This window comes from Gossypium hirsutum, chromosome A01 (genome assembly GCF_007990345.1).
Source record: "Gossypium hirsutum isolate 1008001.06 chromosome A01, Gossypium_hirsutum_v2.1, whole genome shotgun sequence".
NCBI classification, from domain to species: Eukaryota; Viridiplantae; Streptophyta; class Magnoliopsida; order Malvales; family Malvaceae; genus Gossypium; species Gossypium hirsutum.
In genome coordinates, this window is record NC_053424.1 from 115591185 (window position 1) to 115735363 (window position 144179).

The 144179-nt window shown below is 30.6% G+C and overlaps 12 protein-coding genes and 2 long non-coding RNA genes across 15 annotated transcripts; 5 read left to right on the plus strand and 9 right to left on the minus strand.

The window, feature by feature from the left end:
• Positions 1 to 2460: 2460 nt before the first annotated feature.
• On the plus strand, positions 2461 to 3319 carry LOC107925583 (dof zinc finger protein DOF3.5). The gene has a single exon (XM_016856297.2). It carries the CDS (start codon positions 2461 to 2463, stop codon positions 3196 to 3198), a length of 738 nt encoding a protein of 245 aa, XP_016711786.2. The 3' UTR covers positions 3199 to 3319.
• LOC107925519 (E3 ubiquitin-protein ligase PUB23) lies at positions 3280 to 4828 on the minus strand. The gene has a single exon (XM_016856242.2). The coding sequence runs from the start codon at positions 4582 to 4584 to the stop codon at positions 3376 to 3378; it is 1209 nt and encodes a 402-aa protein (XP_016711731.1). The 5' UTR covers positions 4585 to 4828; the 3' UTR covers positions 3280 to 3375.
• A 4868-nt stretch (positions 4829 to 9696) lies between these two features.
• Positions 9697 to 12977, minus strand: LOC107925644 (BEL1-like homeodomain protein 1). Its single transcript, XM_016856355.2, has 5 exons — positions 12575 to 12977; positions 12371 to 12491; positions 11471 to 12255; positions 10940 to 11316; positions 9697 to 10860 (listed from the first exon to the last, which is right to left on the minus strand). The coding sequence occupies exons 3-5, from the start codon at positions 12203 to 12205 to the stop codon at positions 10068 to 10070; spliced, it is 1905 nt and encodes a 634-aa protein (XP_016711844.2). The 5' UTR covers positions 12206 to 12255; positions 12371 to 12491; positions 12575 to 12977; the 3' UTR covers positions 9697 to 10067.
• A 5908-nt stretch (positions 12978 to 18885) lies between these two features.
• LOC107925584 (uncharacterized) lies at positions 18886 to 20708 on the minus strand. The gene is made up of 3 exons (XM_016856298.2): positions 20697 to 20708; positions 20476 to 20596; positions 18886 to 19315 (listed from the first exon to the last, which is right to left on the minus strand). The coding sequence occupies exons 1-3, from the start codon at positions 20706 to 20708 to the stop codon at positions 18954 to 18956; spliced, it is 495 nt and encodes a 164-aa protein (XP_016711787.1). The 3' UTR covers positions 18886 to 18953.
• Positions 20709 to 34830: 14122 nt separating this feature from the next.
• On the minus strand, positions 34831 to 41865 carry LOC107925636 (digalactosyldiacylglycerol synthase 1, chloroplastic). Its single transcript, XM_016856341.2, has 7 exons — positions 41060 to 41865; positions 39013 to 39045; positions 37828 to 37915; positions 36650 to 37134; positions 36295 to 36561; positions 35763 to 36112; positions 34831 to 35651 (listed from the first exon to the last, which is right to left on the minus strand). The coding sequence occupies exons 1-7, from the start codon at positions 41684 to 41686 to the stop codon at positions 35126 to 35128; spliced, it is 2376 nt and encodes a 791-aa protein (XP_016711830.1). The 5' UTR covers positions 41687 to 41865; the 3' UTR covers positions 34831 to 35125.
• A 535-nt stretch (positions 41866 to 42400) lies between these two features.
• LOC107925637 (ribosome biogenesis protein NSA2 homolog) lies at positions 42401 to 45132 on the minus strand. Its single transcript, XM_016856342.2, has 9 exons — positions 45005 to 45132; positions 44780 to 44899; positions 44611 to 44678; positions 43798 to 43906; positions 43650 to 43718; positions 43462 to 43519; positions 43113 to 43348; positions 42971 to 43022; positions 42401 to 42889 (listed from the first exon to the last, which is right to left on the minus strand). Exons 1-9 carry the CDS (start codon positions 45005 to 45007, stop codon positions 42822 to 42824), a joined length of 783 nt encoding a protein of 260 aa, XP_016711831.1. The 5' UTR covers positions 45008 to 45132; the 3' UTR covers positions 42401 to 42821.
• A 13508-nt stretch (positions 45133 to 58640) lies between these two features.
• On the plus strand, positions 58641 to 62435 carry LOC107925647 (receptor protein kinase TMK1). 2 transcript variants are annotated; one of them, XM_016856358.2, is made up of 3 exons: positions 58641 to 58964; positions 59112 to 61561; positions 61794 to 62435. In XM_016856358.2, the coding sequence occupies exons 2-3, from the start codon at positions 59209 to 59211 to the stop codon at positions 62300 to 62302; spliced, it is 2862 nt and encodes a 953-aa protein (XP_016711847.2). In that variant the 5' UTR covers positions 58641 to 58964; positions 59112 to 59208; the 3' UTR covers positions 62303 to 62435. The 2 variants fall into 2 exon arrangements, with proteins under 2 accessions (XP_016711847.2, XP_040970542.1); XM_041114608.1 differs by having other exon boundaries at positions 58844 to 59017.
• A 13558-nt stretch (positions 62436 to 75993) lies between these two features.
• Positions 75994 to 76888, minus strand: LOC121229716 (uncharacterized). The gene is made up of 2 exons (XR_005927636.1): positions 76730 to 76888; positions 75994 to 76427 (listed from the first exon to the last, which is right to left on the minus strand). It is a non-coding gene; the product is annotated as an uncharacterized lncRNA (long non-coding RNA).
• Positions 76889 to 81358: 4470 nt separating this feature from the next.
• On the minus strand, positions 81359 to 83491 carry LOC121229718 (uncharacterized). The gene is made up of 2 exons (XR_005927638.1): positions 83415 to 83491; positions 81359 to 82942 (listed from the first exon to the last, which is right to left on the minus strand). It is a non-coding gene; the product is annotated as an uncharacterized lncRNA (long non-coding RNA).
• A 3511-nt stretch (positions 83492 to 87002) lies between these two features.
• On the minus strand, positions 87003 to 90886 carry LOC107925683 (mediator of RNA polymerase II transcription subunit 27). Its single transcript, XM_016856398.2, has 7 exons — positions 90405 to 90886; positions 90141 to 90306; positions 88878 to 89340; positions 87768 to 87827; positions 87617 to 87685; positions 87484 to 87527; positions 87003 to 87381 (listed from the first exon to the last, which is right to left on the minus strand). The coding sequence occupies exons 1-7, from the start codon at positions 90718 to 90720 to the stop codon at positions 87198 to 87200; spliced, it is 1302 nt and encodes a 433-aa protein (XP_016711887.2). The 5' UTR covers positions 90721 to 90886; the 3' UTR covers positions 87003 to 87197.
• A 1166-nt stretch (positions 90887 to 92052) lies between these two features.
• LOC107925514 (nudix hydrolase 27, chloroplastic) lies at positions 92053 to 95105 on the minus strand. Its single transcript, XM_016856237.2, has 6 exons — positions 94705 to 95105; positions 94562 to 94612; positions 93818 to 93910; positions 93612 to 93706; positions 93110 to 93224; positions 92053 to 92998 (listed from the first exon to the last, which is right to left on the minus strand). Exons 1-6 carry the CDS (start codon positions 94915 to 94917, stop codon positions 92768 to 92770), a joined length of 798 nt encoding a protein of 265 aa, XP_016711726.2. The 5' UTR covers positions 94918 to 95105; the 3' UTR covers positions 92053 to 92767.
• Positions 95106 to 104551: 9446 nt separating this feature from the next.
• LOC107925561 (uncharacterized) lies at positions 104552 to 106266 on the plus strand. Its single transcript, XM_016856279.2, has 4 exons — positions 104552 to 104926; positions 105021 to 105161; positions 105323 to 105530; positions 105906 to 106266. Exons 1-4 carry the CDS (start codon positions 104567 to 104569, stop codon positions 106028 to 106030), a joined length of 834 nt encoding a protein of 277 aa, XP_016711768.1. The 5' UTR covers positions 104552 to 104566; the 3' UTR covers positions 106031 to 106266.
• A 7433-nt stretch (positions 106267 to 113699) lies between these two features.
• Positions 113700 to 116688, plus strand: LOC121229721 (uncharacterized). The gene is made up of 2 exons (XM_041114630.1): positions 113700 to 116195; positions 116402 to 116688. The coding sequence occupies exon 1, from the start codon at positions 114980 to 114982 to the stop codon at positions 115886 to 115888; it is 909 nt and encodes a 302-aa protein (XP_040970564.1). The 5' UTR covers positions 113700 to 114979; the 3' UTR covers positions 115889 to 116195; positions 116402 to 116688.
• Positions 116689 to 134361: 17673 nt separating this feature from the next.
• On the plus strand, positions 134362 to 135377 carry LOC107925673 (NDR1/HIN1-like protein 1). The gene has a single exon (XM_016856385.2). The coding sequence runs from the start codon at positions 134540 to 134542 to the stop codon at positions 135167 to 135169; it is 630 nt and encodes a 209-aa protein (XP_016711874.1). The 5' UTR covers positions 134362 to 134539; the 3' UTR covers positions 135170 to 135377.
• Positions 135378 to 144179: the final 8802 nt, after the last annotated feature.

Sequence of the window (144179 nt, forward strand, 5' to 3'; positions counted from 1 at the left end):
ACTGTCGAATACTAGAGGTCCTGACAGGTTTCTTCTAGCCATAAACTAAAGGAACTTGCCAAAAGAAAATAAAATAAAAGTTAGTAAATTAAAAATAAAACAAAAAATAAAATAAAAATGGCTAAAGTAATAAAAATCTAGTGTTCCTAATATTTTAGTCCCCGGCAACGGCGCCAAAAATTGATGATCGTTTTATGATTCACTAAACTAGACTATGATCACGATAAAGGCAAACGCACCTATCGAATGGTAGTATAGTTACGATGAGTCTAGAATATCGTATCCACGAGGACTAAAAGTATTAGTAATAACTATCTTTCTATTATTTAGCCTATAATTAAAGGGATTTGTTTTAATCTAAAATTAACTAAATTAATTAACTAATGAACGTGACAGAGAGTGAAGGAAATAATCGAATAAACCAATGATAAAGACAATACCCAAGGAAGAATCCACCTAGAACAATTCCAGTGAGGAGAAGAGAAAAGAGGGAAAAAAAACTATGAACAAAGTGGGAAAGAAGAATGTTAGACGACAGCAACAAAGGAGAGTAATTAGACAGCAACAAAGGAGAGTAATTAGACTCAATAAAATAAAATAAAATAAATGATAATTAACCCTAGGTTAATAAGAGGAGCGACACAAAGCTTAAATGAGAAAAAAAAATTGGGAGTGAAAGGAATTAAACTCGAGCCTCTAAGTCAATTAGATTGCCTTCTTATTTACCACTAAGCCAATTACTTAATGTTGTTTAAATTTTACAAACTTTTAACTAAAAGTCACAGTATGACAACTCTTGGTCTATAAATTCAATTTCTTCTAATCATATCTTTAGGATGTTACAATAATCATATAATAGCAAGCTTAAAAAGGAAAAGAATTCATACAAAATAACCTGACAATTAAAAAAATCCAAAGTTATTGAGGACTTCAATGTCACCTTTATGATAGCAAGCAAAATTGACTTCAAACTTTTTCTACACACTTATCTCTTCACCACACCAAAACCCTTTTAACTTGATATGCATTTGATAGAAGTTTGAACAATTCATCAATGATTGTGAATCGCATTAATTCTAAATTCTTATTATGATCGATTTGTATCTCATTTTTACCACTAAGGAAATCTTCTGCATTACTATCATGAAAACAATGAACACAATATCTTGATCATAAAGTTCATTTGTGTTTGAATCAAAGCTTGCATCAGAGCATGCATTATTTCTTTTCTCTTGGTTTATTATAATTATTATAATTGGAGAATCTAAACAAATTATTTGAACTTTTCCTGACATCAATGTTTTGATTTTGGTTGTAATTTCCTGTTTCTTCAATCTAGGAATGAGCTTTTTCTCCATTAACTCTATGGAAATTTCGACTTTCATTCGGATTTTCCATTTGTTGAGCAATAATTTTTCTTCTAAGCTCTTCAATCTTGATAGCTTTGGAGGGGAAAACTAAATTGATATAAAATAAGGGAAAGTTTGAATTCTGCAAAATTGAGGCTGTTCATATATAAAAATCAACGATTACCTTTTGGGAACTTTTTTTTTCTTCATTTTTTTACGCAACTTTCAAAGTTAATGATGTATTTTGTTAGTGGAACTTAATTAATTATGAACAGCTACAATAATTGCATTTTGTGAGAGAAATTAGGAAAGATAATATGTAATTGTACACATTGTGTACACTTTCTTGCATGATTTTCTAGACGGTTAACAATGCACTAAATTAACAGATGTCTCGTATTTTAATGATGTGATTAGAGATTCAATTTCGCTTATTAAATTAAACATATTTATAATTAATTATTTAATTTAACTGCGACGGAAAATTAATTATTATCATTGATAGTGGATATTGTGATTAGGAAAAAAAGAAAATAATATGTATGTATAAATATAAAGCCACATGATCCAAGAAGCGCATGATCCCAGAAATCCTCTCTCAAAGTTAACCAATCTACCGATTAAAGAGACATTCCTTCTTTAAGAAACACACCAGCCATGTGCATCTGTTTTTCTTTTAGCCCTTCTCACCAGGGCAGGTTTTAACTGAAATGGTGGACATTAAACTCTTTGGGTTTGGAATGAATAAATGGGTTCTTTGTTTTTTTATATATTAATTTTCATATCTAGGTTGTCGGCTCCTGAACGAAAACCAGATTGTGCCTCTCGAGGCATTTGCTTCCTAAACCTCCTTCATTGCACCGACACAATGGATTAGCCTATGAGACTAATTCCACACCAGCCGTCGCCCTTAACGGCACCCCAACCCCTCCCCCTCCCAATCTCATGCACCTTTCCAAGGCCCCATAAACCATACATGTGCCCTTATAACTCTATTGACATTCTTTGGTTTTCTTCACTTGAAAGTTGAAAGTTGAAAGTTGAAACCCTTCTCTCTCTTCTGCAAATTAGTTTTCTTTGATGAAAGCTAATGCAGTCAAGGTAACCGGTTATGGAGAGAGGATGGAAGCCTAGAATGGAGATATCACCAAATTGTCCAAGATGTGGTTCTTCCAATACCAAATTCTGTTATTACAACAATTATAGCTTAACACAACCGAGGTACTTCTGTAAAGGTTGTAGAAGATATTGGACTAAAGGAGGGTCACTTCGGAACGTGCCAGTCGGTGGTGGTTGCCGGAAAAACAGAAGAGGTAAGTCCTTAAGGTTACCAACCGATGGTGCCCAAACAAAGAGTTCGTCATGTGATTCATTTAGGCATTCTTATGCCTCTACTGAATCTAATAGCTCCTCATCCATGTCTGATGGCTCTCATATTGATCTTGCACTTGTTTATGCAAACTTCTTGAGTAATCAACAACCGGAAAACAAGTCCGGTTTCGAGGTCCCAGAGTTGCGAACAGAGTTCGATCCTTCTCTAGAGTTATCGAGAATATTGAACACAAACATGGCATCAAGTATTCAGCTGCCAGAAGAAAATGGTCTCGATTTGTCCACGGAAAACCATTTGAGCAACAATGGACAAATATACTGCTCTGGTGGTAACTATGGGTTGCCGCCATTGCCAGGTGATGATTTACCATGGCCGAATTCTCAATCCACCATGAGTCCATCCTTGCAAGCAACACAAGAACCAGTCCTTGAACCCGAAACTCATGATCCCAATCAACTGTTTGGTAATTGGAATCCATTTGATTTGTATAGTGATGATACTTTCTCCAGGACTTGATCATGGAAAATTTAATGCATGTGCACTAGCCTCAGCTATATATCACTGTTTCTTTCTTATATTTATGTATAGAATCAAAAATATTCGTGATGAAATAATATCATATATTTTATGTTGCTTTTCGTATCTGATTTATCAATGAACAATTATGTACAAAAATACAATTGGTGATTGAAATCAAGCTGGATAAGAAGAGAGCAAATAGGTAGGTAAGCAAGGGGAATTCTTCCATACTCTAGCATGCAATTTCAGCACCTCTCTTGCCTTCTCTTTTGTTTTATATCCACAATCCATTTGAAGTACCAAGCATAGTTTAGTCACAACATCTAATTGCAGCATCTCTTGTAGCACATTAATGGTAGCACAGAACTTTGAAATTGATAGCAAAATCCTCACTGCCCTTTCACTTGCAACCTGAGAGATCCTAAGTATCTTCTTTGAAACAATTGCAAGCCCTGCTCCATGGCTTATCAGTTCCAATCGGCCTTCGGCACATCCGCATACTGCGTCCAACACTGTTAGTATCATCTCACAAGCCCTTTTCTCTGATGAATCAAGAAGCATGTTGATCAAGACCGGTACCACGCCTGCTGCAGCTGCTTTAATCTTGTTTCTTCCCAATGGACAGGTATAGACCAACAATTTTAGAGCAGCTTTCGTGGCCCGCTGAGAAATTTGATCACACAAAACTTTGACTAATTCAACGAATAATTCAGGTCTCAAATTGATGAGTTGCATTGGACCAGCCATCTCCACCATTGATTTCAACAACAATACTGCATAAACGCGTGATTCATAGCTTCCACCTTGCATTACTCTCGTTAATGACACTACGAAATCACCATTTTTGGCCATAAGCTTCTTCAGAGCAGCTTCCGAGAGTTGGAGACTGTAAAGAATACTTAAAGCCTCATCAATTGTTGATTCTTCAGCTACTGTAGAATCATTATTACTCACAATTGAAACCAAGAACTCAACTGCACCTGAAGATTCCATACATCTTTTGTTTGTAACATTCTGAGAAGCAATCGATTGAAGCCTCCTGAGACACTTGATTTGTTGCTGTGGTGACTTAGCATCATCGAGAAGCTTGATAATCTGAGCTTTGCTAATAGGTGGTTTTGGCGTTGGGATTCTTTCGATTCCATGAGAAGCATTTAACAAGCACCAAGATTGAATCAATCTTCTAAGGGTATGATTCGGGGTAAGTTCACAATCAACAATAACTTGCTTTGTAACAGGGCATGTAGTGTTCTTCCCTGAAAACAACCACTTTTCGATGCTTTCCCTGTCGTACGTAATCCCTGTTGAAACCGTAACAGGATCCTTCATAAACTCGAGAGAAATGGGGCAGATGAAAAATGGAGGAACATCGATTTCATCCATACCAAAAATGAAACCAAGATTTCAAGAACAACCCGGACAAGAAAAAGCTTAGATTTGTACAAAGAAAAGAATTTGAGAATTGGATTCAAAGTAATTGAAGTGAAGCTGATGAAGATTTAATCGTGAATTGGTTTGAACTTGGAAGAAAAATTGGGGGATGAGTTTATATACGCGAGACATTCAAAACCAGAGAGAAAAGTCCAAAGTCAAAACACGGAAAGGGGTTGGCTTTCCAAGAGGCTCAAGTATGACAACTATAAGTCTAGAACTACTATTAGTAGACCAACTACTTGCCTGGTCTTACTCAATGCTTGAGATTTTTATAGGTTTTATTTGCAAATTTCTCCCTAAATTATACCTTCATACATTTTTTTGGGTAAACTATTAAAATAGTCACTTTTATTTATCTCAAATTATATTTTAGTCACTTATGTTGACATATTGTAACATTTTAGACATTGAGCCGTTAATTGTTGTTAACAGTGTAACGGTAAGCTAACGTGACACGTTGAATCATCATTTCAAACAAAAAATTTAGGTTAAATTATACAATTGGTCCTCATATTTTTTTTGTTTTGAGCAATTTAATTTTTTCTTTTATGTTCTTTTAACTTTCTTTTTTTTTTCTTTATTTTCAATTCTCTTCTGCTTTTCTCTTTGTTTGATTGATCATCCTAATTTAAATTGTTTAAAAAAATTAAAGTATAGGGACTAGTTTTAACAAATGGAAAACATAGAAAAAATTAGTTAAAAGAAATGGAAAAGGGAGGAAAAAAGAAGGAGAAGGAGAAAAACTAAGTTAACTGCAATAAACACTCAATGACTAGAATATTGCAATACGATAATAAAAGTGACTAAAACATAACATTTCAAACATAGGTGACTAAAATGTAATCTGAGACAAACAAAAGTAACTATTTAATAGTTTACCTTTTTTTATATTTAAAGTTTACCTTTATTTTATATTTGGATTTTATCCCTTTTATTTTTATTTCATGAAATTTAATTTATTTATTTTTCAATTTTTTAGGTTAAATAATTATGAACCCTACTAATTTTTTTTTTGTTAAATTTAGATCTATTACAACTGCAATTTATTTGTTACTTGGCTACCAAGTAGGGGTAAGTATTCGATCGAATCAAGTCAAATTGAGTCAAAAAATTTCAAGTCAAGTCGAGTCAAGTTAATGAATCATATTATTTATACTCAATGTTGTGTTTACATGGACCAGTTATTTAACTAGTAGACGAAGTATAACATTATTTAACTACGTGAACAATATAATGATTTTACATTTTAACTTAATGGGTAAACATTTATCAAAACAACATAGTTTTACTTTTTAACTTAATGATTTTAACTTTTAACTTTGGAAAAGGTAAACATTTATCAAAACGACGTAATTTTGTCTTTTCTTATTCGGATTTTTTGTTAACTTGAATTGTGTAATTCATATTTGAGTTAAACCAAAAAACTTAATTTTTTATTCGAATTGATCCGAATAATTTGATTAACTCAAACTATTTAATTCAAAATTAATTTTTTTATCAAGTTTTTAGAATCGAAAAGGATTTTGCTCACCCCTACTACCAAGTCAGTATTTCTTTCGTTTCAAAATGTTACAACAATAAATTTAACTGACATTAACAGTTAAACCTTCAATTTTAATAACTACATATGTTATATATAAACTTAATAAATTTAACCAATCAAATATAAATTTATTTTGATTTTCGTTTAAATCAATCATATATAATTGTAAGGTGTAATTTTTAAAAATCGTAATTATAATATGTGAATCTTCAATTTTAATGTTTTTAATTTTGTTTGATATTTAATTATTGTGTTTTATCTTAATTTAACTTTATATTATAATTCTTTCAACTTGTATGTATATTTATATTATTGTTTATAATGTTTAAAAGAAATTGGAATCAACTAAAGACTTTCTAGGGTTAAACGCACCTTCTCCTTCGACTCAATTTCCTTGCTGTAACACTTGGTTATCCACCTCTTTTGACCCACGCCATTTTGTTTAAGTAGACTTTTCTTTTTTAATGTTGGATTGTTATTTATTTATTTATTTTGGGAACGTGATTGATTATCTAGTCTTCCTCAAATTATTATAATGGAAATTGGAAGGTCAGTATCTCCAATATATACACACATATATATATATATTAGTTTTAAAATCACGTGTTAACCAACTAAATTTAAGGTTATTACTGTTAGGTAAAAAGAATTAAGAGTTACAAATAAATAAACTTGAGTTCAATAATTAATTACATTTTATACTGATGAAAATAGTTTATCCAGCAGTGATTAGTGTATAATAAGATTACCAATTTATTTGTCAATTTTATAGAATAATTTAATAATAATAGAACATAGAGAAAAATAAAAAGAACTTTTGTTTGTCAATTTTGATATGTCTTTATATGTCATGTAAATGAAATTTCATTCTTATTTATAAAAATTTATATGTATTTTTCTAAAAACATAATTATCCGAACATTTTTTTAGATAAATACATCTATTAAATAAACATAATTATTAATAATTAAGTCACATAATTTATTACCATGAAAAGTGGTAATCCCAATGAATCATGCAAACCAAGCATTATTGCAGATTTATAGATCAAGATTTTCTAGCCTGAGGGTGTTGAAGGATACAATTCTCTTGCTGCCATGGACTATAAATTTGACAAACTACCACTAAATTCTCTAACTTTTTAACAAGAATTTGAATTGAATGTTAGCTTAGAGAGAGAGATGAAGGGGTGAGACAAGAGGAGATTTTCTTGCATCTGGCATGTCTGCCTCTGTTGAGCTCTCTGTGCGGGGGGATATTTTTCGCATCGTACCAACCCCATATTCAACTTCATCACAGTGTTCATCAAATTTCCTCCCCATGTTGAAACAAAATAACAACTTGATTCCTTAAAACCTTGAATTTATCCTCTGGAGTAATGCTTGATTTCAACTACTAAGCCCACTCCCCTGTAAAATCTGATATTTCAGGGGAAACCAAAAAAAAAAATTTGCCAGCATCTTTCCAAAATTCATATCTTTTTAGTGAGATTGTTATGAAGGATGACAAACAAATGTCGTATATTCAAAACCCAAAAATAAAAATTTACTCTTATTTTAATAAAACAAATAGTTGCTAATACAGTTCGAACTTAACCTATGTATAAGGTATTGTCCAAAGAAGAATTTTATTATACTAAGGGTGGGTTTGGATGGACAGTTTAACTGTAGTTAATGTAAAAATAGTAATGGCAACAACCTATTTTGCTCTTTGTTTGATTTGATTGTTTGTAAATCAAAAAATGTTATATCCATAGCTAAAGCGATTTAGCCTTTTCATTAGAGCCTTGATTGGAAATGGGGTGAGACATTTTTCCACTCCATTAGAGTTTTTTTATTACTTTTTAGATCAAATTATTTTCTCTATCCGTTTTGATAGTTTATAAAAATTATTTTTTCCCGAAATTTGTGATTTTTCTTTAAAATTGAAAAAAAATATTTTCATTATAAATATAATATGTCTTATCATTACAACAACATTATTGATAATCTTGTTTAAATTTTAAAAAAGAGGTGAAATTTATGTACCAAACAAAAAAAAAGTAAAATAAATTAACAACCCCTAAATAATTTTGTCATTTAATCGGAGTTGATATTTCCAAAATAATGTTAAGATAATACAAGTATATGGGATATAATTTTGTCATTCAACATATATTTTTTTCACTTTACGGGTACATAATATAATCACAAACTCAATTATAAAATAGAATTGAATCAATACAAATTATAAACAGTTTAAGAATCAAAATAATTTAAACTAAAATTAGCCTACTAAATTAAATCTAAACATAACAACAACACATGATGAAATTTGAACTTAGAAATTTAAGGGCACAAAATCTTGCCAATAATATTAAGACTTCATTGGTAGCAAATACTTTTTTTTTATCTTAAGCTACTTGAATTTAAATAAAAATATCCGCCAACTAAAAATATCAGTTAAAAGTATAACATGAATATTCTCAAATTTTTAAATATATATATATATATATTGGAGGTGATTAAAGTATCGTAATCAATGTTTTAAAAGAAAATCTCAACAACATAACATTTACCTATTTTTTAATGATAGTAAGAATTTCATCATCCTTATAGTATTGAAATCGATTTAATTAAATCCTAATAAAAAGAGTTGTTTTTTTGAAAATTTTAAAATGGAAATTTAAAAAATTGAAAAGTGTATTTATCCTATATCTTTACAAAATATGCCATACACTAAATTTAGAGTAGATTTTTTAAAATTTTACTCATAAAATAGTATTTATAGCTACCTTTTTCATTAAGCATAACCCTTTTAAGTCCTTCCACAACTTTGATGTTGATGGACTATAGCTGCAGTTTTGTCTTTATTCAGACATAATCTTTTAGGTTTTCGTGAGCAGTAACAAATTAAATTATGTTTTGTAAACTTATGCATTATTTATTTATTTGAAATCTTGACGTTAAACACTTCTTATGATTCAAAATAGTTTCAATGTTCGAAGCATTTAATTAATAGTAGAAATAGTAAATCTTGTTAAATTTCTAACTTTTACACTATGGATATATTTTTATTTTGGTGATTAAATTATTTAAAAGTTTTAATTTAAGTTACTTAGCTTTTAAAATCGATATTATATCACTTTTTCTTCTCATACTGCCTACACCAATCAAAATCTCTCTTTTCATATTTCTCTTTTATAGTTCAGTTTTTTTAATGAAGCAACTTTGGATATCCCGAATCTACGAACAAAAATTCAAAAAACTTTTTTTATTTGGTCTTGGATACTGATTGTCAAATTGACTTGAATTTGAGGTATGTTTTTCTGTTCATCGATAGATAGTAATCCACCATACCGATCGCTGAATCGTTACTTAGAGTTCACTGGCAGAATTTTAAAAAAAAATAATAGCCAATGATTTAAATAAAAAAATTTAAATAGTTCAATGACTAAATTATAATTTTTTTAGTTAAATAAACAAAAAAAACTTAAACCGAATAATAATATAGTTGAAATAAACAAAGCAAGGAAGCAGTAATAAAATGGTGACACCATCTTATTTATGTTCTTATCAACTGATTAAACATCAGAAAAAAGAACTAAATTTATAAATTTGCTAAAGAAATACTAATAAATTCATACCCCAAATGGACTAGAATTTGATTATACCAAGTATACCCCAAGTAACTAATTTGATGATATCAATCCATCTATCCCAATCCCCCATTACAAAATTAATATACAATCCTCAAATATATGCTGAGAATCCTAAACTGTCTAAAGGACTCAAATTGTACTTGGCAAAAAGTATAAAAACCTATACTAGGCTGAAATTCGTTTTCTTCTTTTATCTTTACACTACCATTCATTTTCCTGGAAAATGTGAAGCAGCCCCTGTAAGTTTAGTCAGGCAACAAAGTCGGGTAACAATTGTGCTGCAAACCTTTTCCTGTTCTGAATGTTGATGTTGTCATATGCAGCTGAAGAGTGTGGTGTGGAAGGGTTTATAGACCCAAACTCATTGGGTTCACCAATGTCGACCCTTCTCCCCATTTGCATGGCTTGGTTAGGGAGAAAAGTTTGATGAGGGGTGCCTGATAAAGACAGGTTTTCACAATGGGGAAGTCCCAAAGTGAGTGAAACACCATTGCCTGAAAACCTTGGAGTGAACTGTTCTGTATCAAACCTTGTTATTTCTCCAATGGGGTATTGTCCAAAACCACCCATGAAATCATTATTAGTTGTTCCTCCCATGAATGTGTACCCATCTTTGTCAAACTTCATTGTAACTTCATTATTGGTTCTCGGTTTCTTTGGACTTCCTTGTGTGATCCCTTCCAATTCAGATGATCCAATGAAGGAAAATCCTGACTGGTTACCGATAAGGGGAGACGCTGAACCCATTGAAACCGACATTGAGGAACAACCATTCTGATTTGGGATATTATTGTCCTGTTTGTTTTCTGTACTAGTTTTGTCTGGTGCAGTGGATTTGGATGTTGAATCTTCATTGTTATGGCTTTTACTTGTTTTCTCCTCTGAACCATTCTGTTCTTGTTCCTTGATTTCTTCCAAATACATCTCTTCCACCATTGGTTTCCAAAGCCGAACTCGAGCATTTATGAACCAATTAGACACCTGACTCCTAGTAAGCCCTGTTTGTTTAGCAAGCATGACCTTGTCTGAATCTTTAGGGTACCTGAAATACAGATAAACAAATCAGATACTGTAATAAAGTATTGGAATTTTGTTACAAGGTCCAATTTTAGAGTACTTACGGATGAAGAAAGTGTTCAAAGAGCCAAGCACGAAGAACTGAGACTGATCTTTCAGGTAATCCTCTTTGGGGTCTCCAAGCATTGTGTTGGATCATTCCTAACTGCTGAAGTGCTCGCTGTTGTCGAAGATGATGATCCACCAACTTAAGCCTTGACCCTTCTATTTTGCTACCTCCTAGACAATCTTCATCACCCAAGCTCTTGTTGGCTGCCCGGATTTGACCTGTTATTGCATCTTTCAAACATCGAAACTGCTTTGAGATGGTTTTTAAGGCAAGAGATGTGTATGTTTTAGCAGAGCCGATTCCAGCTGCTTGTTCAAATGATGATATCACTATCTGCATCTGGTGATGGTATTGCCTGTACCTTTGATCCACCTGGAAAAACCAAAAATCATGAACTAACAAAGAACATTGAATGATCCACCGTACATATTTAGAACAATATTTTCCTTGAAGAAGAACACAACTTTCCCGTATATAATATGCTTTTATATATGGTAAATAATAAATATCCATATAATGTTCATACCTCATCAAGCATGCTAATTAGCTTTGCCTTCTTCATCTGAATTTCCTGTCTCTCCGCCGTAGTCAGTTCGGGTCCTTGCTTCCCATCTGCATCTCCGGCTGCCGCCGCGGATTCTCCGACAACCTTACTGCTATTGCTATTGTCTCCTCCTCCTCTACCCTTTTTAGCCAATTCGTTCTTGGTAATCCCGGTATTGTTAACATTAACAACCTCATCGAGAAGCTCTTGAGCAGCCTTCAAGAATTTAGAGCTCAACAGCATACTTTGTACACCCGAAACTCCATTAGTCACACCTGAACCCGACGAACCCGACCCACCGGAAACCCTCATATCCTCACCTGAAACCGCTTGTGCATGTGATCCGTAACCATGATGATGTTGTTGTTGTTGGGAAGAAAGGCTCAAAGAGAGTCCTTGCTGAGCGCGTGGAGTTTCACGCGCTGCTCCGGAAGGGTCAATAGGGTTGTACAAGTTGTAATGGACGCGTTGAACGAGGCCATGCAAGGGGGAGATTTCGTGGGAAGGAGGGTCTTGGTTGGCGGTGGAAGTAGCCGTAAGTGGGACACCGACAAATTGTTGAGTTTGGGGAGGTGGTGGAGCGTGAAAAACGAGGTTGTTTGGCTGCGGCGGCGGAGTGGTGTCGGAGTACTGAACATAAGCAGGGTTCATGAGTACGAGGGTTTGAAGACCATCAGGTGCTTGGATTTCAGGGTTCCCATGAAAGTACGTCGCCATCGGATGCTGTTTCTGTTGTGTTTGCTGTTATTTTCTGTGCTTTCACTTCACTGAAAAAAAAAAGCAAAAAAAAAGACTGAAAGTATTAAATAATACTGTCAATCAAAAACAAAACATACGGAAAAACCAAAACTGAGAAGAAACTTGATTTAAAACTTTAAAAACCTTATTCTTCACAATCAATCATCAAACTTTGAATCAACCCATTTAAGAACTTGCTTGTCTGATAAATTATAGCTGCAACGGGAACTAATTAAATGATGATATTGGGATGATCAAGTGGATCCTGTACAAATCAAACAAGTTCAATCAAACACAAAGTAACTTTGAAAAAACAAGACATGTTTATTTGTTACTGATATTCAGTACCTGGTTTGATGTTAATACGAGTGTGCACGTGCTTTATGATCATCTTCATCACTGCGAATCAACTAAAGGGAAAGTAAAGGTGATATAATTATAGTTAAAATACCATAATTGATGAGAAAGAGATTCTGAATATGGTCTATCTATGGAATTTATGGGTTTTTCTTTTAATGAATTCCCAGCTTCACAATATAAAAAGAGAGAGACTCAAAATCTCTGCAACTTCTCCACAGAAAATGGCAAAAGGAAAGAAAGAGAGAAAAGTTGAGATTAAAAAAGGCTGAGAAAAAAGATACCCATCTTTATTCACTTCATTATCCACAGATTTAAGGCAATTTTTCTTCAATCTTTAATTCCCATTTATTTTATTTTTCTTTTTAAAATTTAAGTGAAAAAATATATATATTTCTCTTTCAAAGAAACTAGGAAGACATATTTATAGGAGTGGTAGTCTATATGACATTCATTTACAAAAATTTATATATTTAAAAAAATTTACAAAATGGTTTCCTTTTATCTTTCAGTAGAAAATGAAAAATGACAGACAAATGATTTCTGATATATATATAATAATGAAAATTTTTAAAATATATATATAAATAAATAAATAATGAAATATTTCTGTGTCAGAAGATCACAAAACAACTGTTAAACGAGGAAATGTCTCCTTCCACGCCAAAGCCTAATTAAGAAAAATTAAATTATTATTATAATAATTTAAGAAAACAATGAATAATTCTTATGATGATGAACATGGAGGGTTGGAGGGTCCTACTCCTCAGTTCAACGTTAAATATCTCTTTGTCTTTATCGTTTTTATTACTTTTTTTTTGATGATTTTAAATGTTTTTTTTTCCTTTTTTTTATGTGGTTGGATGCCAAAGTTTGAAGATAAAGCAATTAAATTTCTAAGGATCACAGAACCAACCACCAAAACACACATACTTTAATGCTTCAAAAAGAATATTAAATACAAAATGAAATAAATACTGCTACTATTATGATTTTTACAAATATATAGAAATGTAAAGAAAACCCATTGTTTTCTCTTGCCTGAGAAATATTATAAAACTTGAAACCTACCAAAAAGTGAATAGTTTGATCTTTGAAACAAAACAAAAGCTGGTGGGGTCTTTCAATCAAATGCATGAATGTGTGAATTTGAATATAAAGGTTCCAACTGTGTATGCCCTACTTTTTATTTTATTTTATTTTATTTTTTCTTATAATTTGAAATAAGAAAAAGAAAATTAAATCTGAATTTGGACCTACTTGAAACCAAATCCATTTAACAAGATAATAATAGTCAATATTTTACATAAAAGGGAAAACCCTAAAAAGACAATGGAACTATGGAAGTGTCCAGTAGCAATAGATTTAGTAAAAGTATAAGAGAAGTTGTTGACCTTAAAGAGAGGGTTATATGGGAATAAAAGAATGAAATCAGAGAGGGGGACTGATCAGCTATTTTAAATAATTAACTCTCTCTCTGAACAACAAAATCTACCTATTTATTTATTTATTTGATGAGGCCGCCATAAATAATTTCAACAATACTTTACTATCAACATCAGTAACAATTATAGTAGTAGCAGTATAAAAGTGATGAGCAGTGACAGCCTTTCCAGGTTATGATGTTAATAGGACTATAGTTTATCCTACTACATTCACACTTTATATATTTTCTATTTTCTATAAATATAATGCTCCATTGAATTATACGAATATCAACTTTAAAAAGCATTCAAATCTCCATGAAATTTTCATAAAAAATCTCAGATTCAAAAAATAATCGCACGGGTAATGTCTACAATCAATTAAAAATGTTTAAATTATGACAATTTATAACATAGACAAGACTACATATAACATATTTCATGACGATAACTGACACGTGATCAATTCACACAATCATATAAAACATCATATAAATTACCACATGACACTACAAGACAATAAGTGACTCACTATATAAACCTAAATGCACAAGAGAGTAAGTATCCTTCTCTTCCATCACCTCCCTCCCGTTGATACATTCTATCAACATAAATAAAAGGACAACTTTAGTCTTTATTAGTTACTTATTATTTTATTTTATTTTTTTATCTTCAATCTTTATATTCAATGGTTTTCAACATAAATATTTTAATTATTATTAAATTTAATTATAAGTTGCAATATATTCTAATATAATTATATGTTAAATATATTGTATTTTCAATTAATATATATGATTTTTTTTTAAAAGTTGGAAGCACAATCATATTATAATTATAAACAATACCTCCGAATAACTATAACCGAAATTAATCATTATAAAGCACAGATAAACTAATAACTAGAATAAGAACTAAGAGCTCACATGTAGTTTATACGGAACAAGATTTAAACTTGAAATTTTAAAGTTCTTAAGACTTTATATTTGTCATTAAATTAAGGCCCAATTGACTATCAATTTACTTTTTTAAACCCATAATTTGATTACAATTTAAAATTTTTATTGTGTAAAATTACTTGAAACTCTTTATAAGATTTGAGTCATTGTTATTAGCGTGTCAACAAGAGACCTTAATCATTATTTTTTTATGCTCTCGATAATACTTTAAATTATAAAGTGGGTATTGAACTTTTTTATATAAAAAATTTAAAAATAATTGTTGAATTTTATACTATATCATATTTGTAGTTGATGAAGGATTGTCCAAGGAAGCAAACTTTAGAGTTTAAATTAGTGACGTAGAGTAGAGACCATTAACTTGGAGTTTTTCATTTCAGTACAGCTACTGAAAGGATCCCTAACCCTTTCCATAAAAAGTAAGCTCAAAAACTCACCTGGAACACTACCCCCTCTTCTTCAATCATTGATTCTCGAACTCTACACCTCTACCCCCTTTTCTTTAATGGTGAAGCGAATCATTTGAAGCTATTCATATAATACCATTAACATCCATAATTTGATGGTGCTTCAGCCTTCACGTAGTAAATATTTAAGCATGTTTTGTTCATCGTAGAGATCACTATCGTACTGATATGTTCCCTTCATGGAATCCATGGAATTGCAAACACACATGAGATGAAAGTGCCAATACATATCACATCAAACATTTTTAAAATAATAATAAACTATTCCTTTTTTAATTGAATATTCTATCTTCTTCTTCTTCGTACTTCTTTTTCTTACCCCCCTGGTTGTATATATTTTATTATTTTCTTTTTCTTTTTCTCAGCAATGATGATTATGATGATGAGAGACTATTGTCTCTATAAGATCTTTTCTTAAAAATAATCCATGCTGTGATCTGTTGCTGCCTGTCACTTCTCATCCAAATTTCCAATTTCTTTTGGGAAAGAAAAACATCGAAAAAGCTAGAAGGTTTCATGATTAAAAAAATTTATTTATGTTGCAAAAAATAAAAGAGGAAAATGAAGTAGGCCTAGAGAAATTTTCAAGAAAAAAAAATTAATTTCATCCAACATTTTTAAATTAGGATTCTTATTTTAAATTAGTCTCAAAATTTAAAACACTTCAATTATATTTTAAAATTTACAATATTATATGTTCAGGTTCTTTTATTATTAAAATATTTAATTCAATCGATAAATAACAGCTTAATTTTTATATAGTTAAATTTAAAATAAAAATTTTAAATTTCGATTATATAAAAATTAAATTAAACTTATTAATAAATTATTATTTTAATGTCCATTTAATACTAAATGATAAATAAATAAATAATTCAAACAAAAATTTAAACTCCTTTTTTCTTTAATTCCAAATTCATCCTTTGTATATGTTATACATACATTATTAAAAATATATGTTCCAATGTGGAAATTTTAGGGTTAAATTAGGAAAATAGGAGGCAAGCCAACTTTTCAATCTTGAGGATGGAGGTCGGTCAACTGCCTCTTAGCCGGACCCCGAAAAAGACAAGCCTAGTCCTATATTTAAAAAAATTATAATTCAATATTATGTTGGAGAAAATACAAGATAGAATTTTAAAAATGATATTATCTAGGAAAATAATTACGAATTTTAAATAAAAATAACAAATAAAAAATGTTTAGATTATTTCAAAACATTTTTTATATACATATAAAAAGTTAAATGGACTTGAATTATTTGATAATTAACCATATGTATATATATTGTTTAAAAAAATTCATGCAAAATAGGAAATAATTTTAGGTCTTGTTGATAATTCATTGAAAATATTAAATTAATTGAAAATTAATATTTTTAATGATCTAATTTTTTTTAAGTGTGCTCATAATAAAAAAAATAAATGATAAAATTTTTCAATAATAAAATGTGGAAAATAATAAGTAAATAAGAGACTATTATCATTTAATGTTGAATTTATTTATTTAATGCTGAATTTTTTTCAACTCTTATTATTTTATTTTATTTCTTTTAATATTATCCTTTAAATAATTTACCTTTAAAATTTTAAAATGCACATTAATCAAGCTGTCTAACTATATTTCATACTTAATTTTAAGAAAATACCAAATAAATTTTATAACTTGATTCAATACTTTTCAGTTGGAGGAGTTCATAGTGCGACAAGTGGCACGTCAACATTTTATAACATTGAAATAAAAATTAAGACTCACTTGAAATTACAATAAATAATTTTTTTCTCTATTTTTTAAATTAATTTAATTTTGAAATCAATTCTATGTAATTTTGAAATCTATTCTATTAGATATATTTTTTATCTTTTACATTATTATAAATAGATGTCTCATTTTTTTATAACTAATTTTTTTAGTTGGTAGGTTTTTTATTAGCTTTTTAGTTATATATATTTTTAATTTTTAATTTTTAATAATATCATTTAGAAAATTTTAGAAAATTTTAAAAATAATTTAATTGCCTCGGGTAAAAAACCTAGTATAGATATTATATAATAGAGAAAAAAAAGAAATGAGTATTAATTTAGATATTAAATATCTAAATATTAATATTCTAAGTTAATTAATTTAAATATTATTAAATATTTTTAAGGTTGTGCGTGTTGAAGCGCATTCAATCTCCTATTTAAAGGTTGAGAGAGATTATGGATAATTGTAAGTTTTTTATAAGAAAAAAAAAGGTAGAGTATAGAATTAGTCACCCAACCACTAGCGTATTTTTGTTTTAGTTATCCAATTATGAAAATTTTTAATTTAGTTACTAATGTTTTAGATCATTTTTATTTTGGCCACTCATATTTTATATCTTTATTATTTTGTAACTTTTTTAACTGGTATAATAACATATTTAATCCTCAATACTTACACATTCTATCAGTTTATACCTCAAAAACATATAATTATAGTTATATTTAAGCGATATAGTTAAATATAAACACATATAACATTATTTATATTAAATAATTATATTATTATTAATATAAAAAATATCCCTCTCCCTCTACTCCTATAATTTATTAAATAGGCTTATCGATGAGAAAAAAAGGAACCAAAAAACAAAAAAAAAAAAGAATGAATTTGTATTTGTATTTGTTAGTTTTTTTTACCATCGATGTCGAGCAACTGTTGGCGTCTTTGCTTTAAACGTTCTCTTAGATTATTCACTGTCTCCGTCCCCGTCGTTTGCTTCTCTTTCAACTCTGCAACAGACTATTTTTTTGGTCATTTAAAAACTTTTTAACTCAAAAAGAATATCAAAAGACAAGCCTTTTTCTATCTCTCTGCTCTCATGGATTCATAATTGAAAAAGAAGAAAAACCCAGAATTAAAGAATGAAAAAGGGAAAAAAAAACCCAAAATTAAAGGAAAGGTTTTTTTAAAATAAAAAATTATAAGAGGGACGGTGGTGAGAAGGAGAGGGACGACTGGAAGAGGGGAGGGGAAGAATTTTTTTTATTTAATATAAATAATATTATGTGTTTATTTTTAATTATATTTATAATGTGTTTGAGGATCAAATTGATAGAATGTATAAGTATTGATGACTAAATATGTTATTATATCGGTTAGAAAAAAATCATATCATCACTTTGGTTAATAGAATAATCAAAATAAAAACGATCTAAAACATTAATGACTAAATTGAAAATTTTTATAATTAGACGATCAAAATAAAAATATACTAATAATTAGGTGACTAATTCTAGAATTTACCATAAAAATTACTTTTTAAAAATATTTAAAATCACAGCATATATTTTCATCCCTAGATAGAGAGGTTAGAGGTGTGCATTCGGTTAACCGACCGGTTAACCGACCCGAATTAGTAATAACTGAATTAACCGACCTTCAAAATTTTTTAACCGTTAACCGAACCGAATTTTTTTAAAAAAAATTTAACCGAACCGAATTTTTTTCGGTTAAACCGGTCGGTTAACCGAATTAACCGAAAATCATATAATTTTTATTTTTGGTTAAAAATTAACCGATTTAACCGACTTAACCGATTTAACTGATTTAACCGACTTAACCAATTTAACCGATTTAACCGACTTAACCGACTTAACCGATTTAGTTCAACTGAAATATCAGAATCGATGTATATTGTATGACCAGATAACACTGAGTCCATACTTCTATTGAGGACTCTTCCAGAATACCATACATTTGGCTTTCCTATCATGTCTAGTTTCTTTGCTTCATGAAAATCGGCAACAAGACATGAGTTTTCGGAAGCAGTAGACCCAGCAAGCCGATTCAACTCATCTACACATGCGGCATTGTCTTCTGCACCCTTCACAGTGTAGAGTGATTCACTTAACCTTACTGCATGAATGGAGAAAACAAAAATTATAAACTAACAGAAATCAAATTACCCCACAAAAATTATAAACTAACATTTCTGCTTCCATTAACAAGGCAAGCAACAACAGTTAACATAAGGTATCCTAATCTTAACAAGTAGTAGAATAACTGAGTTCGAATTTTCGTATTAAACAAGCATTGCAGCAAATCCTTCATATTGCAACAAAACATAACACAACAGGGAAGTATGAAATGAGAGGCATATCCTAATCTTACCATTCCTCTTGACACTATCCAAAAACCATCCAAGTTTAACAAGGAATAGACCATTTCTCGATCCATGTTTTACAGCGTGAACAACGTTTTGTTTAATTTAATTTGGGTTGTTGACAAAAGTCCAAGTATAATGAATACTGAATAGTGGTGGTCAATTTAAAATTTATTTCTCAAATATTGCTTCATTCCCAAATTTAATATCTTAAACAACAAAATCTCATCAATCTTAATGAAAAATTTCATTTATACTTGCACTGGATCCAATGTATTTTGATAAAGCTAATTATGCTTTTACTATTTATATCATCTCTACTTTTAATTTTGTTAAATCAATTTATGTAATATTTTTAAAATATCACTTAGAATCTATGTCTAAAGTAAAGCAAATAAAAAAATATCAGCAAATTCCAGCAAAGGTCATATTAGATTACCATCATTAAATTAAAATAATAGAGAAACTAAATAAAAACGAGGTCATAATTAAATCTTTGATAAATTAGCAAATTCCAGCAAAGGATCTCAGTCACCCACGCAATAAAGGATGAAGAAGAAAAGCACTGGAGACTTTAAATAGATTAATTTAATCTGTAAAAAAATCTTGCAGTGATTTGAAACTTAGAAAGAAAAAGAAAAACTAAAGAAGAAAGAACTGAAGAAGAACTGAAGAAAAATGTAGAAAACTTAAAAAGAAACGAAGGAAACGTGTGCATGTTCGACTGAGATTTTATTCATTTTTAACAAAAAGAGACTTTTTGTAGCAACTTCAAAGTGGAATCACTGGACGTCCATTACGGCATGTTACCAGTGAAGAAATTGGAAAAAAAACAAAACCCTAAAATTAAAAATATATCTGCCATTGAAGAAATTGGAAAAAAAAAACAAAGGGAAATTAGAAGAAAGCAAACCTAGCCTCTGGGTTTTGGTGTGCTGGAAGAGAAACGGACAGCAAAAATGGTGAATTTTCCCGATTTGACTGAAAATCTGAGATTGAGACTGAGAAATGAGAAATGGCCGACTGAGAAATGACTGAAAATAGTGTTACAAGTACCCTACCTGCAAAATGTTTGGTTATTGGGCTTGGAGCCTGGAGGAGAAAAAATAAATTGGGTTGGCCGGCTGGGTTTACTTTAAGGCCCATTATCCTGCAAAATTCGGTTAACCCGAAAAAATTCGGTTAACCGACCGGTTTCGAACCGATTTAACCATTAACCGAAAATTTAAAAAATTCTTAACCGACCCCCGACCGAAAAAATTCGGTTAACCGACCGATTAACCGAATTCGGTCGGTTAACCGAATTTTTTCGATTTTACCCGAATTTTGCATACCCCTAGTTTGAGGACATTGATGGACCCATTTTTGAAATAACTTACAAAAATAAGGCAGCTTTTAAAGTGATGAGCCCCACCATTCCCATATTATTCTTTGCTTTGCTTTAATTCCCGTCTCAAGACGCAACTATTATTGGGTATTTTCTCTATAGACTAAATAAATACGAAAATCATTAAATTTAAATCTCACTCACGAGTGTTGCGTAAATATCGTAATAATGACGTAGTTTTATATCACTATATAGTAATGTATGTTTTACCCATATATATCATGCGTGATAAAGTAAGATATACAAGCTATTTCAGGTAATATTCTTAAGCCCAACCCTTCATATTGTTTTTTTTATTATTTTTGTGGTTGCAATTATGTGAGCCTCAAGTTGTTTTTGGATTAATTTAGTGTTAATTGTAGTGTTGTAATTATTATAAACAAAATTTATCTATAAATGGTTGGAAGAAATGAAAGTGAATATCTTCTCTAAATATTTGGATTAAATTTGAATTTTGAAATTGTTATTGTTGTGAGAGCTTTACTTTTGGGTGGCATTAGAGGGGGTTTTACTTATCTTCTATAAGCAATATTAATCGATGGCATACGATATGTACACTTTAACAGACTATTGAATTCTTCATAGCTCATATCAGTGGCTAGTAGATGCTCAACTAATATATGTAGTCAAGTGAACTGCACTTTATCGGCCTTGTTATTATCATTGTCAATTAGATAATGGCTTATTAACTACATCATTTTCGACTCAAGATTAAATTTAGTCACATTGGTTAAAGCAACTCCTCTAATCAGAAAGCTCGTGATTAGGGCTAATCTTTCAACATGATTGTCGCTTCAACATTGGGGAGGTGGAAGGTAAGAATCTCTACTCCACCTTTCCACTAAGGTTGTAAGCAACAACGACCGCATTGGAAATGGGGTACTTTAGCAACCTTCAAAAACCTATCTACAACTAGACGATCTTTGAGTTGATCATGTTTTTCATCTAACATTAGATAAATTTATTCTATTGAATTCGAAGATTTCATTACTCAATCTAGTAAGTACATAAAAATAAAAATAATCCAATATTTTAAAGTCAATATAATAAAATATTCAAAACTAAATTTGAATATTAAAAAGAAATAAATAAGTGCTTGCTTAATTAATAAGTTAATAAAAATTTACCATACCAGTAAATATTAGGAAAATATGATTAGAGGCAAGTATTTGGTCGAATTAAGTGAAAATATTTTGAGTTAATTAAGTTGACAAGTTTTATTTTATCATTCTAACTCAATTTGAAAAAATTTAAAAATCGATTCGGGTGAAATGAAATTCGAATCAAGTTGAATTGAATAAATTTATTCGAGTTAAATTTAAACCAGACCTATTAAAATCTTGTTGAGAATATATATTTGAAAACTCTTTTAAAATAAAATAAGAGAAAAAAAAACAAGATAATTACTATGATAAACTGGATTTAATAATTACTTGTCTAAGGCAAACTACATATTAACCTAACTAAAATTTCATGGAATTTAATTACAATCATGGGATAGGTCAAAACCATCTTCCTTTCCTTTTGTTTTTTCTTCTACATTTGATGCATGTATAATGACAATGAAGACTTCTCTTCATTTATCTATATTTTTTCTTTTTTTTTATCTATTTATTTATTAATTCAAATTAATATTTAATCTTGAAATTTTGTTCCAATGGATGAGATTAAACAAATAAAATAGATAATTTTTTCTAATTAAAATTTCAAAATGACCTTTGGTGTAAAAATATCAAAAATGCTCTTTAAAATATCTTTCATCATGTTTTAACCATGCGGGTTATTTGATCATTTCAATCCTTCCACCATTTAACTTTTTGACACTTGGCATACTTATCCATGATATAATTGCATATGACTTAATGGTAAAATTTTTTATAAGTCCCTTTTTCTTCTTTTCTATTTCAATTTAGCCCATATACTGATTTTTCAATTCTAAATATTAATATATTTCCAATGCTACTTTCATGTAAAATGACTAATTATTCTTCCACCTTTTCCTTTTATAATTAAATTACACTTTGATCCTCAAACTTTTACTAAAATATAATTTAGTTTATACTAAAATTTACTATTTGTTTTTTCTTTCTTGGTATCAAATTTGACTCTACTAACGTTATTCGATTAATAACTCTTACTCTCTCCAAAAATTTACTATTGATATTCCAAAAAGAACTCTGTAATGACAACAAAATTCTTGAAATGTTACGGCTTGCTTATAAGACAATCATATCTCACCATCCTTTTAAGATTTCAATAGTTTCTCATGCCCCAAATATTGGTGCTAGATTTCTAGATCATCATTTTTTACTTTGTGACACTTCACTATATCGACCATCTTGTAGCAATTGTTGAAAGTTCTACCCCTTCGTGACTAGTTGAAAGTTATAGCAACTTTACCATAAAAGAATCTATGATGAAATATACTTAATTTCCATATTCAACGGATTCACAATGACTAATTAATTTAATTCCATTTTTAAACTTCAATTATTTAATTAATTAAATAATAATTTGAAAACCTTAAATTAATTCTCAAGTCAATTTTAAACTCAATGAGAAAACACATTCAATTGTGAATGTAACCCATTCTTTGACTTCATCATTTCAATTCATTTCTTTTCATTTGGTTTTACATGCAATTCATTTTTGGTTTCAACGAGCTAGTGAAAGGATCGATTGAACATATATAATTAGGACTCAAATGATTTATAATTAAGTTTTAGCGTTTTGCCTATTAATTATAAACTCATTTAGTCACGAAGTCATTCCACTATAGTATTGTGGCTGAGCTTTCTCTAATTACATACCATAACGAAAGCTACTTAATTAGTACTTGCCCAATGACCTTGTCATAAGTGTATTACCCTCATAAGGTATTCTTAATCTCTTTGGGATAAATTCGTTCTCCCTATATGATCTTATTTTTATCTCATGGTAACCATTACATTTTCTTTCATGAAAAGTCAATTACTATCAAATAGTAACCAAGTCATTTATCACAAAAAAAAAACGACCCGAGGTCATGTTTACTTTTCATCTATTATGTAATGTTGATGAAAGGATATCATTTACCCATTAGTTGGACTATGAATTCTACTATTGTGAATGATGCTACATACTGCAGAGGTCATATACCCAAGCCACTAGCTTTCGGTTCCTTATCTATTTGAACTCATACTTTTACTTACATCAAAGTATACGAGCCATGCATACATAGCCCATCATCCATTCAAGATTAAGGTATGTCACATTATGAACGTCACAAGTGAATAAATCTATGAATGAATATAGGATCTATTCTACTTGGGTCTTTTCTAATGTACTATCAATCTAGTTAATCACATCTATGTCTCTATCTTCTTGGAGTCATCCGCTCCGATGCTCAAGACAAATCATCTCCCCAGTTGGACTTGATAGATGACATATTAGTCTTTCAATTAGTTTGCTCATTTCCAATTAGATGAAGCACATGTTTAGGTACGTCTACTAATATAAGTTGTCTTTCTGTATTACGACCCGGCCACATAATACCGCTTAGTATTAGTTAAACATTAGATAACCAGTGAGCCAATATTTGCTTCCATTTTGCTTTGAATGAAAAAAAAATCAAGGATAATATACCAAGGGTATTGATGTAATTCATGAATATTTTTTATTAAACCCATTTATTCGAAAAATACAAATGTACATAGACAAAAATAATACACTTAAGGTACTAGATCCAACAAGGATCTCATCAAGTTTTTCACTCGTTAAGCCCAACATCTTAACCTGCTCCTTGTTGCATTCAATAATGTTTCAATAGTTTTCAATTTGGATTCTGGTTTACCAATAAAAACATCATTTTCTTTAATTATTAGTACAAACTTTAGATTTTCTTTGCAAGATCTTGAATTTGTATTCTTAAGGATTCATTCATATTGCACATTATATTTCATTTCTCTAAAATTAATATGTTTCTTGAAACTTCTCATAAGATGCATGTAACAACCCGGTTTTCAACAGTACCAAAAACGGTAGTTTCGGAACTCCATTTTTGATAATCGAGTTAGTAAATGTTATTTATTAAGATCTACGAGGTCATTACAATATTATATTGAATTCTAGTCTAATAATTTTGGTTATTTGGAAAGTTAGTCAAGGTATAAGTGGTTGGCCTAAAGTTAGTGATTTTAGAAATTGAGGTATCGGGATCTTGCTTTCGAAAATCGAGCCCGTATATATTTTTATTAAATATTTATAGAGTTTTTATATAGGTGGATTGAATTTAGGATAGGTAATTTTGCCGAATTAGTGACTAATTAAGGTATAATGACTAAATCATAAAAATCGTAATAGTTAATCGCTATAGCTTTTTAATTGTTAAAAGGCTTAAATAGAATTGTTCAGGGGCTTAAATGGAAATTTTCTTAAAAGAATAGCATGGACGGTTGTGGATGTCCTTTATAATAATATTAAAAGAATTTGTTTTAATTAAATTAAGGTTATATGATAAATAATGTAATCAACATAAATAATAAAACAACAGGCATCACTATAATCATCTTTTTGGCTTTCTTCACCTAAAAAAACAAGGAAGAAGAAGAAAATCGTCATTTAAGCTTCAATCTTTCGGTCATTGCATGGTGAGCATTTTCTAACCCATTATTCGTAAATTTTATGTTTTTGAGATTGTTGTAGCTCGATTTAGCTAAATCATACCTCCATTTTCAAAATTTTTAAAGTTTGTAAATATTTTCATTAATGGTTTTGTATGTTTAATGATAGGATTTGAAGCTTAGAAATGTAATAGGACTAATTTGTAAAATGAAATTTGTTAATTTTGAGTTTAGGGACTAAAAAGGAAATATTTTGAAGTTGACATGAAATTCCTATAATTATTGAAATTAGAGGGCTGTATAGAGATGATATTGAAATCAAAATGAAAAAATGAGCTTAAATATGAAAATTATGATAGTTTTAATTTTAGGGACTAAATTGAATAAAATAAAAATTTTTTAGGAAATTGTATTAAAATAAATTAAGTTGTTATATGTATATACTAAGATGTTATAAGGTTGTTGGAATTGATCAATTGTAATGAATTATTATAGATATGGGATTAAATCAATCGAAAGTTAATCGAGAAATAAGAGAAATTACATATTAATCCTTGACATTTTATAGTTGTCGTTTTCCAGGTAAGTTCATATGGGACTTACTTTATTAATTCATGATATGTTTGTATTATTTTTATTTGCTCTTTAGTTTTAAATTGTTAATTATATATATTATTTTGGACATCGAATAGACTAAATTGTAAATTATGATAAATATGAATAGATGCGGGATAGCGAATGGATGCAAAATTGTTATATGATAGGATGACATGTATATGATGATGTTACAAGGTTTAAAATGTATATGAATTGCTATCTAAACTATGAAAAGTGTGTATACACTAATAAGAATTTAAAATAGTACGAATTGTTGAGATTTGTCCCAATCAACATAATAAAGTCTTGCATACAAGGTTATAGGTTGATTCTAATGATTTCTGAGATCCAACATTTGTTTGCAGGCTCAATGATACATGTGAAACTAACTCGAATGAGTAACCTGCTGTCGTTTTAAAGGTTTAACCTGGACGGGTAACCTAACACGAATATATATTTTCAACTTTGATGAACAATTGATGTACCAAAGATACATGTGATACTGGTTTAGCTCAGACGAGCAACTTGCTGTCGTTTTAAAGGTTTAGCCCGGACTGGTAACCTAACACTACTATACGTTCAGCTCAGACTAGAAATTGATATATTAGAGATACTTGAGACACAGATTTAGCTCGGACGAGTAATCTGATATCGTTTTAAAAGGTTTAGCCTAGATAGGTAACTTGATGTATGCTATTAAATACATTCATCTCAGATAACATGAGTAACAATATAATTGTGCATGATATGATTTTAATATTTTAAAGTGGTTAAAAATTGAATTGATTATGCATATAGTATTGAAAAATTGATATTGATATTGGATTGGATTGTATTGAATTATTTAAAATGTATTGTTTGAAAAACTTGTTTTGTACAGGGTTGGAAATGTACAAATGCACTAAAGGTGCAAACAGTAGGGAAGAGTGATTATGAACTTGGTTGACATGTGTATAAAATGTAAATATGAGAATAGCATGAAAATAATTAGTATGGTGGCACATGATGGTGATTTGAATACCTTGATCTTACTATGTCAATATATTAACTTGTGGTTGTTTTGTGAACTTGTACAAGAATGCTTAAGGATGTTGAAGAAGTTTCATGTTATGCATCTTTGAAATTCTATTGGTTAAATTGTTAGGTAAATTAAGTTAAATTTCGTATGAACTTACTAAGCCTTCGATATGCTTACCGTTTTCTTCCCTTAATTGTAGATTTTTTATTGCAAAGCAAGACTATCGGATCATCTCGAAGCTCACACTATTCATCTCCTGATTTAATAGACTTTAATTTTTTAAACTCGGTTATATGTTGCATGTATTAGGGTGCGTTAAGTTGCTTGAATGGTTTGAAATAGTTCATTTAATCTTGTTTTGTTCGGTGCCAAATGTGGCATATTGGTTAGATGTTTTAAAAGGATGTTATATGTTATATTATGTTTTATCAGGGAATGAACAAGTTCTGGATAGGTTTATGTTGGTTAAAAGGTGCATCATTTCTAGGAGTTAGATTGTACCATGCATCAATTGTCATATTTTTACATTACACAAGCTGACACACTGCTGTGTGTTCACTAGAATTTGGGGAAATTTTGGACACACGTTTCCACTTTTCACACGGGCTGACCACATGCCCATGTGAGTACTGTAGATTTGGTCACTTAACTTTTCACACAGCCTCAGTCAGTTGCACGGCCCAGCCACATGACCGTGTGACTTTTGTTGAGTTTTTGCACTTTGATCCACACGGTCACAATTAGTTACACGACCTGGATGTACAGTCATGTTACTCCAATACTACACGGTTTCAGCCTATTACACAGCCTAGGCACATGGTCATGTGACTCCTATTTTGCATTATTGCCCTTATTTTTTGTAAAAGTTTCAAAATAGTCCTTAATTGATTCCGAGTTGATTTTAGATACTTTTGTAAGCTCAATTTAAACCTGATTTTGTTTGCATAACATGATTTGTGTGAATGTAAGAGAATTATTGAGTTTTTTAAATATATTCTCAATTAAAATCACATGTAACTGTTCTGTTATTTGCTGTAGCATCTCGTAACTCGACTCCAACGACGGGGATGGGTGAGGGGTTTTACAATGCATCTCTATCACTATCATTGACTTTCTGTAATCTATTTCTATGGTACAATATCGAAAGTAAAACTCTTTCACTTGGCAGTGGAAGCAACATAATTGCTTAAATGCTTTGTATCTTTAGCCTCATCACTCTAGTTGACATTGAAAGACCATTTCTTCCTTTTAAAAGTAGTGTTGTTAGCATTTTCAACAGTTTTTTTTTTTAGAATTGAAAGCAATACTCTTCTCAACTTAGGTTTTTTCTATTTTATTCTCCTCACTAATTTGGGTAGAAATATTCCTGGTTAAAACTAGTGAGGAAAAACTAATTTGGGTAGAAATATTCCTAGTTAAAACTAGTGAGGAAAATGCTTGGATCTCTAAGAGAACTTCTTGCTTTGAAAGACCTTGCTATTGAAGGCACCAAACACTCATTATAAATGGTAGAATATTGCTAGAAATGCACCAACAAGAAGGTGTCATTTTGAGTAGATTTGATGCTACCTCTTGAAAGGATGTTGTCTCTTTTTATAGGTTCCAACCAATTGATCTCACCAAGATAATATGATAAAGTTGAAAAAGATAATGCCCTTGATTAAACAATTTTCTAACTATCAAATCTTTATTCATAAATTAACACACACAAAATTCCATTAATTTAAAAATTTTAAATTACAAATAAATTACTTACAATTGTTAAACTATATTTTGTATTAATTAATAATAAATATATTTAAATTTTAAATTTTACACTCAACTCTTACAATAGTATTCACAATACTATTCGAAATGTTGCAACCCTATGCAAAACACTTCATATAACTCTAACTTTTCTTTTAAAATATAATTACTTAAAAAAAATTGTATTCACAAACTAGATGTTATGGAATCTAATCTATACTATTATTTAAGTCTTTGGTTAAGTTGGTATCACGAGTCAATTGACCAACAGCTCAGTTAGTGAAATTACAAAAATGTTCATTCGTAATTGAAATAAGTTATATGAATAGAGGGTATTTTAATTTTTTTTTAAAATCAATAAAAATTTTGCATGTAATTGGAATTAATCATGCTATTTACGTCAATAAAATATTAATTTTATCACTAAACTAAAATTTTATTTTAATATAATAATTACATTATTGTATTATGTATATTTTATTATATTTATCAATTTTATATATTTATTATTATTTAAACTCTTAACTTAGTGCTATGAATCAACCGAGTATCAACTCGAATGAAAAAAATTACAAAAATATATTTTCGTAATTAAAATAAATAATTTATTATCTATATTTTAAAGTGTAAAAAAGATTGTAGTGTTAATTGTTTTTCTTTATCGTTGATGTCTTAAATGTATAATATTGTGAGATACAAACATTGTGTAAATATAATATTAAAGGAGGGTAAAAGAGTGATTTGAAAGGGAAAGTGAGTAAGCAGGGAAAGGAAGCTATGGAAGAAGGCCACCAAAGGAAGGGGCAGATTGGTCACGTGACAGAAGAGCCGACACGTGTCAAATGGAGAAATAGAGAGTACAAACTTGACAATGAATATATATATAAATAAAGGTGGGGCTCTTTTACTAAATTAACCAAAAAATTTTTTATATTTACAAAAATGACTCAGATTAAAAAACAATAACAAAAATAACCTGAAATGAATAGTAAAATTTAGTTTTGGCCTGTCAATGGTCGGTACCAACTAATATTTTGCACTCATGATTGTCAAATGATTATGTCAGGCTTTAAAAAATTAATTTTTTTAGTTTTGGCCTCTCAATGGCCGACACAAGGGTATTTTCTTTTAAAATCGTATCATATTTGTATACAAAATACGAGTTTTTAAAAAAAAAAATTGGTGCTGGCCTGTCAATGGCTGGCACCAAGTACCAAAAAAATCAATTTTTTTTAAAAAAAATTTTACTGTCCGAAAATACGAGTTTTAAAAAAAAAATTTAGGTGCTGTCTGTCAATGGCCGGCACCAAGTACAAAAAAAATCAATTTTTTTAAAAAAATTGCTGCTGAAAATACAAGTTTTAAAAAAAAATTGAGTGTTGGCCTGTCAATAGCCGGCACCAGATACGAGTTTTTTTTTAAAAAAATTTTTTGGGTGCTGGTCTATCAATGGCCGGCACTAGATACGAGTTTTTTAAAAAAAAATTTGTTTGTGCTGGCTTGTCAATGGTCGGCACCAAGTACAAAAAAAAAGATTCAAAATTTTTTGGTGCTGGCCTATCAATGGCCAGCACTAATATGATTTTAAAAAAAAATTGATGTCCAAAAATATTAGTTTTTAAAAAAAAATTTGTACTTGGTCTGGCCAAGTACAATTTTTTTTTTTAAAACTCGTATTTTTGGACAGCAAAAATTTTTTTTAAAAAAGAATTGGTCTTTTTTTTTGTACTTGGTGCCGGCCATTGACAAGCCAGCACCAAAATTTTTTTTTAAAACTCGTATTTTGTATAACAGTATGATACGATTTTAAAAAAAATTACCCTGGTGCCGGCCATTGACAGGACAAAACTAAAAAAATTAATTTTTTAAAGCCTGACACAATCATTTGGCAATCATGGGTGTAAAATACGAGTTGATGCTGGCCATTGACAAGCCAGAACCTAATTTTACTGTTCATTTCAAGTTATTTTTGTTATTGTTTTTTAACTTGGGTCATTTTTATAAATATCAAAAATTTTTTGGTTAATTTAGTAAAATAGCCTAAAGGTGGGGCTGTTGCCGCGAGACTCGACTCTCCTCTCATTGGTTGCTTTCTTGACCTTTCTAAACATGTGGGACCCTCTATTCGTGGAATTACACGAGAGGGAGAGAGGAGGGTTTTGATTAAGTGGTGGGAGCCACATGGGAAGAAGAGGCTAAAAGGGTGAATCTTGCTTAAAGCAAAAAGGGAATTCCAAAAATATGCTAAGTTGACGCGTGTACAGTGATTTTTAGGATAAGAGAAATAGTGGGGCCCACTTCATAATGAGATTAAATTTTAACTTATTTTTTAAAAAATAAATTTTAAATTTATTAAATCGAATTATCTAAATCATTTATTTTTTTAAAATTAATTCTAGTAAGTAAATTAAATTTTCGAATTAAAGGTTAAAAGTATATATAGTTTTAACTTCAATCTTAAAACTCTTCACTTCTTTAGTCCTTAGAGATAAAGAGTTTACAATTTGGCCTGTAAAGTATTAGTTTAATGGTCAATGTTAAAGTTAATAGTTAAAAGGTCTTTTTTAGTGGCGGATCTAAAAATACAATTTAAGGGGTAGGGGTAAAGTCAAAATTTTTTTTGGAGAGGAGCTGGAATTAATTATATATTTTTATAATAGTAAAAATACAATCTCACTATTTTAATAGCATACATCTTTATAAATTTTAGAAGATTAAATCAATTCTTTTACCATTTTTGGTGGGACAAAGTATAATTTTACTATTACTAATTTAAAATTTTATAAATTATAAGCGGCCTATATGAAAAATTTTCCATTTTAAAGGGGTTGGGGCCCTTGTCAACCCCGCCCTGGCCTTTTTAATGCATTTAGGCAATTCAAGCATCCAATTGAGTGAAAAAATAGAATAAGGGTTTAATTTTTTTTTGAAAAAGTTTGAGGATTTTTTTATGCATTTTGACAGTTCAAATATCCAATTAAGTACAAAAAAAGTAGGGCCTAATTGCTTTTCTGAAAAAATTTAAGGACTTTTTATACTCTTAAACCTATTTATTTGTTGAAGCGAAAAAAAGATGAGATTAAATTCGTTTAAAATATTTGTTTAAAGTTGGGTTTAGATTTTTTTTTAATTCAATTTTTTTTTTGGTAAATAAGAGGATGTAAAGTCTCAATTGTCATGAAGTTAAGTTGTAAGTTGTGAATTGAATGATAAGAATAAGTACAATTTGTTGATGTACGAAAACAACAATATGATTCATAGGTGAAATAAGAAAGGATCCAACTTTTTGGTTTTCATAAATCATTATTTATTGAAACTGAAACTTCATCTTTAAACTATTTCAATCTCAACCCCATAAAATATTGAATATACAAATGCTTTAAATCATTGATTTGAGCTCAATTGTTGAAATTTAAGGAATTTAGTGAATGAAATTGATATAAAATTTTATGGAAACTTAACTTCAATTTATGTTTATATTTAATATTTTTTTTGTTGAAAATAATTCAATATTGATTAAATTGACATGATATATGTAAAAAATAAAATAAAAGTAACATGGAGGCCGTTGTACCAGGAATTATATTGAATTTTGCTTACTTTACTTAAAAAATAGATAAATTAATTTATGTACATTAGACCAAATAGCAAATTGGTCTTTTCTTTAAAAATTCCATTCATTTCTAGTGTTACACGTAGCATGTTACGTGTACTTCATTCTAACATATATGTGTTAGTTTTTAGTAGTAAAAATAGATAGAAATTTTAATAGAATGATTGGTTTGCTCTTTGATCTAATGTATATGGACTAATTTACCTAGTTTTTGAATAAATAGGGCAAAATACAATTCAACTCTTAATACAAATGCCACCATAATACTTTTACCGTTAAAACAACTATAAAGTAAAACCAAACTAATAAAAATTAAAATATTACACAACACTCAGGTATAGCAATTTCATATAATAAAACTGTAAGTCTAAAGGTAATAATTTCATATGAAAAAACTCGAACCTTAGTATTAAAACACCTAAGTTTTTTTTAAGCTAATTACATGAAATACAATGCTAGCATATATCAAAACCTCGACAATCTCTTTCCTAAATTTAATAAGATTAAAAAAAATACAATATTCATAATACTAGTTGGATTCAATCATCCCTAAATTAAAGCACAGAATTAATATATTATAAGTTGGCCTACATGTATGAAATTAAATGGGATAATAAGGTTGAAAAATCAGTAAAAATAATTCTAAATGTTCACAACAAATGTTTGAAAACGCCCAATGCCCTCATATGCACACTATAAAGCCACATGATTCATGCTTTTGTAACCCCTACATAAGCATATGGACCACAAAGTATGCCCTCAAATGAAAAGACTTGTGGGTATAGTTTGATTTCTTTTTCCTTTTTTTTCTGCTAAAATTGGTGTCAATTAATAAAATTCAATTTTATTATATAATATATTGTTTTTATTTTTATCTTATAAAATAACAATTACCATAACTATTTCATAAGCATCGCAAAGTCATCTTTCGAGAAAAAAAATCTTGAAATTATTAATTCAGTGTTTGATTCTAAATATTTAAAAAGAAAATATTAATTATTATTCAATTAAAGGCCCCGTGAAAGAGATGTAATATACTACGTGTTCATCAAATTCATTTTTGGAAATAAATATTGACTTTGTTTAGTATTAAAAGTTTTATTATTCATTAATGGAAACGTGGCTTCTCTACATCCAAATGACCATGGAAGAAGAAGTGGATAGTTAGGCAGACAGTGGCCCCTACACTGCATATAATAGTAAGCATCAAACACTTCAAATGAATTTATTTAAAAAACTTGGGTATACCTAACTATTCTTGTTGGATTCCAAACCATGTAATAATCCCATACGAATTTGGAAATGATAACAATAAAAAATTCAGATTATAAACAGAGTGACAAAGAATTTAATGGTGAATATTTAAACCTTTTTGTTTAGCATTGATAGTGAACTCAAACTCAAATACATGGGACATCGGATTTGTCTACACTTGCCGAGCACTAAAACTTCCAAAAATCTATCTTTCCTTTTCCAAATCAGAGAAGCCACCCTCGATTCATCATTTTAGTACATTATACAATTTATAAACATTCGAACAATGGGGTTTAGTTTATTTCAATAGCTTGTTGTCTATCATTGAACTAATGCCTGGTATGGCATACATCAACATTTTTTTTTACAAGGTATTGTACTACCTCTCTCAATAATATCATCTTCAGAGTTTAATATACAACATCCGATACACAACATCTGTATTCAACAATTTGCAAAATTGTAACGCTCATTATCTTCCTTAAAGAAAGCTGTTAGGGCTAAAATTTAAAATATACTAAATACAATCTCTTTAAAGATATGAAGTTAAATTCAAGTTTTTGGAAGTTTTCAGAAAATAGTATTGGTTGTATATAATTGAAAGGAAATGACCCAAAAACATTGAGTAGGCAATGGATAATATTACTCAATATGGTTGGGCCCAATAATCAACTTGATAACATTGAGAAATAATGAATGATAAAGAGATATGGACCCTAGCTTTTGTGCTTATTCCCAGAGTGTGTTTCCTTCTTGTTCAAATCATAAGATTCCCCCATTTCCAAATTGGCATTTTGTGGTATCCTACATGTTTTTTTCTTACCTTCCACACTACACATACGTCTATGCTATTTGTATATTAAAGGTGGCATGCCATTTCTAATTACTCAATTTTAGGTAATACCAAACAAAAACCAAATATATTTAATTATAATCTAAACTAAAACCGAACAGGATTCAATAAATATCGAACCCGGCACTATGGTTCGATCCGGTTTTCTTGGCTTTCTGCTCAAACTCTAGTTTCAAATACATAATAGGTTACAAGAAGATAAAGGAATAACTGCCACCATTTTATTACAAGCTTATGCTGACACCTAAAACATTGTTACTTACAGCAAAGGATTGTTTGGTTTTTCCTATATTAAAAATATTTTGATATCTATTTCTATACATTAATACAAAGGAGAACAGTCATAAAAACAGAACAAGACAAAACAAAACTCATAGGATACTGTCTGAATATATCTCACACCTGTCTTCTTAAGCAAAAAAGACTAACAAACATGGTCGGCAGCCTCCTACAACTATTATGCACAGGATTGTCGATACAGTTATTATATTGACTTACCAGCCATAGATGGGATTTTCCACTTGTGGTGGTAAGAGATGAAGGTCTTTACAATGTTGCTTGTCGTAATCCCGTGTACCAGGTATTGCCCCCGTGCAAAGTCTAAGCAACTCGTTTCCTGTAAGACAGTAGTGGGCGAATGCTAGACCCCCATCAACCATCTCTGAAAGGTTTGGCAATGTCGATGATTTTGCAATTATTTTCGATCCCGCTTTTGCTGGATTATGTTCGTTATTCAAAACTCTGTCAAGCTCTGAATATTCTACAAATCTTTGGGTGGCAGCCTCCCACGACAGGTTGTATATTTGCTCGGGAGTAAGGGGTTGAGGCTCATTTGCCAATGCTTCCTTTACTTTAGCAACAAAATCTTCAGATGATTTGTAAGTCAGACAGTTGGGAAAAGACCTAAAGAACTCATTTGAAGGATGGTCTGCACATACTACGAATTTCCCCATAGCAAGTGCCTCTGCAGTAGCTGTGCAAAGCACATCGCTGACACTGGGGTTGATGAAGATTTTGTACCTTCAGGCAAAGAAAAAATGTTAGGATGTTATAAATCAGAGTAACTATACTTGTAAAATGATTATTTTTGCAGAAGCTTCATCTCAGCAAATGATTGGATAGTATATATACCCATGAAGAGAATCATCCGCGTGGTCCCTTCCTTTCAGAAAATTAAGGTTCAGATTCAACCTCTTAGCTGTACTCTGAACTTCATGTGCGTCCTCACCATTTCCATACACATCCAACTTGAAACCATCAAGATCATTCTTGTGCTTTGCCAGCAAATCTATCAACTCTTTGTATCCTTTTGCCCAGACCATCTTGCCTAAGAAGTATGCTCCTTTAGAAAAGGCTTGCTGCCCAAGCTCCCTTTCTTCAGCAACTTTCTCCCCAATTTTCAAAAACTTTGGATTTACTCCATGAACATTGCAAATCACGGATTTTGGTAGATCCTGAGTTGCACCAGAAAGACGAAGAACCTGAAGGATGGAAAACAAACACTTAGTTTATGCAATATAAAGGATGACTCTTCAAGTTTACCAATAAGACTTTTAAATGACTTGTTGAATGAGCAGCAGAACAAATCTATGATACAGTTCAGAATAGAAAGAAAAATGATATTGAGAGATGCCAGGCAAGCATAAACAAAATCGACATACACCTTGTGGCAATACGCTCTGGTGACCCAATTGTTGATGTGTTTCACAAGAAAAGCTTGTAGAGCACCATTCTTCTCCCTCTTAATATATTCCAAGTAATTTGTGTGGACGATACCAACAACATGGTTGAATTTGTCGGTCCAGCGTTTACCATGATGATACCAGTTCAGATGTTCTGGTTCTTCCAAAATACAAATATCAGTATCTTTTGATGGGATAAACTGAGAAGTATCTCCAGCAGGTATTATGCTTCGTCTTTCTTTTGAAAACTAGAAAACAATTAGCAAATATTGTTATTTATTTATATATGATAAATGACTGAGAAGATGGAACATGATGTAATACATCAGACATTACCTTTCCTGGATAAAAGGAGATGTTAAAATCAGCTTTAAATCCAGTCCTTTCTTCAAGCCAGTTACGTATATAATTCTCCTGCTCCTCTGGTGAACTGAAAGTGAGATTGTTGGGATAAACAAGTTCTTGATCAGATCTGCAAAGCCACGGAACCAAGAGAGTGACTTTTTGTTTTGCCGATTTGGCCAAGTATGCTGCCCGAAAAAGTGGATTTACGGCAGTTCCTGTCATCCATGGAAGGCTGGCAGTTGTAACAATAGCAACATGTCTTTTCCCGTCTGAGACATCATGCTTTACAAAATCTGTCCAAAAGCCACCCTCATAACAATGCCCTGTACTTTGAAGAACGCTGGCTATCCTTAAATCGAGTTCATCATTTATCTTATCACTATCAACTGTAGGGGGTTCTCCTTCGGCAAGGGAGCGCAAAACAAGTTGATTCTTCCGTTTGCTACACAAGCTTTCAACTATCTTATCACATAGATCTGAGAAATCACATTTAAGAAACTTGTAAAAATCACTTGCAGTTAGATTCCTAGTCTTGTATATTAAGCAGATACATTAGATAAGCCACAAATGGCAAAATGTAGACTTACTTTCAAGGTCATTAAATACTTTTTTCCCTAACAGATGTAAAATTGCAAGCAAATGAAAACAGTTCTGACTGCATAAGTAAACGATGTCATACTAAAGAAAGTGACAAAAATCGGGAAGAATAGGAACTTTATTGATCAGTGGAAGTAGAAAGCTCTACTTGTGAGTATCTTAAGTTCTTTGAATATTTGAAAGGTGGCATTACTATAATGAAAAAGGAAATTGATTTGAAATTTCATTGTCACATAGAAGGGTGTTTAAAAGTTAAAATCAGCCTCAAGAAGACCACTACTTCCTCAACAATCAACTGCCAATGATAGGTGAACTATTAATTATTCAGCTTAACTACTCCCAGAAGAGAAATAACATAATGGGTTATTTCAAGCACTGGAGTTCATATTTGCTCCAGAACAATGGCCATTGAAAGTCACGGCCCCAATTTTATCCACAACAAATCAGCTGCATAAGTTGGTGAGGTGATAGAACATTTTACAGATTCCAATAGACAGGACATCAACTCAGATAAAAGTTAACACGGCACTACACATTTTAAAAGAGAAAATAAGAGAGCTATAGCTACTTACCCCTTCTGACGCCAAGTTGATCCAAAAAAGGCCCAGACTGCCTTACCAGATATGCTAAAAGTTCAGGTACATCTAGTGGGGGTACATCCTATACCAGACAGGAAAAACAAAGAAGCGTTAAACAATAACGCAACCATTACGTTACGAAGCATCTTAAAGTTCTACCATGTTTACATATGCCTACAATATCATTAGACCTATACAATGGGCCCATCCTCCAATAAAGATGTTTGTAATGAGATGATCAGTATGAAAGTTGCTACTGCTAGGTGCTAGAAACTACAAATAACTGGTGAATCCTGAGTTATCTCTAATTATTTCTCAAAACGCATAGCAGACTGCAGTTTCGCGCAATAATTAGCCTCTATGAAGATACAAGAAAGGCACAAAGTAAAAGGCTAGGATTTACATGTTGATAACAGTAGATCAGTCTTGTATAGCCTATCGACAGCAATGGCTTGCAACCAATGATGTATAACAATGATAAAAAATATAAATCACATGGAGAGAAGATATCAGGTTAAAAACTCCAGATAAGAAATATTTCGAGAAATTCAACTCATACGAAATGTTTATTTTTAAAAATGACTGTAAAAGTTGAGGTGAAAAGAATATCTATCTTTGTTCAAAGCAGAAGACTTGTCAATCAGCAAAATTTTCTTTTAGTTCAAAGCTTTTACATGGACTCAATATGCATGCTTTTGGTGCTTCACTTGTCAATATGCATGCTTTTCGTTCAAAGCCCATGCTCTAATTCCTTAATGTCAAGAGGCATTAAATCCCTTGTAAGGTGGTAAACCTCAATCAACCCAAATATTTCGCTATTAAAGGATGAAAAAGTAGAAAGAGTCCAAGATACTATGCACAGGATGCGATAGAAGTTTTAGTTCAGGCCACATACAATTCAAGATGTTATGACTTTACTCCAATATTGCTGTGTTAGGGAATATTAATATAAGAATAATAGATTATGCTAATCCCAACCAAATAACCACATATCCAAATATATACAGGCACGACAGTAGTTAAATAGACCCTGCTATTGTGTAGAAGCATAGTCTAGTTGCCTATCATTACAAGGGAGTATCACTCTTAGATTCTTTAATACAGAACCATTTTAGTTATAAGAAATCAAAAAATTGGAAATATGTAATAACACTAAAAGGCATAGTTTGAGAAAAGAACCTTTGACTCCTGAGGCTCCTTGATTATTGCTTTCTGCAAAATAAATAAATTAATTAATTTAAAATTGCATGCTTAAAATATTTTAGATGAGAGTAATCAAGATAACAAAATCAGACTGTACAAACAGGACCCGTACAAGCTAAAATGTACAACATCCAACTATATACCATCAATCTAAGGATCTTCAGCAACAAGTTATAACAGAATTCCTTTTATGGAATACCGTAGAGTGAGCAAACTAAAATGCTTACTCTTCAAGTTACATAACCTTTTCCATCACAGGAACTTTATGTTAGATAAAAAGGTCCTTACAGGAATGTATGTTTCTGGGTAGTGAGAAATAAACTAAGAATTAAATTTACATCTACATAATTACAGAAGATTCCGAAATCCAATTTTAAACCAACAATTTGCAAATGTGCCTATCTCTGATCTTTATCTTTCTGGTGGAAAATCTTAAGATTCCAAATCATGATTAACCATTTGTATATCATGATGATATTATGTTTTAGTTATCCTAAAATAACTGATTGGTCAAAGGGAAAGGAATAAATTACATTATAATATCTGATCTTTCCACAAACACTTCAACCTAATTTCTCTTCTCAACAGTGCTTAATCAGTCAGAGTATATGCTTCCTAATAGGGAATTTTGATATCTTATGATACATCTTAATTCAAATTATATGCTTCCTAATAGGGGATTTTGATATCTTAGATACATCTTAATTCAAAAGTAAAAGAAGGAACATGTAACTAATCGCCAAGATACTACCCACTATTAGGGGTTGATTAAAGGGCATCTGCTACAAGGAAGCAATAGAACTGAAAGAAGGAAACCAATTTTGCCAGCCTTCAGATATGAATGCATGCTTTTTGCAATGGTAATTCCTGCATCCATATCCAAATATATGAACCAATTGATTAACCAGGCAATTTTAAAGCAGTCATTGTATCATCTTCCCATTAAAGAACAAGGCGTGTCTACATATGCCACAGGATTCAGCCTTTAAAAGCCATAACTACCATGTTTATTTTAGAGGTAAATGAGTTATAGAAGGCCCTATTATCTAAATATTATCACAATTTTCATCTTATTATTTTAAATCATAAAATATACAATTCAACCTAGCCACCAACATGTTAATTTGAAGCACAACATCCTAGAAGCAAAATATGAAATTGAAACCAATAAAAATTCCCAGCCATGGCATGAGAAGCAACCAAAACCTTCATTAGTATGAGCATGACTATTACAAGCCCAATTAAATGCATTTAAAAAATAAAAATTCAAGCATCTTAAAAAACTCGAATGAACTCATGAGATTATCTAACATTTTGTTCTAATTTACAATTTCAGTATCCTAAAAATTTCAATTTTCTAACCATTAAAGAATTGTGCTGATAATGCGAAAGTGTTGTACTCTTTAGGTGTCATTGCACCAAGCGCTACTGTTGTAGAGCTACGCACCCTCAAGGTTTTGTCCCCCAGCTCTGAAGCAAGCCTGGATAGACCACTTGCACCTAAACAAGCAAACCACGGGCTGCTGGAAAGCAAGAGCAGATGGTGCCATGATCCCTAAAAAGTAAGCATATTGGGAGACTTGAACCGATTGGGAGACTAGAGGTCATGGATTCAAGTCTCCACATAAGCTCGCTTTTTAGCGACCATAGCATCGTGTGCTCTTGCTCTTCATGTCATGGTTTCACTTGTTCATACATCAACAAAACTAGGGACAACGTTGAGCGAGCATCGCTCTCCAACAGTTACCCGTCAGCCCAACAGCACCAAAGAGAACAATACCTTGTTATCAGCAAGATGCTCTAACATTAACTACACCGCGCATTCATCACTGTTTCCTTCATTCAACCAAAAAGAGAATTCTGGAACTAAAAAGCCCTGTATTAAGGAAATAAACCCAAAAAGAACTGACACACCAATCATAAACATTGAAAAGAAAAACAAGCCAAATAACTGGGAAAGAAAGGTAGCGCTAAGGGTTTAAGTCTCAGTCTAGAAAAAAGCAGGGAAAACAAAAGAACTTACCAAACTGGACTTAACTTTCTCCACAAACTCACTATTCTTAAACCCGCCAAAAATTTCCACCGACGCATTTTTCTTCTCAAACTCCCTTAACCTTGTCTTCAATGCCCGAATTGGTTCCCAATCCCCAAATTGCCCTTCCTCTGTAAACCTCGCCCTCCTATCTTTCTTAAACTTATTAAATTCAACAATTCCATACATATCCTCTTCCTCGGTCTCGTCCACCTCCGCCACAATCGCGCTCCTTATCCTTGACAAGTCTATCCCTAACTTCGCTCTCGGCCCCCATTTCTCCATCACTCTCCTGCTAATCTCCGGCGCCGAGTAAACCCTCCGGAACTCCGATATCTTAGGCTGCAACTTCTTCATGAAGTCAATTTCCGATGATTGCCGGATCGCTGGTACCGAAAAAGTTGGAGTCGCGGATTGTATTAAGTTTTCAATTTCCCTGTCAAAACTCGCTGCGAGGTTCTTGAACGTGTTGGCTCGGTCCTTCATAAGCTGCAAATCCGCGTCGGCCGAGTCACGGACCTCTCTCCAACCTTTCGAAATGAACGAGAAAGCACTGGAATTCGACGTCGTCGTCGTCGCCACCGCCGCCGCTGCCGTAGTTTGAGACCCCTTGTCCATGGCGAGCAAATTCAGCTAAGATTTTCAATATTCCGTTAACAGAGAATTTTTCTTTAACCTGAATTCTTCTCTTTTGGGGATTGACACTTTGCAGAGGCGAGAAAGGAAAGAGAACGAGAAAGGGAGAGAGAGAGAGACAATGAGGATTTAACGGCTAAGGTTTTGTGCTCAAAGAACAAGTAGTAGGAACTGACACGTGGAATTCCACATAGGAATAGTGAGATGGTTCAAGAGATTTCCCTGCTTACGTGGTGACTGTCACGTGTAAATATGAGGTGGCACGTTTTGATTCGTTTGTTAGGATCTTCTTGGAGATGGATAATTAATGGAATATGCTTAGAGGAGCCGATTCCTTGCGGGAATCTGCATTGAACCCGATTGTGATTTTGTACACGTGGTCCATTTTGGTTGGCTAAGGCCCAAGATTTCCACCTTCCTTGTCCAACTTTCCCTTTATTTTCCATGCCTTGCTGGTGTGACTTTTCCTGCTATCCTATCTAACCATGCTTCCTTGATGTAAACAACCGATTACTCAGTCAGATTAAAAATGAACTGATTTTTGAACAAGTCGTAGTTAAATCGATTAAACCAATTTATAATTTTTTTAGTATCAATAATCAATTAATAGATTAAAACCGAAGACATTATATTATAACTATAATATCAACGTTTAAAATTTTATCATTAATAAAAAAATAAATATTAAAGGCTAAATTTAACAGTTAAACAGGTGTCTATCTGAGATCAATCTGGAAAATTTTAGCGTCTCTAATTCTGTATTACATTTTTCTGAAATTTTTAGATTTTACGAAGCGGACAAATATATAGAATGCAAAGCAACTGGAAAGGGCTATCCCAAATGCCATATGGGAGATTAGTGGCCATCGGATTCCCGCTAGCAATTGTGGGCAGCTGCCAATGTGATCCCACCAAGGTTGTCAGTTTTTGACCTTCATCCACCCTTCATGCAAATCACGATCCACATGTTTCTTTACCACTTAAAACATTCCACTTTTCAAAATTACCCTTTATGACTACTCAAAATTTGAAACATGTAACATACTAAACAACATAAAATGAAATGACAATCAAGCAAAGTTAGCAGACTCAACCCAACACATGGGGTGTAAACCTCTTAGACAAGCAAAACTGCATTTATACACCCGTCGTTTTCTGGGTTATTTGTTACTTGAGCATATTTTCCTGCACGCATATCGGAACCGATTAGAATAAGCGCTAGAACAATAAAGAAAAACACGAATATTGGTCAAGGAGGATATTTACCCCAAACAACTTTCCCAGCTGGCGTGACCAAACCCAATTCACTTACATTCACCTGAATTCGACATGAAGAAAATGAGTATCAATAATGCTAGGTAAACAGATGTCATACCAAATGATTTTGAATGGGAAACAAAGAATTTACCTCGATGATTGTTCCTTTGGTCATGACACCAAGAGATGTATACATTGGACCATTGGGATTTTTCTTTACCCCAATAATGTCGAGATTGAAGGTGCACTTGAGCTCAGGATGTGTAACATCAGCTTTAGTAAATCGCAATCCTGAAGGACGGATGAAACGCTCATATTTTGGAGGCTTTCTTGTAAAACCAGGTCCTACAAATGTGCACTTTGTAACCATTCTCTTCCATTGCTTTGCTGCAAGAGAAGAAAACCATAAATAAATTGGACAACCAAACTCTGGAAATAAAGATTGTGTTTCTTTAATGGTTGACATGACAAACAGAATAAGCTAAATTGTATATACTCACTTTTTCTTTTACCAGTTCTGAGCACCTTAAACATCTCATCTTCTGCGACCGGCCTGACCTAAAGAGGTACAAAAGTTCAAAGTCAAACAAATGTAACTATGAGAACCGTTAAGACCAGAATACAAAAGAAAAATCGAGAAAGAACATATTAAGATATAACAAACAGAAAAGTTCGGAAGTCTTATTACCTTGGGAATAGGGACCTCCCATTTTCCGGCTTTCTCTTTCCTCTTTTGCTTTATGGTATTGCTAAGAACCTAGGGCAAAGCATAATGTTATATATATTGATTGACATAAATATAGGTACTAAAGAAACAACCTCATTTATAAGCATACCTTAGCACGTGTGGTATTTTCACGATCCATAAGATAGGCAGGAATAGCTCCATCTTGGACTTCGTCATCAACCTTACGCCTAGTTGATGATTCCTCATGCATAGCCAATCTGTTCTTGACATGATGAAAATATAATTCTCGGTTATTACATAACTAACAAAGAAGAGACCAGAACTGATGAAGAAATAACAGCTCTTTGAAACAAGGTCACGCTTTAAAACAAGAAATTCATGTCTCAAAGGTAGGTTTCAACTCATGTTTCAAATCCTTTGGTGTAAACAAAACAATATAAATTATAGGTGTGTTTTTCTAATTCATTTACATGTTTGAAGTAATTCTAAAAGAAATTCTCAGGGAAAATCAGAAGGCAATATCTAATACCATTCAATCTCTTCTCTAATACCACCATTCATAAATGCATTTTAACCATTCCAAAATACATGCACTGACAACCGGATATGGATTAGCTACTCACGAAAGAAATTTTCAATTTTGAGCAACATGAAAATGGAAGACAATCAAGTTAGCTTCCCAGGAATAAGTGGCATGAAAAGGACATAGATTTAACAATAGACAGTATGATCACTATGAATTAACCATCTTATTCAAATTCACTCAACTACGGCAGGTGATCGCATTCGCGATTTCATTTGAAATTAACAGAATTTATCTGTCTGCTAATAAATGTTAAAATAAACAAATAATAGTCAAGTCTTTCCAGTGCAAAATGGATCAGCAGTTCTATGAAACCCTAATTGGAGTGTAACCAATACAGATAATAATAACAACAACTATAATAATAATAAAACTTACGTTTTTTTCATGAGGGCCTTTTCAGCATAATTTTTCTTCGCAATCATCTTACCCTTAATACCCAGCGCCTATCATAACAATTCAACAAAAACAAATCAATTATCTCACAAAATTCCACCCCCCAAAAAAATGCAAAATAACCAAAAAAAATGGAAAAAAAATTTTAGACCTTTTGAGCCTTAGCTGAACGCTCGTGTACTTGACGAGCTTCCTTCTTGCGCTTCTTCTCGAAGAAGTCATGGCGGTAACCATGCCTCTTCCTGTGTAGCTCTATGTAATCACCTTGCGGCTAAACAAAAATCAAATAAGAAAAATTAGCAACAGTTGCGAAATTTAACCATTTGAAATTAGCTCTCGAAAAGGATTGAAAAGATAGAATTCGAAAGAAACCGACCATGGCGGCGACAAAGCTTTGATCTTCACTTTGGGGAAGAAGAGAGAAAAGAAAAGACAAAAACCCTAAGGTTTTATAATTTTGTGGACAAAAAGCAAATCGGGTCAATTTTACCGTTGGATGGGTATAAAAATGCGGGTCGGTATAATATTTGGGTTGGATTAGTTTTGGGCTTTAATGTAGAATCTTGGGCTCTATAGAAACAACTGTTAGGGTAATGATCTCGTTGGATAGTACTTTTTGCATACCTACAAATTTTTATATGTATTTTTTTTATAAGCACGATGGTCTTAATTTATTTTATGATTTGAGCTTAATCATATTCGGGTCGGAAATGATATTCAGATAAAACTCTTTTAATCACGATGATTTTTTTTAAGTTATATGTGCATATTTATTCATTTCCAACAACTTTTTGGTTTAGTGACAAAAACATTATGTTGTAGGTATGAGAGCTTGGATTCAATCTTGAGTAATTTCATTCTCTTCCCTCAATTATTAAAAAAATATATATCCACCGGTTCATAGTTTAACATGCAATTTATACAGATTTATAATGAATTAGTGAAGAAATCGATTAGACATGTATAAATCATTAATTATACCAGTAATGATTAAATTACTTGTGGACATGTTCAATTTGTATAATCCATGCAATTTCTTTGAGAATATACCATTAACTCTTTATTTGAGCTATAATTCAACTATCTATAAGTGAAACTGTATCGTATATAAGTCATATACCAAATGTATCAACCTTTTGCTTACTACTCCAAAATACATTGGTTATCAATACATCAAAGTATATAAGCCATATATATATATAGTCATTCACTTATTATTAAAGTAACACAATGATCGTCATAAGATAATTAATCTATAAATTGACTTAAGATTAATTTATTTTGGGTCTAGTTCTATTTAGTTTCAATCTAACCAATCAAATATGTCTTTTATCTTAAGATTCAATCCTATTATGATAGATAAGACGAGTTATCTTTTTCTTTAATTTGACTCACGAAAACATTTCTTTATCTATGTATTTTCTTTCAACATAGAACATTAGCTTATAGATAATATAGTCAATGATCTGGCTATAGTGCTTAGTGGTATGCAATGAGAAACTTTATTTGCTATTACATGCTGAAAAATGTGGAAGTCATGAAGCAAGCTTGTGTTCAAAAAGGAGCAACCCAATACCAATAAAATTCTTGACAGCAATGGGGAAGGGCTGCAGGGTTATAGTCAAAGCATTGGGTGCTGCACAATCCTACAACCCGAACTAAAGAAGGGATCATGCATATGGTAAAAACCAGTACAAAAATATGTGTACATATATATTTGTTCTTTTGATGACATTGATAATGTCCCCAGTCAATGGGTAAAAGCAAAACCTAAATTCACAGTTTTTTTTTTTTAACGAAAATTAATGACTGAGTTTAAAGTAAACTAATGATTATGCTTCACCAACAGACAAGATGATATAACAAAATCTATGTCGGTGAATCTATGAATTTTGGCTAAGAGAAGGAAATGGAACTTTCAGTCTTTCATTATAACCCAGGAAATTTCAACCATGATTTCCTTGTCCATTAACTGACCAATCACGTGCATTTCCTGCTTCATTTACTCTTCATTAATTACCACTAATTAGTAATGTTTAATAAGCTAATAATAAAGAAAATTATTGGATTTAGTGGGGTATTTTAGATTTCACAAGTGAATTAAAAGTTTGACAAATATATTATAGGGTGTAGTAAAAGAGTATAGATTGTATGAAAGTGTGATTCCACGTCATCTTTATTCTTTTTCAATTGAAAATGTTAAAAATCAGGAGAAAAAATCTAATTTGTCATCCTCCTATTAGAAAATGATAGGGATAACATATAATCACAGTTTCGTACAATTCTTTCTCATAGTAAAAAGGGTAAAAAAATTAATTACGTAAATAAATGTGACATTTTTCACACTCTCAATCCACTTAAGGAGTCTAAAAAACTCGAGTAACAGTGTATCAAATATTTATATTTATGTTACGTTAATTTCTATCGATGTTAACTCTTTTCTAAATTCTAATCATACGATATTTATATTATATTATTTTACATTGATGTTTATGTTATTTTTATGTTTTGAATATATTAATAATCAAATTTATGTAAATTTTAACATATATATATAAATGAAAATGACTCAAAAACTTCAAAAGTGTATTTTTGAAGTGGAGAAAGGGTTTGGGAGGAAACAAATATTATTGTGGTGTTTCACTTTCACTCTAACTAAAACAAAGATGGAAAGAAAACATTTTCCTGTATTTAGTCAATCTTCTAAATTCCTAAATCTTATTAGATCAAATGTCCTTATCAATTAGCTGAATGGAAATTGAACTCAGGCACTTTCAATCCACACCACCAACCATAGATTCCATGTATTTAGTTTTGGGTTATTATAAAAATTTATAATTTTAACAACAATATCAATTAGTGGTTTAGATGATAAAGCAAATAATCTTGATTGTTGTACCATGAAGACATATAATTTGCAGAGTTAATTCCACCAACCATCTTTACATTATAATTTCCTCATATCTTCTGTAATATAATTTTAAAGAAAAATTTATTATTATAAAAATTGATATTTTAAAAATATCAGTTTTGATATTTTTAAATTTTTTACAGAAAATTGTTGTTCCCTTTCTTTTCTTTTTGAATTTGCTTTATTTTTAGTTTTTTATTTTATGTTTTACGCAGCAAGTTTTTATTTTTTTAAAAAAAATTATTTTAAATTATGTCAATACATGTCATTTAATGGTTAAATTAATGTTTCAATAATAGGAGTGTCTGATTGATGTAACATTGATAGTTTAAGGATGTAATTAAAAGATTTTAAAATTTAGAGATAAATTTAAAATGACGATCATATTTTGGAGATATCTAGTGCAATTAACTATAATTCTTATAGTTATTTATGTATAAAAATCATTATTAAATAGTATGGTTAAGATGATGATATGTATCTATTTATTTATTAAATTTTTAAATATAGTTTTAATGGACACGTGTCATCATCTTAATTATATTTATAAAATTATTATTTTTCTAGTGTGGTATAATATATAAGTTAATAATGCTATATATAATGTTTTAGATATTTTTCACATAAATTTTACAATTTAATTTTTAGTTTTTTAATAAAATATAAATTTTAAAATGATTAATTATGTTAAAATTAGAAAATATCAAATTTTAGTTCAAAATATTAAAATTGTATATAAATCATTACAAGTTGATACATAAATGATATTAACAGAAATGAATCGATATGCACAGGGGCAAACCCAAAAATTCTTTTAAGGAATCAAAATAGAATTATAAATTTTTGAGAGGTTAAAATATAATTTTATCATGTATTAATTTATGATTTCATTATTTTCTGAAAGGACTTGATAGTTTTTTTTTTAGGGTTTAAAAGTGTAATTTGCCCATATGTTAATTTATAATTTAAACATTTCTTAAAGAACTCATATAGCAATTTTTCCATGTTGAGAGGGGACCAAGGCATTTGCTTTGCTTGACCCTTTAAAACTCGTCCCTCGATATGTATTTGTTAAACCTTAAATTTTCTTAAATAGGATGATAAATACATTTTAATATGCTCAAACTCACTTTTTTTACATTAATAATAATATTTATACCAACCAAATTAAAATTAAATCCACTAAATTTATTAGATTAATTATATTGAAACATCTAATAGCTTATTTTAATGAAAATTATAAGATATAGTTTGGACCCTCCCACTACAAAACAAAAAGGTTGGGACCCCATTAATCAAAAGCTGTCTTTGCACCGCCACCGAAATAAAAAGAATCATTCAGCTACCCGCATTTCTATTATACTCTCCTACATAAAAAGTATAAAAAAAAAGTTCGTAGGCTGCCAGTTAAAATAGAGTTTTTAAAGGTTTAATTTTAAAATTTTTGATACAATATTACAAATCTATATAAATATTGATAAATTGATTGAAATATTGGTAAAATTTTAGACATTTTGGTAAATTCAAAATGTTAATTATTTTGGGTAAAATGTTAAATATTTTAATAAATCCAGGTAAAAAAAAGTGGTAGTCTTAAACATTTTGATAAATTCAAAGAAATAGTGATAAATTCATATAAATTTTGGTAAAATTATTAGAAATATCGGTAAGGTCACATAAATTTTAGTAAATAGTTAGAATTTTTTGTAAATTTATAAAAGTTTTGATAATTGTTAAGATTTGTTGCAGGGTTAGAAATTTTGAAAATTCTGATAAAATCTCATAAATATTGGTAAATCTATAGGAATTTTGGTAAATCGTTAGATATATAAATAAGTTCTTAGAAATATTGGTAAATCGTTAAATATTTTAGTAAATCTTTAAAAATTTTGGTAATTATTAAAACTTGGTATGTGGTTTATAAAATTTGAAAATATTGGTAAGTTATTAAAAATTGTAGTAAAGTCCAATAAATATTGATAAAATGATAGAAATTTTGGTAATTCTTTAGAAATGTTGGTAAATTCTTAGATATTTTGATAAGTGTATTAAACTTTTGGTAATTGTTAAGATTTGGTTTAACGTTTAGAAAATTTGAAAATATTGGTAAAATCTTAAAAATTTTGGTGAAGTTTCATAAATATTTGTAAAATGATAGAAATTTTGATAACTCGTTAAATATTTTGATAAATCCTTAGAAATTTTAGTAAATCGTTAAATATATTGATAAAACATAGAAAATTTTGGTAATTGTTAAGACTTGGTATGATGTTTAGAAAATTTGAAAATATTGATAAAATCTTATAAATTTTGGTAAATCGACATTTTTGTTAAATCGTTATATAATTTATTAATTTATAGTATAGAGATTTCAAAATACATTCATTCATCTTAACAACTTCTTAGCTATTTGGATGGCATTGTGAATGTTGTATAAAGAAAATACAAGTCCTTACTCCTTTGAATTTGACTATATTTTATTGATTTTACATAAAATATATATTATATTATGCAATCCATATCTAAAAATAAAAAAACCTGAAATAAGAACTAATATGAAAAATAATAAGAGATAACATTCATAATTTGACAAAGTACTAAGATTTAATATCAATAATTAGACAGAGTTTAATGGCAAAAATGCACCATCTATATATATATATATATGTATGTGTATATATGTATATATATATATCATTAGCCCTTACATTTGTAAACAACAACTCAAATACTACTAAACCTAACATCTTTATTTTCGTTACCAACATCCAGTGGTGGATACTCCCCATTTGGTCTAAAAGGAGAAAGCTTGTTCAAAGACTGTAAGGCATTTGCCCTCAAACTTCTTTATTCGTCAATATTGTTTTTTTTTTTTTTAAAACCTAACTTATCCTCAAACTCCCTAAAATTCCTACAATAAGCGAGTGTCCATAAAAGAGGGAAGAAAGCTTGTTCAAAGACCATAAGGCATTTGCAAATTTATGCAAAGTACCAAAAACAATAACATGTCAAATAACAAGAGATGTTATGCCGTAAATTGTAATTAACACCACCTTAACTCATTGTGCAAATTTAAACTAAATCAAACGTGTTCCTCTACCCAATATTTTACTATTTTCAACCTCAATCACACAATAATTCACACAATTAACAAGTAGCAACACCAACATAATTCAAATCATAAATTTTAGACCTAAAAGTGCCAAGCATATCATAATGCAAATTGCATGTTTATATCGTCAAAATAATTAAGTGTAAAACCATCATTTAAGCTATAAAATCTACACTCTAATCATCATTTTTAAAAAAATCATTGATTTTTTACTTAGCAAGAAAAAAACCCTAATTAGTAAAACTAAATATTAATCAATTTCAAAGATCAAAACCAATGATTCTTTGACATCAAGTCGCCAACAATGCCCATTTCGTTGCGATAAAATTAATATTGCAAAAAAATATTGAGAGGAACCAAGAAGGTGTCAAACAAATGACATAAATCAGACTTCATTAATAAGACAATTTCTATATGTTAAGAAACATCCTAGCTAAAAAATGAATAAGCTTAAACTTAAAGAAGCAACTTACTTATATTCTGCACTTCTCAAATTATTTACTTAAAACGAAAATTTTTTTGTCAATTAATTTTGTACGCATCAATTCAAGATGTAAAAAAACAGAAAATATTATTCCATCAATGTTATAACTCAAAATGCATGTCCTTGTACAATTTATTGTGTTCGTTAGCATGAGAACGTGAAAGAAGCAATTCTTTATACTTAAAGGGATAATAAAAATTAGAACAGGATAAAACTAAATATTAAAAGAATACATCAAATGAACTATGAAAAAATATCAAAACACAAAGAAATATATATGTAAAAAATATTTATTTAAAAAAACCATCAAGAAATATGTGTGTAAAAATCCTAATAATTCCAATTACAAGATTAAGAGGGAATAAATGGATACATTTAATATTGTTGAAAAAAGGAGGTGGCAATGGGGCTCCACGTTGATGAACAGTGGGAAGGGAGCAAATTGGTGGCGATGATGAATGACGAGATGGGAGGTGTCAACAATAATGAATGGCGGCAATAGAGGGGAAGAAAAAAAATTTTCACGATGGGAGAGAATAGGTTAGCGATGTTGAATGGCAAGATGGGAGTGGATGGGTTAACGATGATGAACAACAGGATGGAGGGGTCAACGATGATGAATGGCGATAGGGGAAGAAAGGTTTTTTTTTTTCTCAAAACATTGCTTTTTGTTCTAATGGTAACCAGTTAACAAGAAAAGATTTTATAAAATTGTGATTCCACGTCATTTTTATCTCTTTTTAATAAGAGAATGATAAATCAGATTTTTTCTCTTGATTTTTAGCATTTTCCTATTAAGAAGGGATAAGGATGACGTGGAATCACAGTTTCATACAATAATTTCCCTTATAGAATTTTAGTTAGATTTAAAGTTTTTCGGGAGGAAAAAAACTGAAAATCAGAATGAAAATTCTAATTTGTTATTCTTTTATCAGAAAAGAATAAGGATAATGTGAAATCACAATTTCATACCATCCCTATCAAGTAATATCGATTTCCATATTTTTTTCCTTTTTTTCTTTTTATTTGATCCAATTGCTGGAATTCCTTTACACATAATCTAGCAGTTCTAATTTTTGAGAATTTTTCCAAAGCTTATATTAACTTTTCTTGTCTGAGCTCATACTAAAATTTCCCTTCGTCCACTTCGATTATATTATTTTTTTATTATTACCTTTAAAATCAAGGTAGGAAAAATATATAAAAGATGGTCAGTAATGAATATATTGGTCCCACTTTTGTCGGTATAGATTTGTAGAAGTATATGATTAATCCAATAACCTAATATCATATATTTAAACTAAAAATCATCACAGCACTATGCAGGTTAAAAAAAAAACTATTCCTTTTTTAAAGTAATTACATTTAAAAGAAAATTAAAATAAATTTAAAAGATATACAAATTATTTAAAATTAATTATATTTTTTTAATACAACAATTATTCGAAATTAGTCAATAGATTCCAACTTGGCATTCTAAAGTAGTTATATTTTAGTAGTTATATGCTAACATAAATACTAGTTTATGACACATTCATGATATAAGTAAAAAATATAATTATATAATAAATATATTTATAAAAGTTTATATAAATAACAAATGAGGCTTCAGTTGAATAATAAAGTATAAATATTTAAAAAAATTAATAATTTAATTAATTTTAAGATAAATATAATTATAAAGAAGATAAAAATAATTTGTTCTTTTCCTTAAGGATAAACTTTGTGTTAGGAAAATAATTTTCGTGACATAAGTCTTTTCCGAATATATTTGATTATTTTCATTATATAAGACTTTTATTAAAAAAATTTAATCATAGTTTTTTATTAAGTTTGGTAATTATTTGACTCAATGAAATTAAATTAATAAAAATATAATTTAAAAATCAAACTATAAAAAAATACATATATATTATTAAAGTTATATTAGTATTTTAATATTTTTATTTAAATAAATTTATTTTTCTTATTTATCCACTCTCCTATTTTTACTTCCATTTCCGCTCCTTTATATTCAGTTATTATTGTTTAAAAATAACATATAATAAATAACAAAACGTATGGTTTGAAATTAACTAATCATAATGACATGTGAAATATGTACGATATTAAAATAAAAATATATATTAAATTATGAGCAAAATGAAATTTAAACACATAAACACATTAGATAAATTAAATGCACTATAATTATTTATTATGATTATATCATCAATTGTGAGTTAGTGTCGAGTTAACTTGTGACATCAACTCAATTAACAATATTATTAATATATATAGTTGGTGGAGATAATAAATGATACATATTAAAAAATGTATAAAAAAACATTAAATAAAGTTTTGGTTGAGTGATAATTTTAAGGAATTATATGAATATTTTTCTTGATTTTTACAATAAAAATATTAAAATGCCTTCAAATAATATAACTTATTTTAATTACAAAGTGACATTTTTATAATTTTCTAACCAAGTTGGTACATTAATTTCCTAACCGAGTTGGTATATGGCTAATCCTTGATTCCAACTCAGTTAAGAGTTTTATTTTGGTTAAATGGTAAATTTAAGATTTTAATAATCTAATTAATATTGGATTCAAATCTCACAATAAATATATTTTGTTAAAATAAAAAAATTAAAATATTTTCAAAGAATATAAATTTTTTAATTATAAAAAAATTATTTTTATAATTTTTTAAATAACCCAAATAAAATTAAGTTACACCAACTCAATAAAAAATTAATAAATAAAATAAATCATTAAGATAACCTAAATGAATTGAAAGCGATAACATAACGGTAGACATGGTTGTCAGTTCCGATTAGGTCGCTACACAACTTATTATATCTTAGCCAAGTCCTCCACAGTACATTTAATTGTTGGAAATAACAATAAATTACGAAATAATTATTTTATAATCAAAATTAAATAAATTATATTTTTAGTAAATAATAATTTAAGTTCAAAAACCTGGAAAATGAAAACTGTCTTTTCAGGCGAAGTTTTCAAGATGCATGCATTAAAATAGAGTTATGATTTTCAAGTCAAAGGAGAAATTAAATAAATTATATTTTTTATATTTTTTGGTAATATATTATTTGAAAATTGAATTATCTATTTATGCTTTAAAATCCCAAATAGAATACAGACAGGAGGATTGGGAGTAGAAGTTGTCTTGTAACACATCTTATTCTTTAGAACTAAATTCAACTTAGTTCTTTTTAGACCTAACATGCATTTATTTGTAATTAATGTAAAAATAATGATAGAGTAAGATTAGATATTATAATATAAGATAAAAAGAAAGCTAAACACATCGCATTGAAGATAAATATCTATACAAATAAACCCTTAGCTAAATGTAGTATAAATAAAGTTGGGGTTTTGGGATTTGGATGGTTTACTTTGAGTTTGATTTTATAAATGCTTTATGTAGTTTTTTTTTTAAATTTATTTTGATTTAAATTTTTTTATTTAGATTTATTTTAGTTTAGATTTAGAGATATCTCAATTATGAGTGTATTGTATTTTGTAATGTTTGATTTTAATTATAATTATTTAGATGTACATTGTTTATAATTTGTAACTGTAATTTGAAATATAAAAATCTACCCTATCATATAACTACCTTACACATAGTAAAGTATTATTACTCGAGTTCAAAGGCAAATTCTTGGGGGGCCTAGTAGTGGGGATAGCAATGGAGTGTGGCAAAAGTGGATGTTACTAGATTCATTACCATTCCATAGTTAGTACACTTTATTTTACTTTTGAAAACATTTACCATTTTCATAAATGTTGGATGCATATATTCTCACCTGGCTCTGTTGCACTTCAATTTAATTTTTACTAGCTATTTCTAATATTTTCAATCTTTTCAAAGGTAAGTAATATTTAAACAAATTGATTCTTCAAAAAATTATTTAAACATAAATCATACGAGTTTTATTGTAAGTTATTACAAATTCACCCTTGTAACAGTTGGGTAAAATGTTAATTTCATATAATGGGGTAAGGTGGAGCGAATCAAGCAATTATCGTAATTGCTTCATACCCACTGTTTAAAAAGAAAATTCATACCGTCCCGTACTACATCCACTTTTTACAAAAAAAAAAATTCTCTTCAGTTTGAAATCCACCAGGTAGTTCGAATTTTGTCATATCTATCCAACACTGAAGAATTGAAATAATATAAACCTCGAAACCCCAAATTCTATTAAATACATTTGTTAAGGTCATATTTATCAAACAATAAAAAAAATATTAATTAAAACCTTAGCACCTTTGATTATCGAAATAAATTCCATTAAATACATTTGTTAATATTAGATTTTATAGTTCGTCGTTTATTTATTCTAAAAATATTCGTGGTGAAAGAATTAGTTAGGGCTATCGATAAAAAATATACTAATTACTACCAAAAACCCATTAAGAAATATAAATAATGAAATATAATACAGTGTGATGAGTATGCCATGCGACTATATGAGAATAGCATTGAAGGGACTTGTGAAAGATCAGTATTGGTCAATTATAGCACTCTCTTATTTCTTTAATCAAATCAAATCTTCCTAAAATTTTCAATTGGATCTTGTAATTTAAGTATTAATTTTTCCTTTTCCTTTTTTATTTTTTCACTGTCCAAATCCAATCTCAACCCCCAGTCTTTCTCTTTTGCCACATTGATTAACACTGTGAATCTATATTGGTATTTGATAACGCACATTTATTTCGCCGTTGAAAAGTCAACTCTTAACAGTTTTTAGTATCATAAAAATAGACATTTTTATTTACTTCAAATCACATTTTAATTTTTTATGTTTAAAATATTACATTTTAATTATTTACGTTATTATTTTGTTATAAAGTGGTTATTCTATTGTTAAACTCTGTTACCTCTATAACAGCAGTCTTACGTGGCAGTCCCAATAATTTTAAATGCCGACTTAGATGTTTAGTTACTAGGATAAAAATATGTTTTTAATTAAATAAATTTAATTTAGACTGCTACATAGAATGTTTAAGTTAGTATTTAAAATCCATTTGGACTGTAATGTAAGACCGCTGTTAGGGAGGTAACAAAGCTTAACGATAGAGTGACCACTTCGTAACAAAACAATAATGTAAGTGACTAAAATATAACATTTCAAACATAAGTGACTAAAATGTAATCTGAAACAAAAATTGACTATTTTTATAACTTACCATTGTAATTAAAATTATTTTAAAAAGTATTACTAAAAAATATTATACTTAAAAAAAGAGAGAAGGAACCCATGTGATGGCCTAATGGTCAAGGGTGTTTGTTGTTCGAGTTTTATCTTATTATTGTAATTCACAAAAAAAGAAGAGAATATATTAAAATTCGAATAGAATTCATTTTTTAAATATTATATATATGAACTAATTGTACTTTTAATATTAATTATTAAAAAAATTATAATTAAATTTGAATATAATTATTTATAATTATTATGTTTTAGTGAATTTTGATAATTATTGTATAATTAAAGTATTTGAATCACTTTCAAGCGGAGAAAGTAATTAGTCATAATAACGTTTAAAATTATTTTATCCAATTTATAAGAAAAAGAATAAAAATTATTAATAGATGGAATTTGAAATTAATATTAATCAAAATTCTGAAATATGAAATGTTGTATTTGCTTATTTCATTATGTTATATCAAATTTAAGTTACTTTTTATTTATATAAATTTTGAAATATTTATTTGTGTTATAATTAAATAATATATATTCTTTTAATAATATGGTATGATGCCTAATAACGTGGGATAAAAATGATCACATGATTCTATCAAACAAAAATATGATCACATGATTCAAAGAGTTGGACTCATATGCCATTATTGTCCATGTGTGATACTGTGATGACTTGAATTATGACTTTAAAAGAATATTTCCTTATATCTACTGCTTATATTAATTTTTTTTTAAAATCTGTTAAAGTATTTCCATTTAAAGATTATTATTATCAGCTTTAATCAAATAAATGAATTAATGTAATTTTCGAGAAATACATAAACAGGGGCAGATCTCGGCTCCTTTGATTAAAAGATAAAATTTTCTTTAGCCCGATATTGGAATTAAGTTTTTTAGCTCTTAAATAAATAGAAAATTTTTATTTTGACTCCTAATTTAAGCATTTTAATGAAAGAAATTTAACCTTGGCGCTTCTGAAATTTTTTAACTTTATCTCAGTTTCTCTTAAATAAAATTTTTCTTCGCCTCTAATCAATATCTTTTAATCTATTATTCACTTAATCATCTCACATCAGCTCTAACGAACTCACTTCAAGCTAACCTTCCTCTATAAATACCATCTTCCAGCACCAAAAGATGATGAGAGAGAGCACAAGAGAATTCAACGACTCCTGATACCATCACTCTGCCAAATTTTCCAATTCTCTAAACCCTCATTCTTAGAAACTCTCTGTACCATCTTCTGTGTGAACTACTACCGCTATCTACTCAAATGCTTTGTATAACTTAATTACTATAACAAATATAAAATGATAAATCTTAAACCTATATAAAAATTTAAACATAAAATTTTAATTTAATTTAATCATCGTATATCACAAACACAAATATTTGGTAACAAAATGGTTGAATGGCATAAGGCAACTACCACTACCGACTATGCTAATGACAAAAGTTTTTTGGTAACAAAGCTGGCAAAAGCTAATAATTTTTGTCTGGAAATGTGGAAATTAGTGAACTTAATCCTCCAATGTTTGCGTTCCAATTCCATGGCTTCTTCATTTTAATTTAAACCTCACATGATTTTAAATCCTTAACCTTCACTTCTTTTACACCTATGGTTGTTGGAAATAGACCAATTAATTGAATCGAGAATCAATTTTTATATCAATTCAAATGAAGGATAAAACCAATTTTGAATCCATTATTGAGTGAATCCTTCGGAATCAATTGAATCAGGTTAAAAATTTAATTAAATCGATTTTCTCAATTTTTATTATTTTAAACTTTTATTAATTTTTAATAATTTATTTAAAACAATATCAGCCCGGATAAACTACAAACTAAAAACTGATTATTTGACTAGTTTGACCGTCAATTTGGTTTTAAAAACCTTGACCGCAACTAAATTCAAGTTCTTTGTTCATATGTGCATTGTAATAATTTACTTTTATGTTGTAGTAGACAAATGGATAGACAACGGCCTTGGGTCTAACAAGGTAAATTTCCAATTTTAATCACTTCAAAATTTATATAATTATAAATTAATATAAATGATAAAATTATACTTTAGTCCCTAAAGTTTATTATTATTTACCTCTTAATCCTGCTCAGACATATCCTTGTAATTCTGTAGACTTACACTTAATTAGCGACACTAATAATAAAAACCGAAAACACAGTTTTGGAGGCATCTGCATTATTTTATTACCCATAAAGGAATTTGAATGGTAGCTTCTACCATAAACAAGCCAGCAGGTCACGGAAATCAAAGCAGCAGGGAAAATGGATCAGACCAGTCCACTCTACACACAAAAAAAATGACCCACCATCTTATATTTAATTAAACAAACCACAAAGAAAAATAGATTAATAATAATAATAATAAAATACTAATGACACCCTTCATGTCACACAACCTGTTCCGAAAAGTCAGTGTTACCCTTGTCTTTTTGTAGTTATTGATGAAGCAAGGCAGCTTGGAAAAGGAAATGTCTGGTCTTGTATGTCACAAATTATTAACTGGTTTTTCAGTATCTAGATGATGATATATTGTGTATATTTACAACACAATGCTATTTCAGAAATTTCACTTTCGTGTTTTAAGGTATGGTCCTTGTTTCTTTCCTTCCATTTTTAGCTCAAATGCTTCACCTTTGGGTACAATAATTTCTTTTCTTTCTTCTTTTTCTATGTTATTTTGCTTGTTTTTTAAGAACCCAGAATTTCTGGAATCTAAAGCATGTTGTTTTAGTTTGTTTGATGCAAGATTTTGAAGTGGGTATTTGAAGAAACCGCCATTGGTGTTTCAAATGAAGCTTCTTTGGTAGCGGTTAGGGTGATCTGGTCCAATGCAGCATAAAAAATCTGTCATGAGAAACAAGTTTGCTTCACTGCTTGTTTTATCTCTTGTTACAGTGGTTTTAAGCACTACTGACCCTGGGGACCTTGATGTCTTAATGCAATTCAGAGATGGACTTGAGAATCCTGAGCTCTTGAAGTGGCCTGAAAATGGAGGTGACCCTTGTGGTCCTCCGAGTTGGAACCATGTTTTCTGTGCTGAGTCCCGGGTTACTCAGATTCAAGCTCAAGGTATGGGGTTGAAGGGTACTTTGCCACAGAACTTGAACAAGCTCACCATGCTCAACAACATAGGTCTCCAAAGAAACCAATTGAGTGGAAAGTTGCCATCTTTTAGTGGCTTATCAAATTTGCAGTATGCTTATTTGGATTACAACAATTTTGATTCAATTCCAGCTGATTTCTTTGATGGTTTAGATGATTTGGAAGCGTTGGCATTGGATCACAACAATTTTAATGCCACAACTGGCTGGTCAATCCCCAAGGCTTTACAAAGTTCTGCTCAATTGACTAACTTTTCTTGTATGAGTTGTAATTTGATTGGTTCATTGCCAGATTTTCTTGGTTCCATGCCTTCTTTGACAAACTTGAAGCTTTCTGATAATAAATTATCCGGTGAAATTCCGAACACCTTCAATGGCAGTGTTCTGCAGATGCTTTGGCTGAATGGGAATCAATTTACTGGACCAATTGATGTAGTGGCAACAATGGACTCCCTCACAGTTCTATGGCTGCATGGAAACCTTTTCTCTGGACCAATCCCAGACAACATTGGTAACTTAACTCTTTTGCAAGATCTCAATCTTAATACAAATAACCTTGTTGGTTTAATTCCTAATAGTTTAGCAAACATGAAACTGGGCACCTTAGATTTAAACAATAATCAGTTTATGGGTCCAATTCCAATGTTTAAAGTTTCAAATGCGACTTTTGCTTCAAACAAGTTTTGTAAAGCCAGTCAGGGACTTCCTTGTTCCCCAGAAGTTATGGCACTTTTAAGGTTTCTTGGTGGGGTGAATTACCCTTCCAGGCTTGTTTCTTCTTGGACTGATAACGAGCCTTGCAATTGGGTGGGAATTAGATGTAATGGTGAGAAAGTTTCCATCATAAACTTGCCCCATTATAATCTTTCTGGTACTTTGAGTCCTTCAGTTGCAAACTTGGATTCCCTTTCTCAAATTAGGCTTCAATCTAATAATCTAAGTGGTCCAGTTCCGGATAACTGGACGAGCTTGAAATCTCTGGAAACTTTGGATCTCAGTGGCAATAACATATCTGGTCCATTACCAAAATTTGGTAGCACTGTGAAGCTTTTAATAGCTGATAATCCTTTATTGAATGGTGATAAGAAAGCCCCTTCCACCGGGGACAATGCGCCATCCGGGAGTTCGGGTTTTCCGACCAATAGCCGATCTACCTCTTCAAAAGGTTCAGGGTCTAGTCCCACTGATTCTTCTGTGGAATCAACCGAACCAAAAGGGTCCAAACAAAGCACATTTGTTTCAATTGTTGTTCCGGTTGCGAGTTTTGTGGTTCTTGCCTTTCTCGTTGTTCCTTTGTCTTTCTACTGTTGTAAGAAAAGACAAGACAGTAAGTTGGCTCCTTCCTTGGTGATTCACCCAAGGGATCTGTCTGATTCAGACAATGCGGTTAAGGTTGTTGTTGCGAGTAACACCAAAGGAAGCACTTCTGCACTAACAGGGAGTGGTTCTGCAAGCAGGAACAGTAGCAACACTGGGGAGTCTCATATTATTGAAGCTGGAAACTTAGTCATATCAGTTCAAGTTCTTCGAAATGTGACGAAAAATTTCGCACCTGAAAACGAGCTTGGCCGTGGTGGCTTCGGTGTAGTTTATAAAGGGGAACTAGATGACGGGACACAAATTGCAGTTAAAAGAATGGAAGCTGGTGTGATTACAAGCAAGGCTTTGGATGAATTCCAGTCTGAAATTGCAGTCCTTTCAAAGGTCCGGCACCGTCATTTGGTATCTCTTTTGGGTTATTCCATTGAAGGCAATGAGAGAATTCTTGTTTATGAGTATATGTCTCAAGGAGCTCTTAGCAAGCATCTTTTCCATTGGAAGAGCCTGAAATTGGAGCCTCTATCTTGGAAGAGACGATTAAATATTGCCCTGGATGTAGCTAGAGGAATGGAGTATCTTCACACACTGGCTCACCAAAGCTTCATACATAGAGATCTTAAATCTTCAAATATTTTACTTGGTGATGATTTCAGAGCAAAAGTTGCGGATTTCGGTTTGGTAAAACTTGCCCCTGATGGGGAGAAATCTGTTGTGACGAGGCTTGCCGGGACTTTTGGTTACTTAGCACCGGAATATGCAGGTATGCAACTCCTTTAATCTTTTCCAATCATTTGCAATGATATAGGCTAAATAGACATCATAAGTTTTTCTCAGTGAAGTAGTTAATTTGTTTAAACTTCGAACTGTTCGAACTTTTGTTTCTATACATAGCTTGAGTTCCTCCATTGGAGTCCCATAGTTGTTGTTCTTGAAAATCTTTTGGCTTTTGTCATTTTTGTTTCGTGTCTAACTTCACATGCCAATCAATTCAGTGACAGGAAAAATCACGACCAAAGCTGATGTCTTTAGTTTCGGAGTTGTGCTGATGGAACTTCTAACTGGATTGATGGCACTAGACGATGATAGACCCGAAGACACCCAGTACTTAGCTGGATGGTTCTGGCATATCAAATCAGACAAGGAGAAACTGAGGGCAGCCATTGACCCTACTCTTGACATAAAAGATGAAACTTTCGAGAGTATTTCCATCATTGCTGAACTAGCTGGACATTGCACAGCAAGGGAACCCAACCAAAGACCAGACATGGGCCACGCTGTGAATGTATTGGCTCCACTTGTTGAAAAATGGAAACCATTGGATGATGACAGTGATGAATATTGTGGCATCGATTACAGTCTTCCACTTAACCAGATGGTGAAAGGTTGGCAAGAAGCTGAAGGAAAGGAGTTTAGTTATATGGATTTAGAAGACAGCAAAGGTAGTATCCCTGCTAGGCCTACTGGTTTTGCGGATTCGTTCACTTCAGCTGATGGTCGATGAAAAAGAGGTAAATCCGTTGCATATTTCCTTTTAATATTTTTGTTCATTTGGGAGTTGTAGATAGCTGTTTGTGTTCTATCTATTTGAGAATTCAATGTTAATATATAAATTTTTCTTGTTTGTGGTTGGTTTTTATTGGTGGGTTCCCTTGTCTTTAAATTATAAGATTCATGTTTTGGTGTTTAAACTTTCAGTTTGTAACATTTTGGCCCGAGTCTACAATGGCATTAGCCATCCAAAACATTATCACCTATTGATTGTAATAATTAGATGGGCATGCAGGGGGTAATGTACTTCTGAGGTTGATTCCTTTGTGATGCTATTTGTAAGACCCAAATTTTGCCCGGGGCCAATAAAATCACAGCCCAAATATCAAAACTCAACTAAAACCCAAAATATCCCAAGCCCAAATATAACCCAAAATAAAAAATAAAAAAAATAAAAAAATGAAAAAAAAGAAAAAAACCTAACCTCTTCACCCTATGTGCCGCCCTAAGCGCCGCCCTAGTCCTCTTTTGTCTACCACTTGTAAAAAGAAAAGATTGTAAATAATAAAAAAAATGTTGTAACAAGGTTATAAAAGCCATCATAAAACCAAATGTAAAGAGGGGAGGAGGAAAAGAAAAAAAAATATTGTATTTTCACATAGAGATCAAAAATCCAAAGCAAAAAAAAAAAGGTTGATTTTAATTTCTTGTATTCCCTTTGTTCATTTTTCATTTTTGTTATTTTATTTTATTTTCTTTATTTTATATATATATACATAATTTAATTGAATTACTTATTTGAATTCCCTTGCAAACATGTTTATATTTTTCCCTTTAAATCTATTTATGTATACCATTTGTTCCCCAATTTTAAATTATACTTTGTTTATTTCAAACACTTGCCTATATTACTATTTTTTTATATACAATGTTTATATTAAGTTTTATGCTTTATGTATCTTGTTAATTGTTGGTAAGTAAATCTTGTTTCAAAATATTTTGTATAATTATTGATTTATATTATATAGTATGTCATTCGTATATTCTTTTGTATATTCTTACATGGTTGCATTTATATAATTCATTTATGTTACAACTTGCTAATATGTACATTATTCGTTTTAAAATTTTATATAGGTACACATTACTATTGCTATGCACATAATATATATATTATATATATACATTTTTTGAATCTTGTTTTTAAATTATTTTGCATAACACTAACTTTAAATTTCCTCTTATAATACTTATTTTGAAGCTCATTTATATGTTAAACTTTATATGCTTTATGTATTATTTATTTTTATTTTTTATTTATTTTACAATCTATTGTAAATTTTTTGCATGTATTATCTGTTTATGTATATATATATTTATATATAATTTACCTACTTTTAAATTGTTCATTTCAAGTTTATTTGTTTTAACATTTTTTATGACCTTTTAAAATATTTTTCTTAAAATAGATTTTTATTTAACCATTAGTTAGAAACGTTAAATAGTGTATGTGGTAAGATTATTATCATTGGGCATGTTACGATTTTCATGTTTGCACTTTTCAAAAATTTGTATAATATATTATTGATATATGTTTTTCATATTTGTTACTTTGTTTTGCATCCCCATGTATTATATTATGATTGAGATTGCCAACCTATTTGCCTGAAATTAACCTATTTGCCTGAAATTATTCATTTCATTTTCTTTGCTTCAAATGAATCGAATAAATACGTTGCAAGTTTGTTTCCATAATCACCCCCTTTTAAAAAATAAAAAATAAAAAAAAATTCAAAGCGAGGTAATATTTCGTGTTTGATAATTCGAGAAATTGTGCCCTAACGTGTTGGGTTTCGATTTTCTGTTTGACCAAATAAATATTCTCTCGAGATTTCGTCCATGTTTTTTTAAATTAAAAATAAGGCAATATTTCGAATTTAGAAAATTCAAGAAAATCGTACCCTAACTTACTAGGTTTCAATTTTTCTTGTTTAACCTAAATAACTAAATATCCTTTTAAAATTTCAAATGCATGAGTTTTGGAAATTATAAAATGATCTTGTATCGAGGATTTGAAATGTTGTGTCCTATCGTGCCGGGTTGCGCTTTTTCATTTGTTCAAAACGATCGAAGATCCCTTTGGAATTTCACTCACGTTTTCTAAAAACTCTTTAAAATGAAAGAAATGTTCGATGTTTGGCAATTCGGGGAATAGTGCCCTATTGTGTTGGGTTGCAATCTCCCGTTTGTTCAAAATAATCGAATGTCTCTTCGGAATTTCACTCGTATCTTCTAAGGTGAGGCAATGGTCAATGTTTGGAAATTCGAGGAATCATACCCTACTGTGCTGGGTATCGATTTTTCGTTGGACCAAATAGTTGGGCATCCTTTTGTTATTTTCAAATTATAAATTTTCGAACGTCGAAACAAGAAGATTTTTGGCAAAGGATTCGGGTTATTCAAATGTTATTAAAAAGAACCACATTTCAAAAACATTTTTAATTTTAGACAAAAGGACATTATTTAATCGATTTGATACCAATTTTGGGCGTAACGAGGGTGCTAATCCTTCCTCATACGTAACCGACTCCCGAGCCTATTTTCTCATATTTTCGTAGACCAAAATAATTGTTTTAGTAAATCAAAATGTTTTATTAAAACAACCCAAATTTCTAGGTGATCCGATCAGACCTAAACAAGAAAAGGTTGGTGGCGACTCCATTTTCGCTTTCCAAAAAGTCGATCAATCATTTTTACTTCGAAATATAAAAAAAATGGTTTCGACACTATTATTATCCATTATTATGAACAAGTACATAATGTGGGCATGTAGATATTTTTATCTATATGAGTCTAGTACTCAAGAAATCATCACGTCTTTTTTGAACACATCCATAACCAAATGGAACCCACAAAGAAAGACACAAAATATGAAAGCAGTAGATGAAAAGTAATTTAAGGGGAAGACACTGAGGGCTAATCCAATTGCATGTGTTGTTTGATAGATGGATATATAGAAAGGGTTGTGCTGCTTGTTATTGTCATGTTGTGAAGTTGGGGCCATTGGATTGATTATTACTAGGAAACACCAAACACCCATATCACATATGTGCCTTATCTTTTACTTCCAATCATAGACTTGCATTGCTCCCACATTTGGCTGGCTGGCCACTTTAACTTTCATTTCATTGATTGATGGATGGATGGACGGATGGATTAAGAAGATAGTAATAGTATTCCTTTTCCTTGGCCAATGATGTACACAATGCTTTCGAGTTACCATTATACTCCTAATAATGATGTGTGTGAAGCACCATACATTTTCATTTTCACCTCAGGAAATCAACAAGCTCCATGCAAAATATAAATGATCAATACCACATTGTCTTCTTTCTACATTCATGTAATTTTTTTTTCTCTAAAACCAATTCGAACCGATTGGTCATCACCCTATACACGATAGTCTAAGAAATTTCAAAGTATTTGTCAAAACCTGAATATGGCCTATCCCAATTCAAAAGATTAGTCTATTTCATTACTTAAAAGCAAATTATTTAACATGTCGATAAAGTTTAAAAACTTCTCAAGCAAATTATTTAGTACACCGTCAATAAAATTATGTAAAATAAACCAGATTTCACTATTGGAGAAAGCTCAAGATCAAGCTCAAGATGGGAGAACAAGACGATGAATTAGAGGAAAAAGGAAGAAGGGTTTAGAAGAAAAACAAAAACCCATTTGTTTGGAGTAGGTTTTTTTTTTGGATCAAACAAATCATCACAATTTCCTTTAATTTTGGTAGGGGTTTGTAGGAAAGCTCAGTGAATTTTAGGCTAAAACTAAACATGGATTAAAAATTTTGATTTTTTGATGGAATGGAGTTTGGTTAAAAAAATTTATGATAATATTTGATTTATATAATTTAAACTACCGCACAAGTACTGTGGTTAACCAAGAACTTGGCTTCCCAAAAAGTGTGGTTAGCGAATGGAAGAAATTGGTCAACTAACTTTGCAATCCTTTGTTGGTTGTTATGGAAATGCCACAACAATTTCATCTTCAATAATATTCATAGTAATGTTGATGTTGTTGTAGATACAAGTCTAGTCTAAGCTGAGAGTTTTGTTAACTCAAAATCATGTGAGCTCTATCACATTCAAATAATATCGAGTGATCATTGAAGGAAACTAGAAAAAAGGGTGGGCAAGTTAAATACAAATGATGCATTTTTGGAAAACATTAACACTGTTGCAATAGGAGGAGTGTTTAGAGATCATGATGGCAATTGGAAGTGTGGGTTTACCATGTGGATTGGGAAAGATTCAATCTTCAAAACTGAGGTATGAGCTATTTTAGAAGGTCTAAACTTAGCATGGACATTTGGATTTAGGCAACAAGAGTTGGAATGTGATAATGCCTTAGTTGTGGAAACCATTTTAACTGAGGCTGCGAGAAGTAGTATGTTACCTGAGTTGCACTTGATTAAGCAACTCATATGTCATGATTAGAAGGTTCGTCTTCAACACATTCCAACAGAATACAACAAAGGAGCTGATTGATGGCTAAGTTTGGCAAAGAGAATTATGATGAGATGCATATATTTGAGGAGTGTCCATCCTTATTAAGGAAGCTACTCAAGGGTGACCTTCATCCTATTATTTTTTTCTTCTAGTTAACTTGCTTTTTGATTTCTCTTTTTAGTTGTTTCTTGTTACCAAAAAAAATACCACACAAGTATGACTTGTGAATCAATTCACTATCTTGGGGATATGGTGAACGCTCTTTACCAAAAAACCAAATGTTGGTATTCATTAAAATAGTTAGAGTTACTTCTATATATAAAGCATTGATTGAGTTGATGTTACCCTCGATCAAACCTCAATTCAGTTGTAAAATTACTAAAAGCCCTTTTTTATAAAAGAACAAATATTATTTTGAAGATCTTTTTTTCTTTTTACATTTCGATAAATTTAAAAAATACATATTGATGATGAGAATAATGGTATTTGAACCCAAGAAATATTTGGTTTGGCTTTTATTTTAACTAAAGTTATGTTTGGTTTTTATTTTATTTTTAATAAATTTATTACATAATTGTTTCCACTCATATTGTGGGTATGTCATAAGTGAATTCTTTTTTGTTCTAATCATCGAAAAGTGGAAAAATAAAGACCTAAAGCTAGGTGATCTTACAAAGATCTCTAAACAGAAGCTTACAAAGAGAAAATTTATGATGAAGAAAGATTTTCCTACGTTTGATATGTATACATACTAAGAGAACACTATAAAAATCTTTCGCTTGTTTTAGGTTTTTTATAGTTGATTTCTCCTATTTAATTTATTGGACTATATGATCTTTAATATCTTAACGCAGTAGTGAAAGGAATGCTAGTTAATGGCAACTAATTTTCTTTGCTCAAAAGGAATGATTGGACAATGAATTTCATGACACTCACCCTATCAATCTTGTGGTAACCCTTCCAGTTAACCTTCGCAATAAGATTAGCACTAAGGCCACGATTGTTGCACTTAACATAGTAAAGGATATCTTCGTAATTAACTTTGTCGAGTCTTTAAAGTGCATCCATCCATCCATCAGGCTTAATGAAGTCACCCAATGTGGATTCCATGATAATAGTTGTAGAGAATTTCTTCCATGGCCTACCTAAGTATGTTGCAAAATTTAACCTATTGTTGAAGAGCTTTTGCTCGAGGACAATTTTGTACTTTTGGATCACATTACCAGTTTTCTCATCAATGAAGCCCTTGCCCTGTATTGCCACTATGTTGAATTGCTTATCCATTGGCCTCATTACAATAATCAATGAGTTCTAGATAACAATAAGGGAGTCACCAAAGATGAAGTCAATGGTTCCAGAAATGACACAATTGTGAAAGAACTAACGATTTGCTTGATTGTACAAGGTGTCTTGGTGGGCATCGATTCTACAATTGAAGAAGGTTGATTTATTTGATTAAATACAAAGAGCCACCGTCTAGTGCTTTTCAAGACTAGCGGTGTTTTAGAATCCCATGGATTTGGCACTAAACCCATTCCCAATAGCAGTTGCACCATTAAAAATATGAAATTATTTTATTATAATAAATTATCGTGAGAAATATTTATGATAGATTAACTGGATTGAGTTATCTTCTACAAGATTATGAAAACTATATAAGTTGCTACTTATGTTATTGGTTGATATAGATGACCTTTTCTATTAATAAAAAATTACATGATTAATAAAAAAAAAGAACGATTAGAGTTCTTGGATACTTACAAAAAGTGGCAGTTTGCCAAGTGGTAATTTCGCTACCATTTTTGACACCCTTGCGACTAATGACAATAGTTTTTCTTGGGCCAGCACTATACATGATTATGATGGTGTATTGTTTGTCTATGGCGATGTACTCAACATAGATTCCGGCCTTGATATAAATCACATGCCGAATATTAGAGTTCTTGGGAGCGGCAACTAATGTTGCACCAATGGTCTTAAATTGGCTGTTACCATCCTTGGCCACAATAACATTTGGTTTCAAGTTGCTATTATCAATCCTAGCCAAAAGCTAGCGACCTTTTATTGAGAACCACGAGGGATATTCATTCTTCTCAACGAAAAAAAAGTGTATGGGAGTTAGTAATGTTTAAATAGATATCGAATTTGGAAAGAATATCCGACAACTTTGTTGATATTGTCAAGGCATTACCTGTGAGTTCACTAGCATTGACAATACCCATTTGCATGGTTTCTTTCATCATGTTATCATGTTCAAAACCATTCAAGCATGATTGCTGATATGATATAACAGTGCTCAACCAGGTTCTAAGATCATTAATATGGTCATTAATGTTGTGCAATTCATTATCAATGACATCAGAGTATGATGCTTGAAGTGAATCAACAGCATAGTTATTGTAACAGTCCGGTTTAGACCCTAGTCGGAATAGTGGTTTCGGGACCATAAATCCGAGTCTAAAAAATATTTTAATATTATTTTCTGTGTCTGTGATATATGAATTTGTATCTGTGAAATTTCTATGATTTCATTTGTCTTTTTCTGTGCTCGATTTTACAAAAAAGATTTAATCGCGTAAATGATAAAATCTATATGTCAGATATTCAACTTGTTTAATTGGCATGGCTTTGGATTATATGGCCTTATGTGGCAATTATTCCATTGAATTTTTGAGTGGTCATAAATGACCTTGTCTCATGTCATTTATATGTTTATTAATGAAGGATACAATGGTAATTCATGCTTTAACATGAATTAAAGAAAACAAAATTCATGCATGTGTTCATAAAACACCTATTAGAACCGAAAAATCAAAGAAAATAAAAAGAAGAAAACCCTTTTAGGTTTCGGCTCTTGTTCATCTTGATTAAGGTATGAATTTTCGTCCGTTTTTTATAATTTCTACGTTTCTGTGATCGTTGTTTCGTGTTCTTCAAAGCCCATGTCTGAATTTCTATTTCTGTTAAAGATTTCATGAAATTCCATTGTTGATATCATGAGTTTTGGGATGAAATATGAAGGCTTGGTAAATGATTATCATGTTTTATCTTTGGATTTTTTATGGAATAGAGCTAATTGGGCTAATTTGTGAAAATGAGGTTTTTAAGGACTAAATTTTGAATTAAATATGTTATTTAGGCTCGTATGGAAGCCATGTATATTCGGCCAAGCTATAGTCTAGGTGAATTTTACATATTGGTGATTTTGTGAAAAATGGACTAAATTGTCAAAGTGTGAAAATGTAAGGGCTAAAATGTAAAGTGCCCTAATTATGTGTATATGAATTAAATTGAATGAAATGAATGATTGAATGGTTGAATTTGTATTGTATTGTATTAGATAAAGAACAAAGAAAATCGGACTTAGATCGGGGGAAGTCCAAAATAGTTGAATAGACAACTTGTTTTATCTAAAATCTGTCCGAGGTAAGTCAAATTACAATTACATGTTAATTGAAATAAATTCTTTACATATAAATTGTAATCTGTATTGGATGGCCTTGAGAGCCTAATAAATGGATTTTGAATAAATTCTGATAATATGATAGTATCCGAAAAGCTCTGTATGTTTCTAAAGAAAAGTTGGCATCTGTCTGAGACATTGTATAAGACCGTGTCTGGGACACAGGCCTTGATTGAGATTTATGTATAAGACCATGTTTGGGACATTGGCATCGTATCTGATTTCATGTAAGACCCTGTATGGGACAGAGGCATCGATATTGAATTACATGTAAGACCATGTCCGGGACGTTAGCATTGTACTTGGTTATAAACATCTGTATCATTTTTGAATCATCTGATGATAGCGTACGAAATATGAGTACATGAAATGTATAACCTATGTAGGTACGTTTGTATCGTACTAAATTTCTGAATATGAAAAACTCTGTCTCTGTGAAATATGTATGAAATTGGAAATGAAGCATGACATATATGCAAACAATGGTGTATGGTTAAGTATGAATTATTCTATGAAACGGTTATGAATCTATATGGTTAAATGGTACATATATGCTTTAGTAATTAGACTAATTGTATTTGGCTTACAAAGCTTTTTGTAGCTTACTCTGTGTGTTTACTGTCTGTTTTACAGTTATCGTAGCTACTGAAGGCTCGGGGATAGTTGAGGATCATCACCACACTATCGATCTCATTTTGGTACTTTTGAAAGTGTATATATTTTAAAGTGTGGCATGTATAGGCTAGAAGGTCTATGTATAAGTTTTGATGTGTATATATTATGCTATGAGAGTTGGCTAACAAATGACATGTTTGTGTACGGTTTTGGTGTATGTTTGTAATGTGCTAAGTTCTAATGGGTTTTGGTCATTTTTAAGCATGGAATTGGTTGGAAATTTTGGTATTAATGTTGTATATTATTGCTTGAAGGTTTGGCCCTAAGAGAAGTGGAAAATTGGCTTAAACCAAGCCTGCATTGTGCCACAAGGTCAGGGTACACCGGCGTGCCTTGTGGCCGTGTAAGAAAAGCAGTATTCTCCTAAGAATCACACGATTTTGACACACGGGCATGCCATATGGTCGTGGACTAAAGTCAGTAGCTACCTAAGTATCACACGGCCATAATACATAGGCTTGCCTATTGGCCGTGTGAAAAGTCAGTATAGGACCTATTTTTAGCACGGCTGGTTCACATGGGCGTGTTTAGTGCCAGTGTGTGACACACGGCCTTGTCACACGAGCGTGTGACTTTAACCGTTTGAAAGAATTGGTTAAGTTCTGAAAATTTTGAATAGGTTCGGTTTAGTTCTGATTTTTCCTTAAATGTATGTTTTTAAGTCTCGTAGACCACATTGTTGAACAAATTGGCGATGAATGCTTCTGTATTGATAATATATGATATCTGTGATTCTGTATTGTTTTGTAATGTTCTGTCTGTCCGATGACGCCCCTTACCTATTCCAGTGACGGTTACGGGATAGGGGTGTTATAGTTATCATATCCTTACAATCATCTAAGGCCATCTTTTTGAGACAGTTGTTCTTAACTTGAACTATTAGGAAGTTAGAATAGTTGAAAAACTTCTTGATTGCTTCCTCAGCTCTAAGATAGCCTTTGCAATAACTCTTTAGGATCAGTGTTATTGGCAGAGCTAAAAGTCTTTTGGCAAGATTCCCGATAATGAGTAAATGAACATGTAACACCCCATACCCAACCCTATCGTCAAGTCTGATTTACAAGGTGCCACATTCGTTGCTGGAGCAACTACGATCAAATCAAAGTTTAATTTATAACACAAACATCCTAATACCGGTTAAATATGTATATAAATTGATTCATAACATCTATGTTTCAACATAGCAAAACACATATTTCAACCATGTACCATTATCATTTCACTAAAACATTTCATTCAAAACCTTAATCAAACATATCTATTTACCTAATCATTGACAATTGTAGCTTTTTGAGTTGGTAAGTAAATATGCATGACTTTTGCTGCATGTCTCTCTTTTGCATGTGTTATTTTTGAAATGTTTAGAAATTAGATAACTAAACAGCATAAACAATTAATTAAATAAATTAGAAAATAAATTTAGAATTTTGCAACAGATAAAATAAGCCTTAGCCTTAGACTAGGTCAATTCCGTGTTGAGAATCGATCCTCGAAAATTAATCTTCTCCTCCAATCGATAAGTTGGTTATAGCAGTTAAGAACGTCCTAACCATCAATTCTTCCTCTAGTAGTTGGTTCCGGTACAACCTGCAAACCAACCCTTACCGATTATCTAACTGAGATACACGTGTTCCCGATTCAAGATTCCGATAGCCTTGCGTTCTAAAGAACCCAACTCGAATTAATAGCCTCAACCGCGTGGGTTGTTCAAACTCGATCACCTCTTCCTCGATTTGTTCTCGAAAATTTGAATACAGCACGGCTGACTCGAATCTCCAACTGTAAGCAAACACGACTCCAACCCAACGTGCACTTTGACTTGAAATAAAATTCAACTTTAAGGAATGATTGGACTATCCCGATACTTAGGAAAAAGGTGAATAACGATTGGAAGGATTTTAGGCGCGAGTACGAATCTCACAATTCTCGACTGGAAAGAACACCGACCTAAAGCTAAGAAAGAATTTAGTTAAGCATGAAATTGTTCATGCTTTGTGAGCTTGGAGAGAAATTTGGGGATTATGGTGAAGAAATTAATGGAAAGGACTTGTAGAGAAATTGGCCCAATTATGGAAAAGAGACAAAAATTGGAGACAATGCTACAAAATAAAACGTCAAATTGAAAAGAAAAAAAATGATATTCCAACTCAAATTGAAAAAGGAAATACAAGAGAGAGAGCAATTCTATTCCAAGTGGAAGTAGGAATACAAATTAAAGGATGATTTTCTAAGAACTAAAAGCCTCTATTTATATACATGGGGTTTACTAAAAATAGCTTAACCTAAAGTAATAAAATCAAATCAAATAAAAATAAATAATAAAATAAAAATAAAACAAAATAAAATCTTTCTATTTTTAGCTTTTTACAAAGTCAAAATATATAATAAATCCTTGGCTTTCCCCATCCTTTTGATTTGGCCCCGATTCAATGATTTATCTTTCAATTTGGCCCCTTTTTGCTCGTTTTTGACCAATTGCATCCCTGACAAAATTAAATCATAAAAACACCAATTAAATAGGGATTAATTCAGAAATAAACCAAATTAAACACAAAAATCATGTAAATTAATATGCTCATCAATTTTCATATAATTTCTAAACATATTTGGAATCTATTAACACATTTATCCAATTGACCAATTCCATACATCAAGTTATAATTCAAAGGTGCATATAGTTATAGTTTTATATCAAAATAGACTCAACCTAGGTATATTTCATAGTTGATACCAAAACAAAACTTATTCAAACTTTTTTGAGTCAGGGATTGCTTCTGGGATGCTGGATCAACTGCTCAAACTATTGGGAATCTATTATACCTATGTACAGAGAAAACAAACCGTATGCTGAGCAAATAAGTTGAATAGTATTTCCTTGATTTAAATAAAATAAATAACATATGCATTAGTGAATTGTCACAAGGTATTTAATGTCAATGACTATTCTAAACATGTTCTATGATGCCAATAATTCTATTAACCTATTCACATTTGAACATGCTATCACATTTGAACATGCTATAACAATAGTAAAATCAATTCAAGTCACTTATCTATTACCTAACTTTAAACCAATTCATATTGACAACCATAGGCACACATATTATTTCATCTACCATGATCAGCATGTATACATATATAATGGCAACATTTCAACCATTTTAGAGCCTATTGGCTCAGTGTTATTCAACCAGCCACTAGGGCTTATTTTCAATCGATACATATAGTAGTTTACATACCTTATCTATCTTAACACACATATAAGCATATTATACTAATTCATTAGCATTTGTAACTTCTATACTACTTTTGTCATCCCGGGTTACCCGATAACGATGAATTTTGCTATCAAAATTCATTATATCATCCCAGATGGCCTAACAACAATGGTTCGTACTACTTGATTAATTACCATCCCATATGGCCCGGCAATGATGATGTATTCAAATTCAATATTCTACCATCCTGGATAGCCCGACAATAATGGTTTTTACTATACTTTTGTTTTACCATCCCGGATAACCCGACAACAATGTTTCTCATAGTTTACCTAACCTACTATCCCAGATGGCCTGACTACAAGGGCATTCAATATCTAAATATTCTAACATCGCAAATACCTTGAAAAAAATGGCTCTCACAATGTAAACATTCTATCATCATTATAATAGCCTGTTTTACAATGATACCAAAAACGACAGTTTTGAGATCCTATTTTCTGTGATTGAGTCTGTAAATATTATTTATTAATATTGGCGAGTATATTATAGTGTTATATTGATTTTTAATCTGGTAATTTTATTGAACGGTTAGTAATTAAGGTATAAGAACTAAATCATAAAAACCGTAAAAGTTAATTGCTATTGTATTTTATTAGTTAAAAGGCTTAAATAGAAATTGTTCAAGGATTTAAATGAAAATTAGGCCATAATATATTAGTATGGATGGTTGGTGCATGATTTTAACAATTTTTTTCTTAAAATTAAAGATAAATTAATAAAATTAAGACATTAATTAAAAGAAACAAAAGTGGAAAGAAAGAGAATGAGTTTCATTCTCATCTTCTTCACTGAATATCACCATTGAAGGAATAATTGAGAGCTTAAAAAATTCCGTAGCATTCGACTATTGCATGTAAGTGATTCTAAAATATGATTTTCGTAAATTTTATATTTTTGAAATCGTTGTAGCTTGATTTAGTTAACCCGAGCATTAATTTGTAAAAATGTTAAATTTTATAAAAATTACTATTGATAAATTTTGAAGCTTTTGGTGTTTATATGTTAGCTTTTAAGCTTAGAAATGAAAGAGATTAAATTGTAAAGTTTAAATGCTAGTTTTGAGCATAAGAACAAAATTAAAAATAATTCGAAATTAGCATGAAATTTATGTAATTATAGATATTAAAGAGATGTAAAATGATGTGATTGAAATTGGATTGCAAAACGGGGCTTAAATGTGAAGATATGATTGTTTTAGTTTTAGGGATTAAATTGAATAAAATGAAAAACTTTGGGGGAAATTGTGAAAAGTGAAATTAATATGTGATATACATGGAATGAGATAGTATAAGTGATTGAAACTGATAAATTGAAATGAATTACTAAATACATCAAGATTTGAATCAACTGGTAGATAATCGAGGAAAAGGAAAATTGCGAATTAGTCCTCGACACTTCATTTACTAACGTTATTTCCAGGTTAGTTCATATGGTATTGTTTTATATACAAATGTAATGTAGGTGTTTGAATTATAAATTTATGTTGTGTGAATATATTTTGAATTGTATACAAATTGGGATAAAAATGAGAGAAAATGTCTGAATTGTAAATAAATTAACTAATATGTTAAATGTGTCCAGATGAACGTAAGAATGGATAGGATATAACTGGCATGCCAATAGGGTTATATGCGCGCTATACGGGATATGGTGTGTAATGATACTGATGTATAGAGAATTCACTATTTATACCGAAATTCAGCATTTGTTGCAGATTACCGAACTTTGTCTCTACAGAGACAGTTGTTACTAATTGTCTCTGTAATAGCCCAAATTTACCTGTGCTTTAATACCAAAAATAAATGTTTAAACATAAAGTCCATTTACAAATAAACAGGCCTCAAGGCCTGATAAGCCCAAAACTGGTTACAACCCAATAAACCTACCACTACCCTATACCCGACCCAACTACCAAAAGTCCTACACTCGGTTTTAGTGTAAACCCAGCAGACCCATTACACCCGGGGCCCAAGACGCCCAAATGTTTAGCAGATGAGGGAAGACCTAGGGTTTCTGAAACCCTAGACGCCGCAAATGGAAGGATCTAGAAGCTAGGCCAAGTGTCACGTCCCTTCAGTTCTCGTCGTTCCAGCTGCTCACCATCAAGGCCACGATTCCAGGCTCCGAGTCATGCCGTAATCAACGCCACCAGTAGATCTACATCACCAGCACGATCATCGCTAGATTTTCCTTGATTACCTGCTAAAAGAGAAAGGAAAACGGAGCAGAAAAGGAAACTAAACAGACAAAAGATGACAAATAGCAGCAGATAAACTCGAACAAGTAAGGAAAGAAATCAAAGATTTCTTTCCTAAATATGGATAGTTTAAAGGCTATAAAGCCCTTCTTCAGACTTGTAATACGGGAAGAGAGATTCAATAAAAAACAGAACTCATTTTTTATACTAAAAATCGACAATTAAGAAAGGATACTCAGTGATTATTATTTTTCTCTTTAAATACACGCAAATATTGTAGAAAATAAAAGGGAAAGGAATATACCTTTAATCGGCGTTGGAAGGCGAGGTTTTTCAACCTCCAGCCACCGTATGCAGTGGAGACGACGGGGGCGCGTGAGCGCGTGCGAACCCCTGGACGGAGGTCCGGTGACACTCCGAGAGCCCCTCCCCAACTCTCTTTCAGAGAGTTTCTTTCTTTTTTTAAAACAGATTTCAGAAATAATTTTTAAACTTATAATTTGGCTTATATAGCCTAAACGAAACGGTGCCGTTTTGGTTTAATTCAATAAGCACAAAATAATGTCGTTCTAAAGCTTCCAAGGTCCGCGTGTTGATCCGAAAACCTGAAGGAGGATAGCGTTTCTTTAAGTCTTGGGATATTTGTTTAATTGGTCCCTCTGCATTTTTTAATTTTATAAATCCATTATATTATTATAATTTGGCCCTAATATTTTGTTTCAATTTTAATTTAGTCCCTGCAATAGCCACTTTAAGTCCTGGATTAAAACGGTGCCGTTTTAGGGGTAAGGGAATTTTTCCCCATGAGTCTCTGGGGTTTACATAGGCGTTGCAATTGGGTCCAAACCCTTTCTTTTTTAAAATTAGCCTCTGGTTTTTATTTTAATTCAATTTTAGTCATTTTTAAAAAAAAACTTTATTTATATATTATTATTTACCTATATCTATATTATATTTTATTACATAATATTTATTATACTATTTTATATTTTATTATTATATTATTTTACACTTTAATATATGTTATTTTATATTATTATTACATCATATTTATTATGTATTTTTGTATATTATTATCTATATTATTATTTTGATAGATTTTTGTACAAAATTGGTATTATATATTCTATTAATTATTTATTCATGTTTTTTTTAAAAAAATTATACTTTATACCATGTGTTATAAAATTATTTTTCATTACATATATATTATCTATATTATTATCACGCATTATTAAATATTTTATTTTAATTATATATGTATATTTTTTAAATAATTACTCACTTTATTTTATATTTTAATATGTATTAAATCTTTTAGATATTGTTATATTTTATATCATTTATATATTAAATGCTAGTTTCATCATATTATTAAGTGTTGTTTGTTTGATATATATATGTTACTACATTATTATTATTATTTTTTATATATTATCACATTTGTTTGGTATATATATTTATATGTCTAATTGTATATCATGCATCATTTTTTTTTAAATTAATTATTACTTTGTATGTTCGTATATTTTGCTTATTCATCTTCAATATATGCTATGTATATCTTAATATGTATGTTGTTATGTAACTAAGATTTGCTATATTTATGTATGTATCTAGTATAGGACATTTATATAATTGCTATCATATTATTTAAATGCATGTTTTAGCTACCTATTATTGTAATATGCTATCTTACATGTTATAATGTATATATATGGTTCTTCATGCGTTAATTAAAAACGAGATTCAAAAGTTTTCAAAAATAAAAAGGCAATGCTTGGTATTTAGAAACTTCGAGAAAGGTAGTGCCCTAACTTACTGGGTTGCAACTTTTCTCGTTGAGTTTGAATAGTCAAGCACCCTTCTATGTTTTTAAGGTTTTCAAAATACGAGCAACTGTCTTGGAATTTCAAAGCGTTGTGTCTTAACTTACTGGATATGACGTTTTGTCATTTTGAGATAGGGATTTTCAAAAAGGGCTAGCTTAGCTTCGAATGTCTTAAAAATATTGCTTCCTAACTTATTGGATGTAATATTTTGATTCATTTGATACAAGTGAACTCTAATTTTCAAGCTTAAAATATTCTAAAGAGGATTGCATCTTAAAAGTTTTAAACTTCCGACATTAAAGACACTTGATAATCAATTAGGTACCAATTTTTGGGCGTTACGAGGGTGCTAACCCTTCCTCGTACGTAACCGACTCCCGAATCCGTTTTCTCGACTTTCGTAGACCAAAATTAATGTTTTAAAACAAAACATTTTATAAGGTGATCCAATCACACCTAAAAAGATTGGTGGCGACTCCCGTTTTCGTTTTTCTTAAAGTCGATTCCCATTTTCTAAAACTCGTCTTTAAAGAGGTCTCGACAGTCTCTATGGAGACCTTGGTGTGTTTTAGAGGGATGTAATGTCTTATGACATATGTTGCCTATGGCCTTAACACTTCGATGCTCAGGTATGTATTAGAGTTATCACTCAAACGAGCAATCTGGTGTGTTTTGGTGGTTACCCGCATATCTGTATCTATTTATTATATTTCATTGGGATGAATGATTGTGGAAACAAGGTAATTGAATGAATCGTAATATGTAATGTGATAGAAATGGAAATATAAGACTGAATTATTGAAATAATGATGTATGTTCTAAACTGATATGTTATATAATGATTGAATAATGTAACTGAAGTATATATATTTGATGATACTGATTGAATGTCATTGAATTGAATTGTATCTTATAGATTGAAATGATATAAGACCTATATCTGATGATCACTTCTTATTGATGTTAAATGTGAAAATAGGAAAATGGTATAGTTCGCTAATTCGTTTTGTTAATTGTGAAACGAGGCAAGTTTATTGTTTTAGCTTCTATGAACTTATTAAGAATTCGTAATGCTTATTCAGTTACTTTTCCTGTCTTGTAATTATCTTTTGTGAAACGCGTCGATCGGATCAACTCAGAGCCCACACTTTCTAGCTTTTGACTCGGTAGATTTTTAATCATTCCGAACTTGGTTATGTAGCATGTATACAGAAGCTGTATTGCATATGTATCATTTTGATTACTCATGAACTTGAGCCGATGTGATACTTGATTTTTGATGCTTGCATGTTATGTATATAAGTGTGTATGATGACCAAATTTTGAATGTGGATTGGTTGAGATAATGCTATGAGAATGGTATAAAGTTGTTCAATAAGTAATAGTTGGGTGATAGCTTAATATGATATCTTGAATGGCATCCAAATGGTATTTGTAGGTATGGTTTGGTATAAAAGTATGATGTTATGATATGTCGAATTACGGTATTCTGGATCATAAATGTAGCTTGGACTTTGAATGACTATATGTCATATACATATATGTGTTTGTTGGAAATGGCTCAAGTGGTGAAAGAAGCATTTGTTTAATAAGGTTGGCATTGTTATGCTTGAATATTTGGTCCCTAATAAAAAAATAAGCCAATCATATTTTAAAATCTATTCAATTTAGTCCCTAAACCCAAAACTAGCCTAACTATCAATTCCTAGCTTCGAATTAATATCCGATTTCACATATATTCATTAGGAACCTCCTACTTTCTATTTCTACTAAAAGTTTAACAATTTTTCATTTTATTCAATTTGGTCCCTAATGCATAAAACTAACAATTAAGCTTTATAATTTAGTCTTTTTTACTAATCTTAATTTCTATCATTTTCACACCTAATTCTTCAAGAAATCAACAACAGAATCTTTCTAAAAATTTAACAATTTTTCAAATTGGTACATGTGCTAGCTAAATCAAGTTCTTATTGTAACACTCCTAACCCGTATCCGTCGCTGAAATGGGGTTACAAGACATTACCGATCATAAAACAATTCAGAATAGACTTTCTTTACAAGGTTAATCATCTAGTAATTTTTTTTATTATATATATGCATTTCATTTCACATACTTATCAAATATGTATACTTTTAACTTTGATGACATTTGAATAATTAAAATATAAAATATTTTAATTATCAAACAAATGTTATGCACATACTTTATACAATCAAACATACATTATTTCCTTTCTTATAAATGAAATATTCCATAATACCATTCATTTGCCTTATTACTACATTTGCATAACATAAATAAATAATTATATAATCCACTTAGCATATGCCAAAATATATCATCAACTTAACCAATTAAACCACTCAAATAAATTATCCAAAATGTTCAAATAATGTGCCATTCGAAAACGATACATAAACATATTCATTTCATGTTTATTCAGCAACCAAGATCTACTAGTGCATATTAATTGATTTTCAAATAATTATCAAATCCATATAGTTATACCTATCATTATTTTATAACATAAGCATACTCCAATGTACCACATATTCTTGACATACATTTTACTAATTAATGCATTACATATTATCACTCAAACACAAACATCATTTACTTCATAACTGAAACACCACCTTTTATCCTTATACATATATACCTTGAGTTAATAAATGTGTCATACCATTTTATCTTGTGTAAATATATATATACATATATAAATTTATACAGGTATCGAATCACCAAGTTGACCATAACCCTTTCATATATTTTCACCAAATAACCGAGTACACAAGTACATTATACTAGCTTCCAAATCAATTCATGATACAATTTATACTTTACAAGAATAAATCAATAGCCAAATATAAACATATATCCCATACACAAATCTTATCTACCATGTAATAAACATATCAAAATAAACTTTTTCTATATTCGAATATAACCTATCATCCTTTAATACCAAATCATGAGTAACACCTTGACCAAATTAACAACCAAATTCACTTATACTTTTATCTATCCATATGTCATAGCCGAATCAACCAAATGCACACATTTAAAATCACTAACCAACTTCAATGCACAAAATAGATATCACAAATACCATTCATTCAGGACATATAGCATAATAACCAAATGAACGTAAGCCATAATCAAACAAAACCGTAATAAAGCATTGAAGTTAGGCCATTTTCGCATGGCCTAAATTATACAAAACCAAAATCCAACATTTCAAATTACAATCTAGCCTATACATGTCATAGGTTCGAAAATTCAGCTTATAAAATACCGAAGACAGTCGATAGTGTGATAAGCTTCTCTGACGATTCTCGAGCTCGAAACTTGAATCCAAAATCTATAAAACTGAGGTAAACATGAACACAAACAGAGTAAGCTTACATAGCTTAGTAAGTCATAAGCAAATAAACAACTTAGTTACATAATTAAATCATATAAACTAAACCAAATTTTACTATCATAGTTACTTTAAATCTTTAAGCTTACAAATTCATGTATTTTATATTTACTTTCACTTGTATATTATTCATGGCCGAATGAACATATATATATTTTAACAAACTATCATTCAATTTCCAAGCCAAAATATCTTTATCATAACTAGTACATATATTTTTATATGCATAAATTCATAGTTCAAAGGATAATAATCTCATACATATTTATATTGTATGGCCGAATACACATACATATATATAAGAAAAATATCCTTCAATTTCAAAGCTAAATATCATTATGTGAGCACATATACTTACACTCATGAATCAAAATACTGATTCTTATGCATAAGCATAGTAATGACCGAATGAACACTTTTATATATAAAGATACATTAACAAACTATCATTCAATGACCAAGCTAAAACATCTTTATCATACCAAATACACATACACTTATATGCATACACTCGTAAGTCAAAGTGTAACAATCATATATATATTTATATCAATGGCCGAATATACCACCAATTGCATATATTCAAAAATAATTTCAATAATGTTCATATTATTTATTTACAAGGCCGAATACCTTTTTCACATTCACATATGTTCTTACTTTACTTCAAGCATGTTTTGCAACAAATATTAAGTAACTTACTCACTTAGTTTCAAATAGGTAATAAGCCAATTCATACCTGACCATTGTAGCTCACTTTTGCACATTTGATCTCAACTTATCGATCCATTCGAAATTGGATAGGACACTCGGATAGTCACACATATATCGTACAATGCCAACGTCCCAGACGAGGTCTTACATGTAACCACATATCGATGCCACTGTCCCAGACAGGGTCGTACTCGCACACATATATCGAAGTCACATATCGATGCCATGGTCTTACTCGCACATCACATATCAAAATCCTATGTCATGACATATGTATCCTAACTATTCCTAAGGTTCATACGGGGCTTTCGGACGCCGTAACTCGGTTAACGAATGCTTGAACATGGTTACCAAGTTTATTCAAATTCGGCATAAGCATATATAAATTCATATTTTTCATTCCAGCATATATGTTTAGCATTTATCTACAATTAAACACATCTATTTGCCTATAAACTTACCTCGGACGATGTAAAACGGAACGGGACAACTAGTCAACAACTTTCGTTTTTCTCCAATCCAAATCTGATTTCTTTGGTTCTTGATCTAAACATATTCAAATTAAGTTCATTCAAACATATTTTCATTCAATTTAGTCCAAAAACACATAAATGGTCAAATTACCGTTTTACCCCTGACTTTTACACTTTTTACAATTTAGTCCCTATTGAACAAAACACAAAACATTCAAAATTTCAAGATACCCATGTTTGGCCGAATATTCCTAGCGTTCATTCAAGCCCATATATTTCATTTATTTCACACTTTAGTCCCTAAAATTATTATTTTTGCAATTTAATCCTAATTACTCAAAATCATCAAAAACTCCAATACAAAATATGTTAATCTAAAACATATCTTTCATATTTCATCAACAAACAACAAAAATCACAAACTATTAACAATAGCACAACTCAAAATATTCATCAAAATAAAAAATTAAAGCTTGGGTCTTGAAGGTTATTAAGCAACGATCTCAAAAACGTAGAAATTATCAAAAACCGAGCTAGTTACATACCTTAATCAAGATCAACCATGGCCGAACCATCCAAGCTTTTTTCTTTTTCTTTCTTGTTTTGATATTCGGTGATGAATTTATGAAAGGAAAAATGTATGACAACTTATTATATGTTTTATTATATATTAACATGTTTATTATTTTACTTATTTAACCTTTTAATTAAAATTTTAAACAATTATAAGCAATGGTTATTACCGTCCATCATATTAAAAATGGTTATATTGCATAATAAATGCTCCAAATTATAAAGATAAGTTCAATTAAATACTTTCACATTTAACCACCAAATTTTTATTTTTTGCGATTAAGCCCTTTTATTTAATTAGGCACTCAAATGACAAAATTAAAGCACGAAAATTTCACAGATATAAATTCACACAAAATAAACACAGTAAATAATTTTTAAATATTTTTTTGACTCAGATTCGTGGTTCCGAAACTACCGTTCTGACTAGGGTCTAATTCGGACTGTTACACTTATGACCTTAAATCTATAAAAAAAATTACAAGGACTTGAATTTCATACCAAATCAAGTGGTCGAATGTTGAAACATCCAAAATAGTTTTTCTTTGGTTTCAAAAATGGAAGATGGTGAGTTGAGGAAGAAAGTGGTGGAATTTTCTAGTAACTCCCCCTTTTATACTATAATTAATAATAATTAATCTAATTTAATTACTTTAAGCTTAGTTTATTAAGTTAAATTAACAAATTATTTATTCATAATAGAATATAGCATCATCATCCACCAACTGTTATTTAGGAATGATTTAATCACTATTTTGTACTTTTGGTTAATTTCTATTTAGGTCCCCAAGTCATTAGTCAATTAAAAATTTACAGCAATTGAACTTTTATAATTTAATTCTCGGACCTTAATTAACCATAATTTCGGTTAAATCACTTAACAAAATTTCAATTCATTTATATAATAACCCCGTAAATATCATTATTTAATATCTATGGACTAAGTTTACCGAAACGAGGTCCCAAAACTGTAATTGTCAACACCATTGAAACTCAAATCGTTACAGAACAAAAGTTAAAAAACTGCTTGTGGAGATAATGTTTCATTATCATTTTTGAGTCCAATGAATTGTAGACACAACGCCAATTATGACTCCCACCACACCAATGATTGAAACCCCGACTCTCGACATCTTTGTTTTTCTTTTAAAGAAGATAATATATCTCAATCACTATTTAGTCCTGGCAGATAACCATGTAGTAGAAAAACTATACGGTTCCCAACCAACCAACAGAAATAAAGAGAAACCTCTTATTGGGAAATGAAGCTTCCCTCACCTTTGTCTTTGCTTTTGTTGTTTGATGAAATCAATCATACACAATGAGTGCGTTTTATACCGAATTGATGTGGATAGGTTACAATATATTGGTCTTAGACAAAATATTTAATTCATCAGTGGTTATCATCTTTAAATTATTTTTTTTTAAAAAATTGGAATTGCTTTTTGTTGGAGTGGAAACTTTTTGTTTGTCTTAGCTTTATGCTTGATTTGTTTTGGATGATTTTATTTATTAAGATATTAAAGGCTTGAATTGTAATAAAAAAAAAATCGAGGATTCAATCTTAAGGACCTAAACCGTAAAAAAATAATTTCCTTTCATATTTTTAATTTTTCAAATTAATAATTGTTATTATTTTTCACCTACAAAGTGGATGTACAAATTTCTAATATTGATAGTGTCGTTGATTAAGTTGATGTTACAATTTGAACTAATTTTTTATTGTAATTTTGTACATATTACATGTGTTATTGTTATTACTTAACCTCACATTTGATTGTTTATTGTATATTATTTTTAAATATACACGTGTTCTAAATACGTAGTTTTCCCACACATACGTATATAATAGAATTTCTAGTTATTAATAAAAAAATTTATAAATTATATTTTAAAAACTTTTCAATATAATAATTTTTAAAGATTTTTATAAAAATTAATTAATTAAAATTATAGCGGTCTTGAAAAGAAAAAATCAACAATGACAATTAGGATAAAAGTAAAATACTAAAATTTGTTTTTATAATTATATTTAATAAAAAAATTATTAGTGAAGTTTAATTTACTGGACAAACAAAAGCTATATGAAATCAAAATGATGTTATCCAAGCCCCAGCTTATTCAACCCAGGGGCAGGTAACCGGCAGGGGACAAGGCTAACTCGAAGTTATTAAAACATATAAAACTAATTTATTTAAAACAAGATTCTCTCTATATACAATTTTAGTTTTCTTTATCCATTTAAATGTTTATTAAAATATTTCATAAATTTTTATAATGTTTCATTAATAATATGCTTATGAAATTAAAACATATATAAGTTTAATTTTAAAAACATGATTATTGATATTAAATTGAATTTAAATAAATGATATTTTGAAATTATTTTTAAAATATAAATATTGTAATAGTAGATTGTGAAATTCTATTTTAGTGTATAGTTTTTAACTTAATTTTAATTATTAATTAGTGAATATAGATTATTAATTAAATTTAAATATTTTAACCACTAAATAATTTATATTTATTATAACATTATTTTTATTTTTAAATATCTTCAATTTTAATAGTTGATTTAATTTGTAAAAATAATAATATATTTAAAAAGATTTTTTTAAACGGTTTTAAAACTTACAATAGCTTATTATGTAAACTAAATTGAATTATTAAATATAAGCAAATTAAAAGAATTTATTATAAAAAATATATAATTTACACAACACCACTAAAAATTATATATAAAAAAAAAGGGCTAAGGAGTTATGTAGTACATTTCCCTCCTATAAATACTTACTTTCATTCCTTACCACGAGCCAAATTTTTATATTATGAACACATTAAAAACCTTGTAATATTTGTATGCATATACTATATATATAAGAGTAAGATTTAATTTTTATAATTAAATTTGATATAATTTAATTTTTTATTTTTATAATGAGATTAATTAATATAAATAATTAACATTCTTAAAAACACATTTATAATACAATCTATTTCACCATATTAAAATAAAGATTTAAAAAAAAATTCAACCTCAATATTTTAACCATGATTAATGATATTATAAAAATACAAAAATTAAATCATATCAATTTAAAATATAAATACTAATTTTAAATTTGAACATAGCCTTATTTTCATTTGATTTAGTAAGAATTCGGTATTTTTTTTATAAAAAAAATTTAATTAAATTGGTTCAAATAACTATTCCTTTACTCGATGTGTATTAATTTTAGGATTAATATATGAAATGATCACATTGGCTCCCTGTCCTAACTTAATGTTCCAACTTATGTTTAAACATAGTTTGAAACAAGACTTTACAATGAATGCAATTAAAGACAATAAAATAAAGAAAAAAAATAAACACACAAACTTCGATAAATACGAAAAATACTATTCTATAAATATACTATTAAGAGTAATGCTTTTTTATACAGCGTGCTCAAACTCATGAGTATTAACAGAGCTAAAATTCAGTCCACTTAAAAACTTCAAGAAATTGAATATAAAGAGAAAAAAGAACAAACGAAAGAGAAAAAAAGAAAAAAGGAATAGGAACACAAAGAAACAATAAATTTAGAGATGAAAAATACACTCTGTTTCTTACACATCAACTAAAACATTCTCATTCGATCACCTGAAGTAAGTTAATATAGAAACCTTGTTTTCATCACTCACTAGTATCAATTTGATCTTTCTATTTCCTAGCTTTAGCTAATATACCTTGGTTAACAGAAAGTAGAGTGAACTTACATGTTATCCGAGAAGCAACCGATATGATAAGCTTCAGGGGCATTAGAACCTTGATCTAATGTTGAGGAAATAGATTGACTCAATGATTGTTTTGAAACAGAAAGAGTTCGATAAGGACGATGTACAGGAGGTAAGATTAAAGCTGATTGCCTGTCCATTGCCAATAGCCGTCCGCATTTGCTGTACCAAAGGGTTCATCGTTTTATTACCAGAGAAGAATACAAGCTAAGGAGAATTATTAGAGAAAGAGAAAAAAAAAATGAAAGAGAAAGCAAACCATACTTGCAGACTTTGGTGAATAAAGTTTGGTAGCTGCATATCCAGTGCTACAAAAGGAAATGCATACATACATCATTAGCACAAAATAGCTGCAAAAAATTGAATAACAGTTCAGACATTTATACAGAGACCATACCAAAAGAGAATACAATGCTGTTTTACTTCTGATTCCAAGGAAATACTGGAGGGCAACAGTAGCATGCTCCTGTAATAAGGAAATAGTTATTAGTATAACAGAAAGCTTCAGCTTAATGGATATAATTAACCCAAACTGGATAGACTGTTACCGTTATCTGTCTAAATACATGATAGACCGAAGAACCTCTAGAATGCATGTAGCTGCCGCCCTGTGCAGAATGAAAAAGGTAAATACAGAAGTGCAATTAAACTGCTTTATTGAGAGGCAACAAGGCTAACCAAGATGTATGACTCTATAGTACCAAACCGACTGTAATCATGCTAATAAAGGTATGATTGTGAGCAGAAAGGTGATTTGCACCTATGTTACTCGGACTTGGATGTGAGTGCATGGGTATGCATCCAATACAAGCATGTTGAATATGGTGAAGTTTTTACATGTATTTGGAGGTTACATCCCTATAACCATGTCCAAATATATATCAAACACAAGTGTCAGACATAGGTGCTTTAAAAAAATGATGAGTTATAGTTACAATCCACCTTTCTTGTGAGACCACAGAATAGACTTTGGTGCATCCCCAAAATTGCAGAGCTAGGAAGTTAGAACTTTGAAGTATTGAAGAAGATAAATTCAGGCTTTGGAAATGAGAGCTTGATCCCTGGTCAACTTTCTACCAGCAAATTGAGCTCCCATTGTTTAGCAAAAATTAAATAGTTGGCCTCCCACCTTTTCTTTTAAATGGCATCAAAACATTTCCAAGATACCAATCAAGTCCAAAAGATATCAACCAATAAGCCAATCTTTCAAATGGCATCAAAACTAGTCAATATACTAGTCAAGTCCAACAGAAAACAACCAATAAGGCAATAGTCTGTTATACAGACTCATGAACAAGTTCAAGCTGACTCAGATAAAAAGGTGAAACCAAGCTTGAAGCAAACTAATTAGTTCCAAAAAGCATTTGAGGCTTGAATAGGCACAACCAATTTCATGAATCTGTGATTATATTATGTACTTCTTTTGCCTCTGCTTCTATGCAGCAATGCATATATGAACGTCAGAAGATTACTAAAAAAGAAAGATCTTTACTATGTAAAACCACTTAGCTACTCTACCACATGGCTAACATAATAAGATCCATGAATCACATAACCAACGTTTGCCTCTTTCATGGCAACATGCAAACAAAGGTTTAATACTATTATTAATTTCAAAGAAGAGAACAAGAAGCATTTGCATCTGCTGAAAAGATTACCTCGTCCGGAGAAAAGAAAGCCACTGAATCTGGATCTGTTGAACCAGCTGGATGCAATGAGACTACAGCTCTGAAGATAGAAGGAAAGAACAGCTCAATTACAGCAACCTTATCCATAGAAGCAACATTCTGGGGTGCTGGTCTAAGTATACTTGTGCTGTGAAAATTATGTTTTGGTGCCTCCATGGTATTATCATTTGCTGAAGCAGGCAATGAAGAAGCTCTTTTCAACCAATCCAGTCTTTCATAAGTCGAAACTTTCAGATTTGGTATTTCTTTCTCCAAGTTAGTCAAAACATCAGATAATGTTTTACAATCGCTAAGATTATCCTGATTGTCTTCTGCCAGAGCTGGCAAATTGCGGTGTTTCTTTGACACAGTGTCAGTACCCTCACCATCCTCTTCATCATCAAGGTGAGGAAAAAATCGCCTTTTCTGGTCTGTGAAGGCTTTGAGAGCAAGCCTGTGAACATTAGAAGCATGAGATAAACAATTTGACAATCTCAAGTTTCAGAACAAAAAATTGTGAGCCAAGGAAAGCATTGCTAAGTTAAAAAGAACTCACTGTACATACCATGTTGCAACAAGAAGTGATGATACTGAATTGAAATTAAACAAAACAGCACATCACTACAGTGTTTTCCATGACCAATGCACATTAAATTAAAAAATGATAACATAGAGATAATATAAGAAAATCATTTCATTTTGTATTCTAAGCAACTCCTTTGCAATTATATCTGTGATCCAAGACTGTGGTTAGTCAATGAGTTAGGAGATTGGTTCAAATCTTTGTTCATGTATCGTACCACCCCTTATTCATTCAGAATTAGACTAGTGCAAGCCAGCAACACCTCCTATACGAGTAGTTACTTTATAAGAATTTAGCAAGTCCGTGAACCATTTAAAAGAACTTCAAGCAATTCATGTTGCAAATTGCACCGTGTCACAATCTACTAAAATCAGTAAGACCCAAAATTTTGCTAATAAATAAGCACCCCACATCTATTTCAATCTGAACCTTAAAATATTCTCCATTCAAATCAGGCAAATGCAATTTACCATAATTATCAGAAAACCATTGCTGGATCCTTTACTTCCCTGAAAAATGTCTTAAACCCTATACATAACAGGCAACTAAAATTCATACGATTATGCAACAAACGATACCAACTCATAAAGGCATTTCACTGTACCAAAGCTTAGGTAGAATTCAACAATATCAAACATTTACCGTAGCTATATGACTAATTGAGTACGAACCTTGTCCGGTCAACAGCAGATGCACCAGCCTGGCCAGCAAGCTGTCGTTTCCAAGCATAAGCCACAACGGCACCGTCAGGACATACTAAAGGCATATGCAAACCCCAAGAATTACTCCTTGACCTAAGTGACTCATTCAACACTCCAGATTCCTCCAGCTGCTTTCCTAACAAGAAAATCAAATACAATTTCAAACAAAAACTAGTCCTCCAAAGAGACATCATTCTAATATTAAGACAAAAAGGTAATTTATTTTTTGTTTACCAACGGTTCGGAGGTCTTGGAGATGTTGGCGCATTGACTCGTCTTCTTGGCGAAACAAGTGGAGAGGTTTCGAGCTTTGATGCGGCTGCGAAGCGACAAATAGGGCTTCGAGAAGTCGATCAGCACCTAGGCGGATATCAGCGATGAGTCTTGCAGCCTGTCCGAGTCTATCCATCGCTAGAGCCACCTGCTTCGGCGGTGCCTCCCCGGTGGTTGATGAAGGAGGCGTTGAAGTCGTCGCCGAAGGCGGTGGTGCCGCGGTGATCGCGGACTGGAGGTGGTGGTGTTGTTGCTGTTGATGGTGCTGTTGCAGCATTAGGATTTTGTTACTAATCTGAAGATCTGAAAAATGGAATCCTCCCAAAAAGAAAAAGGGTTTAAAGAAAACTTCTGCTTCTCGGAGGTCTTCAGTAAAGTTAATATCCAAGGCTTTATCACCATTCACCGCTAAAGCCACGTCATCTCCAATCTCTACTTCGCAATTATCTATAGGTAAACAAAATTACTATTTAAAATTTTTCATTTTAACTTATTAAACTATTCAAAAAAATTTCATTTTAACTTATCAATCTATTCAAAAAAATTTATTTGTGCCTCAATAATAAAGTTTTTTTTTTAAATCTGGACTCAAAAATCAATTGGTAGATTAGTATCCAACGATAAAGAGAATAACATACATCGGATCTAAGTTGATCTGACGATCAATGTTGAAAATAAAAAAGAAAGTTGTTTAAATTTTAGTTTGTAAATTCGTGACTATTAAAATTACTTCATGAAAAAAAATTAAACTGTAAAAGAGAAAAAAAAGAGCACTTTCGATTGGTGCAATACAAACAAAAAAAGTCGTATGACAATAATTTTAACATCCTAATAACTTAAATAAAAATTTTTAAATATTCAAATGACTATTTTTATAACCTTTTAAAATTAAATGATTCAAACATAAATTTACTAATAATTTAATGACCTTAAATACAGTTGACTCTAATTTATATCTAATTTTAAGCCCAATCTTCTTCAAAAATAAAACTATTCAATGGTTATTTGAATTTTAAAAGAGTTTAAATAAAATTTCAAAGTTTATATTACTCTTTGATTCGTTTTATATATTATAATATAAATATTAAAAATATATTAAATTGTTTATATTTAAAAATTTAAGAGAAAATATATAAAAGATATATTTATAATCAATAAATACTAAATAAACCAATATATTTTAAAATTTAAGAAATGGATAACGGTTTAAGTTAATTATCTACAAATGTAACTAAATTTAGACAAATTTTAAAACTCATGTTTCAAATTAAATTGAATTTGGACAACTATATATGATATTGATACCACTCATAAACTCAGCCCGGTTTAGTCCATAAACATCTCTAATGCAATTCACTAAATACCCAATTATGTAAAAACTTTACATATATCAAATAAATAAATTTATTTTTTAAGGCTGAACAGGTAAATAATCCCCATAGTAAAAAAAGAAAAAACACTCAATTAAGCTCTTAAGCTCTTAAACCTTTCGACCAATAGTGTATCTTTAACATTAAAATGCTAACATGACCGTTAACAGTTATTGAGTCAGCTATTACGTTACACATGGCAGCACCATTACACGATGAAATTTTAATCGGAACAAAACTTGAACAACTTAATAGTAATTTAAGACAAAGATTACCGAAACAGTACTGACTATGCACTTACACCATAAACATTTTGCGTAGTCATAACCAAATTATAAATACAAACAAAGGCCTCATGAATATTTAATAATAAAATTGTACTCATTACATATTTGTCCCAAGTCTGATATATAATTGGAGTGCCACTGAGCTTCTTGGAACGTTATCCTTTTTGTTCTAAAACAATGGAATAAAACTTCAGAATTAAAAGTTCACTAAAAAGGCTTGCAGTTCTAACATTACAACTCATTGGATAGAAAATACCTTGTTTATCAGTCCATTCAGTGAGTCAACTTTTCTCCATTACTGTTCAGTTTATTATTTTCCAATGCAACTATAATCACCATTTACAAAGCAACCAATCCTAATTGTGCATGATAATGATGACAAATAGGATAATAACATTAACCCTTACGCCTAAATCCTTAGTTTTATTCTTGACCTCTTAATATGAAGCATATTTCAACACATGGATAGTCTTTCACAAGTGTTTATTTGCAAAAGAATAGCTATAATGTCCAATTTGCAGAGACAGATTTACGATTGCCGGCGAACAAATAAATCTAGTTTCATCATGTAAGAAACTTTGATCCAGTCGCATCCGCTTAATCGCAACAAGTTTTCAATATTATTTTGACATTCTCAACCCGCCCCCAACCCCAAAACAATGCAAAATTACAATACCTGACCCTGCAGAGAAGTTGAACACCTTTTAGTTTGCTTATGTATTTTTTTTCCACCATTTGGTTTATTCTTAGTTGAACTCCTTTTAGTAGTCTGCTTATGTATTTTTCCTCCATTACGTTCATTCTTGGTCAAACACTGCTCTTCGTCTGCATCTGATGAGAAGTAAGGGCTGAATACTTTGAGAACTTGTTCATAAACCGGCTTCTTGAAATCCACAGCCTGCTCAAAAATTAGTTTTGAAGCATTAGCTAAAAGAAGTATCAGATCTTCTAAAATGTTGGCATTTCGATCGGTAAAACTTTATATTAAGGATTGGGTAATGAGAGATACAAGCTCTACAACTTGTTCTGGTAATCTCCATGACCACTCTTTGAACTCTGGCTTTTCCGAACCGTCGCCTAAAAGATTGATTTCTTCTTCATTTCCAGTGAACTTAAAAAGAAACCTGTATCAGGAGAAACAGAGAAAGTCAAATAAGAAGCATATATTTATTTGGATTCGAAAAATTGAAAGCTTACTACACGAATTCAGAGAAAGATTGGTTTTCAAATAGAATGATTAAGCAAACCCCAGTTTCATATATTCATAGTAAAAACAGAACCCGTCAATAAACTTTAAAAATACACACGAATATGGCTGAGAGCTACAAAAGATCCTTCAAATACATGATAAAACTTTAAAAATATATGAACATATCTGTATTAAACACATATCCATATGCAAGTCCGAGTAACATAGGAACTCAACATGAGCAATCAAAGCAAATTACACAATTCAAGTTAAGGTCTTCAATATATCATATTTATTTGATGATCTAAACTACAGTCCTTACCATTTCTGTGCTTGACCTTTATAATTGGTCCCCCATCTACGGTTAAGCTTATCTTTCACTTTAATAGGAAAATCATAAGTCAACCAATAAGGTGCCTGTACATTAAATGTCAAAAAATCAGTTCAATAACTTCAACACGATAATCGTTTTATCGTTTGCGATGTCATAAAACAGATGTTTTTAATACAAATTATCTCGAAACACACCTCTGCAAGAAATTCAGCGGATGTAACACCAGTTTCTTCCCTCAGTTCTCTCATGGCTGCTTTTCTTAGATCTTCACCTTTATTAGCACCACCCTGCATAACACAAACTCGAGACAGTTGCTATATGCATGCCATAGAGTCTACCGTATTCAAAGATTTAGACAACGAGAAATTAAAATGTTTCAGACTTTTGAACCCGAACTGCCCAGGGCGAAGTGTACAGAACTAATGTTCACGTGCATCACATCCCTACGGAAAGCCTAACGATGAACTACAATGTTACCTTATTTCATTTGCACTAATCCTTGCATGCTTGAACCTCAAACTTAAAGTCGGTTTAAGGCGACATATAGGTACAGTCACAGAAACAGGAAGCATTTGCACTTAGCTCCAAAGAGTAATGAAATTATTGAATCCCAAACTCTTTCATACAAGCATTACTTGTAAATACTCGAAAGGAACCGAAGCCGAAAAGACTCGTTGTTTTTCAGCTCTAAAATTCGAGGATTTCGGATTTAGTCAACGGACAGATGCAGACTACTTGCTTAAAGCTTTGCAGAACCAATTACAAGAGGATTTCAACAAATTCTGTTTCACTAAATGACTAAACTAAATTAAAAACAAATTCGACAATGCATGGACTAAATTCAAGTTTTCCCAGCATAATCCAATTTAGGAGCCAATTAATAGAACCCTATCCAACAAGCTTAAACCAAGAAATTTCTGAAAAAAGAAACAACATACCTGAGGCATTTGCCAGGTGTCTGGAATATATATCCTCGACGCTGTAAATATCTAAAAAAAATCCAAGAAAAATAACAGAATCAAAAATCAAAAACATCAAACTGAAATGAATTAATGGGAAAATTAGAGAATAAATTAAGGACCTTTTTAGAAGGATTTACAAGACAAATTCCAACATTTTTCCTATACCCATCAGGTGGACCTTCATTGGATAAGGAAGCCGAGATATTTGTGAGTGGAACACTGAGCAGAGGATAAAACAGTGGCACCCCCGAAAATTTAACCAATTGACAATGGCAATTTCGTCTCTCGGTCCCGTAAAACACCGAATTGCCCACCAGTTGACACCCTGCCATCGCGTCGTTTTGACGAGTCACTGACTCAGTCCTGATAAACCGGAATCCAAACTCTCGCTTACTTTGAGCACTCTATATCCAACCCCATCAGCTTCCCCTTAACGCATTATCCACTTTTTTCATTTTCAAAACTACCCTCGTCACCTTTCTTAATTTACAGCTTTGTACTTTCCCCACCCTTAAAGCCCGTACTTTTTTTTTTTGATAAAACTATAATTATAAATAGGTTTAAATAGTAAAATGGCCCTTCAGCAATATTTTGATCCCCAGATTGATCCTTAAATTTTTCCTGTCATAAGTAGCTATTAGGTTTGGTCCTTGAATTCTAATCCCTTAACAGAAATAAATTAACCATTTTAAAAACTTGATCAATATAATCTATGCTTTATATAGAAGGTTTTGACGGAGTTAATGTCGTATATCAATTAAATTCTGATTTAGTGTGAAATTATCGAAAGATCATTTCGTTTAGAAATGAACAAATAGTATTTAGAGAATGTTTATACCTTTACATTTTGATAAATTTAAAAAAACACATATACATAACGAGAAGGTTAAAATATGTTATTAATCCTTATACTTTGACAAAAATTAAGATTTAGTCCTTATACTTTAAAATTAAAATTCCAATCCCCTTACTTTTTCAATTTAAGAATTCTAATTCAATCATTACTATAGTTAGTCATAGTTTCAGTTAAAATTTACCAACGTACTATGTTTATTTCCTATCAATCATATGACACATCACATAAGACCAACCTAACCAACATGTTAAATAAAAAAATGGATAAAGAAAAATACTTAAGTTTTTAATTTTGAACTGAAATCTTTAAATACAAAAATACTTAATTTTTAATTTTTTAAAATATATAGACTAAAATTTAAATTTTATCAAAGTACAATGAGTAACATATTTTAGCCATTAAATTTATTATATATTTAAAATAAATATCCAGGCAGGTATAATAGTGCAGGTCGTGATCAGCATCCCCCGGTGGATATTTCAGCCTTCGCGGTTTTTACGGATTAACAATTCCAATACTCGCTCTATAAGCGAACCAAGTTTCTTTATGGATGAATGATTTGTTAAATAGGCTGGGTAGTGAGGAACACGCCCGTTGAAAAGGTAGTGCCAAAACGGCTCAAGGGCAGACGATTGAGGGAGAGAAGGTCGAGGCAAACAATACGGCTCTGACTTGGCTTTAGCTGATATAAGCGTGTGCCGACTGCCAACTGGTCACGTGACATCTGTATAGTTGATTTTAGCCCAATGGCTAATTTTATTAATAAAGCTTTAATCAATTTAAAGAAATTTACATCAATAAAATATGTACATTTTTTTGGTAGAAAAAAAAATAATTACATTATCCTTATTAGTATAAATTTTAACCCCTAAACTCTAAAAAAAGTTTTTTTTTATAAAAATAATTAGGTTTTTCTATTGAATTATAATTTGTTTAAATCAAAATATTATTTTACTAAATTCTTCTTTTTAGCAAATAATTTTACTAAATTCAATTTACATTATTATTACATAAGTTTGAGTTTTTTAATATTTAAGTGTATATTATTTTTTAATTTAAGAGTGAAAAAATATAAATAATTTAAAAATTATCTAAAAAATAATTTAAAAATTATCTAAAAAATATAATTTTACTATTTTTAGCTAATAAATAACTCAATAAAAATATACAAATAATTAAACTTATTTTTATACATTTCCAAAAGCATGTAAGTTCATTTAAATTCACAACCTCTAAATCATCGTTATAAATTGAGTTAATATTTTGTCAACGTAAATAATTCTTTTAACAATTAGTTAAATTTCTTAACAGGTCCATTTTTTGGATGGACAGTATGTTTATTTGTAATTAGTGTAAAAATAACAGTGGTGGTAAGATAAAATACTATAATAATAATATAGCATAAGACAAAAAAAAATTAAACACACCACACTGAAGATAAACGTTCATCCAAATGGACCTTAAATTTTATTATATTGAATTTAAATTTGTTTAAGGGGAATCTAAAAAGGTAAAAAAAAAAAAAAGAGGTTTCACCATTTGGATAAAATTGTGTAATTATATTTTTAGACACCTTTAGCATAAAAAAATTACTTTGACCTCCATAATTTATATTTTTGACTTTGTTCTTCCACAATGACTGAATACATCTTTTAATAATAAATAGATTATTTTAATTAAGTTCTTATAATAAAGTACTTAACAAGTACTTTCACCTTATAATATATAAAGGTAAAGAGAAAGCAAGTTAAGTAAGGAAACCTAAATCTTTCTTTCGTTTTGATAAGTAATTTTTTACGTAAAAATATTATGGGAGATCTATGTATTAAAAATTAGATTATATTTTATTTTTTCATTCAAAAAATAAGTAAATTAATTATTATATATTGGATTAAAGAGAAAATTGATATTTTATTAAAAAATTCATCCATTTTTATTGTTTAAAAACCGGCATGGTTGGTAGAATCAAATAGTTACACATAGTGCGTCATGTATACCTCCTACTGACATACAAAGACCAATTTTTAACCGTACAAGTAGATGGATTTTTCAACAAAATGATCAATTTGCTCTTTGATCTAACGTATAAGGACTAATTTACATGTTTTAGTAGAAGCAACAAAATACAATCTAATATTTAGTACAAATTCCTCTTTTATATTTTCACCTTATTTTTCAAAAAGATAGTAAAGGAAGACAATAATCCATTATTTTTCCTATAAATAATAATTTTTTAATAACTCCAAAACAAAAAAATAAAAAAAAAAGTAAAATTTTTTTAAATTATAAAATATATCTCTTTCCTTTTGAAATTTAATAAGGAATTTGTAATTACAAATTATTTATCATTTTTCTCTATTATAAGAATAAGATCAAATTAGCCCTGTTTTTGTTAAATGGATCAATTTAGTCTATACACTATTAAAAAGAATAAAATAAGATAATATTTTAAAGGGTAAACTACCCTGATAGTCACTCTAAATTTATTGTATTCCTATTTTGGTCACTCTATTGTTTGTTTGTTTTTTGTTTTTTTTTTTTTTGCAATTTTAGCATTGTTATTAAAGATTGTTCTTATTTCACTCACTCATCCATTAAAAATCAAATGGAGTGCTAACTGTGCCACTATGTGTACATATACTTTTGGTGTGACATGGGAGAAACAAGTCTATCACTCTTCTACTCCACATAAGCTTATTGGGGTTTCCATTTTGGTCATTGACGTTGCTGGGTTCATGGGTTCTCATTGTTTACTTGTTTTGGAAAAAAGCAATGTTGAACTTTTAGGATTGGATAATTTGAACGATTGTTACAATCTTTCATTAAAAATATCGAGGTAGAGTCTATTGATCAAACATCAGGTTTTCATCGTTGAAGGAGATCTAAACAACCTCGCTTTGTTGACAAATTTGTTCAACATTGTGTCGTTCACTCGCGTGTTTCACTTAGCGACACATGATGGTGTACGGTACGTCATGCAAAACCCACAATTGTATGTTAGGTCGAACATTGTTGGGATTGTTAACTTACTCGAAGTAGCCAAAGTAGTGAATCCACAATCGTTAATCGTTTAGGCTTCATTGAGCTCTGTTTATGGACTCAACACTGAAAACCATTCTCCTAACATGGCAAAACTGATCATTCAATGAGTCTTTACACCGCCACAAAGAAAGCCAGTGAGGAAATCGCTTATTACTTATAACCATATCCAAAGCATTTCCCTCACTAGACTCAACCATCAACCGTTTGGGCTTCTTTGATCTCTGTTTTATAGACTCAACATTGAAAACCCATTGTTTGAACATGACAAAATTGATAATCCAATGAGTATTTACGTCGCCACAAAAAAGGTCAATGAGGAAATTGCTCATACTTATAACCATATCCATGCATTTCCCTTGATGGACTCAATCGTCAATTGTTTGGGCTTCATTGAGCTCCGTTTATGGACTCGACACCGAAAGCCCATTCTCCGAATGTGACAGAATCAAACACCCGACAAGTCTTTATGCCACCACGAAAAAAGCCAATGAGGAAATGACCAATACTTGTAACCATATCTAAGGCCTTTCTCTCACCGAACTTAGATTCCTTATTGTTTATAGTCCATGAGGAAGACTCGACATGGATTATTTCTTTTTCACTAAAGATATTACGTGGCAAAACATACAACATTATATGGCGGTACTGTAATAGCCCGAATTTCAGCAATGTCGAAAATAGTGGTTCAAGACCATCAAATTCGACAAATGAACTTTTAGATTATATTATTTAATATTTATGAGCCAAATGTAATTTTTAAAATATTTTTGAAATAGTAAATTGGGTTTTATAAAGATTTATTTGGTCAAGAAATTGAGAAAAAGAGGTATCGAGATCTTGGTGTTATAAACCGAGCCATAAATATTTTTATGAATTATTACGGAGTGTCAATAATGTAGTATTAAAATTTCGTTAGAAAATTTTGACGTTTGGATGGTTAATTAAATAAAAGGACTAAATTAGAAAATGTGTAAAAGTTGCTAAGAGGATTAAATAGCTCAATTGTCAAATGAGGAAGGACCTAAATTGCAAATAAGCCCAAAGGAGATATTTTGGGCGGCAATAGCTGAGAAAAATCTGGAAATGGGTTAAATAAGGGCAAAATTGAAAAATTGCCAAAATTAGCTAAATAAAAATGAGACTAAATTGGAATATCTAGAGTTCTCTTCATTTCTCTTCATATTCATCAGCTGAAAAACAGACATGGAGGAGGGTTCAAGCTGGTTTTCATACTCTATCTTCATGTAAGTTTAATTCTTGCTTTCTCCTTGAAATTTTTATGTTTTTGGACTTTTATAATTGGGTCCAACTTACTATTTCATTAGTTTTTTATTCCATGGCTAATTTTTAAAGTTTTTATGGATGAGTTCTGGAAGTATATGATGAATAAACATATAATTGAAGCTTTAATTTTGATATATGATGATTTTATTAAGTACAATTGATGAAAATTGATTTAAGGACCTAATTGTGAAAGAGTTTGGAAATAAGGTCTAGTGCTAAAATTATAATTTTCAAGGGTTATGAAGTAGTTTAAAATGATATAATAAAGTATTAATTGAGAAAAATTATCTCAATTGAGGGGTTAATTGAGTAAGGACTGAATTGTATGAACTGTGAAATTTGGGGCAAAATGGAAATCAACATCTTGCACTAAAACTGTTTTGGACAGCAGCAGTAGTCTAAATTTGAAAAATCGCCAAAAATTATATAAATCGAATTAAAGGATGAATAAAATATGAAATTAAAACTTATTGAGTCTGTTTTCTTATAGAAGAAACGATGTAAGCAATAGAATTATAAATCATGAGATATAATAAATTTTGTGAGACAATGCAGAATGATTTAGGGTTCTCCTGTTTTGACTTTATAAAATCATAAAAAAATTGGAGAAAAATAATTAGGGGCTTAAATTTATATGTTTAGAATCCTAAATGAATCTATTTTCAAGAGAAACAAACGAGAACATCATTCGAATCCTGTACGAGGAGATAATTAATTTTTAGTGAAGAAGAGTCGGAACTGTTAGACAACGAAACATTGGGGATTTTAAAGAATAAACTGTACTTATTGGTTAAACAAAAAATTCTGAAAATTTTATGGTAAGAAGATACATGAACCTAGTTTCAAGGAAAATTATCGGATCTTAATTTGGAGTTCTGTAGCTCAAGATAAAAATAATTTAGTGACTATGACACAGATGGACAGCTTGAATATTCATATAAGAGTAAAAATTATAGATAATGTTACTTACAAGTGTATTATTTATAACAAGGATGTGGATGGAGAGGAGGAGGAATAATATATGAATGACTCGTGTATAAATTGATCACATGCCCGATTATAATCGATAAATGTTGAATTAGAAATGATATAATATTTTATTTGGAACATTTATTATGAAATTATGATTATCGTTTTAGTATAAAAATCGAACTTGTGAGTTTATAAATTTTAGTGATCATTTGTTAATTTTATGAATTTCATGATGTGTTATTTCATATGTATTGATGATAAAATCGTGAATAATGTAAAAGTATGAAATTTGAATAAATGATCAATTTGAGCACTTTAGTTCAGTGACAAGATGAATTGACGGAAAAGACCATGGTTGGACCATGACAACAAGTGATAAGTGATAGCTTCGGCTACACTTATCTGATCAAGAACAAGTGAAAGTGATAAATGATAGCTTCGGCTACACTTATCTGATCAAGGACAAATGACAAGTGAAAAGTGGTAGCTTCGGCTACCTGATCAGTGAAAAGTGGTAGCTTCGGCTACCTGACCAGTGAAAAGTGGTAGCTTCGGCTATCTGACCAGTGAAAAGTGGTAGCTTCGGCTACCTGATCAGTGAATAGTGGTATCTTAGGCTACAAGTGACAAGTGATTTTTGCGCAAAATCATATCTGGGATATGACATCAGTATGATATGTGTATAAGATGTAAGATCATAGCTGGGCTATGGCATTTTAGTAAAAAAAGTGATGAATTGACGGATAAGTCCATGGTTTCACCATGGCATAATGAAAGTGAAGGGGTAAGACCATAGCGAAGCTATGGCATTCTAGTGAAAAGACCATAGCTCTACTATCGTATCGGTGATTTTCAGTGAAATTCAGTGCATATCGATGTAGACCAATTCCGTAAGACGTTCACTAATTTGATAAAGTTTGGTAAGAGTTACATGGAATTATGTGATATAAGGAAGTACGAGTTGATAAGACATGGGTATAGAACTTGGTTGATAAATGAATTCATTTGTGATTATATAATTGTTCATCTTGAATGTACTGTCTATATGTATTGATAATTCAAATGTTTTAATGAATAAAGTTCCGACATGGAATAAATTAAACACGAGACAAATAATTATGAAATTGAACGTGAAATTCATGAAAATGACGGTTATTGATATATGGAGACATGAGACATTGATATATGAATATGGAAAATGTTTGATAAATGTGTTTGTTCATAATTATGGAGTTATATGCCTCACGTGTACTATTTGCATAAAGATGATATTTCAAATACTTTAGTTATTTAAGCTTAAATATGAAATAGTATGAAATCAAGATAAGTTGTTATGAAATATATTTAGATGACAGAGATATGGCTGATATATGTTGTATGATTACTTAACGTGAAATTGTGTATATATATATTAGAAATTTAATGAGAATTGAGCCCATACATGTTTTTTGTTATTTATATGAAGTGTACGATTGACAAGGGTGATGAAGTTATAAACAGAGAGTTACACGGGTTGAAAACACGGGTGTGTGACTCTCCAAAGTGTGAAAAATTTCTAAGTGTTACAAAAGTTTCATATGTTTACGGTTTGGTCCCAAACCACCCCGAATGTATGTTTTGGGCCTCGTAGGCCCATATAAGGGACGTTAAACATATGTACGGAAGTTTTTAATTTAGAAGAAATTTTATGGCTGATTTTTACATGATTGATCGTATTAAGTTCGGTAATGCCTCGTACCCTATTCTAGGCTCGGAATACGGGTAGGGGGTGTTATAAATACGGTCAGCATTCCAATTGGTTTTAATGGAAGAGTGACCAAAACAAGAACAATTCTTAACAATAGTTCTAAAATCGACAAAAAAAACGTAAAGTGACCAAAACATGAATGTGATAATTCTAGGGTAACTATTTGGGTAGTTTTCCTTATTTTACAAGAGTTAACATTTACCGTTTAAAAGAAAGTCTCATATACCATTTAACAAAATTAATATTTTGAAAGCTCTTTTGATTCTGCAAATGAAATTTTTTATTTGGGGTTGAACGATAAATAAAAAAATCATATAATCTTTTAAATAGTGAGTATTAACAATGTCACAATTTAATTATTTTTTCAAGAGGAATCTACACCCACTGTCGCTGAACTATTAGTAAGTTTATGTTTTTGTTACTTAATTTCAAAAAGTAATAAAATAGTCATTAAAGTATTTAAAATTTTTTATTTAAGTCAATAAACTATTCGAAAGTTTTTATTTAAGTTAACATGTTGTTAGCTTTTTTAAGTCCAACTAGCAAGCTCAAAATGACAATTCAACGTCTAGTATAATGGATTAATATCTATCAATGAGTAGAAGAACATATTTTAAGTTCAAAGCTATCTGATATCTAACAGTCAGTGTCAGATATTAGAGAAAAAAATTTTGTTTAGATATTTATGGCTGATATATGTTGTATGATTACTTAACGTGAAATTGTGTATATATATATTAGAAATTTAATGAGAATTGAGCCCATACATGTTTTTTGTTATTTATATGAAGTGTACGATTGACAAGGGTGATGAAGTTATAAACAGAGAGTTACACGGGTTGAAAACACGGGTGTGTGACTCTCCAAAGTGTGAAAAATTTCTAAGTGTTACAAAAGTTTCATATGTTTACGGTTTGGTCCCAAACCACCCCGAATGTATGTTTTGGGCCTCGTAGGCCCATATAAGGGACGTTAAACATATGTACGGAAGTTTTTAATTTAGAAGAAATTTTATGGCTGATTTTTACATGATTGATCGTATTAAGTTCGGTAATGCCTCGTACCCTATTCTAGGCTCGGAATACGGGTAGGGGGTGTTATAAATACGGTCAGCATTCCAATTGGTTTTAATGGAAGAGTGACCAAAACAAGAACAATTCTTAACAATAGTTCTAAAATCGACAAAAAAAACGTAAAGTGACCAAAACAGGAATGTGATAATTCTAGGGTAACTATTTGGGTAGTTTTCCTTATTTTACAAGAGTTAACATTTACCGTTTAAAAGAAAGTCTCATATACCATTTAACAAAATTAATATTTTGAAAGCTCTTTTGATTCTGCAAATGAAATTTTTTATTTGGGGTTGAACGATAAATAAAAAAATCATATAATCTTTTAAATAGTGAGTATTAACAATGTCACAATTTAATTATTTTTTCAAGAGGAATCTACACCCACTGTCGCTGAACTATTAGTAAGTTTATGTTTTTGTTACTTAATTTCAAAAGTAATAAAATAGTCATTAAAGTATTTAAAATTTTTTATTTAAGTCAATAAACTATTCGAAAGTTTTTATTTAAGTTAACATGTTGTTAGCTTTTTTAAGTCCAACTAGCAAGCTCAAAATGACAATTCAACGTCTAGTATAATGGATTAATATCTATCAATGAGTAGAAGAACATATTTTAAGTTCAAAGCTATCTGATATCTAACAGTCAGTGTCAGATATTAGAGAAAAAAATTTTGTTTAGATATTTATTTGCTGATTTATAACGTTCAAAACTGTTTTATAAAAAAAAACTAAACTATAAAAAAAAGGTGAAAAGAAAACTTTCGATTGATATAGGCAATGCAAATAATGTTATACATACAACAATAATTTTAACATCCCAAAAGCTTAATTGAAAGCATAAACTTACTAATAGTTTTGGTGAACTTGATTACAGTTTACCCTTCTTTTTTAATAGTAAAAAGGATTTGATTAAATAATTTATAATATAGGGACTTAGAATGTAATTTGACCTTCTTCACTCTACTCCCCTTTCCTTTATTAGTAGTCATCCAAACATAGGGTAATTCAATGTATATTCTTTCGCTCACCCTCTGCCCTTGTTTAAGAATTGAGTGTGAGAGGGGTAACGTCACTTTGAGAGCAAAGCGCCCCTTCATCTCCCGTAAGCCTCGTTTCCTACTCGAAAACCCTGCTTCTCCACTTCCCATAACAATGGCGAATCACTTCTCTAACTCTCCTCCAAATTTGGATGACGGTGAACTTTGGCTCCCTTCCGATATCTTCCTCCACGACCCCCCTTCCAAATTCAACCCCCACCTTCACCACCATCATCTCCCTTTCACTTGCATGGATGACTTAGCTCCTCGTTTTGCCGCCCTTTCGCTTCCTAAGCATCACCAGAAACTACCCAAAGTCACCAACTTTCAGGTTCATTTCTTAACCCTTGCATGGCTTTATGCTTTTGTAACATTCCCTTTGTTTGTTTCTCATTTGTTCTTCTTCTTGTTCCCCCACTTTGCAGAGGCTTAAAGAACCGGTTCGTTACGGTTCAGTTCATGGGGCTGGCTTGGTTCAAAACTCATGCGGGTTCAGAAACGGTCCATTTCTTGCTGGGACTAAACCGGTTTATGAGTTCCAGTTCTTGAAACCAACTCAAGCTCAGGTACATTTAAAGGTTCTAATTTTTTGGGGTATAGTGCTTTTATCAAGTTATGAACCATCCTTTCACTTTTCAGTGCCTTTTTTTTTGTTCACTTGTACAGTAATGATGATGTATTAAAGCTAAACAATGGGTTGTCACTTGTCACTATTTATGTTTTGTAGGTTGAGAGCTACGTTGAAGCCAGGGTTAGGTCTCTGCAAAGGCAACAACAAAACCGGCTTTTTCAAAACCGGGGTTTGCCATTTGAAGCTAATGGTTTTAATAATTATAAATTGGGGTTAGGTGGTGGTTTGGTGAGAGAATCTGGTGGCACTGGTGTGTTTCATCCTCGTATTGTGAACACCCCTTTTGATTCCACAAAGAAACAAAGTAAGTTCCTTTTTTCGTTTTTGTAAATATATGGTCTTTGTATGAAAGGTAAAAGGAAGTATTGTTAAGAACAAATGGTGGTGTGTCTGTCTCTTCATACGGTTTTTCCAGGTCTGACAAAATTTTCAGGCTATTAAAAACAAAGGTAAAAGATTATAATTATGATAATGATGAGTACAAATACAAATATCATTGTTGTGTATTCATGGAAATGTTTTGTATAAAGTTCCATATTGTATAGTTTAGTCAGTGAACTTACTATTCATGTAACTAGGACTTTGGAATAATCATTATGCTTATAGTGTACCTGCAAATTTTCTACCATCTCTAACATGGACCTTACATTGAAAAAAATATATATTTAATCTTTGACAGGCATGAGAACTAGACAACCCCAAGAGATGATGAAATCCATGAAAAGAGTAGGTGTTGTGAAACAAGAGGATTGCTATTATCATCTTCCACCAGAGATGGGGTTTCACAGGGACTGGACTTGGTAATTTGCCATGATTGAATAAGAGAGGATGAAGATAGAAGGTGAAATAAGCTTTTAGGTTTTCAATCAAATCTTTGTAGGAAAATGTAGGGTATGATTTAGGTTTTGTAGAGATAAATAAATGGACCTGTGGGAGAATTGAGTTGACTTAGGTATTTTGGGTATCTTTTTTTGTAATATGTTTTCATGTAGCAATGGTAGGAATATTTAAAGCTCTTTTACTTGAGAAAGACAAATTGATATTGGGGCTTTGCATGTTGAAAGCATTTTTGCTTTTTATGTTTTTGGGTTGGGGTTGGGGTTGGGGTTTCCTATTGTTGATGAAAAGACAAAGCAGTGAGAGCATTTAATGGCTTCCTTTTGCAGAGAAATAGTACTGTAATGGGTATCTGATTTAAACCTAAAATGTTCAAATATATAAAAATATTTTAAATAAATTGATAAAAGAAATCAGTAGTGCTTTGGGTCAATGTGATGTGGACTTGTGGTTGAATAGGTGGCGTTAATTATCCTTTTTTATTTTCTTATTATTTTTGTTTGATGATAATAACTCATTCCTAAAAAAATCAATTACAACATAAAGGACTAAAAGCCCAAATGGATACAATAATAAGGCCAAGGGCTAAGCCCAAATGAAATCAATAAAAACTTTTTATGTTGGTTGGTACGTATATTAAATTGGTTGGTACATATATTAAATATTTGAAAAAAAATTTATAAATTCAAAATAGTATTATGAATTGGAGGACTCTCTTTTAAGAACAAAAAAGATTTGTGGAAAAACAATAGATATCAAGAAGAAGATCGAAGTGGGTTTTGAAGTACTATTTTTGCATCTCCTGACTAAATTTACACGTATTAGGGTTAATTGTTAATGGTTGGTCGAGTTTGATAGATTCACCCTTTAAAACAAGAAGCTTTGGTCATGAGGGAATAATATCAACCACTTGATGTCCATCTAAGACATCCGTTATGGTTATTTTGTACTCCCTTTTTCTTTTTATATGATTTTGCTTACTATACCTGTTGTCATAGCATTATAAATATTATTGTTACTTTTGTTCCCATCGGAATAAATTTGGCCCTTTCCCCTGTTTTTACCTACGTATATGATATATTTTAAGAAATTAACATCTTTATTACTAGCAGGGTCTGGGGAAAGAATAAGAAAGCTACCACTAAGTTGGGGAAGGAAAAAAAGAGAGTCGGGATTAGTGAGAACTTTTATAATTAGCATAATAGTAATTTTAACCCTCAATATTTATACATTGTATAATTTGATTCTTTTTGTAGTTTTACTTCTTATTTTGTGATCATTTCACCTAAAAACCTAAATAAACAATTTTATCAACTAAATTTGATAAAGAATATATCAGAAATGGAAACATAAAAAAATTCAAAGTAATAAATTTTTTTCTTATTCTTTTAAAATTAACTCTCAATATCATAAAAAAATAAAACTGCAAAAAAAAAATCAAATTACACAATTTGTAAATGCTACGTGTGACCAAAATATTGACACAATTTATAAATATTGAGGGTTAAAGTTAGTATTATACCTATTTTAAAAGCTACCATGTTATTTTTCCATTAGTAATTTAACGCTTGGTGACCAAAATAGAAAAAATCGAATACTTGTGTGACCATTTTATAACTTTACTAATAATTGGGTGACTATTAGTGGAATTCACCCAAGTCCCATTGATAGTTGTAGAAATCTTTTCCAAAAACTGGCGACGTTTCTTAAAGAAAAACTGCTGGATTTGAATCAAAATAAGCAGTGAAACCGCCATTCCATATTTCTCCACTGTATTTTCTAAATCACAGCATCACCATTAAAACTATCTGTTAGTAAAAACCATTCCCACTTCTCACTTAAAAATTCAACAACATTGCCAAACCATCATCATACAAACAAGGGACCAACTCAACTGTTTTCCAAGGTAATTACTGTCCCTCTATGTTTCTTCTTCTTCTTCTTCAATTAAAAGATGAGATCAAATTTAGACTTTGATTCCCTTTTCAAAGTTTCTAGAAATGGGGTTTAATTAGTTTTCCAATATATATATTAAGTTAGCATTAGTGTGGTTGAAAAGTGTGCAGGAAAGGGTTATGGCGAATGGGGAACCAAAGTCATATTCAAGCAACTTACAATTGGCACTTACAATACTTGGCACAGTCACTGGCATGATCATTTTAATAATTGGAATCACCATGGCGTCAAGATATGCACCAAAACCACAACAGCAACCATTGATACTCAAAATCCATTCAATCACCATGTCAGGCCTTAATGTATCCTGTTTCTTAACCGAGACAAGATGGAACGTAACGGTGTTGTTCGCTAACTGGAACAGCATGTTAGAGATGTCCATACACAGTTTCGAGAGCTCGTTGTATTACAATTACAGTAACCCAATTTCGTGTGCTGTTGTGGAAGCAATGCACCTTGGGCCAAAGAAGCAAAGGCTAGTGGAAATGCAGTTCAACAGGGCTCAATGTGGGGAAGAACAACCATATGTTGATGATTGGGTATTGGAAAGGATAAGGAAAGATGAAATTAAAGGGGAAATGAGCTTTGTTGTAGGGATGAAATTGAGGGTTTCGTATCGAACAGGTATACTGGGATGGGATTATGATTTGAATCTTCATTCCCCTAAGCTTGATATGCAGCTTGTACCAAGTACTGGTAATGGTGGAATCATCTTTGATCACCCTAAGATATGCTTAGTCCCATTATGAAATTCATAGTTGATTCTATCATTGATTTTTTTTACATGTATAGGTCGATTATTTTTATTCAAACAAATTTAGAAAGAATTTATTTCCAATTTAACCGCCTAAGAAATTATTTTGGTGTTTATATATTCCATTATCTAAGAACTTGTAAATATAGGTAATGATTAATGAATAGTATAAACAATTGCTTTGTGTTGTTTTTTTTAGTGTCCGTTTGTTTACATGTAAAAGTTTTTACAGAAAATGTTTTCTATATTTTTTTTTGTGTTTTACAGGTCAAGGTAAAATAAGTCTTTTTTTCTTTTTCTTATAAAATGACCAACCTTTTTGAAAAAATGTAAGTCATTTTCCGGAAAATAATTCATCTATAGATAATTTTATTTTATTTTATAAAGATTAATTTAAATCAAGTTTAATATTATTATATTGATAATAAAATTTATTTTTTATTTTAAAAAATATTGAAAATGTTATATTTTTCAATATTATTAAACATACATATTTAATTATTTATATTTAGTCATATAATAAATTATTAATATAATTTATTAAAAATATTTTATTTTTATTTTAATAATAAATTTTAAAAATAATAATTTTAAATAATATTATTTACATATCATTGAAAATATTCAATATTAATATTTTAGTAATAAGTATTTATTACAATTATAAATATATTAATAATAAATGTTTTGTAGCATAAATGTTAAAATATATCATAAGTCTATGTACACTTCACAGATTTGTAATTTAGTCTTTGTACTTTTATTTTCAAGAATTTAGTCCCTTTACTTTTCAAATTTAAAAATCAAGTCCAATTGTTGATATCGTTAAATTTTTTTGTCAATTTTGTTGGTGTCACATTTTTAAATAAAAAATACTCACTTAGTAGTCATGTAATTAAAAAATGATGTTGTAATGAATCTGAATTTAACATAATATTTAATATATGCAAAAACAATGTAAAATATAAAATTATAGATAAAAATAAATTCAATTAAACAATGAAAAATAAGAAAATCTCAAATGTATGTTTGTTTAATTGAAAACAACTTTTATGAAATATTTTAAAAAAATCTACCAAATAACAGAAAATATTTTACACAGATTCATTCAAACACCAGAAAAATATTAGCTTTTCCAGAAAAGTAAATCATTTTCTAGAAGTCATTTTCCGGAAGTTATTTTCAGTGAAACAAACGAAGCCTTAATTGTTCTATGCTCGAGGGTGGGAAAAAAAGTCGTTAAACCAAATAAATAAAGATAATTGAATTGATTTAACTGAAATAAATTAGTTTATTTGATTTACTTAATTGGTTTAAACGTTTATTTGATCAATTATCAGTTTTGTAACGACACGAATTTTACGGTTATCGGAAAAGTGTATTATTGGGTCTCCGTTTTTGGAAAATAAATTCGTAAATATTTATTAAAAATATTTACGAAGTTAATTGAGTGGTTAATTAAGTTTTTATTAAATGAATTTAGCTTAATTTAGAGTAATTAGTAAAAAGAGCTAAATTGAATAAAGGGTAAAAGTTTAATGATAGATTAATAAAAAGAAAGGGGGACCAAAATGACATATATGCCATTTGATATAGTTGAGGCGGTCTGATATTTTTCTTAGGTATATATATTATATATTATTAATTGATTATATTATAATTATATTATATTATGAAACAATTTAAATAAATACAAATATATGGTAATAAAAATATAAATGTGTAAAAATTATATTTGTACAATTGTAATTTAAATATATAATTTACTTATAATTTAAGTATAAAGATATTTTATGATTATTAATTATATTAAAAGATTTTTATATGATAAATAAATTAATAAGTTGACAAATGTAAGGTGATAGTAAAATACAAGTGTGATAAATCATGTACATACAATTGTAATATTTTTATTTAATTATTTAAGTAAATAGATATTTATTATTTATTATTATTAAATTAAATTAAAGACAAATGTAAGGTGATGATAATATACAAATGTAACAATGTATATAATGTACATTTGTCATATATATATTGATTATTAAATAGATATTTATTATTTGATATTTGTTAATTATTTATTTTATAAGATTTTTATTTGATAAATAAGTAAGATGAATGACAAGTGTATGATATTGATGATGTACAAATGTAGTGAAAAATATGTGTACAATTGTATATGTGTAGTTAATTGTATAATAGATATTTGGTTTATATTATATATAAAGTGAATAAAATAAAAGAATAAATATATAAAGAAACAAAGAAACAAAAGAAGAAAAAAAGAACAGAAGCTTGGCCAGAAGTGGGAAAGAAAGAATAAGAAAGAAAAGAAAAGGAGAAACTAGGATTTGAAAGTTTGAAATTTAAATAGTTAACATCGCATCCGAAGTATCTACGAAGAAAGGAAAAGAAAAGGTGGACGAATAATAATTTGAGAAATTACGGTTTGTATTTCTATAATCCGAATTTAATTATTGATTGTTATATTTTAATTTAAATGTTTATGGTAAGAAAATTAAGGTAAGTGTAGCATATTTGATATTGAATTGAGTATTTGTGAAATTATAATTTATATGATATTTGAGCATTGATATTGAATTGAAATTGAATTGGTAATTAATTTGAATTTTAATTATTAACTGTTATATTTTGGTTTATATGTTATTGTAAGTAATTAAGGTACGTATTAGTAATTATTATTGAATTGAATTTTTATGAATATATGTGGTTGATATAAAAATTGAATATTGGATGTATGTTATATTTAAAAAATATATTGATTGGGAATGTGATAAAATTAATTATGAATATGTGATTATTGTGAAATTTAAATATTTGTTATTGAAAAGTAAAGTGAATTGTATTGATTTGGGAATATATGTGATTAATTGAAATGTGTATTGGTTGAAAAAATTGAAAGTGAAATTGAATACCCTATTAACTGTATCGGACTGAGTCGAATATAATTGGCATGCCATAGGATTGAAAGTGTTCAGGAATACTTCGACCTTGAGTCGATGAGGCACTATAAGTGTCGTATTGTTACTTCGACTTCGAGTTGATGAGGCACCTTGTGTGTCATACTGTTACTGTTACTTCGGTTTAATCTGATGAGGTACTAAGTACCGTACTGTTACTGTTTACTTCGGCAAAGCCGATGAGGCACTGAGTGCCATACTGGTGTGTTGGTTGGATCCGTGTATCCGTCAATGTTCGAGTTATGTTAATAGGGGTAAACTATTGCACTGAACGACTGTATTACTGGACTGAATAACTGATTGTTATTGATTGTTTGATACTGAATAATTGATTGTTATTGAATAACAATAAACAAATAATCGTTATTGAAAAATAATGATTGATACTGAGTTTGAAATAAAATAGAGCATTGAATTGAAAGGTGAATATTTGAATAGTTATTGAATTTGAGTAGTGTTATATATGTATTTTATAATTATTTAAGTGTTGGTTTATAGAAATACCACTAATTGCATACTCAGCGTATGGTTTGTTTCCGTGCGCAGGTTAGATACGAAAGTGATTAACGACTCATCATCCAAGCCGATCCCGAACTCAAAGTGGTAAAGTACTTTCTTTTGGTAAATGGCATGTACATTGGATGTTAAAAGTGGTCATTTTGGGATATTATTATAAATATTGTTACAAATGATTATAGTTGATTATATAACATGTTAAAAGTTTAAAAATTGAATTGCTTGTGGTTTATGACTTGCAAGGTTGGTAAACTTGAATTGTAAGACTCACTTTGAGACTACACGGCCTGGCACACGGGCGTGTGTCTTGGCTTTGTGAAACTTATTTGTTCATAAGTAATAAGTCAGAGAGTTACACGGGTAAAGGACACGGGCGTGTCCCTTAGACCACACGGGCTTGTGGGTACTGTTCGATAGGAAAATTTTGAAATTTTGAGAAAAATTTGTAGTGATTTTAAATTAGTCCCGAATTAATTTTACTATTTATATTGGACTTCAAGGGCCCATTAAAGGGACAATATATTAAATTTAGGATAAGTGTAAACAATTATTTTCATTAATGTCCGTAACTGAACTATATTGACTGGTAATACCCCATAATCCTATTCTAGGGACGGATAAGGGTTAGGTAATGTTACAAGTTTTGGGTATCTAAGTCAAATAAACTATTAAGTATTATATAAATTCAACCCTATCCATAGGGAACTAATAGTCAAATACTCAATATCCATGTAAATCAACCAAAAAAAACCTAATAAAACCCAATCCAGTCCAATCCAGTTTAGAAGTGTTTATGGGCTAGATCGGTTGATGCTCGGTTCCACAAAAAGTTTCAAGCCCAAACTTGTTTTTGGGTTGTTCTAACTCACCTAAAACATTTATTTCACTATTTAGAAAATAATAAAATAAAAAAATATATTTTTAATTTAATTTTTAATTTATATATTTTTATAATTAAATTTAAAATTAAAAATATTTTTTATTATTGTGTAAAAGTCCTTCTCAAGTTGAGGTAGACTATTCAACTGTTTGACAACTCCCAACCCAATTCATTTAGTTAATTAATTTAATCTAAATATCAAATTAAATACCTAATATAAAATATCCCAATCCAATCCAATTGATTAATTTTATCTTAAAAAAAAACTCTTAAAAAACCACGTAATTATCTGTCAAAAGAAATGGATTTTAACAGATTATCAAAAGCTTTCTCATACCATAAGTTACACTCGAAGTTGTCACGATTATTAGCGAATTTATGTTTTGGTCATTTAATTTAAAATAAGTTACAAATTAATCAATAAATTTAAGTTATTTGGAAGTTTTAAGATTTTAGAAACCTCCTTTACAGTTGTATTTTAGTAAAATCTTCAGTTTCCAACTTCCTCTCTTTTAACTTTATGGTTTAGTTTTTCTTAAAATAGCATGAAAGTCTATTAATTTAAACTTGAAGCCTTAACAAAAGAAGCTCCCTGATCTTTGCCCATTGTCGTTGGATGACTATCTGACTCCAATATGTTGCTCTTCTTAGCAAGACTTTTTCCTTGACCTTCTAGATTGTGCCGCCACCACTTGAAACTCTTCGACTTACTGTTGACCAAATCTTACATGTTTGAGTCTCCTTTTTTATTATTATATTTTGATACTCTTTTATCTTATTTTATTCAATTCCTTTGCTTTTGTAAATCTTGTTTAGGGCTCTCTGAAACAAGATACTTTTTTTCCCTTTTTTTTATTTGTTTTGTTATTTGTTATTTTTGTTTGCTTTGATTGGGGTTGTGGTGATATTTGGTTGTTGGTTCGAGGTAAGGGTGTGGGAATAGTTAACTTGTGGATTTTCTTGGGTTGTGGTTTTGAGCAAACGAGAAATGGTGAAGGGATTAAGAATGAATGATTCTTAAGATTGTTGGGTTAAAAGTGAGGAATAAGATTGATTGTTGACTTTGCTAAGGTTTGGGGTTTGAGTTGTTAATACTATTTAGATTATCGAGTTAGGGAGTAATGATACAAAGATTGAGTGACTAAAACGTTAAACTTATAAATTTACTAATAGTTTAATGACTGTTATAGTGTGTAAATATGCACATGTTAAATATTAGTAAAGTGGTTATGGAATTAGTTTTATTGTTACAGGTTGTTTTCAGCAGTTAGATCTTTCCTTAGTATATAAATACTCTAAGCATGTATACTGGAAGGTAGCAAAAGAATTAAAAGAAGAGTTTACTTTTAGATATTTCTCTTGGATTGTTTAACATTTCTTGTAGTTTCTATCATGGTATCAGTCGCTCGGTGATCCGTGGGCATGGCTATCACGCATTCTCTAGATTCTGACTCTGTTGAACCTGGTGGCTCGGTGTTTACTGGTGATCGGATTGTTACTTCCTTCCCTAGGCATGATGTGGTGAAGCTTGATGAGGGCACCTTTTCCCTAGGCATGATGTGGTGAAGCTTGATGAGGGCACCTTTCTTCAATGGCAGCAGCAGGTACGATTTATTCTTACTGGTTATGACTTGTTCGGGTTTCTTGACGGGACTTTATCTGCTCCGGCGAGATATGTTCATGATACCGATGGCTCCCTTGTTGCGAATCCATCTGCCACGATCTTCACTCAGCAAGATAATCTTCTCACCTCGTGGTTATTGTCTACGATCAGTTCCTCTTTTTTGTCGTCGTTTACTGATGTTCGATCCGCATGTGATGTGTGGATGATGGCTAGCAGTCTGTTTGCAGCCGATACTAGCGCAAAACAGTCACATCTGCGTCACGAACTGCACTCCCTCAAGAAAGGTAGCCTTTCCATTCGTGCTTATGTTGATAAAATCAAAAGTCTGTGTGCTCTGCTTGCAGCTTCCGATTCACCGATCTCGGAGGCAGAGAGGACGGCTGTTTTACTCACCGGCTTATCTTCCGAATTTGATGCTATTGTTTCGACTGCGTCTCTCTCTTCTACTCCATTGCCGTTTCAACGTCTTGTTGATACGCTTCTTGAATGTGAGGCTCGGCAGATGCGATCGGTGTCTGATGTGTTGGTTGCTGCGAACTTTGTCGACGGTTCTTCGCCACCAGTGGTGGATGTGGCTTCTCGTGGTGGACGACCCCCAGTGCGTGGTCGTGGACGGGGGTTTCGTAGCCGAATCCAGTGTCAGATTTGTGCTCGGTATGGGCATCTTGCTCAATGCTGTTACTATCGGTATCATCGTGATGAGCCATCTCAAACCGTTGCTCCGATGGTCTTTCAAGGCGGGCGTGCTTCTGTACCAACTGTGGATGCTTGGCTTGGCACAAATAGGAGTGGTTATGGGCGTGGTCAAACTTGGATGCTTCCTGGTCAAAATTTGGGGGTTTCTGCTACTGAGGCTCCTGTTCACTATTTTCGGTCAAATGTGGGGGTTATTTCCCCACTTGGGCCACATGCATTTGTTGCACCTGGGAATCGATTCTCTACTCCTGGGTTGCATGCTGTTGATAATGGTGCTGGGCGCATTTCTCCCTATTATATGGGTCAACATTCAGGTGTCGATCATGCTTATAGTGCGAGGGCGCCTGGGCCACACGGTGTTGAGACGGGTTCTGGGCCTAGTGGATCTGTCCGACCTCGTCTCAGTGATGAGTAGAATTTTTCTGAACCCAATGTTAATTGTGTTAATGTTTCTGCAGTTCCATGGCGGACAAAACCCCGAGCTCGTGTTTTTGATGTTAACTCATCTTTATACGACTCGTCACAATTTATTGGCATACCTCAGCTTCCTAATTTTAATGCGTCTGATTTTTCTGATGCCACGGCATATGACTCAAATGTTAATCGTACTGACTCGTATGTTCCATTACCGGTAGGTAGCACATCTTGGTGCCCCGATTTAGGTGCTACTCATCATGTGTGTCAAAATGCGTCCGATCTACAAGCATCCTCTCCATATACTGGTGAGTCTTCTCTTTTAATGGGTAATGGGGTACCCACTAAGATTTCGTCTATCGGGAGTACTGTTTTACCTACAACGAAGAAGTTATTACATCTGTCGAATGTCTTATGTGTACCAAGTATTCGGAAAAATTTATTGTCTGTGTCTCAATTTGCTACTGACAACAATGTCTTCTTTGAATTTCATCCGTCTTATTGTGTGATTAAGGACATTCAGACACAGGAAATCTTAATGCGGGGCCAAGTTCGTGATGGGCTCTATCAGTTTTCTGTTGCTTCAGCATTTCCGTCTGCTTCTGCACACAACACTGACGTTCAAGAACGATCTACGGGCGATATTTTTACTTTGTGGCATAGACGGCTTGGTCATCCTTCTTCCGCTGTTGTAAAAACTGTTCTTGATACCTGTCAGATTGTTACAAATAAAAGATCTTTTGATAATATCTGTATTGCTTGTCAACAAGGGAAATCACATAAATTGCCCTTTTCTAATTCTACTACTGAATATAATGAATTGTTTGAGCTAGTTGTATCTCATTTGTGAGGCCCGGCTTCTATTTCATGTGAAGGAAATTTGTATTATGTGTCGTTCATTGACATGTGTAGTAGGTTTACGTGGGTGTATTTGATACAACGCAAGTCTCAAGCCGTGGATTGTTTTCTACAGTTTCAGCAGATGGTCTCTACGCAGTTTGGAAAGCGTATTAGGAAATTTCAAAGTGATTGGGGTGGCGAGTTTCGTGCTTTTGCGTCTGTTCTCGCTCGTTATGGGATTCTTCATCGTGTTTCGTGTCCCTATACTTCTGAACAAAATGGTGTTGCTGAACGTAAACATCGGCATATTGTGGAAACTGCTCTCACTCTCTTGGCTCAGGCAAATCTCCCTATGATTTACTGGGGTTATGCTTTTTGCAGTGCGGTACATCTCATTAATCGTCTGCCTACTTCAGTGTTGCACGGTAAGACGCCCTATCAATGTTTGTTTGGTAGTATACCGACATATGATCATCTCTGGGTTTTTGGATGTTGTTGTTTCCCGTACCTACGACCGTTTAATAAGCATAAGCTTGATTTTCGATCTCAACCTTTACTTTTCTCGGGTATAGCTCGCAGCATAAAGGTTATTATTGCTTAATGCCTAGTGACAAGATCATTGTTTCTCGGCATGTTGTTTTTGATGAATATCGGTTTTTGTTTCCTACGTCTGCTCCTACCACTGTTCAGTTTCCGGCATGTACTTCCTCCTATATTCCTGTGGTTCGCTCCTTTCCTACTAAGGTGACTCGACAGCCTTCTGAGTCAGAATTTTTGCCTAACAATTCTTGTAACTCATTGCATCTTCCCTCATCTACCTCTAATCCATTACAATCTACTACTGTTGACATTCGGACTGATTTTCCGATTGGTGGTCGAGAGTCATCTCCTTCTACTTCTTCTGATCCTCCTCTTGCACCTCCTATTGCAGCTAATCCTCATGTATCTACTACCAATACTCATGCCATGGTCACTCGATCTAAGGCTGGAGTTTTTAAACCTAAAGATCCGATTGTCACTACACATGATTTTGAGCCAGTATCTATTGACGAGGCTCTTGCTCATCCGGATTGGAAGCTTGCTGTTCAGGCTGAATACGATGCTTTGCTTGCTAATTCTACGTGGAACTAAGTCCTCTTCCTCCTGGTCGAAAGGTGATTGGATGCAAATGGTTGTTTAAGGTAAAGAAAAATCCTGATGGAACAATTGAACGACGAAAGGCACGTTTGGTTGCCAAGGGTTGTTCACAGGTACCCGGTTGTGATTTTCAAGAGACCTTCAGTCCAGTGGTCAAACCTACCACTATACGACTCATTCTGTCAATTGCGGTGTCACGTGGCTGGCATCTTCGGCAAGTTGATATCAATAATGCTTTTTTAAACGGTGATTTGACTGATGAGGTTTTTATGCAGCAGCCTCCTGGCTTTGTTCAACATGGTTCGAATGGTGAAAAATTGGTGTGTCGTCTGACAAAAGCTTTGTATGGTCTACGGCAAGCTCCGCGTGCCTGGTTCAACAAGTTAAAGGAGTTTCTAGTGTCTACTGGGTTTGTTCTATCAAAATCTGATGCATCGTTATTTGTCAAAGTTACTTCTACATTTACTCTCTATGTTCTTGTCTATGTGGATGACATTGTTATTAGTGGTAGTGCTATTGACGAAATAAATCGTTTTGTTCAGCAATTACACAATCAGTTTGCCTTAAAGGATATGGGCGACCTTCATTATTTTTTGGGCATTGAAGTTAGTCGATCTTCATCTGGCAGTCTTCATTTATGTCAACAAAAATATGTCCGCGAGCTTCTTGATCGGAGTTCTATGACTAATGCTAAAGGTGTGCATACGCCTATGGTGAGTTCATCCATGTTATCTAAAGATGAGGGTGAACCTCTTGCTGATCCAACTGAGTATCGCAGTCTGGCTGGAGCACTTCAATATTTTGTTTTAACACGCCCAGATATTGCTTATGCGGTTAATCGGGTTTGCCAGTTCATGCATGCGCCTACTACCGTGCATATGGTGGCATTAAAGCGTATCTTGAGATATTTACGTGGTACTCTTTCTCATGGCCTGATGTTTTATCGTTCTGATCGTCTGTCCTTGGTAGGATATGCAGATGCAAACTGGGGTCTTGATTTTGATGATCGTCGGTCCACGACAGGATACTGTGTATACTTTGGTCATACACCTATATCTTGGTCGTCTAAAAAACAGCAAGTTGTTTCTCAGTCTACCGCAGAAGCTGAATATCGAAGTGTAGCTGCAGTTGCAAGTGATATTGCCTGGCTTGTGTCCTTATTAACAGAACTCAAAATTTGTTCGATTGATTCCCCAATGATATGGTGTGATAACTCTAGTGCAGTAGCTGTTGCAACTAATCCGGTTCTGCATTCAAAATTTAAACATGTCGAGCTTGATTTGTTCTTTGTTCGTGAGAAGGTTGCTAGCGAGGAATTGGTTGTCGGCAAAGTTCCTGCTTGTGATCAGGTGGCGGATATACTGACCAAACCATTGACTGCTTCTCTCTTTACTCGGTTTCGAAATCTTCTTCGCGTCAAACCATTCGAGGAAGTTAGGTGAATGTTATAGTGTGTAAATATGCACGTGTTAAATATTAGTAAAGTGGTTATGGAATTAGTTTTATTGTTACAGGTTGTTTTCAGCAGTTAGATCTTTCCTTAGTATATAAATACTCTAAGCATGTATACTGGAAGGTAGCAAAAGAATTAAAAGAAGAGTTTACTTTTAGATATTTCTCTTGGATTGTTTAACATTTCTTGTAGTTTCTATCAATGACCAATTTATAACTTTTTAAAATCAAATGCAGAAAATGTAGAATTACTAATAATTGAATGCCCTTAGTATAATTTACCCTAACAAATTAAATTTCCAACGGTCTTGTCTCCCTCATAGACGTAACTTCGTTGTAATAACAGTAATAGTGTTGGATTCTTGCTTGCGGTTGAATAGGCATTGAATATGAAGTCGTGGGAGGGGCCCAAATATTGTTGTAGCATATGACACATGAAAACGTTCCATTTGACCATAAAATTTGCCCAAGAAATTAATTAACAGATTAATTCATCGTATTCTACTAAAACACATGTACACACAGCTTCCTCACATAAATTGTGGAACTTTTGTCTTCGGTTTTTGAGCACAAAATCCAAGTAATTGGCATGGTGTCCACAAATTAATGTGTAGTTTTCTCGAATTCGGTAGTGGCACCATGTGAAAATTTTCTCATTTTTGATGGCTTGACCTCGACCTTCAAAACCTCATCTTATTTAGGAGTATTTCATTAATAATAATTGGACTATATTTAATTAATTTAAATTTAATGTTACGTAAAATCAATTAAAATATTATTAAAATTAGATAACATTACACATGACAACTTAAATTGAAAAAAATAATTTATAAAACCTACACATAATTTATATAACTTTTACATTATAGTAAAAAGAATTATAAGTGAAATAATCCTTATTTATAAATGGGTTGAGTTGAATTCTAAAAAAATCTATAAAAGAAATTATTTGTCTAGATTTAATTTAGTTAAGTTCAATACAGAAAGTCATTTTATTGTTTAAAATAGGGTTTATTTATTTTGTTATTTTCTCTAATTTTGTTGTATAATGTAGTATATCATGAATATGCAAGAACTAAATTAGTTACCTAAACATGGAGGATTGATGAAGATTATGTAGTTGCTTTAGAAATAAGATTTTTGAGATTGTAATAGCTATTTTCAAGGAGTTATATTTGTATTCACATAGATTCTATGTTAGCAAGCCAAATAGAATACTTGCTTTAAGGTTGGTATAGGTTTTGTATGAGAGTTTATTCAATGCATTCTAATCTATTCATTAATGAATTGTTTTGCGAGAGAGTGTAAACATTTTTAAGTGTTTACTGCCCTAGTTCTTAGAGGGAGGATTTGGAGGTAAGTGTTCTAGTATTTAAGTACAAAGATGATATCTTTATACTTGGAGAGTGATAGAGTGTGAACCACTTGTTTTATTCATGATTAAGATAATGAAATTACTCACTAAGCTAGGCTCCATGACTTAAGGAAACCGAACTATATAAACAAACCTCTGTGCTACTTTTGCTTTGTTTGCACAATTTTTCACAGTGCTAGTCCGTAGTGGCCACTGCAATTTGGAACTTCTGTTATAGTTTTGCATTTCAGCAGATAAGCAACTTGAGGTAGCAACAATATCAAATCTTGAGTTTGATCTTTGAACACGAAACTTTTCAAGATCAGATTGATGGTTGAATCAGTTCAACCCATCTGACCAATTCAATCGATTTATCTGGTTCAATTGAATAAATTATTAAAAAATCATAATGTTCTTTTAAAAAATAGATCAAACCAATTCAATCGGCTTGTAGATCAATTGATCTAACTCTTTATTTTTGATCAATACCTTGAATGATTATTGATCCAGTCAGTCTAGCCTATTTCTAAAAATAATGCTGAAGACACCTACCCCTTAATTATATATAATCTAATTATTAAAATTCGAATTCAATTGTTAACGTCGTTAAATTTGAATATGCTTTATCAATTGATACTATTAAGCAAACCTTAATTTTTAGATTAAACAAATAGATGAATTAAATTCCTAAAATAAAAAAAAAAGTAAAAAAAAAACCAAAATCTGAAGATTATAAAGAAATTAAACCTTTTTTTTATGTTGTATGATGTTTATCCTGTATAAATTATGTTACATTCAAAATTATAGGATCTATCAAAACACTCTTTACAGTGTTGCTTCGTATCAATACATATCTTCGATGAACAAACCCCCTCTTAGGAAATAGCAATCCTCAACGTGAACATTATTTAATACTTGTTATCTCCATTTTCACTCAAGCTCATGCCTTTCCTCTTTGCTTAATTTCATTTTTCAACAATCCGTACTACTATATGTTAAATTCTTAAATTAAATCAGAAAAAAATATGTACTTAAATATACTTGAGTTTACGTATTTTTAATTATTGCAATAATAATAATATTAATTGATTTAAAGCTTAATCTATTGTATGATTAATTTCTTTACTTTATAGTTTAGATGGAAAAATAATTAATTTATAATATTATATATGCGTGTCTCTGTTAAGATTTTAGAATTAAACTTACGATCGAATCAGTTATATCGTTAATTTCTTATTTACTTGATCTGATCGGTTCAATTGAATAGATAAAATAGAAAAAATCGATTAAATTAGTTCAATTAGTCTAGTTCCTTATTTTAAATCGATATTATAATTGATTTCTAATTCAATAGATGTATGTGGGTTGATAAGATTGGTTGTAAAATCTCTTCCTTTCATTTTCCATCATTTTCGCAATTCTTTTTCCAGTTTGGAGTTTTGTGGCAACAAATTTCTCTGTCAATCGAAGACTTGGAACCGTTCTTCCTTCTTTATTAGCCAAGCAATTAATTTCCTTGAAATTTAACGCTCTAATTTCAAGTCTACTACGCGCTATGAAATTGTAACAGGAACATATATATATATATAAAATAATAAATTAATGAATGTTTATAAATAAAAAAGAAGTTCTTTTTGCATTTAATACATTGTATATAAATTTTAAATTTGTTAAATTTAAAAAAAAAATTAAATGATTACATCAAAACAATCAGACTCATATAAAAGTATTATTCTCGAATTGCAAAACCTTTTATACTAAACTTGATGGAACAAATGTTTGTTCCTTTTCTCTGAATAGATAAAGTTCACTCATTATTAACTTTTAAATTGATAAAAAATAAAAAGCTAATACTCCCTTTTAAGCTAGTAGTGATTGAAGTCCTATTATATATTCATAGTTCAAATGTTAATATTATCATCCTATAAATAATTAATAATCCGACCAGTAATTCCTGCCAGTCAAATCTATAACGTGAATTTGTGAAATGAACCCTCAAAATTGAATTCAATTAGGATAAAAGTTTGAGATATATATACTTCAAAAATCAAAGGAGAAATGGGGTTTTAGAGGTTCAAAGAAGATTTATGGTGGGGACTTTGCAGAAACAAACGTGAAGATGAGAATCAGCTTAAATGTCAGTGCCCAAAAGCTGACATTGGGGGATCCTGCTACCCCCTATAAACTATTGTACATTGAACCCACCACAAATTGTCATCCTCTTAAAAGGGGGATATACCCTTTGCTTCTACCACTCAATTTCCTATAAATTGTTTATTTATTTATTTTTTATTTCAATCTTTGTAGACCTTTTAGTGTTTCTAAGAACCCTTTCTAACCTTTCATATTAAAAAGGATTTCACATGCTTTTATTCATATTAAAGTATCTATATGAAAGTATCTAATAATAGAGGATTAATATGAATCAATCTTTCTAATAAAAGAGTCCGAGAAATACTTTCAATTTTTTACTAAATTCTTACATTATTTTTAACCTCTTAAATATTTAACTAATATGCTTATTTGAGAAAAATATCATATATTTACGTCTATTCTATTGTTGATAATTGAATTAATACTAAATAGGTCAACGTTGATAGATGGGAACAACTTGATGAAATTGAAATTACAAAATATATACATGTGTAAAGATAAGTTGGGATATAAATATATATATTGGAGGTTGTTAAGATATCATGATTTCAAGCATTGACAAGTCTGCCTAAGAAAACACTTTCACCTTTCTACTTTTTCTAAGTGGTACTTACATTTTCAATAATTTTAATCATGTAGTGCTTCCCTTGCTTTTCATTTCGTGTTCCATGGGAAGATGCTTTTTCGTTGCTTTCTAATTATTTGGTATTTTGTATTTCTTGTTGGGTTAATTACTTTGGTTTACTAAAAGGTAAGGGTTTGGCTTTGATTTAGCATTTAATTTAATATTAATATTAATTGAAAATTCATACATACGACTCCATTTTATGGTTTCACATTATTCACCACTTTGAAGACAAATTTATATATAATTTCCCTTAGAAATAGTAAAAAGGGTTCAATAAATATGAACTTGGAGACCCAAGTTTAATTAGATTTTCTTCACATGGTAGGTTCAAATGTGAAAGATTTTCTAAGCAACATTGATTTTTTGACTTCCATTCATTTAGTTACAACTATTTGGCTGGCCGACTACCCTAAATGAAGACTTTGATATTTTGTAAATTTTGAGAGGTTAAGTTCCATTGCTCCTAAATTATAGTAATTTTTAATTTAGATTTTATTTTGATTTAATTTTGTTATCTAGATTTAGATATATTTTGACTTTTAATCTATTGGTAATTTGTAATTTTTTGTAAATCTATTATTTGGGATTATACTTGTAACAATAAAACGCTTATGTCACGATTTAGCCCGAAAATTATACATATTTTCTCATTTTTAGTATTTAAACTTTCTATCACTTGATTATAGTTTTTGGTCTAAAAAAATATTAGTGTTAAAAAAAACGTGACACATTTAACTAATGAGAACGTACCATGTAGTGTTCCCTTACGCATGGCAATTGATGATGCGTCATTCATTAAGAAAGCCTCAAAATTCAAAAAAACATATAAATATTTAATATATATATATAATAAAAATAATAGAAGATGTGGAGGTTTGTTAAATTTAAAAGGATCAAAGTATATATATTATTAAGTATTTTATTGAATTGAATTCATGAGTTAATCGGACATCAATTCAGTTAGATAAGGATGAAAATATCATTATTTTACAAAATAAATTTTATGATGTTGAGAGTGTTTTTTATCATTTTATAATTTTTATATAAAAAAATGTACACATATAACAAGATTTGAATCCAAACCTCTATAATTTTTAGCATTTATACTTTACCATACAACTAAAAGTTCATTCATTATTTATCTAAAATTTTTATAAATATATTTGTTACATAATTTTACATTTCACCCCATCATATGCCGTAATCTAATAATGTATAAATTATATAAAATAAAAAATATACAAATTCTAAAATTTTAAATTTTAAAAATATATATTAAAACAATAAAATTTCAATTAACACTAACCAATTTCAGCCAATAATCATGCCATTAATATATGAACACTTCATCGATGACATGAAAAAAGGAAAAAAAATAGATATGTGGTGTATTTTCATCGATTGAATGTATTATCTATTTTATAAACATGATTAATTTTCTAGAATAAAAATAAAAATCACAAAATAATTTAAATACCAATATAAAAAAAATTAGAGACAAAATTAAAAGAAATGAATATGGTTTGAGAGGTAGTGACATAAACCATAATAAAAAAAGTAATTAATCACATTCAATTAGCTTACTTTGGTCGGTGAAATGTCATGTAAAGAAAAATATAATAATAATTTAGCTTTAGAAATAGATTACAAACTCTTTCTTGCTAAGACATCATGAAGGGCATGAAAATCTTGGCTTTTTTTTATAAAAAAAATCTAAAATAAAAATAAATATTAGGTACTTTAGAATTTAAGATTTGCTGGTGGGGATGAGCCACCCATCAAATCATTATTTCTTTTCCAAGAAGGAAAAATTTTCATTCTAATTAACTATGTCTTAAGTTGTTAGAAATATTAAAATATTAATTATGATCAAATTATGATTTTATTGATGATAAGTAGTGTAGGTGCTATAAGGGAATGGTATAATTGTGTTTGTGGACTACAAAAATTAATGTTTATTCCTTTCAACCAAAACATACTAATCAAGTCAATTTAAAATTATTAATATGAAATTTCATTTTCATGGTTTGTATAATTTTTATGATATTTAAAAAAATAATTAAAATTTGTTTGATCACAGGTACAAACACTAACATGCATGCCTTAGGGGGCTTGAAGATATGTATTTTCATTGAGACATAATTTTCCATAATTTAAATTATTAGTAATTAGATTCAGTCTTAGTTCGATTGATATGAAAATTGTTGTCCATGTAAGAGAACTTAGGTTTAAGTGCACTAAAACGCATTATTCTCTTATTTATGAGTTGAGAAAAGACTATAAATAATTCTAAATATTGTCTAAAAAAAAGCCAGATATAATTAGATAAAATATTACTATTAATAGCATGTATTTTGTTGTCAAATTTGCAGAGATAAAGTGGTTAGGTAATGTTTAATTAAATAAAAGATGAAAATTATGGGCAGATTAATTTTTGGGTAAATTACACCAACAGTCACCCAACTTTGGTGTAACTGACAAAACAGTCACCTAGGTTTCCTTTCAGTCACTTAACTTTCAAAAAATAACAAAACGGTCACCAACGTTATTAAAAAGTGACAAAATAGTCACCAGTTAACGATTGTCGTTAGTGTTTTAACGGGATTGCTGACGTGGCAAGTTAACCAACCGATGTGGCAAGTTAACTTGCCATGTTGGCGAAACGGTTGATTGGGGCTGGTTTAAGGAAAAAATGGGTAAGGGTAATGTTTTAGGGTTAGAAATAGATTAAAGAAGGGGATTTGGGGGAGAGAAAAAAGAAAATCAATTTGGAAAATTCCGATCTCGATTTAGGATTTTTGAAGGTTTAAACTGAATTGGGAATCAATTAAGGAGGGTTTAGGGTTAGAAATTCGTTCAACAATCCATTAACAGGGTATAAGGTTTAGGGTTAACAATTATCTGTTTTGTTTGAGGAGAAAAGAAGACGAACTAGAAACCATTCAATTTTTTTATTGCCAGCGACAATGGGCAATAGAAAAGAAGCTACCAATGGTGTTACATCCACTTTAACGGGTAAGTTGTTGCATTTAGTTTTAATTTTTTTGGATTTCAATGCTGTTATTTCGATTTAGGGTTATTTCTATTTCAATTTTAATTTTGATTCTGATTTAGATTTAGATTTCAATTTAGATTTCAATTTTAAAACACTAACTGATTTTGATTTTGATTCCAATTTTGATCTCGATTTAGATTTAGAATTTGATTTTGATTTCGATCTGGATTTCAATTTAGGGTTATTTCGATTTTGTTTTGTATGCCATGTGCATGATGTTTATTGTTTGTTTCTGCCATTGTATGAATGCCATTATCAAATTGATGTGTATTGTGTATATCTGCCATTGTATGAATACATTATCAAACTGATGTGTATTGTGTATATCTACCATTGTATGAATGCATTATCAAACTGATGTTTATTGTGTATATCTGCCATGATGTTTATTGTGTATATCTACCATTATCAAACTGGTTATTGCCTGTTATTGTCTACCATGTGCATGACAAAAATGGTTGTGTTTGTTGTCTACCATTATTAAATTATTTTTTGTATTGGTTGTTGTCTGCCATGTGCATGACAGAAGTGTTTGTATTAAATTATTGGGCATTTTGTATTGGTTATTGTCTGACATAAATGGTTAAAGTGTTTGCCTATATTATCTGCCTTTATTGATGAGTACTTTGTTTGGCAGGTTTAATTGATGAAAATTTTAATGAGAATGAAGAAAACATGTCTGGTAATGATGTGCCTGGTAGTGATGTGTCTGGTAGTGATAGTGATGCATCTGAAAGAGTTAGTTTAGATGATTTAGACATGGATGGTATAGAAGTAGATGAACTGTGTGATAGTGATGATTTTGTAAGGTTAGATAGCGCACATAAATCTAACTCAGATGGCCAAAATTGGCCTGAGTTTAACTTAGAAAATGACATGAGTAATCCTAGACTTAAGGTTGGAATGTTATTTAAGTCTAAAGATAGTCTAAAAGAAGCTGACAAGCAGTATGGTAGGTTAAATAGTTATTTTATTAAGTTTCCAAAAAATGATTTAAGAAGGTTAAAGGCAGTCTGCAATGAAAAATGTTCTTGGTTCATATGGGCTTCTAGGCTAAACCCTAATGACCCTACTGACCAGATTTGGCAAATTAGGAGTTCAAACTCTAACCATACTTGTTCTAAAGTCTATAAAAATAGGAATCTAACCTCAGCTTGGATAGATGAACTGAATAAAGAAAAATTCATTGTTGATCCTGATTATTCTCTAAAATTACTATAGCAAGATGTCAAAAGAGATTTTTGTTGCTTGGTCTCACTAACCAAATGTAGGAGGGCTAAAATTAGGGCATTGGAATTAATTGAAGGAGCTCATAAGGCTCAAAATGAGAAGATTTATGAGTACTTGTTGGAGGTCAGGACCCAAAATGAGGGAACAACAACAATCTGTTATTTGGATAACAGATTGTTTCAAAGGATGTATGTCTGTTTGCAGGCATGCAAAGATGGCTATAGGGCTGGTTGTAGGAGGATAGTAGGTTTAGATGGATGTTTCTTAAAGGGCTACTATGGTGGCTACTTGCTTGTAGCTATTGGGATAGATGCAAATAATGGCATCTATCCACTTGCATATGCTACTTTCAAAAGTGAAAACCAAGCATCATGGCTTTGGTTCTTGGAGTTGCTTGCAATAAACTTGGAAATTGTGAGCTCGTACCAGATAACTTTCATGTCTGACAAACAAAAGGTAAAACTCTATTTATATATATATTTATGTTGTTTCTATTTAGGGTTTGTCAAAGAATTAAACTATTTTTTCCTAATTGTAGGGACTTTTGGAAGCAATATGTATGTTGTTTCCTAATGCAGAAACAAGACACTGTGTTAGACACCTACATTCCAATTTCAAGAATGTTGGTTTCCGAACAAAGGAGTTGAAAGATTTGCTTTGGAAAGCTGCCAGAGCAAGCACTACAAGGGAGTTCGATGATGCCATGGATGAACTGAGAAAAACCAATCAGCATGCTTATGACTGGTTGAAGAAGAAGAACCCTACTCACTAGTCAAGGTCTCACTTCTCAATTAGGAGCTATTCTGACATGTGGGTGAATAATCTATCTGAATCATTTAACAAGGTAAATCCCTATGTTTTATATTTTTTACTGATCATTAGCAATTCACTAATCATTTATGTGGTTTATGGACAGATGATACTAGAAGCAAGAGGTAAACCTATTTTGACCATGATGGAAACAATAAGGACCAAGATTATGTTACTTATTGTCAAGAAGAAAGAAGAAGTTGACAAATGGAAAGGAATTTTGTGTCCAAAGATCAAGAAAAAGCTGGATGTAAATATAAAAGATTCATTAAGGTAAAGATTCTTTCTAATGCCTATATTCTGATTTAATGTTGCTGATCACATGCACTGATTGTTGGAAAGCTATTGACTTTTTTTAATATGTATGCAATGATTGTTGAAAAGCTGTTGTCTATTTTCAATATGCATGCAATGATTATTGGTGTGTTGCCTATTTTTTAATATGCATACAATGAGTTTTTTTATAATATGCATGTAGTGACTTATTTTTTAGGGGTGTGTGTGTCATTGTATGTTTTAACCAAGCATGCTCACTGTTTTTTAGGTGTGTTCCATCACATGCTGGTGGGGACAAGTATCAGGTTGAATGTGGTCTAAGCAGCCAGCATGTAGTGGACTTAGTTCAGAATTCCTGCTCCTGCAGGAATTGGGATCTCACTGGCATCCCTTGCATTAATGCATTAGTTGTCATTTATGTAAAAAATGAGTTCCCAGAGACCTATGTACAAACCTGGTACACCAAACAAACCCAGCTTCAAATTTACTCCAAATTTGTAAGTCCAGTAAAGGGTCCTAAACAATGGACCCCTTTGTCAAACATGCTACCAATACTACCTCCTCCACTAAGAAGGCCACCTAGCAGACCTACTAAAGTGAGAAGGAAAGAACCTAATGAACCACAAACAACAGAAAGGTTGAGCAAGAGAGGGGTGGAGATGAGGTGCAGTAAATGCAAAATAATAGGCCACAATAAGAGGAGTTGCAAAGGGGAAGTTAGCCAAAACATTCCAGTAAGTAATTTGCCTTAAATTATAGTATACTTCTATCTATGAATTTGTTTGTTTTTCACATTTATTTTATTCTTGTAGGTTAAAAGACATCAAGTTGGTGTTCGAACCTAGCAACAGGCTACCCTAAGTCAGCAAGAGGGTACCCCAACTCAACAAGGTGCCCCAAGTCAGTTACCTACTGCCCCAACTCAGATACCTACTGTCCTAACTCATCAAGAAGCTGCCCTAAGACAAAAGCTCCCATTAAAGAGAAAATCAACCACAACCACTGTTAGATGGATGCCTTCTGCTCAAGAGTCATCCATGACAGACCATTGATGATGATGTGAACAGACTGCATTTTGTTAACCTTTTAAAACTGTGTAATTTTGTCTGCTACTGATTATTAACTTAGGCAGATAATTTTTTGGGAAATTTGCCTATGATTGCTACTGTTGATAAACTTAGGCATAGTCACTGAATTTTTTTGTAAATTTCCCTATAATTCATATTTGTCCAATTGTAATGAATTGTAGGAAAATTTAGCAATATTTTGCCCCTTATTCCTTTTGTAAACAGTTTGGCATTTTGGCCTTAATATATGAGCAATTTATCCATGCTATTTGTTATCCAACTGTTAAGTAATTTGTATATCATCTGTTAAGCAATTTGCATATAAATTGTTATCTTTTTTAACCAGCAGCCATGTATACCAAGTGTTAAGCAATTTGTAAACAACAATGTGAGATGGTTAGCTATGTATACCAGCAACCATTTTTAACACATGTTAAGCAACAAAAATATTCCAACACAATTTGTAATCAACAAAAATTTTCCATTTCATTCAAGTGTCTGTAAACAACATGAGATGGTTAGCCATGTATAACAGCAGCCATCTATACCAACATAAGCAACAATTTACCAGCAACAAAATTACAAAACATAAGCTGGTTTTCAATTAACATAAAATGATTTTTAAAGTTTTGGAAAAAGCAAAACAGCAACAATTACAAGTACCAAAACCAGGTTCTTCTTTCCCTCTTCTTTGCATCCTCTAATGCCTTCACTTTTTTCAGCAGACCCAACAACACAACTCTTAAATGGGGCGTCAATGGTGGATCAAACCAGCTGAAAAACCAACATGGTTTTCGAAATGCACTGCCGAGTTTCTTAACCAACATGGTTTTCGAAATGCATTGCCGAATTTCTTACACCTAGAAAACCTCCTACCTGGGTTGTCATTGGACCAAGACGTGTTTAATTTGGCTGGGTTTCCACAATAGCACACCGGAATCACTTCAGGCATATCCATTTTTCCTCTTCTCTTTCTTTTTCTTCTTCTTCTCTTCCTCATTCTCTTCTTCTTCTTTTTCTTTTTCTCAAACCCTAAAATGGTGCTGGTACTATTATTAAAGTGTTAGTAACCAGCGAACTAGACTTAAGGTTGACAGCAAGGACTCCGTCAACTGCCATGTCACTTTACTGTGACGGAAAACAGCAAAAAGGACCGTTTTGTCACTTTTTAAAAGTTAAGTGACTGAAATGAAACCTAGGTGACTGTTTTGTCAGTTACCTCAAAGTTTGGTGACTGTTGGTGTAATTTACCCTTAATTTTTCTATAAGATTTTTAGTAATTTACTAACTTAAGGTAGTTTCTAGTTTTTAATTTCAAATTAATTCCAACTTTTTTTATACATTCGCTCAATTTTTTCAAATTAAATATTTGTTTTGTTGGGGACAACATTCACCTTTAAGTTGATTGCTAATCGTAATTTCTTCAATAATGTTATGTTATTTCTATTTTATTTTTAATTTCAATTTATATTATCATGATTTTTGCTCTTTACACTCTATTTTCTGTAAAAGTGACGATGGTTTTAATTTTTAATTTCTAATCATGTTATGACATATATATGAAATTTGTCAAAGTAAGGGTATTATTAGATCTATTAAGAATCATTCTTGAAGAGGCTTATTATATTAGAGTGCAATAATGGTGTTTACAAAATTGAAATTCGAAATGACGAGGAAGATGATAGGTCATTTGAAACTTAACCTTTAGTGCATAGTTGATACAATGGACCTCTTGACAGTTATTTCTTGATTGATTGGAGGTCATTATCAGGATGATCCGATGATAACATGATTTTAATACAATTTTCAATGATTTCCTCAAAAATTATACATGAATTTGTCTTTCTCCTCTTTTAAAATCCTTCTACGAATATGATATTTGTACATTAATTCTTAGTATCTTAATTAGCATTTATAATATATAATGTTATTGTATTCTTATTATTTATGAAAATCTTCAATACGTAACACGAAAAATATTATTGTTTCAAGAAAATAAAAATTAGAATGTAGTATTACATTGTCCCAAGCAAAAGATAAAAGTGTAGCACAACTAAATAAATATACTGGAACAAAATTCGGATTTTCATAAAGGCAATACACTTTTAAAACATTAGCATTCATGGAAAAGAGAAAGGCGAAGGTAAAGTGTGAACTTTGACATTCCAACTTGATTTTTCTTTTTCTCTTTTTGTGATAATCTTTAAAAAATAATAATTTATACACAACAAGAGTCATATTTTTCTAATTTAATTTTATTCAACCAAACTTTAGCTTAATGTTATTATTGAGTTGTTAAAATTTTGACTTTGAAAGCAATTATAGTCTTAAAGTACTAATGACGTAGAGAAACAGTATTACGCTTAGCTATCAATATATTTTATACTAAATTTGGAGGCTCCCCAAATAATAATACGTTATCTAATTCATTTGAAGCTATTTTAGTCATATGATCGGCAACTTTATTTTGAGATCTCGGAACATGATGAAATCTTACTTTTCAGTCTCGCTTGAGCAAAATATGTACTAAGCGTAAGCCCCCAATTTGCTATTGGCTGTTGTACCAGCTCAAGTTTTTGTATCCATTTTCCCATGCTATTTGAAGATCTTGTAACACAACTCTTACTTCAACATTAAAAATTGTGTCCTTGCCTATCTATAATGAAAAGTCACACAACCAATTTACATGAATATCTCTCAACATTTCTCCAATAGAAGCTCCTTATCTATATGAAGGCAACACTTCATCTGTATTGAATTTAATACATCCCCTTTTCAGTGGCGAACCAATACATATATGAACATTGCTCAAACATATTTCAATTATCAATATAATAATATTTTATAATGATTACAATTATTCGAATAATTATAATTATTCGACCAATACATACATGTAATGTAATGTCCTTTTAATTCATTGATTCCTTAATTCCCCTATCCATCACGTTTGGCTTAGATTTTTTTTAATCATTCTTAGAATTACTTATAATCATTTCATAAATTGAAGGTTAATGTGTTTTAGCACACTTGAACTCACATCTTCTTATATTTACGATAATATACGTAACAATTAAAACTTAAACCCATAAAAATAATAAAATAAAATTGAAAAGATTAGGGTGAGGTGTGTGATAGGTAGAGTGTATATTCTGGAACCTCAAATAAAGTCGGTGGGAGTAGAGCTGGAAACTTCCCTCTCATCATAAAGTGGGTCTACGATTCTAAAAATCAAAACGTGTCTATCCATTGCACTTTTAATTATTTATTTATATACGCATTTTATTCTAAGTTAAATTTTAAATTTATTTATGAATTTGATTTCGTCCAAATTAGGTTTTGATTTAAGCCAAAAAGGTCTATAATTCATAAAGTCACCCTTTTTCTTTTTTATATTTTACCTTTCTTATTATTTTTGGTTTTTGGTAATTAATTATAATAAAAAAAAAGTGATTCCTCTTTTCTTGTATTAAGGGTTATTTATTAATATCTTCATAAAATTTAACCACTAAATCATTGAAACAACATTTTCCTTTTAAACAACTACATATATATTCTCTTCACAACATTTAAAATAATTGATTCCAATTTTATAATCCTTCTTTTTTTAAATACTGAGCTATTGTTTATCAATAAATACAAATACAATGATAGAGAAATTATAGAAAGATGTTTCTTTTAATTCAAATTTGTATAAAAAATATTTATTAGTATCTCTCAATTTCTGATATTGAGTGAATTGTTTTTTTAAAAAGAATCAGAGTAATTTAATCCTCATTAATTTCAAAAGTAAATAAGTAATGACAATTAATCACAACGTTAATTTTTTCATTTTACATAAATTTAGCTGGTATAATAACAAATTTATCTTTTATAATTTGCACATTCTATCAAATTGGTCATGATTTAACAAATTTAACCTACAATATTTGTGTAAATGCGTAAATATTGAGGTTAAAATTGTAGAATTTTTTTAGAATCAAAACTATATTAACAAAATATATAAACATCAATGACTATATTTTTTATTATATCAATTAAAACTATGTACAATTAACGTTATAATTAATTATCTTTAATTATTAGCTTTTAAAATTAACAAGAATTAAATTATTATTTTTTACCTATTCTTTTATCAAATCAAAATCAATTGGGATGAACTAAATTCTCCATCATTCAAAAAAGTAGATAAATATAATTGGTTTCTTGCATAATTAGTAATTTGGCAAGCTTTTAATCAAAACCAAAACATTATGAATTTTAATTTTCCACATTGAATTTTTGTATCATCCATGAGTCTTCATTAGACTTGTACTTTTCCACTATCAATTCATGTATATTAAAAAAAAAGCTTACACTTTCTCTTACCACTCTCCTAAGTGCTATAGTATAATTAAGTTCAATCATTTGATTATTATTTTTAATCACATTAATAGTTTATGTTCGGGTTTGTAATTTTTCCTCTTATCGAAAATTCGAATTTATTTTCTCTCTCCTCTTCTTTTATATGATGTACAAGCACATTCAAGTTCCCACACGGTTTATTTTAATTACACAGCCAAAAAACAGAGAGCTAACTTGCTCTGTTTTCTCTCATCATCTTTCTTTCTCCCCCTTAATTCTCACTTCATATATACTTTATATCAACGATGTCGGTAAAAGAGTGCGGCAATCACGGGAAGTACCGCCGGAAAATCTTCCGTCGAGTCATCGCCGGCATCCTAATTTTCATTCTAATCGTGCTGATAACAATTCTTCTCATATGGGCCATCCTCCGTCCCAGCAAACCCAGGTTCATCCTCCAAGACACCACCGTCTACGCTTTCAACGCCTCCACCCCTAACCTCCTCACCTCCAATTTCCAAGTCACTCTATCTTCTCGAAACCCCAACGACAGAATCGGCATTTACTACGACCGGCTCGACGTTTACGCCACCTACCAGAACCAACAAATCACCCTCCGAACAGCCATCCCTCCAACGTACCAGGGTCACAAAGAGATCAACGTTTGGTCACCCTTCGTCAATGGGAATTCAGTGCCTATCGCACCGGAATATTCCGCCAGTTTAGGATCCGATCAGAGTGCCGGGTCGGTTTTCTTGATGATCAAGATTGATGGACGGGTGAGATGGAAAGTTGGGACTTTTATTTCTGGGAGGTATCATCTTTACGTTAGGTGCCCGGCTTTTATTACCTTCGGCAGCAAAAGTAACGGCGTTTCAGTCGGAGAAAACGCTATTAAGTACCAGTTCGTGACTAGATGCAGTGTTAGCGTGTAAGGTGGCTAGCTGAGGAAGAAGATGATGAAAGATAACGCCGTTAAGTATATCGTTTGTTTTATCTTGATATTAAGACAAATTCCCTCGATTGTTATTTCACGCCGTTAAATTTTTATTTTTCTTTTTATTATATATAGGTGGAGGATAAATTGTACATTTTGCTCTAGAATAAAATGGAGGAAAAAAATTAGCAAAATTTACAATTAAATATTTTATTTTCTAAAAAAAATCAATAATAAGAAATATTTTTCAATGAATAATTGAGCAATTAATGATTTTTTTTAAAAATATTGCTTTACTTGTTCTTTACTCTTCATTTCTTGGATCTTTAAATTTTGGTTTTCTTTAAAAAAGGGGAATATTTTCAACCTTAATTAGGATGTAAGTTATATTTAATAATATATATCTTGATTATTGACGTCTATATTTATGATTAATGATTATTTAATCATACATTAGTAAAAAAAATAATATATTTTATAAATTTCGCATTATTCAGTGCCTACATATACAATTTTTTTTTTATCTTTGGAATTTATTTTATTTCATTGTAAAAAAAGTTTATAATTTAATTTTAAGTAAATTTAGATCAACGATGTATTTACCTGTAATTAATATAAAAATAATAATAACGATAAATTAAATATTATAATAATATTATAATATAAAAAAAATAAACTAAATATACCACACTATCCCTCACTTTCTATCTAAACTTAACCTTAGTCATCAGTTAAAGGAGTGGGAAGCTTTAAAACACAGCCGTCGTATTTGTTGTTTGTCATATATCAGAATTAAATGTATACTATTTCTTTTCTTTTCATTTCTTTACTTTTAACTCCGTAATTTAACCTAATTTTTAATACTAATTATTATATTCACCTGATTTAGGTTAAAAATATCGGTTTAAATTTTAAAATTGTACATGAATTTTAATTTAATATATAATTTGATATATAAATTTTAATTTGATGTAATTATATATATATATAATTTTAATTATGATTTAAATATATATATGAAACTTTAATTTTGATTCAATCAAACACATTATAAAATATAAATACATTAATTTATTTTTATATTAGATAAATATAATTATTTTTATATTTAATATATAAATATAAAATAAAGCTATATCAATTTAACTTGATAAAAAATTTAACTTAATTATAATCACCCATATTTATTTATTTACTAATAAATTAAAAAATTAGTGATAAAAATGTTCCAATTAATGTACGAATAGATGTAATTAAACTCAATAAGACTTGAATTATTTGAGAATTTTGTGTGTTAGCAATATGTTTGAGCCTATGAGGGGATGGAATGGGTCTTTGTCACATGGAATTGTAGTGGTGGTCCTTTTCTTTCAACACAAGCTCTCTCTACCTAATAATTTAATTCATATATATACACTTACGTGTTAGAAAGGGACTTTTGTAAATGCCTACTCTCAATAGATTATCAATCCCTAAAGCTTTTAAATTTAATCAAAATTTTTATCTAACCCAACACAACATGATAACGTTTTTAGTGTCTCCACTTATATATTTTATATATTAATGATGGGAAGGGATAGTGTGAATATATTGACAACTCATTCCAATGTAGGCAATAAACCTTTTGTTCTTTTAACAACATTTTCACACCTTTTTTCCTATTTTGCTTGTGTTAATTTGTCAAATCCATCAAAGCTACTTGTTATAACCATGTGATTTCATTATTTTAGGGTTTGATAATAAAGAAAACTACAATTTCTTACCTATAATTTATTAAATAAATCATAATTTCAAAATATAGTTAAATTGATGAGCAAAATGTTTAAATGTGTTTTAAGTCATTCCTTTCCACTAGCTCGATGTAAGAAAAGGGCTGTAAATTGCGTTGACTACTCAACCCGTGGCTTGTTTAAACCAAAAGGAGGTGCTGGTTTCTAGTTTGCATGTTGGTAGGATATGTGATGTGATGTGATGCCCATTTGTGCGGGTAATTAGGCATGTGTGAGCTGAGATAATGACGGAATTCAGTTCTTTAATTAATGCCTATATATATATCATGGAATCAAAGACCAATTTCATTTGAGAATATTTAAGGTGAATCACAAATTCACATGGGATAGAGTTCATGTTCATGCAAAATCATTTTGCAGAGTTGGCATCTCCTTGGATTTGGAACATCCCATCCTACTAGATTCGTTGAATCTTAGATTACGTGTCGTAATAAAATTAAGAGAATGTAAGATTATATGTGAAATATAATATTACTTTGTTTGGTTCATTTAGTTGGAATGTAAAATCTAAGAGTTTGGTTGATGAAATGCAAGATTATTTGAAAACAAATTTTATTATATTGTCTTTATTATAAAATATGAACCCATTCAGCAAATAATTAAGTCAGCTACTAAGAGGATGTTAAAAGAGCAAATTAGTCCACCAAATTGTCAATCATTCTAAAATCTTAATAATTGGAAAAAAGAAAACCTAAAATCCTATCAATAAAAAATGAATTTGATATTTTGATTGCAAGCTGTAATTTCAGTGAAATTTTTTATCGAAACAATAATTTAAATCACAAACAATAAAGCAAATAAGGTTCAAACTTCAATCTATAATAGTAATATTATATTAATGAAAAAAGTGTCAGCAATTGTTCTTTATAAAATAAATGGCTCAACAAAAAAGAAGTTTAGGATTTAAAAATTGAAAAAATGATACAACATAGAGGAAGAGATGACAATGGTGGCCATTGTGTCTCCTCTTTCTACCTTTCTCTCTACATACTCTCTTTAATTAATTAAGTAAGAATTTATAACAATTGAGAGAACTTTCCTAAAAAAATAAACAAACAAGAAAAACACATAACAATTAACAACACAAGAACTCAACAAACATGAAATCTATAGCATATATTGAAAAATGAAAAAAAAATCTCAATGCAATAAACCACAAAGCAATATGAAGACACAACTAGAAATTGAAAATACTAGACTTACCTATCTGGAGACAAGGGTGAATGTCTAGGAAAGTGTGGAGTTAAAATTAGAAAGAGAATGTTAAAGGTTTTGATTTTCAAACTTACGAGAGAAAAAAAAAAGAAAGAAAAAAAAAGAGATATTTTTATTTTTGTCTTAAAATATAATAAAAAGGATTATATTGATAAATATAATAAAAATAGATGATAATTTTATCTTAAAATTCAGATTTTGTCCGTAATTTTAAATTATTTAAGGAAAAGACCGTAATAAGATTAAATCTTATATTACGATAAAATTATAAACCATAATGTTACATTTGGTGAACCAAAGTTCCTTTAAAATTAGGTTGGAGACCTGAAATTTCATGTAATTTGTAAAAGAATAAATATAATATGTAGTAGTTGATTTTGATTTCAAGTTAGAAACTTAAATTTTTTGGTTGAAATTAGCATTCAAATTTAATTTTTGTCACACAATTTAATACTTTTTTCCAAAAATTTAAACCACCTATGAAATTATTACATGTCTTGTCATTAGCTAAATGTATATGTTATATCAATAAATATTTTTTTAAAATAAAAAATTATAAAAAATCAACTTTTAAAAAAATTAAAGAAATTTTTTTTAAAGAAAATATATAAAATAAAAAATTAGCTAATTTCTTTTTAAAATTCAAAATATTTACTATAATGACAAGCTAAACCTGTCTTTCATAAAATATATTTACTAGCATGAAATTAAAAAAATTCTTCATAAAACATAACATTTGGAAATTTGCCATTAATAAATTTAGAATAAGTAACACAAACAAAAACGTCAAATAAAATTCAAAATATCCCTAAAAAGATCTTTCAACAACTTTTTGTTTGATAATTCTTAATGCAAAAAATTAACACAGTTTCATGATGTTTGTTATAATAGTTATATATATAAGTATGTATATAAAAAGAGTGACAATTTATTGTGTTTTTCACGTTAAACCTATTTTTTAACAAAAATAACATGTAACTTTTTATGTATTATAAATACAATGAATCAATTTGTCATCAATAAAACTATAAATAATAGTGATATAATAATCAAAATTTCTTTAGTAAAACTTTATGTTGGTGACCATGAAAATTTGTCACAACTTTTCAGACGTTACAAAATAGTTACTTGCATTTATGACAATTTTTGAGCTTGTTGTATAAGTTAGAGTTAACCCTTTTGGGGTTTGAACTTAGGGTGGGTTTGGGACGGCGGTGCGGTGCATTTAGCTTACTTTTTGTCTCACGCTACAGTATCACTACAGTATCTAATCTCACCGCCACAACTATTTTTACACTAACCGTAGGTAAACGTACCGCTCATCCAAACTCACCCTTAGTAATGGTTATTATAGTGAAGCATGAATTTTTTTGTCTAAGTTAGTCCATGAACTTGATAATTATTCCCACATTGGGTCTGAACTAGGAAATTGTTCCCATATTGGGATAGAACTTTTTTTTCCTAGTTAGTTGTTGAACTTGGCAATTATTACCACAATAAAGCTTGAACTTTTTTTGTCCAAAATTTTTTCATTCAGGTCTAAATGCGGGAATAATTGTCAAGTTCATGTATTAACTTGAACCATAAAAAAGTTTAAGTCCCAATGTCACACCCCAAAATTGGGTTTGAAAGAATTAAGATTTGCAAGTGAGTCATTGGTTGCCAATAGATTCTTATGTTTTCTTTTGCGTTTGAGAAACAAGAATGAGGAAATAGCTCAGTGGTTAAAAGAAATATGAGAAAGTACGAAAATTAAATTAAGATCCCAAGTTCGAATCTTTTCCCTTGCAAAATAATTAAGTATTTGCTTTAGTGGTTGAGAGCCTTGGATTTGTGTTTGAGGTCTTGGGTTCGAGTCTCTACGAAGCCTATGAGAAAATATTTAAGTTGTCACAACCCAAAATTGGGCTTGGAAGAATTAAGGTTTGCAAGTGAGTCATTGGTTGTTGATAAATTCTTAAGGTGTTTTTTTTGAGACAAGAATAAGTCTATTGGTTCGGTGGTAAGGTGTTTGTTAGCTTACCTTTTGGTCTTGTGTTTGAATCCTCGTGTGCATCAAATGAAAATTATTTTTATTTTTGGTTTCAACTCATCAGATTAGGATTGTAGTTAAATCTATTTTATTTATCTATATTTTAGAATGTGAATCCCTAAAATTCCTCAATGTCCTTTCTCTCCCACTCTTTTGGCTAACAGTTTTCTTTTCTATATGTCATTGAATTCATTTTTTTTCTGTTCTTCCTTTGTTTATTCTTTCGTTTGAAAATTTGATCTTTTCTTCTTCTTTTTTTCCCATTAAAGCGCCTCGAAATCTATTGGTTTGGTTCCATTTTGTCTTTGTGCTCAAATTTTAGTTATTGTTGCTTTGTTAGAGTTTCATATATTTTTTCATATTATTGTTTGATAACTTTTATCGGATGAGTGTAAGTTATGATAAGTTTTACATTAGTCTTTTCGATTCTTTTAGGTATGATTTTGATCGAAATCCTTATAAGTTTTGTGTGCTCTAGTATTAAGTTTCAGATTGATTTAGAGGAGGTGCTTTCTTGGTGCTTGGAATACCGTTTAAGATGTGTTTCTTAATCATATGTAATTAGGGATCAGTTTGCTGTGGAATCTCGTGATTTGCAATAATTTTAGGGTGTTACATTTAGTGGTATCAGAGTCAAGTTTGTCAAAACTCGATCTGTGTTTTTAATGTGTATGTATGCTTGGATTTAAAGGGGAGTTTTCGATAAAAACATACCACATTGTTTCAAAATTATTTTTTTCAAACAAAGTGTCTGAAACTCTAGTGTTGGTCCATAAGAACTTTGAAACTGTAAGATTAGAAACGTAAGGTTTTAGATTAATATCTCTAACTATGCTGTCGTGGAATTATAGATACCTTAATATATTAGACTCAATAACTGTTATAGATTTTGATGGTAAGCAAGATTTGTGAGAATCAGCCTAGTGAGACTTTAGATGAGTTTTCTGTCTTGCCAGGGAATGCGTTTGCACATGAGCTAAAAGTCGTCGTGGTTACGCCAGCTACTGGTGACGATAATTCTGGGGTTAGTGTGGACACATTGACCCAATTAGTGTTAGGAGTTCTGGAGAGGGTCTTCGAGACCATGCTAGAGAGGTCCAAAATGGAAGAAAAAGGTATGTGTGTTGAGTGCAAGTGTAAGAGCTGTAATAAGAGAGGTTATAGTTCCTCTAGTTTGGAGCTATGTTCTACAAAACGAGCCAGATTTCAGAAAGGTACTACGAGAGGTTCTAGTAGTGGCACAGACATGTTGATTTGTAAGTTCTGTAAGAAGCGCCATTAGGGTGATTGTCGGAAGAAGTTTGGAGCATGTTTCAGATGTGGGTCCACAGAGCATCAAATTAATAATTGCCCTTGTCGACTACCTGCTTAGAGGTAAGCCCAGAAGAAGACTCAAAATCAGGGAGCTGGAATCAATGTCGAGACATGTATGGTTGTAAGTTATTGTGATTCGTGTTTTGGTTTTGTTTGGTCTTATGATTATGCGGATGTGGTATTGTGTGTGTTAGTAAATTAGGTCTTTTAAAACTGTTCGTAAAAGATTGTTAGAGTAAGTATTGTTTTGTAGTGTGTCGGATCAGAGTGCCCAACGGAAGTGTCGTGGCGAGTCGCAAGGTTAGTGGAAAATTTTGAGGACAAAATTTCTATAAGGAGGGGTGAGTCATCACACCTCGAAATTAGGCTTGGAAGAATTAAGGTTTGCGAGTGAGTTGTTGGTTGCCGATTGATTTTAATGTTTTCTTTTGTGTTTGAGAGATAAGAATGAGCCTATTGGTTTAGTCGTAAGGTGTCTGTTAGCTTACCCTTTGGTCTTGTGTTCAAATCCGCGTGTGCGTTAAGTGGGAATTATTTTCATTTTTGGTTTCAACTTATCATATTTGGGTTTTAGCTAAATCTATTTTTTTATATGTTTTTTTTTATTTTTTTTAGAATTTGAATCCTTAAAATTCCTCCTAGTAACATCCTTTCTCCCCCACTCTTTGGTTTACAATTTTCTTTCCTTTCTCTGCCATTGAAATTCGTTTTTTTATGTTCTACACTTGTTTATTCTTTCTTTTGAAAATTTGTTCTTCTCTTTTCCATTAAAGTGCCTCGAAATCTATTGGTTTTGTTCCATTCCATCCTTGTGCTTGAATTTTGGTTACTATTGCTTCGTTAGAGTGTCATCTGTTCTTTCATATTATTGTTTAACAACTTTTGTCGGGTGAGTGTAAGTTATGATAAGTTTTACGTTAGCCTTTTTGATTCTGTTAGGTATGATTTCGATCAAATCCTTATAAGTTTTGTGTGCTCTTGTATTAAGTTTTAGATCGGTTTAGAGGGGGTGCTTTCTTGGTGCTTGGAAGATCGTTTAATGTGTGTTTCTTAATCGTATGTAATTAGGGGTCAGCTTGATGTGGAATTTCGTGACTTGCAACAATTTTGGGGTGTTACACCCAATACGCGAATAATTTTCAAGTTTAGAAGCTAACTTCGACAAAGAAAAGTTCAGTTCACAATGAAAAAACAATTGTCAAATTTAGGAACTAACCTGGGCAAAAAAGTTCAAACTCTAATTTAAAAACACTTGCTAAATTCAAATTTCAAATAATGCATTAACCCTATAAATTATACCATCAATTATTAAGCATGATGATTTTTTTTTGTCGTATATTCTGTTATGTTTTTTATATTCATTTTACGATACATAAAGATTAAAATTCATGTCCCTCACTCTCTACCAATAATTATGAATTGGGCTAGGTCAGCTGTCTACCACAATTAGCCTTACTCGAGGTTGATAAACCAACAATTATATGGGTAAGATAAACGCGGGCCATACAATTGTATATTCAACCCCGAATCCATATTTTTAATTTTTTGGGTACATCCTATAATTGTGTAAAATAGATTTAATTCATGGTTTACTTTTTGCTTAATATAATGAAAAATCTCTATAAAATAATTTAACAATCAATTAAATTTTTAGTCGAAATTAATTAAATATAAATAATTAATTAAATTTTATAATTCTAAATTTATTATAATATTTTAATAATTCTAGATTTAAATAATTTTAAAACAATTAATCCCTTATGTTAGTAATTTCCCACATCAAATTTGCCACATCAACATAGACTCAACGGTTGTCAGAGGTTTATATAGAAGTTAGTTTTTCAAGAGCTTGATCGATTATTATATTTTATTAAGGGTTCAATTGAACGTTGTTTTCGACTGAGAGTTTAATTGATTATTGAATTATTTTACAAAGATTTTTTTTATTATATTAAGCCTATAGAAAAATTACATATAAGTAAAAAAAAAAATAAAGTGGGTGAAAATCTTGACTTTAAAATTATTGTGTTTTAATAAGAAATGTCATTTTCTATACTAATAAAATTTTAATTATTCAGTTATAAAAACTAATGAACTAGAGATATATTATTGATCATTAAAGTCTTATGAAATATCAAGTACACGTTTTTTGGTTGAAATTTTCCAACTCAAATTTCTAACATTTTCGTCATAAAGTGACATAACATTTTATTTTATTTTATGTTTCAAGGTGTGTTAGGTGAAAAATTAGAAAGAAAATAAATTTTAAATTTGTTTGATTAGGGAAAAATGAGAGCAAAGATTAATATTTTTTATGATTATTAACGAGGGAAAAAAATAATCCTAAATTTAAAAGAAAAGGAGAGACCAAAATGAAGAAACCTTTAAATTTTACACATTTATAAAATTGTTCATGAAAGAAATAATTTTTCTTTCTTCAATATTTTATTTTTTCTTAAAAAATTGTTATAAGTACAATATAATCAATGTGCAATATAAATGTAATCACAGTATAAATAAATTGTTCGAGTAATCATAAAGTAAAATTAAATTATTATAACATAAATGGACTAAGAACTGTTATAATTTAAAATAAAACTGACGAACTAAATTAAAACACACATGACAACTGCACATAATAAAATTCACAAATCCAT

Bases quoted from the DNA above. Each gene is read 5' to 3' on its own strand.
- LOC107925683 (XM_016856398.2), bottom strand. From the start codon at position 90,720: ATGCTGCAACAGCACCATCAACAGCAACAACACCACCACCTCCAGTCC. The intron at 90,307-90,404 runs GTAAACAAAAAA...TTTTCTTGTTAG, and splicing joins CCAAGACCTCCGAACCGTTG to GAAAGCAGCTGGAGGAATCT. The intron at 87,686-87,767 runs GTAACAGTCTAT...TCCTTATTACAG, and splicing joins ATGTATTTAGACAGATAACG to GAGCATGCTACTGTTGCCCT.
- LOC107925583 (XM_016856297.2), top strand. From the start codon at position 2,461: ATGGAGAGAGGATGGAAGCCTAGAATGGAGATATCACCAAATTGTCCA.
- LOC107925584 (XM_016856298.2), bottom strand. The intron at 19,316-20,475 runs GTTTGCTTTCTT...CCATTCATGCAG, and splicing joins CACCAAAACCCAGAGGCTAG to TAAGGTTAAGTGAATCACTC.
- LOC121229721 (XM_041114630.1), top strand. From the start codon at position 114,980: ATGATGGCTAGCAGTCTGTTTGCAGCCGATACTAGCGCAAAACAGTCA.
- LOC107925514 (XM_016856237.2), bottom strand. From the start codon at position 94,917: ATGGCAGGGTGTCAACTGGTGGGCAATTCGGTGTTTTACGGGACCGAG. The intron at 93,911-94,561 runs GTATGTTGTTTC...TGTGTTATGCAG, and splicing joins ACACCTGGCAAATGCCTCAG to GGTGGTGCTAATAAAGGTGA. The intron at 93,707-93,817 runs GTGTGTTTCGAG...TTTAATGTACAG, and splicing joins CCGCTGAATTTCTTGCAGAG to GCACCTTATTGGTTGACTTA.
- LOC107925561 (XM_016856279.2), top strand. From the start codon at position 104,567: ATGTATATTCTTTCGCTCACCCTCTGCCCTTGTTTAAGAATTGAGTGT. The intron at 105,162-105,322 runs GTACATTTAAAG...TATGTTTTGTAG, and splicing joins TGAAACCAACTCAAGCTCAG to GTTGAGAGCTACGTTGAAGC. The intron at 105,531-105,905 runs GTAAGTTCCTTT...AATCTTTGACAG, and splicing joins TGATTCCACAAAGAAACAAA to GCATGAGAACTAGACAACCC.
- LOC107925519 (XM_016856242.2), bottom strand. From the start codon at position 4,584: ATGGATGAAATCGATGTTCCTCCATTTTTCATCTGCCCCATTTCTCTC.
- LOC107925644 (XM_016856355.2), bottom strand. From the start codon at position 12,205: ATGGCGACGTACTTTCATGGGAACCCTGAAATCCAAGCACCTGATGGT. The intron at 11,317-11,470 runs GTATGAACATTA...TGGTTTTTCCAG, and splicing joins TAATTAGCATGCTTGATGAG to GTGGATCAAAGGTACAGGCA. The intron at 10,861-10,939 runs GTAAGTACTCTA...TCTGTATTTCAG, and splicing joins TTTGAACACTTTCTTCATCC to GTACCCTAAAGATTCAGACA.
- LOC107925647 (XM_016856358.2), top strand. From the start codon at position 59,209: ATGCAGCATAAAAAATCTGTCATGAGAAACAAGTTTGCTTCACTGCTT. The intron at 61,562-61,793 runs GTATGCAACTCC...CAATCAATTCAG, and splicing joins CTTAGCACCGGAATATGCAG to TGACAGGAAAAATCACGACC.
- LOC107925673 (XM_016856385.2), top strand. From the start codon at position 134,540: ATGTCGGTAAAAGAGTGCGGCAATCACGGGAAGTACCGCCGGAAAATC.
- LOC107925636 (XM_016856341.2), bottom strand. From the start codon at position 41,686: ATGGACAAGGGGTCTCAAACTACGGCAGCGGCGGCGGTGGCGACGACG. The intron at 39,046-41,059 runs GTAAGTTCTTTT...TTTATTTTGCAG, and splicing joins AGAAAGTTAAGTCCAGTTTG to AAAGCAATAATCAAGGAGCC. The intron at 36,113-36,294 runs GTGTATGTCGAT...TCCATCCTTCAG, and splicing joins CCAGAGCGTATTGCCACAAG to GTTCTTCGTCTTTCTGGTGC.
- LOC107925637 (XM_016856342.2), bottom strand. The intron at 43,719-43,797 runs GTATGCTTATAA...GCTTTGCCCTAG, and splicing joins AAAATACCACACGTGCTAAG to GTTCTTAGCAATACCATAAA. The intron at 43,349-43,461 runs GTGAGTATATAC...CTTCTCTTGCAG, and splicing joins CAGAACTGGTAAAAGAAAAA to CAAAGCAATGGAAGAGAATG.